Raw genomic sequence first — 118267 nt, forward strand, 5'->3', positions numbered from 1 at the left:
AATAGGCCCCTTACCCAGCGATATCATTATTTCGAAAAGGTATGTGGTATGAATGGTGGAAATTATTTCCTGTCTAGAAGGGAGTGTCTTTGGATTTCCAATATCTAGTTAATATGCAATTTGCATGCTAGGACCGTAAATTGTGGTGGAATAAGCTTGGCTCCTATCAATAAGAGCACTAGTTGGGGAGACCTAAGGATGGGAATGGAATCTGAGGAGGATTGGGGCAGCTTTGGATGAAGCTTCATACCTAGTTCTGATCTGTCAGTGGCCTACAAAGAAGGAGTAATCTGTTTTGCATCCCACTGATTGGAATTGCAGTACAGGAGAGACAAGTGGCTGTGGCGTCCCACCTCTGAGCTCTGCTGTGATTCAGTTACTGCCTCCTACAGGAAGAAATGCTAAATACAATGAATATCATATCTATTCCCACTGTACTGTGTCCCTCTGGAGGCCCAGACACAGGCCATGATCGAAATGAGGACTACAAGCCTCAGCTATCCCACAGTCCTCCTCCTTATTGCTCCATCTGTGCTCCCTCTGAGCTGTTGCAGATAGAAAGCAAAAACAAAAGAACAGGTTTGACACAGGTCCTGAGAGAAGTAAAAAAAATTCCAGGGATGGACTCTTGTGAAGAGTTTTTTTTTTTTTTACATGAATGGATTGTCGCCACTGCGGGAATGCCAGGGTCGTGGTCCATTTTTGGAACCGCCGCCCGTTTCCGGTGCATGGAGCCAGTCTATTCCCAGGCATGAAGCACTGGGGACGGGCCCTGTATAATTAATATGTAAATTAGGCAGTTTGGTGCACCGGGGGAGTGGTATCACTGCCAACGTAAGTAAGGAAGCCATCTTCATTCTCAGTGTCCTTTGTACTAGGGAGACATAACAGCGAGTTAGTCTTCTAACCTGCTATTAGTTTCCTTTCATCTATGTGACCATGGGAACACATCCTGATAATGTTGTATCACCTAAAACCTTAAAGTAAAATATGCTATCTGTAAACTATTTGCAAAATTATTATTGGTACTAACTTATTATTGGTAAAATGGAACCTCACGCTACACATAGAGTTCGCACCAGTCTAATACCATGTGCATCTATATGGTGTATCCGCAAAAGTACTGTATTCTACAATGAAAGCATGTTTCTAGTAGACAATATCACTGTAATATGGCATAAAATTAGAAACTTCCTTAGACATGACATCATCATACGGGCTGTCCCAAATTGTTTAAAGGAGAACTATTAACAGGTTAGGCGAATCTAACCTGCTCATAGCCCCCTATTGCACAGGAGACGATGGGGATGAAGGTATGTCTCTTACTTTCCTCCTCAGCGACGTTCCTGTGCACTTAATTGTTCACTCCACAGTCCAGTAAGACCATTAGGAGCACTGCCTGCCACCATAGCCCCGATCTGCCCCCTTTTAATGATAATAAATGGAGCAAGCCAGCCGGGGGAAGTTCGTTCCTATAGAGTCAGGGCAGTGCTCCTAACAGTCTTACCGAAGGAACTGCGCCTAGAATGAAGCTAAGAGACAAAACCTCTTCCTTGGCGTCTCCTGCACAAATAAGGAGCTATCAGTAGGATAAATTTGTCTGCCCTGCTGATAGTTCCACATCAATACATAGTAATCTTAATATATGTAAACTTTGGACTTTGCAAAAAGTAATAAAAATGCCTTTAAAAAAATCTCTCTCTCTTTTTCTCTCCTTATTCTGGCACTTGGGAATATAGTTTTAGTAATCCTAAATGCATATGCGTCTTTTTATATAGTCTATAAATGTCTGGTTTCAACTGAATATATATATATATATATATATATATATATATATATATATATATATATATATGAGGACAAGAGTTAGAATGCCGGTGGCTAAAGAAGTTGGATACCGCCCTAGGGAGTCCTGGAAAACATAGATACTGCCACAGGCCATAAGCTGAATTCATGTTTTCCCAGAATCCCTAGAGCCGGATCCAACTTCTTCAGCCACCAGTATTCAAATGCCAAAAGACTTACTTGAGCATGCTGGAGTTGCCCTCAGCTCTATACACAACCAACATACTACAAGGTTATTCTAAACTCTGTCCACGGGCAAAGCTCTGAATGCTAATACCTAAGACATAAAAAGGAAGGTTTTAACAACTCTGCTTCCTTGTTAATAAAAAAATTATAAAATAAAAAGAGGCTAACTCCCAGCTGGTAAAGCTTAACAATTGCTATAAGCAAAGTGAAAGTGTTCGATGGGAATGACAGTTGTTTATCAGACTCATACATTCTCAATAACACAGTCATAGCCCCAGAGACCCCCAGATGGGTGTTTTATTACATGAACTGCCCGCCTGATCTGTTTGCATCTGATAATTAAAGAGAATTATTTATCACCATTTCTAGGCAGCAAACGGAGGAAAAGGCAGTTGAAAATGCAGTATTAATGCATTTACGACACTAAAAGGGGAGATTATTCCTCCGATTTGTTTAGTTGCAGGCAGTATATTAACCATCTTTAGACCCCTGGAATGGTGATAATTACGGTTTGATCATTTGGCCCAATAATCAGAGATACATTAGATTAGAAGAGACATAACACATGTTTGCATGCTTTTTCAGCAATGCAAATACTATATATATCATGGACAACACTGGCCCTCCAGAGTACAGACTGCCACAATGTCTGACCACTAACACAACAGGGCCTAGGAGGCATTTTTTTAGAACTGACATCGGAGCCAATAACTTGCTGCTAAAGCCTATTAGACCATATTGAGGGTACAGTATGTGTTACGTGAACCTATGAACCTACAAGAATACAAGTGGTAACAACAGTAGATGTGCAAGTTATCTGCTTAAATCAGGGGTAATTGTCCCAAGGAACCCCAATCCAACTGTTCCAGAACCAAGAACCCCTGCACATATCCACTACATCATCAGAGAGCTGGATGGCGCAGTAACACGCAGTGTGCAGCTATCTGGGCCTCACCATGCTTTTGATAGGAGTTTCCCCGAGTAGCAGAGTGACTATATTAGATCCTTCTTTCCTGCTCTGTGGTGCCACCCGCCTCCATTATTCTTTATTTTCATGCAATAGGACTCTTCTCCAACTATCCCAGTACCAGGGGTTCATTTTTGGATACATTAGGGGCCTACACTTATAATAGGGTGTATAAGTTATAAAACAATGAACAATATATGAACAAGGCAAAAAAAACAACGAATGTTTAATGGGGGGCTAAGAGTTTTGTTTCACCCTTGAAAAGGAAGTCCCATAAGATTAAAAAAGCAAGGCAGGAAGGGGGGTGGTAACTCAATAAATAATGTATACTTACCAGTCCTCGTGCCTGGGTCCCACTGACAACTGCTGGATGTAATTTTCATCTGGAATCCAGGTAGGTTACTTACTGGGCTCTTCCATCTGCAACATCAATCACAGTTGGGCTAATCGATTGCCTGTTCAGCCAGTCAGTGTTGGGGGCGGTGTCCTGCTCCAGTAACTGATTGGCTGAGCGGGCAGTTGCTCAGCTGGCTTCTGAAAGAGCTGCAGGAGGCTAGTGGCACAAGGATAGGTAAGTATAGTTTATTTATTATGTCCCCGCCTTTCGTTTTTTTAAAATGTCATGGGACTAAATCTTTGTAGCTAAGCAAGCTAAATTGTTGGGGGGGAAAAGTTTGCAAATAAACAGAAATTAAAGCTCTGTCTAAGCAGGGAAAAGAAATCAATTTGTCTGTGACCTGGTGTCAGGCCGGGAGAAACATTAATGCAGAGCAGGGTGGGGGATCGGAACTGCTGCTGGGAGATGGCGAGCAAGCATCAGATCATCCAAAAGATAGTTCACCAAGGACAAGGGATAAAACCAGCTTCTATTTACAGAAGCGGAGGTCAGCCGAGAGAGTCTGCAATCTGCCAGATATTAGTAACTGCTCTCCATTATCTGCTGCCTCTTACAGCTTCATCCCCACTGTTTGTGGCTTCTTTCCCTGTCCATTACATATCCTTTCCTATATGTGAACATCAGGGGGTCCCCAGAGCCACGTCGTCTCTCCCTCTTCGTTCTCTGCAACCGCAGCAAAGATTTCCCAGCCCTGACCTGAGGGGTAGACCTCGCCAATGTGTTTGTTAACCTAAACATTGCCAAGGAGAGAACAATATCGTACCCAAGGCACTATAATGTAGAAATCATGGCCATTTCGAGAAGATTAGCGGGTGTAATGTTATGTTCTGCCAGAGGCAAGAGCTAAACCGAGCTCTGCTCATCCTTTATACCAACTATTATAACCAACTGTATACAAATCTCGTCACTATTGGCATTATTCAAACTATAGCAACAACCGTACCTATAACAAGTACAGCAGTATCCTCAGTTCACCTAATGACAGGACCGTCTGGGCTGCCATGGCAACTCAGCGGCTACAAAATAAGCACTACACAGAGCCGTGAATAAAGTAAGGGTTAAAGATTCTAATAAAAGGAGTAAAAACATAATCCAATACTCTAGATTTTGTGGTGGGGATAAACCTTACATGTCATCTGGATAGATTCCAGAGTCAGGACTATCGTTTAGCCGGACTGAGGATGGAGTGGACTCCGTCCAGACAGACCTTTATGTATTATTCATAGGCTATGAATACATTGTACAAATAGAATGTCCTCAGAGCGCACAGAGGAGCAATGTCAGCTTTGCAGATCTTCCTCACACGCAGGAGAAGTAAAGCGTATAATCTATTATACAGTATGCAAGGAATCGCAACTGATATAGGGACAATTACACCTTTGTTTGTCTACTATGTAATGTTGTTAAAAGTAGAACAGGAATTCGAATAAACAGATTCACTTACAGCCATCGGGAACGGATGCGTCCAGACTGCAGTGCCCTGTTTAGCAGTAGTACAAGGGGTTAAAGGGTCAACCCTGGAGGGCAATTTTAATTTATTTTTTGGCAAACATTGGTTGGTACCCCTCAAGAACTGGATATTCCTATCTATAGTACCCAGGAAGAGGTACCTGTACAGGAGGCCTCTTAGTAAAGATGGCTGGGTATAAGGGGGCAACGTACCAGAACTCCAGTCTATATTAATGATAATGTCCTCCTAATATGTCTATAAATGGCTACTCCAGTGAAAATCGTTTTCTTTCAAATCAGCTGGTTTCAGAAAGTTATATAGATTTCTAATTTACTTCTATTTAAAAATCTCAAGTCTTCCAGCACCAGCTGCTTTATGTACTGCAGGAAATTGTGTTTTCTTTTTAGTCTGACACAGTGCTCTCTGCTGCCTCCAAGACAGGAACCGTGCAGAGCAGGAAAGGTTTTCTTTGGGGATTTGCTCCTGCTCTGGACTGTTCCTGTCACTGACAGAGATGGCAGCAGAGATCACTGTGTTAGACTGGAAATAAAACACCATTTCCTGCAGGACATACAGCAACTGATAAGTACAGGAAGACTTGAGATTTTTAAATAGAAGTAAATTACAAATCTATATACCTTTCTAAAACCAGCTGATTTGAAAGAAAAAGATTTTTGCTGGAGTACCCCTTTAAGCTGTGTTACAGAACCACAATAGAACCACAAAAAGGGCTACAGCCTCAGGCCATGTTCACATTACGTAAGAGACCAACCGTTCTGTGACCCGGCCTGGTCACGGAATGGCCAGTCTCTGAAAAGATCATCCCGGCCGGTACTGCAATACTGCCCGGATAATCTTTGCAGCCGCAGAGTTCTGATGTAGGTGCATCCGTGGGCGCCTCCATCAGAACTCCTCACAGCACACTATGGAGCGTGCGGCCGGAGTGTATACACTCCAGCCGGGTTCCTATAGACAGCAAGGTAACATATTTTTTCCGTAATAATCATGGCCTCTTTATATTGTTGCCTGGTGGGAGGGGAGGTACTTATATTTACCTCCTGGGCCCACAACGCTACTCTTGTTCACTGGCACCCAACCCGGGTCTTGCTGTGTATGGGCTGCTCATGTGCAGTCTCCGCTCTGTAGAAAAGCGGCTGCAGTGGTGTTTCACCTCGGCTGCTGAATGGCTGACTGCATGCGCTGACCCCAAACAGAGGCTTTATCCCCTAAGCTGACTGCGCATTCTACTGTAACATGTCTCTTGACCTTTCTATGGTTAATCATCTAGTCACTTATAATATCCTATTGGAATAGCAGGTAACCACATTTTCACTACATTTCCAGGAAAACAGTCAGCATGCGTAGTGGGGTTTTTTCTCATTAGACTTCTTTCCATTCCAGAGAAAGTAATGTGATGAGCATAATATGGACACGGTAATGAGATGTCCACAGCTTGTATGTGAGCTATCTCCTGGGAGTGAAGAGGAACAATGCAATATATTTATGCAGTATGGTGATCACAGGTTATGGCTTAATATACTGAGAAAGATTATTACCAGCTCATTCCCTCAGCCTTATCAGCTCTCCTCTCAGCCACTGTACTAGACCAGATTAATATAGTCAAATAAAATTCTTGTCCACAAAGATCTTCTCGCTACCATCTCTACTGAAGCAGCGACATAAAAGATTACAAATTATAAATACAGTCCGGATAGGTTTGAACGCTAGTAGAAATTTCGGGATTTTCTCACATTATAGACTGAATAAGGGTGTGATAGATTCAGTAATGTAAGCCAATGCATAATAATGGTGTAGAGGGATACAAGCTAATATAGGGGGTTAAGGAACTGCATTCAAAATATACTCTTACCAGCAGAATCACGCACAATACTAGTGGGAATATTCTGCAGCTACAACATAAAAGTAATAGAGAAATTAAATTAGGGATGACCTTGTAGCCTGTTAATGATAAGTAACAGTCTATAGTTTATTGGCAAATACAGTGTCCATCGAATTACGATATTAATTGTTTCCAGGACCAGCTTTATATTTTAAAACCATTGTATCTTGAGGTCAGAAATCCGGCGTATAAGGCAACTGGGCGTATAAGACGACCCCTGACTTTTAAGAAGATTGCGGTCAGGCGGGGGTTAATTGCAGCTAAATTAAAAAAAAAAAAACAGTTAAATCACCTTGGGCCCGTTCCCGGCCTTCGCGCTCCTCCTGTCCGTTCCTGGCGCAGGCGGTGAACACTCAGACGCGGACCGATCAAAACTTTTCACGTCTCTATGACATGTTAAAAGTTTTTTATAACGACAGGTACACTTTAAGAAAAAAAAACTTTCTTAGTCTTCCAGAGATTTGAGACTGAGAACGAGGTTAACCTTCCAGCAGAAGAATGACCTTAAATCAACTACTACTAAAGGTCCCTCGATAAGGCCTGGCCAAAGTCCAGACCTCAATCCATCAGAGAACCTGTGGAATGTCTTGAAGAATACTGTACATCATCTTGAAGGAGTTTGAGATGTTCTGCCTGGAAAATAGGCAAAGTCCTGTTTTTTGTCTTCATTTTTGTGTGACAGAATAAAAAATACTCTGCACTTTTAAAATAGTAGATATGTTGTGTATCAGATGGTACAAAAACCACAAAAAATGCCAGGTTGTAATGCCAGAAACAGGAAAAGGAGTGGGATGAATACTTTTGCAAGGCACCGGCCCAGATTTTTTGAGCCAACTGAAACCCACAATGTCTGTTTTTTTTTTACAGCAACCAATCACTGCGCATGTCTTATATCTTAATGAGCTCTGGTAAATTAAACCTGAGACCTGTTATGAGTTTGTTTATCGTTACATAAAAAAACAGACAATATAGGTGTTATGAAACGAGCCGCACGCCCGGTTCTGCCGAGGCGCATGGCTTGGCTGCAGGAGACACCGACAGCCTCCCTGGTTACAAGTGGGTTTGGTTGCTGGGGGCACGCCAATGGCGTCCCTAGCAGCCGGCCTGCTGTTCTGGGGCACGGCGAGCTCTGAGAGACTCTAGTGATTGCAGGACTGGTTGATGGGGGCGCACCGACGGCATCCCTGGCAATCAGCCTGCTGTGTTTTCATTTGCTTTCAGGTGTAGCCATGTCTGGGGCTTCCCCACCTCCGGCCGATCGGCATTAGGTGTAATGCATTACCATGATTTTGACTGACAGCTAACATGACCAGTTAGCTGTCAGTACCTAGGTCAGGGTTACTATAAGTTCCAGCCCCTGGTGTTACTCTCTTGCCTGTGATAGCGCCTTGTGTCTTGACCTAGCGTTTCTCTGAGCAGTTGTTATTGTGACTCTGACCATAGGATTCTTTGACCTCGACCTTCCTTCTTGGATTTTGTTTCTGTACCTTCACTGCCCAATTGATGCCGACCCTGATTTCTGATTATCCCTTTATTGTGTGAGTTTGTCTTGTCTTTGTTTTGTGTTGCACCTATTTCAGTATAGGGAACGTCGACCAGTGGTCCGCAGTAACCTTTAGTACTGTTGTGGCAAGCAGGTAGGGCCAGCTGGGGCGGGTGCCAGTTTTAGGGCTCCACTCGTCTGTTGTCTTTCCAGACCCCTACCTGACAGTAGGTTTCAGGCAACTTTTTGACGGCCATCTGGAAAGCTGGACGCAAAATCTTGTGAGTCTGTACCTGTAACTTTCTACCAAGAAATGATTATAGGTAATGCAACCATATTGTGTGAAGTCACTATTTTGTCTCAACATGTCAAGATATTATATTTGACCTATGAAATAGCATAACAGCTTCGGAATACGCTTGCTTGCTCCGGGAAATAATAATTTGTAAATCTAAAAATCTAAAAGCTTTCTACAATAATTTCTTGCTCACTGCTCACTTCTGGCTGTGATTTCTTGGCCTGTCTGAAAATGAGAATAAAAATACAATGGTTTTGTGTAAAGATCTGCTATTAAAAGGGTTATCCAGCTCTACAAAAACATGGCTACTTTTCCCCTCTCTTTTCTCCAGTTCAGGTGCGGATTGCAATTAAGTTCCATTTACTTTAACGGAACTGAGTTTGAAAACCCCCAAATCTGGAGACTGGGGAGAGGGGAAAAGTGGTCATTTTTTTGTAGCACTGGATAAAGCCTTTAAAACAAAAAAGAAACCTTTTTTCCCCCTTACATACTGGGACTAGGACTGGGATGTATAAAGACCTAGTGCAGAGGAAACAGTAGATTAGCTTCCGCCAGAATCGGACCACATAATTGATTTAAAAAAAGACAGTATTCTCACTGGTTTTATGTTTTCTGACCAAAAGGGAAATAAATGAGGTTAAGGCATAGAAATTTAGAAGATTCTCGGCAGAAAAAGACCACTTGGTCCATCTAGCCTGTCCTTTAAGTAATTACTTTTTTATTATATTAGACATTCTGGGACAATAAAAGTAGAAAATGTCCAGTATATGTTGTTATACATCATACACTATTTATTAGTATTTATTTGTTTTTGGCCTCCTTACGACCTCTCACAGCTATTACATGGCCAGAGGGAGCTGGAAAGCCTTGGATCCACAGATAGATTGGGTCAAAGAAGTGGGACCTGCATCTAGGGGGCTTCTATGACACTTAAAGGGGTACTCCGGGCTGGGGTTATTTTTAGGGTATGGCCGGGGAAGGAGTGGAAATAGAGGCCGCCGGTCACTTACCTGGTTCCAGCGCTGGGTCCCGGATCATGCCGCCCCGTTCTTCCTTCCTGCAGCCGCTTCCTGGTCTAACTGGTAGCGGAGTCCCACCTCAGCCGCTGAATAGCTGAGCTGCCTTCAGAAGTCACATCTCAAGCTGCAGCCCAGACCAGGAAGCGGCCACGGGACAAAAGAACGGAGCGGCCTGATCTGGGACCCGGAGCTGGAACTGGGGAGGTAAGTGACCATCAGCCTCTATTTCTACCCCTACCCTGGCCATACCCTAAAAATAACCCCAGCCCGGAGTACCTCTTTAACATTAAATTTTTTAAGCAGCATCTCATAGTGGGTTTAAAAAAAAAATGATGTAACGCCTCCTTTAACAAAGTTCTATCCATCAATTAATTAAAATAAAATAAATACCCAAGTATGAGTATGAAAAACAAATTTTGGAAAATACTTTTTAGATTAATGGAGTTGTGGTAATTTTGGAAGCATACTTCAATGCAGGGGACTATATAGGGGCAAATCCCACAGATGTGCATGGTCTCTCCTAGTGAGACACCATTTGGGAATCTACCTTTTCTGTGGGGGAAAGTAGGCCAGAGAGGTTCTGTCCATGGACAATCCTTGAGACTTCTACTTAAGAAATGCTGACCTCTCATCTTCCTAGTCGCCAAAAACTAGAACTGGGAAATGTGATTATTTGTAGGGATGCGTGGGAAGGGTAGGGTCACTGTAATTGGGCTATAGTGGAAGCCATTTCTTGTTGAGTGACATGAAGAGGAGACTAAAATGCCCATTAAATTTTAACAATCAGAATCTTCCAAGAAACTGGCACATGGATAGGGGACGTGTCAGATCCAACAGTATCAGATCCAACTGCTGGGACTTAAAGGGAACCAATCATCAAAATTTTACCTAACAAAGTAAACATATAGCATGAGAAGGCTTTCTTGGATATATCTAAAGTGTTTTACATGTGCTCCTTCTGCCCGAAAACATAGTTAATGATCTTCTGCTCCGTATGCTAATGACCTGTTATGTAGGCATTGGTGGTGTTTCAATCCCAAGTAGTCACGGTTGGTGGAGAATCTTCTGTAATCATACTACTCTGTGCACAATTACCAATGCTGAGTATGCAGCGTCATTGAGGAAGATATAGGACAGCCCCTCATGCCGGTGTATTAACAGAAGATTTCCCGCTGTGCACAGAATCACTTCTTAGCCCCTTAGGAGAAGCAGAACACCAAAAAGATGGGTGTTCTGCTCCTCTTTGGAAAGGATTTTCTTACTTTTCCTGGGTCCTGTATGTGTATTCATGTGCACAGCAGCCTCTTGTGATGGTTACATGATTGTCACTAGAGGCTGCTGTGCACATGAATACACAGACAGGAGCCAGGAAAAGTAAGGAAATCCTTTCCGAAGAGGAACACAACACCCATGATTTCGGTGTTCTGCTCCTCTTAGGGAGTTAAAAGGTGATTCTGTGCACAGCATCACAACTTAACTCCTTCCTGGCTGGCAAATTAAGCAGACTTAATAGCAGTACAGACAGGGCTTCCTCCAGAGTAGAAGTTTTCTGCTCTAGACTGGGAAACCCTGTTTGTAGCTGGGACTCCCCACTCCAGCAGTAAGGAGCAGTTTGCAATGCACTGTTATTTACGTATGCCCAGAGGAGGTAAGCAGTGATGCTATTGCATCGCTACTTAACTCTTTACTTTCCATGGGCCAGGCTCTCTGCACCTGACCCATGGAGTGTAAAAAACAATTAAATATATTGAAAAAAAGTAGTGTTGTCCACGAGCGTTAATTTATTTTTTTTCTGGTTTCTTATATATTTTTCATCCATGGAGTTATTAAACATTACACCTTATTATTATATAGCGTACATATGACAACATTATTAAAATTGTCATTTTTTCAACAGCATACAGCCAACCAGACAATAATTGCATCTGAATAACCATGGAACTTAGAAAATAAGTATTTGGCCACAACCACATAACGTTTTTTTTTTGCCGTTTGATGGCTGTATATTGGATGGCCGTCATTTTGAGCCCAAAGCACATCCCTTATTTAAAGGGAACCTGTCAGCACCTATTCTTGTTCTGAGGTGCTGACAGTGTGATGAAGGTCTGTGCTCCTAGTGCCGTGTCATATCTTTATTTTTCACATCGGCGCTGTACTTTGTCAGTTCAGTGCTGTAGTTTCTCTTCACAACTATCAAAGAGGGGGAGTGGTGATGTCTTGGTGCCGCACTTCGTGCTGCACTTTGGCCCGCCTCACCACTGCCTCCTCCCAGCTTGTCGTGAATATTTATGGCGCGCATCCCCCGGCCTCCTGGCGACGTCATATGTAGCTTCCTGGTTCTGGGTACTGTGCGTGCATTCGCGCGGCGTGATTCGCGCATGCGCCGTAGTGCGTAGGGTATAGGCTTTGGCCCTCAGTGCGCCTGCGCCGTTCCGATACACTACGGCGCTTGCGTGAATCAGGCCGCGGGAAAGTGTTATTTTGCAATAACAGATGTTATTTAGGCTCAAAATGACGCCCATCCAAAACAACGGCCATCAAACGGCCAAAAAAAGATGTGTGATCGCAGCTTTTCTATATGGGTCTACATTGTGGTAAATCCTAGTAAAAAAAATTAAAAATTGCAAGAATCATGCCAAGAATCATGCCAAATTCTTTTAATAGTAACTGGAGTTACACTGTGATCAAGATTGTATTAGAACTTTATGTTGCCATGTATCCACAAGAAATATTTCTCAATCTTACTTTTTTTAACAAAATAATAACAACATAAAAAACTGAAAAATTATAGATGTTGATTTTAATATGCTTTGTAAACAGTACAATGAACAATATAAAAAAGTAGTAATAAAAACATATACAAACAATCTCTAGAAATATACACATTAATGAAATTGTAAATGGCTCTGTTCAGACAGATTGAAAACCTCAATACAAATAAAGAGATTTTGAAGAGTGGTTTTCATACTACTAGTCTAAAGTCTAAAACTATACAAAAAGATATAAGAATATTTTGCTTTTAGAGTATAAAAGGGTTAAAAACAAATGGGCCAAACATATGCAATACACTTTCAAATATAATGCTTTTAGATATAAAAGGCTTAAAACCAAATGGGCCAAACATATGCAACACACATAAGAACATTTTGCTTTTATTTTGCAAAAGGGTTAAAACCAGATGGGCCAAACATGGTTGATGGATCGAACAATTGAGCTGGATTAGGTTCACAAGAAGCAGGAGCCTGAAAACCAGGTGCCATAGGATGTAAGGGCCAAACAGGAGCTGCTGTTGGTATGGGGTTTGGCTGGTTATCTAGGGGCCCCATATGGAAATGATTGTTGTTCTGAACTGCACTTTCCTGCATATTATTTGATAGAAAACACAAAATATTCATCACCTCTGTCAAACCCACTTCTGCTACCCTGGTACAATCCTCCCCTATAGGTGGGAGGCCTTGTTCTGCCATCTGTCTCTCCTCTCTTTCCACATCTTCTAATATAGATGAAAATATATCATCGGGAACATCCAACTCTTCATCCTTTTGTATCTTCCTAACTTTATTAGGACATGAAGACCAGGATGGATGGTTTGGAAGAAGTAGGATCAGCAAAAGATGAGGATGGTTGTCATCGAGACCTATACAATACAATCAATATATAATTTAGTAAGGCCTCATCCCCACATCAGTATTTTGTGTCCACAAACCAGCATCCTGTTTTACAGACAGGAAAAGGAGCCATTGATTTTTAATGTGGTTATCCATACGTCTATTTGGAAAACGGACCCAGACCACAAAGTAGGACCTATAGACTTTAATACCCTTCAAAAGTGCACGGTCCATGATTGCAAATAGTACACCCATGGGCTGCTCACAATCACAGACTGTACATTACGGTCTCACCCATAACTGTGTGGATGAGGCCAAAGAGCAACATACAAAGGCAATGATCACAATTATGTATGTCCCCCTTTAAATCCTAATATAAATATAGCCATAAACAAAAAAAACATTTAATTCCTGTCGCAGATATTACATAAATAATTCATATGCTTATATGTGGATGACATACCTTAACCCCTTCAGGACTGGGCCAGTTTTGGCCTTAAAGGGGAAGCAGCTAACCTATGTTCCTATAGCTCAAGTTTCTTACTTTCATCCTCAGGACCATTTTTTGTTTACTTTGTAGTTTAATACATAGGCCGGCCCACCTTTTCTAACGAATATTTATCAGGTGCTCTGTAGTGATGAGTGCTGGAGTGACGTCACTGTAGGGCCTCAGAAGGTGGCCGGGCCGGCAAGGGTGGATTGGTGCACCGAGGATGGTAGCACCAAACCGCCTCATCAGCATAGGTATTAGGCCATGTTCCCACTTTGTATAACACCGGCCGTTTTGTGACCCAGCCGCGTCACAGAACGGCCGGTGTCAGAAAAGATCATACCGGCCGGTACTGCAGTACCAACCGGACCATCTTTACTGCCGCTGAATTCAGATGCGGGCGCATCTGCACATGCCCACATCCGAATTTCCCGCTGCTCACAATGGAGTGTGTGTCCGGAGCAGCACACTGCATTGTGTGAACTGTCAGGGTTTTCTGCAGCCGCTATTCAATGAATAGCGGCCGCAGAAAACTGACATGTCAGTTTCTTGCGGTGCCGCTAGGGGTCCCTCAGGTGCAGTACTACGTAAGTACCGTACAAATCACGGCCATTGTTGCAACGGCCATGATTACTTCTGTACTTATGTAGTGTGAACATAGCCCTAATTTACAGAGTTCAAGAAAAACGGTGCTGAGTGCTGGTCTATCTTCCATGTCTGCTACCAGAAGCTCTTACAAGGCAGAGAAGAGCAGTTTGAAGCTGCCTCTCATAGGATACAGAATATGCACACAGCTGATAGAGGAAAACAGGGGAGGCTTATAACTCTGCCACTAATCAATATAGGGACTCACATACAATATCATTGCATTCCTGGCTTACTAAATAATACAGGAAATATATCTTCAGTTGCTGAGCAACTGGGCTATGATAAAATAAAATACACTGCTAGTATAGGTTTTATAGGTATAGGTGTTTCGCTGGAGTGCTTCTTCCGAAGTGGTATTCCCAGTTATCAAAAAAATTTGCCCACTACCTTGGATTGGTTTCAATAAATATTAAAGGGGTTATCCAGTGCTACAAAAACATGGCCACTTTCTTTTAAAGACAACACAACACTTGTCTCTAGTTCAGGTGCGATTTGCAATAAAGCTCCATTCACTTGAACTGAGCAGCAAAACCCCGCCCAAGCTGGAGACAAGAGTGGGGCTGTCTCTGGAAGAAAGTGGCCATGTTTTTGTAGCGCTGGATAACCCCTTTAAAATAGAAAAAGAAGTACATATATATTTAATCTCCAGCTGCTTCCTGTTCCCCCAATTATTTATTTATTTATTTATTTATTTATTTATTTTCATTTTATTTATTATTTGTATAGCGCACACAGATTCCGCAGCGCTTCACCTATCTGTATGTTTTTGGGTGTGGGAGGAAACCGGAGTACCCGGAGGAAACCCACGCAAACACGCAGAGAACATTTCCCCACCAGGTTTTTTTTACTTGGCCCATAAAATGACATGTCTGTATTACTAAGGGCCCTAAAAATCGTTATATTGTTTGAATTTAAAACGATAATCGTTCTGTGTAATTGCAGGCAACGATCGAAAAATCGTTTGTATGTCATTGATTGTTGATTTAGATCTGAACCAAAAATTATCGTTAATCATTCGCTAATCATTCACTGTAATTCCGCGTTCGTTCGCTCAAGTTCAGCATTTTTTCACTAATCATTCAGTGTAATTGCACATTGTTCATTGTTTTCCTGAGATCAGAAGGAATAAACGATCATAGTAACAATCGAAATAACGATCGTAAAAAGGATTGTAACTAATGACCATCGTTCTGTGTAATATGGCGAACGATTTCAGGTTAACGATAAACAATCTCATTTGCGATCGTCAGTCGTTAATCGTTAAAAATCGCTCTGTGTAATAGGACCCTAATGGTCCTTTTACACTGAGCGATAATTCGCCCAATCGATCGTTTAACGATTTTGAAGTAACGATGTGTTTTTTATAACGATCAGCGTTTAGACAGAACGATAGAACCATTAAAAAAAATCCTTATTGCGATCGTTTTAAGATCGCTTAAGCCCATCTCACACATAGGGTAGATTGTTATAGGACTGTTTACTCAAAGCGATCTGCAAATTTTTTGCGAACGACCAACGACTGTTATCGCGAAAATTCGAACAATAAGCGTTCCGTGTAAAAGCACCATTAGTCACCAATGCAGCTGATCAGTGGCCAAAGAAAGACAGGAAGACCAGAGCAATCGTGTTGGAAGTGGCATGGGATTACACTGGATAGATAGGGCTGTGCAATTAATAGAATGAATTCAATTAATTTTCACAAAAAAAAGTGTGGGGCATTCCAGTGCAAGAACAGCAGTCTGATGGTGTCTGATGCCATCTGGTGTCTGGGAGAGAAGAAGCAGATCTGTCCTGTGCCCTGCTGCTTAACTCTTTATGTGCAGCAGCATCTAAGGTACCCGTGTGTCAGTTACATGCTGCAGCAAACAAAGAGTTAAGCAGTGGGACACAGGACGGCTCTGCTTCATCACTGGTGCACTGATAACCCCTGACCTCTGTTCTCAGGCTGCCCCAAGTAACGATATTTGTGGGACCCTTTGCTTGCAGCAACATGTAAGTGAACCTTGTGTCACTTACATGCTGCAACAAAGCTACCAGGGGCAGGCAAGCAAATGATGTGCCCCCCCCCCCCTCCCTGGGGGTGGGGGGCAACCACTCGGCTGCCGGATGCTGCTGCACTCAAGTATTTAACTATAAGTTTTCCTAATGAAACCTCATAGATAAATACAGGGGACTGACAGGGAGAAGCCATTGGATCCCTGCCCTGCCAGTCACTCTAGTGGCCGCAGGGAGAATTCTGCCACAAAAGGTCACTGTCTCCTCCAGTCCCCAAGTGCAGGAGCTTGCAGGGCTTAAAGGAAGAAGAAGTCAGGGACTAGCCGAAAGCCGGGTAAGTATGTATGTTTTATTTTTTTTACAAGGGGGAAAATGCTTACAGGTGGGGAAATTTCCTACAGCAGATGGTGTTTACTACTGGGGAGGGGTCTTACCTACAATGGGGACTAACCACTAGGTGAACTACCTACATGGAAGACCTCCTATACTATATGGGGGCACAGGTGACCATCGTACTATTTGGAGGTACATATTGGACATAACTGCTTCATGACACAACTCTTTTAAGCGTAGATTTGACTTTGACAGTCCTTACCTGGCCCTCCCAAGGGGCGGAGTTTGGAAGGTATTGGTTGGCAAGCTGGCAAGGGAATAACAAAGGCCTCCATCTTGTGGGTATCAACAATAACATATCTAACTTTGCGGTTGAGGTAGGAAAAGAGCCGACTATAGAACACAGCATCACTGGAGGTCTGGGGACAAAATCGCAGCAGGCACATATCCTAATGCATAATACAGCAAGTATGGAAGTGTTAAACATGTGATATTACAAATAACAGAAGCCCAATCCAATAGTTTAACGAAACCTCTAGACACAGAAGATACAAAAAGTTTAGAAAAATCATCCCTTAAAGGGGTTATCCAGCAAAATATATAACTTTCTGAAACCAGTGGATATGAAAGTAAAAGATGATTTCTATTTTACTTCTATTCAAAAATCTTACCATACTTATCAACAGCTGTATGTCCTGCAGGAAGTGGTGTTTTCTTTTCAGTCTGACAGAGGGCTGTCTGCTGACATCTCTGTCCGAAACAGGAACTGTCCAGAGCAGGAGAGGTGTTCTATGGGGATTTGCTGCTGCTCTGGACAGTTCCTGTCTCGGACAGAGTTTGTGGCAGAGAGCACTGTGTCAGACTGAAAAGAATTTTTTGGGCTGAAACAGCATGGGTAAAAAAAAAAGTAGGCTAGGGTGGTAGTGGAGTACTGCTGTGCAATTTTTGGTGTAAAAACAGAAAAAACGCACATGATAAATCTCACCAACAAAGTAGCTAGTAAGATACCAGTAGTGCAAAGATCTTTATTAATCCAGCATTTTGTATACCATGCACTAAAACTAAAACTGATTATTAGCCCCCCCCCCCCCCCCCCCCCACACACACACACACACACACACACACACACAATAATTTGTTTTCAGTTTGACAGCATATTTTATGGGAAATTTATGTGTAATTAAAAAGCAAGATTGGTGTCGCAAAAAGAAAAAAAAGTCATATGGATCTGTAGGTGAAAAAAAGAAAGCACTATGACTTTGCTTTGAAACACAAGGAGGAAAAGTGCAAAAAATACTCAGTGCTTAAGGGGTTAAAGGGGAAACTAACAGCAGGTTAGAAGACTATAACCTAGTTTTATGTTCCCATAGGGCCGGGGACATGAAGAATGAAGGCCATTTTCTCACCTTTATCCTCAGCACTGTTTTGCTAAATCTTTACTAATACCTATGCAAATTAGGTGGTTGGTGCATTGTGGGGTGGGAATACCTACTACCAGAAGGTAAGAGTAACATTGACAATACAGTAAGTAGTCCTCTCCATTATGTGCATGAGCCCAGTAGTCCTCGATATTCATGAGAAGCAGAAAACTCCACCCACCAGCTGCTGATTGGCAGTTATCTATCCATGCTGTGTATAGGCCGTCAACTGTCAATCGGCAACTGGAGGGCGGGAAAGTGCTGTGGAAAGAATCCCATTCTCCTACATATTAGAAGAACAGCTAAACAGAATAATGTAAGGAATGCACTGATCTGTTCAGCATTTCTATCACTAGTTTATGCTGCCCTCATTTAAGGCAGCATAAGCCTAGTGACAGATTCCCTTTAAACATTAGGCTTTGAAATTGCATGATTGTAAAGTTTTGGGAGGCATTTCCTTGTGCTTGGTGTCTATTCTAGAAAACTATATAGATGGGGGGTACGCTTTTTTTTTTTTTATTTGATAATCAGGCTTTGTCAAAATGTGAACCGGATTTGGCTGTGTGGCTTTTACAGACATATTTTTATCATATTTTACATGTAAAAAAAAGCGCAGCCAATAACCGCATTGCAAATCTGTGGTGAAATGCACGTATCGCGGCGCATGCAACACTTCCGCAGTGTATGAATCCAGTCTTTTATGCAGCAGTTATTGCTAGATGTGTTTTATATGAATCAGATCGCAGGCAAAATTGCAGAGTATAAACCAGTTATGGGTCTTGAAGTCCAAGTCTTAGCTACAAAAATGAACACTGGCAACAAATGATAGCTTTTATCTCATATCACAGGTTTTTCTAATTGGATTTATGGACTTTTAAAAAAGCTATCAATATTCTATTAAGTTAATACGCTAGTTCTCCTGGCTAAATGGTTTTCTTTGACATTTAACACATTAAAGCACAGCACACTGCCTTTGAGGATAATGACGGGTCAGTTTAAACAGAATACAAGATAACGTGTATTCCGAAAGGTATCGATTAATAACAAAGCGCTAAAATTCTCACTAATAGAACTATATAACAATAATGAAGAACAAATGTGCAGTACTAAGGGCAGGAAATGTGAAATACAGTAAAACTTGTCATGCGCTTCTAATAACTTTGCCGCAATTGATCATGTTGGAGTTGCACTCATCTCTAGTCAAGACACAAGATTTTTTGGGGGCGTTTTTCTTGCCATTTTTATGGTGTTTTTCTTGTACTTTTTTGGAGGCGTTTTTGGCTTTAGGAGTAAATGGCTTTTTTCTTTTTGCCTTTGGTGTTTTTGTGTGCTCCCAGTAGTATCCTTCTTTGCTAGAATTAGTGGGTTGCTAGAATAGGAAATTTGTCACCCTCCTTTGATAATATTTCTCGGTAGCATTGTATTTAAATCGTAACTGTCATTTCAGGGCCATTTTTTTGAAATCATTCAAACAGTTCAAGCGATTTTAAGAAACTCTGTAATATGTTTTATAAACCAAAAGAGTTTCCTTCTGGACTGAAAAAGCAATCTCCCAGCCTCCCCCCTGACTTCAGAAGCAGCAGGATTTCTGTCTTCATTATGTGGCTATGGAAAGGGGAGGGGCTGTTAGGAGTGACTGAGCACGGAGCAGTCCTGCACAGCACAACACCCTGCAATCTTCTCTCAGTAAGTTCATAGATAAGCACTGACCTATCTGACCCCATAATCCTGCGGTTTAGGTGCCCAGACAGTCTACAAACAGCTGACCTTCATGTCACCTCTTCCTGCTCCCTCATCTCCCTCGGCCCCTCCCCCCTCCATAAGGATAGAATGGAGAGAGCAGAACCCGTCTTCACTGGCTTGTCTGTAATGAAGACGTGTTTGCCTGATAATGCACAGATAAGAAGTCAGGGGGGGAGGCTGGGAGATTGCTTCTTAAGTACAGAAGGAGGCTTTTTTGGCTGATAAAACCTATTACAGAGTTTCTTAAAATCGCTTATACTACTGATTTCTGCAATAAAAAAAAATATGACAGTTACACTTTAAGTCCGCCCCTGCAGATTCATGCCCTCCTTGTTTGCTGGTTTATAGTTTTTCACAGGACATTTACACTAGGATAAATAACTGGGCAGCACACATAGAAAGCAGTTATGTCCGTGATATCAAGAAGGCACATAAGACATTAAAAATATGACAAAACTATGATTCAAATACACACAAGACAATTTTTAGCATTTTCAGACAATTCAGACAATTTTCAGAAAATAGTTCATTTGGTATGAGCCCACAAACCTAGGATTCTCCCTTTTGTTGTTGAACTAAGTATGCATCAACATGCCCAGTGAGGGTCCTATTCCATGGGCCGATGAGGTGCCCGATCAATAATGTGAAAGAGCGCCGATCTGCTAGATTGGCGCTCATTTCCTGGCCTATTACAAGGCCCGATAATCATTTGGCGAGGGCTGCAGGGACATTGTTACCAATGTGCTTGCAGCCCTTGTTTAAACACCATACTTTACCTAAAAATGTTGCAGATCTTCTTCTTACTCCCGGTCCCGCGCGCAGCAGCAGCTTCGGTGTGGCCTGTCTGAGATGACAGACCCCTCAGCCAATCATCGCTATTCCACACAGCAATGCGCGGTCGGTGCCTGATGATTTTAGGTTTGAACCTAAATAAACGATCAGACGATGACATGATCATCAGCTGATCGTTGTCTCTATTCCACTCAGTGATAATCAGCCGAATCGGGCCGATTCGGACGATTATCGCTCCGTGGAACAGGCCCCTGAGTAAGGTCAGTCAAAAGAACTTACACTTATCAGACTCCCAGCGATCCTTCGGGGCCACTGTAACCGGCCACAGTTGCAACTGTAATGACTTTCAGGGAGGTAGGTTGTGGCGAGCCAGTCTCCTCCTCCCACAAAGATGCTGCTCCTCTTGATCCAGCCAATGTGTCTTATCTCTGGGACTGAAAAAGAAATGGGTCTTTCCAGCAGCAACTACCCACAGTCAGGTTGGATACAATATGGCATACGAGAACTGAAGATTGTGCAGCCTCCTCTTCACTTTGATGAACTGGACTTTTGGACTTATGCAGAATGATCTGGGAAGGAGAGTTTACTTCCGTTGAAAGTGATCTCCAGCAAATTCTACGCAGCTCTTAAGGTCGAATCGAGATCACGATTGTGTAGCAATTTCATCAATATTGCTTGCTCAAGGTCTTGTGGGCATTTTAGGGCTCATTCAACAGCATACATGGATGACAGGTTATTTTTTGCATTATTTTGTTCTAGCCAGACCTTACAGAATTCTGTGGGATTAGTAACCTCTCTTTTTTTACTCTGGTACGCCCGGTACATTATTCCTTCTCAGGTGATTCTCCAAGTCATCTGTCTTTACTCGTAATTGTGAGATAAGTTGGTCATGCTTGCGTGATGCGGAGGATAAAGGTGCAAATGTGTCTTCTAGCATTCCCAGACCATGCTTGACCTCCATTGTTCTGTTGCTGACTTTCCATGTGGGGGGGGGGGCAGTGGGTTTGGTCCTGTGACAGTGGGGTTGCAGGGCCATTTTAAGGCCCCCCCTCCCCTGTTGTCCTTTGCTTTGCGGGGTTGGTGGTCGCTGACCGATACAGTGTTGGTTTAGTGTAGGGACTCATGTGGGCCAGAAGACCTGCACGCGGTACATGAGGCAATATGGTTTGATCAAATTATATACCAACATTCTGGTGTTGGTTTTTAAATGTAGCCGAGAGGCATTAGTGTCAATTATAGGTGTGAGGTGCAGCCTCTACTTATTCTCTAGTTTTGTATTATGTATATGGCAAATTTGCTTTATTTCACCTCTACTGTTGATTTAGATTTTGAAAGTTATAACGACAGGTACACTTTAATGATATTCATATGCTATTCGGCATAAGGCTTGTCCTTCTGAGTAGAGGTTCTGATTAAATAGATCTTAAAGCAAAGATCACCTGATGGCGAAATAAAAACTCAACAGACCTCCTTAGAGCATGTTGTAATGTGACAAAGGAAGTAATAGGTAACCATTAGCTAATGGATCTTGAAAGTGCATTAACTTTCTTTATCAAACATAGAGGAGTCATCATTTTCCTAATGACTTTTTATACGAAGTCATAAAAAGTGGAAAATTTCCCTTTAGTAAACTCTACAGGTCAACTTGGAACTCAGAACAAGGAAGGAGGCCTTGTTCACCTTGAAATGAGCGCGTATTTACTTGTGTGAAAAGTTTACCAGAAAAACTTCAGTGTGGCCAGTAGCATTACAAAATCATTCATACGGTAAATGGCCATCATTTAGACTCTAAAAGACGACCGCAAGCAACAAAGAAAAGATAGTGTGTGAACATAGCCTCACGCTGCGTTTTTGCATCCATTTCACAGTATCAGTTTCATTACGTTTAAATTTAACGTACAGAAAAATGTGGCCAACGTGATCAACTGCCTTGATGCAGCGGGTTGGGTTCGGTGCCCTTTTGTGTGGGCCTCCAGAGGGTGGCAGCATGACATATAGGCTGTGGCCTCTGCTTCCATGCAGTGGGATTGGAAGAGTGAAAAAAAAGAAAGTGTACTTTTTTTTTTTTTTTTACCTGAGGATAGTCAGCAGAAAGGAAGCACTGGCCCTCTGGTGGTCCATTTAATGTCCAATTATCAGCAATAGAGTAAAGAAGCTTTTTAGAACCTGCAAACAAATTTTTACTATGTGTATGTTCTATTCTCCAATCAGTTAGATACACAAAGCCACATTATGCCGAAGCAAGTAGGAGAAGGATTCTTGGAAAACGTGACCATTGGCTGTATCCATGTTTTTCTGGCAGCCCTATGTCGGCATCCACCTTCTACAGCCGCTGGGGGGCAAATGCAGAGCATTCGGGTTCAGAGGACGTTACCGAACACAAACAGTTCAGCAAGGCCGCTCAACATTACCAAACAGCATTAAGCAGCTTGATAAATGGCTACGTAAAAAAGCAAACAATTCATAGTAGTGGACATTCCGTGCAATGTCACTAATAAGACAAAAAGCTGAGTTTACAAAATTCCATCTTGAAGACTCTGCATAGGTGTATTAAAATGGTGAAAGAATATTAGTAACAGTTTACCATGCCATATACACAGTATGACAAACAGGGCCTGCTCACACTACGGAATCGGCACAGAGATTCCGCTCCGAACCCCCTCCCGCGGAGACATGCAAGGCCTCCCACTGAAAGAGACAGCAGGTGGGACTCGGCCCTTTAGGGTATGTGCACACTGAGGAATAGGGTATGTGCACACTGAGGAATTCTCGAGGAATTGAAGCAGAAAGTTTTCAGGCAGAATTCAAGCAGAATTTAAGCCCCCATTGACTTCTATAGGATTCCTCTAGCAGATCTACAGCAGAAAATTCTGCTTGGAAATTCTGCAGTGTGAACAACAGAGCAGAAAACCCATTGAACACAATGGTACTTTGCTCTGTACATATTTTATAGGAGGAATTTCAAGCTGAAATTCCTCTTCAATTCCTCACCTAATTTCTCGCCTTTTCCTCAGTGTGCACATACCCTTCTATAGGATTCCTCTAGCAGATTCTGCCAAAAGAAGTGACATGTTACTTCTTGGGGTATGTGCATACTGAGGAAAAGGCGAGGAATTAGGTGAGGAATTGAAGCTTGAAATTCCTCCCATAAAATATGTACAGAGCAAATTCCCATTGTGTTCAATGGGTTTTCTGCTCTGTTGTTCACACTGCAGAATTTCCCAGCAGAATTTTCTGCCATAGATCTGCTAGAGGAATCTTATAGAAGTTCATGGCGGGCTTAAATTCTGCTTGAATTCTGCCTGAAAACTTTCTGCTTCAATTCCTCGAGAATTGCTCAGTGTGCACATACCCCTAGGGAGAAAGCAGATCTGCGGCAGAAAATTCTGCTCTGTACATTTACTAGAGATGAGCAAACCTTGAGCATGCTGGGGTTCGTCTAAACCCAAGTGTGCGGCATTTGATTACCGGTGGCTAAAGAAGTTGGATGTAGCCCTAAGGCTGCCTGGAAATATGAATATAATCATAGGCCATAGGCTGCATCCATGTTTCCCAGGACTCCCTAGGGCTGGAACCTACTTCTTCAGCCACCAGTAATCAATTTCCTTCCTGAACCTGGCTGAACCTGGGAATGCTCGAGGTTCGCTCATCTCCAATGTTTACCCATTCTGTTTTTACAGATCTGAATATATGTTTTTTCAACTGCTAAAGAACTAAAAAAACGAATGTTTATCCACTCTTGATGATACGGAAAGGAAGTAATTGAAGATGATTGCATGGGTTGTAGGCTCAACATAGTAGCTCAATATCCAAGCTCCAGGCTTGCGGCACTGTGTTTTTATATAGCCGTGTAATCCTTCAATGACACCTCAATAGCCTTATATTCCACAGCAGGAGGTACATTTTCCAATGTGTTAAACGCTTAATTTAAAGGGAAATTATCATTTATAGATGAATAGTTCCTCTGATAACATTGCCCAATATCTTGTCTCCAAAAATATCTTCACACAAAGATAAAATTACCCTTTCATGATCACACACGCAGCGAGGGCCTTGAGCATTCAGCCATTGATAATCTACACAGCCAATGCGCTAAAGATCAGATAACTTTGTGATTTCAACATGAAGGCTGCAAGTATACACTACAAATGAGGCATGGAGGGAAGATAAATAAGAAATGTTTATGCCAAGAAAGATAAAAAAAAAAAAAAGGGAAACAACAAGACTATGAATCAGTTTGTTCTTTTATCAACACAACACAATCCATTGTAAGAGCTCTCTATTTACGGTAATACAGACCTTATTAGACTCCGTATTGTTTCGGTAGGCAGTTCAAATTGTGGGAAAATGTTCATACTGTCCAAATCAAAAAACCTCGAAAAAGCCAATAAACTCCATTAAACCCTTTCAGGACCGGGCAAAAAAATAGCCTTAAAGGGGTAATCCGGCAAAACTAAATTATTTCAAGTCAACTGGTTTCAGAAAGTTATTTAGATTTGTAATTTACTTATTTTTAAAAATGTCAAGTCTTCCAGTATTTATCAGCTGCTCTATGTTCCGCAGGAAGTGTTTTTTTCTTTTCAGTCTGACACAGTGCTCTCTGCTGCCACCTCTGTCTTAGACAGGAACTGTCCAGAGCAGGAGAGATTTTCTATTGGGATTTGCTACAGATCTGGACAGTTCCTGACATGGACAGAGGTGGCAGCAGAGAGCACTGTGTCAGACTGAAAAGAAACCACCACTTCCTGCAAGGCATACAGCAGCTGGTAAGTATGGAAAGACTTGAGATTTTTAATAGAAGTAAATTACAAATCTATATAACTTTCTGAAACCAGTTGGTTTGAAAAAATTTTTGTTTGCCAGAGTATGCCTTTAAGGTCTTTGGGGGACATGTGGCGTATCTTTGTTTTTCGGCGGAAAGTGACGATTTGCAAATATTTTATTTGCAAAATGGCCGTTTTGCTAACAAAATATTCGTAAATCTGCACTTTCTGCCTCGTACGCCAGGGGGGCGGGGAGGAGGTGTGGAGGGGGCAGAACGGGGGCGCGGACTCAGAGTCCGTGCGATCTACCATTGCTTAGTGTTAAAGATACGCAGGAAACCTACTCCAGCTCTCAGCTGGCGTAGGTTTTCTGCCGAGCGCACCGGCGCGCACAGGATTTATGTAGGGGCAGTCCGCCTCTACATAAATCTCCGTAGTGCCAGAGATGCGGGGACATTTTTAAGTCCGGCGTAAAAAACGTCGGACTTAATAAATGTCCCCCTTTATGTGGAAGTCCCCCAGGGGGACTTCAAGTTAAAGTACAAGTAAAAAATGTTTTTCATTAATGAAAAAAAAATCCCAACCCGTAATAAAAGTTTATATCCCTCCCCTTTTCCCATTTTATAACTAAAATTAAATAAATAAACATGTTTGCTGTCGCCACGTGCGGAATCCCCCAAACTATTTAATGCAAACTTTGATTTAAATGGATTAATGGAGGAAAGGAAGCGCAAAATAACTACCGTGTTTGACTTAGCAAGCACCGGCAATCCCGAGTGCAAAAGCCTGTTCCACAAATGGGAAAAACTCCGATCACAGGAGTTGCGTCTATGGTGGGATCTGAATACGCTCAATACCTATGCGGAAAAAAATATGATCCCCAGAGGTTTACGAATATACAAGAGTCCCAGTGCAAACATATCGGAGGACTTCCAAAAAGAATGGATGGAAGCCATTAATGATTTTTCATTTCGCCTGATAAAAATAATCACGAAACATGAACAAATAAAATTGGAGGATCTAAAAACACAGCTTGAATCCACTAAAGTTGAACTGCAAACCTTTTCCAACACATTGGAATATGATCAGCTCAATAAAATAACAAAAAATCGCATCCAAGAACTAGAGGAATACATCTTAAGCGTTAAGAAACGCAAATTCCAGAGAGACAATAATGATTACACTTATGATCAAGTTTACACCTGGAAAAACAACAGACGGCAAACACCTAAATCTATCCTAAAAAAAGCAAATAAAGAACAAACACATCAAGATAACACAGCACACGTTAGTTTCTCTTCTATGGACTTGGACACAACTGATTACACGGACTCGGAATCAGGACTAGATTCTAATCAGGAACATCATAATAAGCCTAAGAAAAATCACAAATACACTAATTCTAAAAAGTACAAACAAGAGGGTGCACGTGGGACTACAACAACTAACAAGCAACCTCCAAAAAATGGGTACGACGTGCGGGACGAAAGCATAGAAAAAGAAAGCCGATATCCCGCACGGAACAGGCGATACAACAAAAAGTACTAAGCCCAAAAACTGATAACATAGAAAAATCTATAACAAATAAGTCTATAACATCAGAAAGTATAATTAACCTATCCTCTTTTCCTCTGGAACCGAATCACGTAAAAATTTTATCAAAAGGACTTACCTTTGTTCCATCACAAAAATTCGAGGTTTTTAAAACCTTGATGGATGTCAATAAGTTTGCACGACTGCTCACACTGAAACGTCATTTCTATGACTCATGTCAAGGGCATTCCAACATTCTTCACTCTAACTCTCCTGTCTCATATGAAAATGAATTCATCAATTTATTATTCTCAGAACAAGTCAATCTAACGCAATTAATGGACTTGGAATATGAAGGTAAACTGGAGAAAGAAAGGGAATTGCACAGTGTACACATCCACACCTCTAATCCCACATACTATCCTCTGAAGTCCCGGGTAACTGCGTTAGATGTATTCCAACATGCCATGGAAAGAGATCTTAAAAATCTGTATACGAAATCCGGTGTGAACAGTCATCAACCGAACACAACATGGTCAGAAAGGCAAGCCATTAAAGAATTACAAGCAAATAAAGATATAGTCATTAAAATGGCGGACAAGGGGGGAAAAATTGTAGTCATGGACTCTCGAACATATGAAGAAACGGCATACACCATTCTGAATGATATGTCTACTTACAAGAGACTTTCCCATGACCCTACTGTTGACTTCCTGGTCAGTCTCAGAAATCTTGTACAAGAGGGTGTTGCCCTGGGCATTTTGGATGAGAAACAAGCGGATTACCTTATACCGTCCCACCCCACTCTATCCATATTTTATGGACTTCCAAAAGTTCATAAGGGGATACTCCCTCCACCATTACGTCCCATAATATGGGGGGTGGGCTCGCTCAATGAGCGAATATGTGAATGGGTTGATAAGCTCCTACAACCCTTGGTGACACGCGTGCCAGGCTATTTAAAAGACTCAGGGTCTGTACACACAGCTTTTAAGAATTTCACATGGTCACAGAGCTGTACTTGGTTGACCTGTGACGTGACAGCCCTGTATTCTTCGATCCCTCATGACCTTGCAATAACTGCCCTGGCCTACCACTTATACAGGTACAGTGACTATTCTAACGAATTGAAAGAATACATTATTGATGTTACTGTGTACCTATTGAAACACAATTTTTTTGTATTCAATGAAGAATTTTTCTTACAGGTTAGGGGAGCCGTCTATACATGGCGTGGTGGGAAGCCACACACATCTTTTGCCCTACCAACCCATTTCTCAAATGTATAAAATGGTATGGGCGCTATATAGATGATCTCTTACTGGTCTGGGAGGGGGATTCTACAGACATTGTCAGATTAATTGAATATATCAATAATAATAACTTGAATCTCTCCTTTACACACCATCATCACCCAACTAACATGGCATTTTTGGACATAAATCTCATAACGTCCACATCAGGTACCGGCGTGTGTACATCCATACACAGGAAACCCACAGCCGGTAACACTATATTACATGCATCCAGTCAACATCCTCAACACACGATCCAAGCAATACCAGTCGGTGAGCTCACTCGTGTAAAACGCATTTGCTCTGATGCAGCAGAATATAGCACTCAGTGCGAATTGGCATCAGAGCGATTGCGTGCCCGGGGCTACACCAAGAATTATCTCACAAGAGCTAGGAGGATTGTGGATAACAAATGCAGGAGTACTTTGTTACACGGCCGTGTGAACAATACCCCTGCTAATATAGATAAAAAAGAATCCCATCCTCTCACCTTTTCTACTATCTATTCCCCGGAGTATCCTGAAATTGTAAACATATTAAACAAAAATTTATCCATTTTAAGACAAGATGATACTCTGGCGGAAATATTAGAGCAAGGCCACAGATGTGTAGCACGCAAAGGTAAATCCCTGGGGGATATTTTATCTCCAAGCATGTATCAGGCTCCCAACACAAGTAATAGTAACAACATTAAGGGTAATTTCAGGTGTGGTCTCAGTCGTTGCCAGGTATGTGTTCACACTGACACCAAAAAACGCTACACTGACAGCACAAACATTAAATCTTATGAGATCACTAATTTCATTAACTGTGAAAGCAATCATGTTATTTATATCATTGAATGCAACCAGTGTGATCTCAAATACGTCGGTTGCACCATCAGAAAATTAAAAAACCGCATCAGTGAGCACATCGCTGGCATACGAAAAGGCAACACTATCAATTCATCCGGAGCAGTAAAACACTTCCCTGAGGTACACAGTGGCAGTTTAGATACATTTGGGTTCTATGGCATAATTAAAATCAGCAAGCCACATAGAGGAGGAGATTGGCGCAAGATCCTGCTACATAAAGAAGCCGAAACTATCTTCCGCCTAGATACACGCAGACCTAGGGGGATGAACTACAAAAATGACTTGTTATTTCATTACTTATAAAAAAAATTTAATTACCCCCAGGTATAGTTGTTCTGCTATCCTACGTGCATCAGATATTCCAGATCCTCAAGGGTTAACATATTCTGTTTGCCCCAGGATCCACCCCCATGTATTATGACGTGGCTTCCACAGAATTGTATGCCATATGTTTTTAACCAACCTTTTGCTCACAAGCAGTTAGACCATGATTAAGCGCAGTCGCGTGAAACGCGTTGGTCTGCCTAGTGACATCTGATTTTAATGCATATTTATTAAAAGTTAAGTTTTAGCCTCACGTCTGGAGTGCCAGAATCCACCACTTTTCCTGTCAAACTATTTAATGATCGCATTCCTGATCTTGTGCGTTGAACGGCGTAAGCAAAAAAATGTTGAAATGCACAACTGAGGATTTTTTTGTCACATCAAATCCATAAAAATGGCAATAAAAAGTGATTAAAAGTTGCATATATGCAAGCGAGGTACCGATAGAAAGTACAGATTACAGCAGGAAAAAATGACACCTCAAACAGACCAAAATATAAAAGCGTTTTGAGAATGGTCATAGAGCAATTTTAAGAATTTTTTTTTTTAAAGATTTTTTATTTTTTAAATGCCATCAGATAAAATAAGTCATATAAGTGGCATATCATTGTAATCACTGACTTGAGGAACATAAAAAACGTATCAGTTTTAACACAGGGTGAACGTCATAAACACGAAACCCCATGAAATGAAAATAAATAGCTTTTATGGAAAAATTAATTCTGTCATTGCAAAGTACAATAGGTGTCACGAAAAATAAGAGATTATATGGGTCCGTAGGTAAAAAAACAAAAAGGCAAGCACTATGGTCTTTTAAACATGAGGAGGGCAAAACAAAAGTGCAAAAATGAAAAGTAGCCCAGGAGGGAAGGGGTTAAAGCAAAGCATCCTGCTCTCATACAGACAGATCACTGACCTTCCTCCATGTCTGGTGACTGATGAATGAATGTGTAGTATGAGAAATGTTATGAAGTGTCCTTCTATGCCTGCCACTTTCTAGAATAATCGTAGTGATGAGAGGCTGCCTAAAATCCAGGTACAATATCAGTGATGTTACTTTAAAGTGTCACTGTCGTTTAATTTTTTTTTTGCAGAAATCAATAGTACAGGCGATTTTAAGAAACTTTGTAATTGAGTTTATTAGCTTAAAAATGCATTTTTATCATGAAAAAGGAGTGTGAAGCTCTCCCCCCTGTCTTCATGGTTCTCTTATGGAGAGGAGAGGGGTTGAGGGAGATGAGGCACCAAAACAGGACAACAAAGACCTCTCTGACCTCTGAATACTGGCTTTCACACAGGTCCTGCTGTGTAATCCTTTATCCTCTGCTGGCGATTAATCTCTCACCTCCCCTTCCTCTCTCCATAGGTTACACAGGGCTCGAATGATGTAAAAGAGTCGAGATTTCCTGATAATGAGCAGTGGATGAGAGAGAGGGGGGGGGACCTGGGGAAAGTCTTTTTGAATGCAGACAATGTTTGCCTAATAAACCCAATTACAAAGTTTCTTTAAATCGCCTGTACTATTGATTTCTGCAAAAAAAAATAAAAAATACGACAGTGACACCTTAACTATTTTTTACTAAAAATTTAAAATTAAGTCCTGACATACGCAGAAATCGTGATACTCGCCTTTTTCTGTAAATATGGTGGAAAACTGATATAAACACACACAGAGTGATTCTAGTAATCTGCTGAGCAGCCCGGTACCTTAGTGGAGGCAGGCCAGATGAGATCCACATATTCCCAGACTGATTCCTGAGTGATGAAACCTCTGCTTGTGATCAGCTTTGGTAAGTTCTGTATAAAGTAAATAAAAATAAATAAAAGATGAAACATAGACATAATTATGAAAGGATGAAGCCAATGGTGGATCAATCCTAATACATAAGCTTAGTCTACTCGTAGTATCATCTAGGAGAGTAGCAAGCATTCTGACCCTATAGATGTTTTAATTAATTTAACCCTTTGAGGACCAGGCCCAAAATTACCCAGTGGACCGCGCAAATTTTGATCTTAGTGTTTTTGTTTTTCCCTCCCCCCCTTCTAAGAGCTCTAGCACTTTCAGTTTTCTATCTACAGGCCATGTAAGGGCTTGTTTTTTACAGGAATAGTTGTACTTTGTAATGGCGTCTTTCATTTTACCATAACATGTATGATGGAATTCCAAATATATTATTTATGAAGATATAAATTGGTGAAACCGTAAAAAAAGAATGCAATTTGGGGGGTTCCTGTGTCTACGTAATGCACTATATGGTAAAAGCGACATGATACCACTATTCTATAGGTCAGTCCAAACACAACCATATGCAGGTTACACAGATTCTCTAATGTTATATATATTTTTTTAATGAAATCCTTTTTTTTGGCAATTAATTATTAATAACATGGGCCTATCGTGATGCTTAAAACTGTTTTATTTTTTCACCTACGGGGCTGTATGTGGTGTCATTTTTTCCGCCATGATCTCTAGTTCTTATTAATATTAAATTTGTGATGATCGGACATTTTGATCACTTTTTATAAAAAAATTTTTATATATAATGTAACATAAAATCGGTAATCCGCGCACTTTTTTCTCTCTTTTTTTCGTGTACGCCGTTCACCGTTAGTGATGACGCTTGTTATATTTTAATAGATTGGACAATTACGCACGCTATGGTATAGTATATGTTTATTTATTTTTATATGTTTTATTTATATAATGGGAAAGGGGGGTGATTTAAACTTTTATTAGGGGGGGGGGCTTTGGGGTAGTGTATTAGTGATTTTTACTTTTTTTTTTACACACATTTAAAGTCCCTTTGGGGGACTATTACATTCACTAGTTTGATTACACACACTGATCATTGCTATGCCATAGGCTGTGCAGGCTCAGTGAGCAAATCGCCGATCGGACCACACAGAGGCAGCTGAGAGACCTCCGGCGGTCTGTTTTAAAGATCGGGACACCCGCAGCGCGCTTCATAGCAGGAGAAACACCCAGGACGTATAGTTACGCCCTGGGTCGCCTGGTGACAGACTTCCATGGCGTAACTGTATGTCCAGGGTCGTCTAGGGGTTAAAGGGACTGAACAAATGTTCTTTTTCTTTCAAATCAACTGGTGCGATAAAGTGCCAGAATTTGTAATTTACTTCTATTAAAAAATCTCAAGTCTTCCAGTACTTATCAGCTGCTGTACTACGAGAAGTGGTTTATTCTCTCCAGTCTGGAGAGCAGGATAGGTTTTCTAAGGGGATTTGCTCCTGCTCTGGACAGTTCCTGACACAGACAGAGGTGGCAGCAGAGAGGACTGTGTCAGACTGGAAAGAAAACACAACTTCCTGTAGAACATACAGCAGCTGATAAGTACTGGAAGACTGGAGATTTTTTTTTTTTATAGAAGTAAATTACAAATTGGCGAACAATCCCTTTAATGTACATTAGATGGTGTTGAGTAAAACTTTTTACATTATCCAGTTATTCCATTTCAGTACCTAGTATGCTGTACCCAACTGGTAAAACACCCTGTAAACTGTTCTGCGGAATCAAAGAAAATTCACATACATTTTAGTTACATGAAATACTGATTGCATCGACTCTTGAGAGTGGTACTCCTTACAAGTTCAATATCTGCTGCCCAGGCACACGGAAGGCTCCGAAGTGAATGAGCACCATACAAAATTCACAAGGTGATGTGAAGAGCAAGCGAGCGCCGACCTGTCAGGTAACCTCTCGCTTGCTCCTCGTTCCCCCGCCCGCTGCTGGCGCTAATACATGCGCTGACAGTGAGAAGGAGCGGGTAAGAGCTGGGGGGGGGCACGGTGGGGCTGCTTGGGTGATTGTCAGATCGTCCGGGCAGCCCATAGGAGATAGTGGCGGTCTGTTCCTATTACACGGAGTGACGGCAGCAGATCGTTAACAGGTTGATCGTTGGCGTTTCAGCCAGTTGAATGACAACGATCAGCCGACATTGTGCATGTCAGCTGATCGTTGGCTTCTATTACACAAAGCGATTATTAGCTGTAATGGTTGGTATCAGCCAAATACGGCCAATTATCAATTCGTGTAATAGGGCCTTTAGAATTCTCCTTATCTCCGTTCATCCCAGGCATGTTTACATTTACCTACCCCATCTGTCAGGTTCAGGGTGCTAGTATGGCTGCATACTGTTAAAGTGTCACTGTTGTTTTAAAAAACTTTTGACATTGATGTAAAAAGCTTTGATCGTGCCGGGTCTGAGTGCTCTGTGCCTGTGAAAGAGTTGGGTTCCATAGACTTACATTAGGAGCCAGCCCCACTTAAAGTGACACTGTCACCCCCTATTTGCATTTTGACTGCTCTCCACAGGTGTAAAGGGTAAATGTTACAGCTTTCATTACTTATTTTATATCACACCTCATGGTGCTTGTTCTGGTAAAAAGTCATTTTTATTACCTGTGGATTGGTATATGTGGGCGGGGCCTCGCTGCCTTTGTGCCACATCGCTCCGCCCCTAGCTCCACTTAGCCCCACCCCTATCCGCAACATCATCGTCACATAGGCCCCGTCCCCTCAGCAGCCATTGGAAGGGCCAGCCTAAAGTCTATGTGGCGATGACGTCACGGATGGGGGCGGGGCTAAGTGGCACTAGGGGTGGAGCGATGTGGCACATAGGTCGCGAGGCCCCGCCCACATATACCAATTCACAGGTGATAAAAACAACTTTTTACCAGAACAAGCACCATGAGGTGTAATATAAAATAAGTAATGAAAGCTGTAAGATTTACCCTTTACACCTGTGGAGAGCAGTCAAAATGCAAATAGGGGGTGACAGTGTCACTTTAAGACAATCATCTCCTGGCTCGTTCTCACTATCAGTATGGGTCTGAACACTCAGGCCTGGGCCAATCAAAACTTTTGACATGTCTCTATGTATGTCATGGCAAGCAAAGAGGTTAAAGGGTTGGTGTCACAAAGCAAAGAATGTACAATCAGATGTATACAACATACATAAATGAAAAGGAGGACAAATACGCTGTTTTTAGTAAAGAAGCTTCCATCACTGTACCATTTTTCTTCCTTATGCATCTGATTACTTCCTGGTTTCCTCCCTGAACTGTGACCCTGTTGTTGCCATGCAACAGTGCAGACACTTTCCCACAATCCTGCTTGCTTGAATGTGAAGGGAAAACCAACTACCAGTACTAATGGGACAGACCATGTGACTGTGATTGACCTGAGCATGATTGACCCAAAAAAGTGGATGCCTGGCGGGCCTCAGCCAAGGCCAACAGGTTATCAAACTAAACAGCACATGGGGGGATTGGTGACTTTATATCTATCAAACTATACATAGAAATTCTTGTACATTTAAAATATCTTTAATTTAACACCATACATAAGAATCAACCTCGTGACATCTCCCCTTTAAATTGTTCTTCTTACAGGGAATCAAAAGAGCCCCAGGCTAGAGGCAGAAGCAGTTTTAATAAATGATTTCACTTGAAAAATTCTTCCATTTTGTGTGATGTTATAGAAATACAATATTTTATCCATTGACAACCCCTTTAATTCTTGCATAAATCTATGACAAGGAGGTGTTATACAGTTTATTCTAGTATAATACAACCAGACATATGGCAGCAATCAGAATGTAAGATAACATCAAGACAGACACTTAAAGCAAGGTTTTAGATGGTACTCCTAGTAAGTAGGTTAGAGGACCTAGGGGAATGCTTATTCCGAGTGTATAGTTTTCCTTCAAGGCTTCTATAAACACACATATAACTCAACAGATAATTAGCTTTTGTGTCTTCCAGTCTATAGTCACAGAACGATTATGTGCAACCAAAAAAATCGGTGCTTTCGGAATAGGTTGGCAACTGTAAATGGCAATCAGACTAACTTTCTAAGCAGTCAACACAAGTGCAAAAAAAAAAACTTCCGAGAAAAAATACATGGCATAAAAGATGGCAGCACTGAGGGAAATGCAGCATTTTCATTGGAACAAGGGAAAATCTATAAATCAATTGCAGACTTTACAAAGCAATAAACAAAGCTGACGAACCATTGAACAAGGAAGGACTCCAGAGAGGAACGAGGAAAATAAGTTGTGTCTATCAAGAGAGTAATAAAAGTTGTTGGTTTTTTTTTTTTCATATGGCAGGTGACAAACCTTTCCCAAGTGTTACGACACACTTACTTAGAAAAATCGAGGTGATAGATTTCTAGCAGATTAAGTGTACTCGACAACGTGAAGGGCGATCTATCTAATGGCGTAAAATAAAATTAGGCCTGAGAGTTTTTATTGTTATTTATGACTGCGCGTGTTTTATGACTTTATGACAGATCGATGGTTTTTTAAAATCAATTGTAGATAATTACTGTATTGTAATAAAGGTAATTGATCGTCTGCAGGAGCCCGGTGTGACAACAGAGATATACTGAAAAGCAATTAGAGCTATGAAATAGCGCAGATGGAAAACTTACAAAAAAAATTATCTGGAAAAAATCCAAAACTCCGCATTAAAATTCAGCTGCTATTTTATTTTACGTCTGACCGTTAAATAGTGAACGTTATGCTGTAAGATTAGGGAATTTATTATGCTGAGGTCAACACTAACCTGGCAAAGGTGGTCGCTATAACCAGAAACCTGGACGGCTGACACTTTGAATTGCTTAATGGCAAACATCTGAATAAAGCCTTTCCATACTGCCGATTTTGTTGAGGAGGCAAACTGACTTTTAGCTTCTGGAATATCACTGGAGAAGAAAAGCAGACACTGGGTTAGAAAACGTTAGGGCTTTTCCCATATTCCGTATAACAAGGAGCCTATGGAAGGGAAAGCCCTGTAGTGGACTCTTTTCCTGCCCGGCATCATGTATTAATATGATGCCAGGAGCGGGCAAAGTGGTTGAATGTTCGCATCAGTGTATTGAAGCAGCCGTGGCTGTGTCGTTACAGTGCCACGAAGATTCAAACACTTTTCCAGCTCCTGGCATCATATTGATACATGATGCTGGGCAGGTAAGGAGTCCACTACAGGGCTTTCCCGTCTGTGGGACCTTTGGCTGAGTTCACACTACGTTTATACAGTTCATTGTTTGCAAAAACTGATGCAATTGTGTGCTTTAGTTTTGATGTGTTTTTCTATTGACTTCCATAATTAAAAAAAAAAAAAAAAACGGATCACAAAAATACACATACACAAAAAAGGGTAAAGTACTTGTATGTTAAAAAACGGATGCATCTTGATCCTTTTATTTATAATGGACGTCAATGGAAAAATGGATGCACATGATTCCATCAGTTTTCCCATCTATTTTTTGCAAAAACGGATGAACAAAAAAAAACGGATTGCAAAAACGTAGTGTGAACCCAGCCTTATGTATACATAATATTGGAATAAGCTCTCAAGGTATTAAAATATAAAGCCAAAAATACTGTACTTTTCCACATCCTTTCCCGCCTCTGAGGTTAGCAGCTTCTCCCCATGGCTGTTTTCCTTTGAAGTTTTTGGAGAAAATTTTACATCTGTCCATTGGTTCATATCCATCGTATCTGAAGGTTTGATTTTCCCTGTGCAACAGAATAATACACTACTATTAAAAATTCTTTTCATTTGACATAACCTGAATAAAGTAGGTTGGCCTAATACTATTGTTGGACTTACAACATATAAACACAGTGTGACCCATTAACCACCAATAATTCCATTCTATGGGGTGAGTGTATTCCAAAGACAGTGGGGGTCATTTATTTTTTAAAAATAAATTTCCCTGCAGCCACGTTTGTGCATAAAACTGCATTGGAGATTCTTTTTAGAGATGAGCACAACTCGAGCATGCTCTTGTCCGATCATTCGATACTTGATTACCGGTGGCTGAGGAAGTGGGATGGAGACCTGAGGGCTACCTGAAAAAAACTGATAGAGCGTCAGACCATAGGCTGTATCCATGTTCATCTAACTTCTTCAGCCACCGGTATTCAAATGCCCAATGATCAGACTCAATTATACTGAAGTTGTGCTCATCTCTATTTCTTATATAAAAAGCTCTGTCCTAAAAACATGAGCAGGACATGGCTGCAGAGATGCTCTGGGAAATAAATAAAAGTTCTAGGGCCTATGGTGCCAATTACACTCCCAATTGATACTTACGACTCTGAAACTCCTTGGCCCGCATCCCCACCTAAGATACAGCACAGCTTGCCGTGAGACTCAATTCCTACTGCTATTAATTATGGTCTAATTTATTCATGGTCTACCTTGTATGGTTTTGCAATGTACAACTTTTTTTTATACCATCTGTACATGTTAGTTCACTTTGGTAAAAAAATTATTTTATAAAAAACAATTTAGAACACAAAGGAAAAAAATATAACTACAAAGCCAGTTTCACAAGGGTAACACAGGTGCAGTCCCAGACAGAAGGTATATTAAAGGTTTGAAGTTTTAACACTGGAGCTGGAACCCTTGGATGTCAGGAATGTGCAGGAGAAAGTATACAGGACTAAAATGTACCTCATAATCCTGGACTATAGGGTACCTGATAAAAGTTGAGTTTAAGCACCACAGCTCAGCTAGGGTAGGGCAACTACAAAAAATATGTAAGAGTGAGCCCTTGTCCCCGCACTTTCCCCAGCACATTGGTGAGACTTCAGGAAGGTACATAACAGCATCGGTGTAGGAACACAATAGCACCGGTAAAGCACCATATACCCCATCTCCTGGGGGAATGAGTAAACCCATGAGACCTGAGCTGCAGATATAGAGAAGTCTAGGTCACCTTCCCAGGCAGATAGGTAAGGAGGGCTAGGTTTCTCCGGTGGGGAGTCCAACATGGCGTAGAGAACAGAGAGTGAAACATGAAGAGGCCCAATACCCAGACAGAGTGATTCGAATGGAGTACGAGAGCATGCAAAGGAGGAAGGGGGAGGGAGAGTGGGGAAAAAAGTAATGAAGCTGTAGAGCTCTCCAAAACCACAAGAGCAGGGATCCAATAGTTTCTTAAGGAATAAGGAGAAAGTCAAGAAGAGGCTTGGAGAAATGTCCTAGTTCTAAAGTTGCCCTCCTTAGAGTACCAATAAAATATGGGGTCCTCCAATCCAGGGGGGAAGGACGGGTTACATAAAACAGGGGACAGTGGAGAGGGGTGTGGGGCTATGAATCCGTAGGAGAGGTATTTGTGACAGTCTGGTGAGAGCCTGCATGCTGGGCCAAGGAGGGAAACCAAAAGGGAGATTGGAGAGAGGGCAGCCTCCATCTGTACCCAAAGTTTAGTTGGAGCATGTCTCACATGTTTGGTGAGGAGAGTTGCCAGAAAAAGGATATCGGTATGCACATTCATCTAAAAGATGGAGTAATGGTTGAACCAGGAAAACACACCCCTTCGTCACCTCTGCAAGTCCTCTGTGATAGCTTTGAGCACTCCAAGGTAGGTTAGGGATCTCTGTGCCTACTCAAAAGAAAAGGAGGATTGGAGTGCTTGGGCTATGGAAGGAGGAGGGATATATTCAAGGGATTTGGTTTTTGAAGGTTTAGCTTATAGTTGGCTAGAGTTCGCAAAGTCTGTTGGGTAAGGAGGCAGTCTGGTTAGTGAGAGAGAAGAGGAGGTCGTCTGCATATGCAACAACCTTGTGGGCCTGGACCCTTATTGCAGACACCAGGAATATGAGTTTTTATCGGACATGGAGGAAAGGCTTGGGGATAAGGATAAAGAGAAGGAGAATGGCGTAGAAAGGAGACCATTGATCGAGACCTGTACTGAAGGGTGAAAATACAAGGAACCGATGCAAGCCACCATGTTGGGACCCAGGACCCAGACCAAGAAAACAGAGTAAGGTCGTAAGAAAAGGCCAGGCTACTCTGTCAAAGGCCTTTTTGGCATCAGTGAAGAGCAGCATGGTTGGGAGAGAGACACTAGTGACATCATGGATGATATTGATTGCTCCGGTCGTATTATCCTGTGCCTCAAGAGAGGGCATAAAGAATGACATCATGTAGGAAGGGGGTCAGGCGGGAAGATCTACATTCAAGGTCAAAGTTCAGGAGGGAAATGGGGCAGCAGTTCTTACATAGAGATTTGTCCTTACCACCCTTGGGAATGACTGTAATGTGGGAGTCATAAGGGGGATGGGAACCTCCAGGGAGGGAGTTAAATTCCAGAAAGGAAATGATTACAAACAAGGGGAACAAATATCTTACAGTAGGGCAGGGTAAGGCTATCAGGGCTAAAGGCCTTGCCTGAGGGGGAGACTTTATTGGCCCAATCCCATTCCCATGGGGCCTCTAACAAAGAGACTTGCTTCTTCTGGGGGTGAGGGGTGAGGGGAGACTGGAGCCTTTAATGTATAAGGGCCCTATTCCACAGTAACGATAATCGGCCGGATCGGCCCCATTTGGCCCGATTCGGCCAAAAATCGTTCTGTGAAATAGAGAGAACGATCAGCCGATGATCATGTCATCGGCTGATCGTTCATTTAGGGCAGGGGTGGGGAACCTCCGGCCCGCGGGCCGCATCCGGCCCCTGAGACCTCCCGATGCGGCCCGCAGCTCCCCTGTGATGCGCGCCGCTCTGGAGGAGGAAGGAGCCGGCATACACAGCATCCTCCGGTGTCTGTGACAGCTGCCGGATACAGGAGGATGCTGTCTATGCGGGCTTCTTCCCCAGCAGAGCGGCGCGTGTCTTCAGTCTCCTGCGGGCCGCGCGATGACGTCATTTCATCGCGCGCCGCCTGCAGGAGAAGACCGGCACAGAGGACCTAGGACAGAAGAGGACATGGGCAGCGTGGGAGCGGAGGTAAGGTGAGTAGGATGTTTATTTTTTTTATTTGGGGGTTAACTAGGCCACCAGGGACATGCCTGATGGGGGTTAACTAGGCCACCAGGGACATGCCTGATGGGGGTTAACTAGGCCACCAGGGACATGCCTGATGGGGGTTAACTAGGCCACCAGGGACATGCCTGATGGGGGTTAACTAGGCCACCAGGGACATGCCTGATGGGGGTTAACTAGGCCACCAGGGACATGCCTGATGGGGGTTAACTAGGCCACCAGGGACATGCCTGATGGGGGTTAACTAGGCCACCAGGGAAATGCCTGATGGGGGTTAACAAGGCCACCAGGGACATGCCTGATGGGGGTTAACTAGGCCACCAGGGACATGCCTGATGGGGGTTAACTAGGCCACCAGGGATATGCCTGATGGAGGGTTAACTAGGCCACCAGGGACATGCCTGATGGGGGTTAACTAGGCCACCAGGGACATGCCTGATGGGGGTTAACTAGGCCACCAGGGACATGCCTGATGGGGGTTAACTAGGCCTACCAGAGGCATCACTGGGGGGGGTTAACTAGGCCACCAGGGACATGCCTGATGGGGGTTAACTAGGCCACCAGGGATATGCCTGATGGAGGGTTAAATAGGCCACCAGGGACATGCCTGATGGGGGTTAACTAGGCCACCAGGGACATGCCTGATGGGGGTTAACTAGGCCACCAGGGACATGCCTGATGGGGGTTAACTAGGCCACCAGGGACATGCCTGATGGGGGTTAACTAGGCCACCAGGGACATGCCTGATGGGGGTTAACTAGGCCACCAGGGACATGCCTGATGGGGGTTAACTAGGCCACCAGGGACATGCCTGATGGGGGTTAACTAGGCCACCAGGGACATGCCTGATGGGGGTTAACTAGGCCACCAGGGACATGCCTGATGGGGGTTAACTAGGCCACCAGGGACATGCCTGATGGGGGTTAACTAGGCCACCAGGGACATGCCTGATGGGGGTTAACTAGGCCACCAGGGACATGCCTGATGGGGGTTAACTAGGCCACCAGGGAAATGCCTGATGGGGGTTAACTAGGCCACCAGGGACATGCCTGATGGGGGTTAACTAGGCCACCAGGGACATGCCTGATGGGGGTTAACTAGGCCACCAGGGATATGCCTGATGGAGGGTTAAATAGGCCACCAGGGACATGCCTGATGGGGGTTAACTAGGCCACCAGGGACATGCCTGATGGGGGTTAACTAGGCCACCAGGGACATGCCTGATGGGGGTTAACTAGGCCACCTGGGACATGACTGATGGGGGTTAACTAGGCCTACCAGAGGCATCACTGGGGGGGGTTAACTAGGCTACCAGGGACATGACTTGGGGGTTAACTAGACTACAAGGGGCATCACTGGGGGGGTTAACTACAATAGCAGGGGCATCACTGGGGGTTAACTACAATAGCAGGGGCACTAGGGGAACAATACTTTGCCTTGCCCCGGGTGCTGCAAACCCACGCTACTAACTGCCGCGCATGGTATGCGGCCCTCGAATGATTTTATTAATGCCTGACCGGCCCTTGACATGGAAAAGGTTCCCCACCCCTGATTTAGGGCCAGACCTAAAATCATCGTTCCCCCACCGCACATTGCTACGGTTGATTAGCGGTGTGCGGCGGGCGACCGACGATTTGAAAAGCAGCAGCATCATACATTACCTGTCCAGGCTTCTTCTCCGCGCTGTCTTCATCCCCGGGTCCCGCACGCTCTATCTTCAGAATGGTCGGTCAGCTGACGGAGCGCTAAGCCAATCTCAGCCCGGGACCGCCGCGGCCTGTGATTGGCTGAGTGTGGTCTGTCAGCTGACCGGCCATTCTGAAGATAGAGCGCACGGAACCCGGGGATGAAGACAGCGCGGAGAAAAAGCCTAAACAGGTAATGTATGATGCTGAAAGGGCTGCAAAGACATCGGTAACGATGTCCTTGCAGCCATCGCTCAACGATCATCGGGCCGTGGAATAGGCCCAGTAAACTATCTAGCAGATCGCCGCTCGTTTACATAGTTGATCGGGCCCTCCTCGGCCTGTGGAATAGGACCCTAAGGCTACAGTGGTGGTAAGGTCCTCTGAGCGGGGTAATCCTTAGTTACGATTGTTACTAAGATCGTTCACTCCTTTTGATCCCAGCAAAAAAGGAACAATGTGTGTATATATACATATATATATATATATATATATATATATATATATATATATATATATATACACACACACACATGGAAGATAAGCGAACGATTTACAATGATTTTACGGTAAGCTTAAAAGATGCGATAAACGACACACACAATTTTTAGACCATTGCCTGCATACACACAGAACAAATATAGTTAAAGTTTGAAATATATAACGATAATCATCCCATGTAATAGGTCCCCAAAGTTTGGCAACGCAGGGAGAGGAGATGTGAGGTAGTTTGCATCGTTTTATGCAGATTGATAAATTATGTTATAATTTTATTATGGCAATACCTTATTTTTCATATTCAATTTTCTTTTTTTGTACTTCCTATTGTGTGGACATATCCTGGTTCATATGATGAGAATTTTTTTTTCGATGTGTTGTGTATTTTAATGTAAGCCTATTTACTAACCTTTTTTTTAGTGGGTAAAAAAGATTTTGAACAAACTTTCATTATTCCGCTTACCCATGCAAATGAGACAATTGAGGTCCAGGAGGTGACTTTTATGTTGTGCTGTTGTATCGACTCTTTTTCCAGTTCTTTCTTTACCATCTGAACTTAGTTTTTTTGAATACCAAGATGAGTCCTATGGATAAACATTATATAGATGAGCTTAACATCAGTCTATTAACTGATATACCAGCATTTCACTCCATCAGCACATAGCCTTGCTATATGGCTCCCTTTGTAATCAATAGGAATATTACAGCAAGTCTCCAGCACAGAATTATACTAGCGAGCAACATTATGAAGATTTTAATAGTTTATGGAAAATTTCCAGCACAGACAAGGCTGCAATATCTTTGTAAACAAGAAGAAAAAAAGAGCTGGATATGTCCTCATATTATTTTCGTTCTTTTTTTTTATGTTTTTGGGGGGGTTTTTATTAAGCTTTTTGTATAAGAATTAAACAATAAACATATAAAACAAGCCTATTCTGCTATATGATACCAACAGAGGTCTAATTTGAAATATAAAGTTTGTATATATACATATAGTACCATTTTTTTTATTCCTAACAGCAGGTATACAAAAAAAAATATAATAGCTTTATCGAGAAACTCCAGCCATCACATAAACAAATCAAACGTACAAACAGCATATGGGTGCACTCACCGATCTTCCACCAATTGTCTGACACCTTTCCCACTTGTCTACAATGCTCCTAGCCCCAGATCTCTATTATACATCACGGTATCTGCCTAGGAAACTACATCTACCAGCATGCATTGCATCTCAGAAACAACTGCCGGGTTCCCACTCCTGTCTTGTAGTATCCACCTATCACTGTCTCGATCTGCTTCTACTTTGCACAGTAAAAACCATATCCATCTATTCATCTACATAGATAGATCAGAGAAAGAGATAGATGAAACAACAGCGCCTCCTTTCCCCTACACTACTCAGGAGAGGTTGTTGTTTACCCACCCTTGGCCAGGTAATCACTGTCTGATATAAGTGGTGGATGGAGTTACAGATGAAGCGTTACAGCCTGCCTGAGAACAGAAGAGACAGAGATCATGTGACCTCTGTCTCAGAAGGGGGGGGGGGAGAGGAGTAGAGACAGAGTGGACCAGGAAGTTAGGATTTTCAGCAGCTTCAGGCTGGGTTCACACTATGTATATTTGAGGCTATATTTGTGAGGCTGTATAGCAACCAAAACCAGGAGTGGATTGAAAACACAGAAAGGCTATGTTCACATAATGTTGTAAATGAGTGGATGGCCGTCATTTAAAGGACAACTCCCACAAAAATTTTTTTTTGCTCATTTAACACACATTACAAAGTTATATAACTTTGTAATGTGGTTAAATACCCGGCCTGGCCCCCTTCCCCCACTTTCCGACCCCCGACCCCCACCCCGGAAGTTAAGGAATGTATACATTACCTATTACGATCGTCACGGTCCTCTTCTCAGGGGCGGCATCTGGTGACGACGACGTCAGAGCCGAGGGGCGGTCCGGGTCTTCTTCCTCCTCGGCGTCTTCATGCAAAGTGAATGGGGATGAAAAGGCTGCTGGTGCACATGCGCACCAGCAGCCTTTTCATTGGCTGGAGCGCATCACATGGCTTCCAGCTTGCTCAGCCCTGATTGGCTGAGCTTGCTGGAAGCCATGTGATGCGCTCCAGCCAATGAAAAGGCTGCCGGTGCGCAAGCGCACTGGCAGCCTTTTCCATCCCCTGGACCCGGAAGTTGGAGACATCGCTGGATGGCGGACGGCGGCGACGGAGAGGCGGACGGCGGGCGAATCGAGTGGCGATCGTCACCGGAGAGATGGTGAGTATGGTGTCTGTGTGTGTCTGTGTTTTTTTTTTTTTGGGGTCCCGCGGGAGTTGTCCTTTAATGGCAAATTTTTGCTGTTATTTTAAAACAACGGCTGTTATATTGAAATAATGGCAGTTATTTACCGTTATATGACGGCCATCCACTCAATTTCAACATTATGTGAACAGATCCTTTCTGTGTTTTCAATCCACTCCTGGTTTTGGTTGCTATGAGGTCCTGACTTGAGGACCAAATACTGCCTGAAATATACAGTGTGTGAACCCAGCATCAAGGTGCGAGTCAGGATGTGCTGCAGACAAACAGCCCAATTTATGTAATATAAACCTATTACAAACAAACTAAGACTATGGGTGGGGATTGAAAAGGGTTAAATCTTTCTTAACTGGGGTTCCCATTTAAAACAGTACACAATATTGGCAAGCCTAAAGAACTGTTATACTAAGAGACACAAAATATGTGGTGCCATTTGGTTAATGATTTAGTTGCTCCCCTGCCTCCTTCTACAACCTCCACACCAGTAATTGATAGCCATTATGATACAAGTATAAATATCCACTGCCATTAATCACAGGTGGGGGGGGGGGGCGAATTTTTGGGTTGGACTCTATTCTCGTTTTATGAACGCTACTAAAAATTATGTAAATGACTATTTAAAAGCTCTGTCCAGCTGACTTCTAAGGCATACTATAATTTGGTTATGTCTGCCGGATGCCGTATTTCCATTTTCTATGTTAGGAGATGCTATACTTTAAAGGGGTTATCCAGCAAAAATCTTTTTCTTTCAAATCAACTGGTTTCAGAAAGTTACATAAATTTGTAATTTACTTCAATTTAAAAATCTCAAGTCTTCCCCATACTTATCAGCTGCTGTATGTCCTGCAGGAAGTGGTGTATTCTTTCCAGTCCAAGGGTATGTGCACACGGAGCAATTCTGGTGGAATTCCGCCCGAATTCCGCCATAAAAAGCGGGCGGAATCCGCGTGGAATTCCGCCCGTGTAAATGCAACATTGCTCTTTCCATAGAGAACAATGGGATTTCCGACTGCCCGTGCACAGGCTATGTGCACACTGAGCAATTCTCGAGGAATTGTAGCTGAAAGTTTTCAGGCAGAATTCAAGCAGAATTTAAGCTCCCCATTGACTACTATAGGGTTCCTCTAGCAGATCTACAGCAGAAAATTCTGCTCGGAAATTCTGCAGTGTGAACAACAGAGCAGAAAACCCATTGAACACAATGGGACTTTGCTCTGCACATTTTTTACGGGAGGAATTTCAAGCTGAATTTTGAGCTGAATTTCAAGCTGAATTCCTCGCCTTTTCCTCAGTGTGCACATACCCCAAGGGTATGTGCACACTGAGCAATTCTCGAGGAATTGAAGCAGAAAGTTTTCAGGCAGAATTCAAGCAGAATTTAAGCCCCCCATTGACTTTTATAGGATTCCTTTAGCAGATCTACAGCAGAAAATTCTGCTCGGAAATTCTGCAGTGTGAACAACAGAGCAGAAAACCCATTGAACACAATGGGACTTTGCTCTGTACATATTTTACGGGAGGAATTTCAAGCTGAAATTCCTCTTCAATTCCTCACCTAATTCCTCGCCTTTTCCTCAGTGTGCACATACCCCAAGGGTATGTGCACACTGAGCAATTCTAGCGGAATTCTGCCCGAATTCCGCCATAAAAAGCGGGCGGAATCCGCGTGGAATTCCGCCCGTGTAAATGCAACATTGCTCTTTCCATAGAGAACAATGGGATTTCCGACTGCCCGTGCACACAGAGTAAATTTTCCTCAGTATGGGCCCTTGCACACGGAGCAATTCTCGAGGAATTGTAGCTGAAAGATTTCTGCTTGAAATTCCTCGCCTATTCTGCTCTGGCGGAATTCGAGCGGAATTCGGGCGGAATTTGAGCGGCATCCGCGCGGAAATCAAGCGGAATGCAAGCGGAATTACCAGCAGAATTCAAACCCCATTGACTTCTATAGGATTCCTCTAGTGGAATCCGCCCAAAGAATTGACATGTACATTCTTTGGGCGGAATGCGGATTCTGCGCGGAATCCGCGCGGAATTCTGGACGGAAATTTACTCTGTGTGCACAGGCAGTCGGAAATCCCATTGTTCTCTATGGAAGGAGCAATGTTGCATTTACACGGGCGGAATTCCACGCGGATTCCGCCCGCTTTTTATGGCGGAATTCGGGCGGAATTCCGCTAGAATTGCTCCGTGTGCACATACCCTATGTGCACACTGAGGAAAAGGCGAGGAATTCAGCTTGAAATTCAGCTTGAAATTCAGCTTGAAATTCCTCCCGTAAAAAATGTACAGAGCAAAGTCCCATTGTGTTCAATGGGTTTTCTGCTCTGTTGTTCACACTGCAGAATTTCCGAGCAGAATTTTCTGCTGTAGATCTGCTAGAGGAATCCCAAGAAGTCAATGGGGGTGCTTAAATTCTGCTTGAATTCTGCCTAAAAACTTTCAGCTAAAATTCCTCGAGAATTGCTCAGTGTGCACATAGCCTAACACAGTGCTCTCTGCTGCCACCTATGTCCCAGACAGGAACTGTCCAGAGCAGAAAACGTTTTCTATTGGAATTTGCTGCTGCTCTGGACAGTTCCTTTCTCGGAAAGAGATGTCAGCAGAGAGCACTGTGTCAGACTGGACAGGCAGGACATACAGCAGCTAATAAGTATGGAAATGCTTGAGATTTTTTAAACAGAAGTAAATTACAAATCCATATAACTTTTTAAAAAAACAGTTGATTTGAAAGAAAAAGATTTTCACTGGATAACCCCTTTAACATTATTAAAACATTTGCAATTACTCTGGCATCTCACCAGTCCTCCGCACAGAATTGTCAGGTTTCTATGCCCACTTGCCGACCAGCAGCTGATAAGCTGCGTCTGATATTACAGATACATAACTGCGAATTGCCCGAAGCAGTAAAAAAGTAACTACACTCTTGAAAGTGACCACTTGACCTTTATTAAATTCAGCTTTTAAAACTGGATCCTCTTTTATGTAAAAGATAAAATAAAAGATGTGTGCTGGGTTCACACACAGACTATTTAGATTAAAGAGGTTCATGATTTGTCCATTTCTCATATATTTTAGTATTGGGACACTTAGGGGCCTATTCCACGGAGTGATAATCGGCGGGATCGGCCCGATTCGGACGATTATCGCTCCATGGAATAGAGAGAACGATCAGCCGATGATCGTGTCATCAGCTGATCGTTCATTTAGGTTCAAACCTAAAATCATTGGTCGCCACCTGCGCATCGCTATGTGGAATAGCGGGCACGGAGGGCGACCGACGATTTCACAAACATCATACATTACCTGTGCGCAGGTCTTCTCCTTCTCCAGGTCCCGCGCCAGCATCAGCTTTGGAGCGGCCTGTCTGAGCTGTCAGAGCGCTCAGCCAATCACTGGCAAGGACCGCCGCGGCCAGTGATTGGCTGAGAGTTCTGTCAGTTCAGTCAGGCCGCTCCAAAGCTGCTGTGGCGCTGGACCGGGAGAATGAGAAGACCTGTGCCTGGACAGGTAATGTATGAAACAAGGGCTGCAGGGACATCGGTAACGATGTCCCTGCAGCCCTTGCTAACGATTGTCGGGCCGTGGAATAGGCCCAGTAAATCTAGTAGATCTAGCAGAATACTTTATTTTCTGGATAAAATTCAGGGGTGCCAACACTTTTGGCCATGACTGTAAGTCAGCATACCAGTCTGCCTCCTGCTGAAACTATGTCTAAACAGATTACAGAAATGGTGGCAGATGGAGTACAGACTAGGCAGAAGGCGATACCTTTCATAGTGTAAGGGGGCATTCACACGTTCTGTGTGCGGTCCATAAATATGGACAATGTGCTACGGAACTGAATACAAAGCTCCCGGCATCATTATTCATAATGATGCTGGGAGCTTCAAAACTGTTTAAATCTTTGCACTACTGTACTGACACGCCGTGTCATTACAGCAGCACAAGGATTTAAAGGAGAAGTCCCATGAAACTTAAAAAATGCAGACAGGCAGGGGTTTGCAGGAGAATAATAAATAGAGTAAACTTACCTATCCTCGTGTCCTGTAGTGCGGTTTGAGAACCCTATTATCGCAGAATTCAGGGGTGATACTGTCACCCCTATAAGGTGACCCAAATGCACCTAATGTTCCATCTCAGTGGCAAAGGCTCAGTAAGGCAGTGAAGTCGCCATCTTTATACCTGATCTCAGCGCCTGTGCCCGCACCGACACCTTCAAGCCGCTTTTTGGAAAGGGCTGACAGAACAAGCTTTAAGGAAACTAACTTCACCTGTGTGATGCCATACCTCCCCCCAACCCCCACAAATCAGGATTCTGTGACATTCACAATCCACCTACAGAATTCCCTTCCAGATATTTACTCACAGTCAGATCCTCCAGAGTAAACATTTGATCAGGAGTTGTATCAATTTCTATCAGCCCCTTGTGTGTCAGCTTTATCTTCTGCTGTTTCGGATTCAGTTCCTTCTCTGAATCCTCTATCATCTTCAAAGCCTAGAACAAACATGGATAAGAGTAAGGATACAGAGTCTACCTATACACAAAGTGCGGAGAAAGTGATAATCGCAGAACGGCACTGTGCGGCTCCAGGCTCAATGCAGGGTGCACAGCCTCGTGGCCCCAGACCCCGATCCCAGCTTTAACAAACAATAGGAAGAGGCAGCACTCCGAAATAAAGTGAATAAAAGTGGTTCTGTTTATTCCCCCAATGTGCAACGTTCCAATCTCCTCAATGAGATCTTTATCAGACAACAACATGTGCAGGAAGGGGCCGGTATTTAATAACCAGTAGGCCAGCCCACCAATTAGTGACATCAGATACATCATAATTATAAACAAATACAATATATCATCATGTGTACATAATACATGTGAAAAAAATACAGTGATCCAAGATTAGTGCATAGAAAAACATATGGGTAGTGACCGATCGCCAGTATAAACATTCAAATAGCATATAAAGTCCCATCAGAGTTAGTCCAGCATTATCATGGTTAACGGAGGGGGGCCGGGACTCACCGTGAATCCTAACAAGCAGCTGCCCATCCACGTCGTGCGCCGCCATCGCTCGTTGTTTGTACACAAAGTTAGTGCGCAGGAGGGGGCTGGTACAGGAGTGTCACAAACGCCAATCACACGCCGCATGTGTAGATCACATTGTGAAGATCTCCTCCGCCTTATTGGATAAGAGCTGTCATCGCTATAGTTCTGACATCTGCTCAAATGGAAGTTTTCAGCACGCATGCGCACGACCAACACGTTACTTAATCCTTAAAATTTTTCACAAAAGTCCTTATTCCACGGAAAGAGGCTTGGTCTCAGATGGGGGGCGTAAGCCCCTAGGAACCATCTTGGTCTGATAAAAATTAGTAATCAGTAATTAGTAATTAATGTAATCAGTCTAAACAGCGATTATCATATTCTGGTATTGAGACATTTACCTCACTAAAGATGGAGGAAGAATGCCCGCAGTCGTGCGCATGCGTGCTAAAAACTTCCATTTGAGCAGATGTTGGGACTATAGCGATGACAGCCCTTATCCAATAAGGCGGAGATCTTCACAATGTGATCTACACATGCGCAGCTGAGCGCATGTGATTTGCGTTTGTGACACTCCTATACCAGCCCCCTCCTTCTGAGTAGTTCCTCCGCATCTGCGCACTAACTTTGTGTACAAACAATGAGCGATGGCGGCGCACGACGTGGATGGGCAGCTGCTTGTTAGGATTCACGGTGAGTCCCGGCCCCCTCCGTTAACCATGATAATGCTGGACTAACTCTGATGGGACTTTATATGCTATTTGAATGTTTATACTGGCAATCGGTCACTACCCATATGTTTTACTATGCACTAATCTTGGATCACTGTATTTTTTTCACATGTATTATGTACACATGATGATATATTGTATTTGTTTATAATTATGATGTATATGATGACACTAATTGGTGGGCTGGCCTACTGGTTGTTTAATACCGGCCCCTTCCTGCACATGTTGTTGCTTGATAAAGATCTCATTGAGGAGATTGGAACGTTGCACATTGGGTGAATAAACAGAACCACTTTTATTTACTCCTCCTGCTGTTGTTTGTATAAGCAAAGTGCTGGACTGCTACAGTATCTCTCCATAGATGTCAAGAAAAGCTTACATGCAGCCTCTCTTGGTTTCTCCAATCTGTTAGCGCCTGGGGAGCCATTTCTGTAGGGGTCAGCTGAACAAGACGCTGGGGAGTGATCTCACCACATGCCACATGTTGAAAAAAAGCCTGAAACATAAAGTAACATAACACATTATATTGCACATTATGTTGCATTACATTACATTCTAAATGCATTGGCATTAACATGAAGTTTGCCCCCCCCCCCAGAAGTCATGACAGCTCCAAATCCTCTGGAAAAAAGAAAAGCAGTTGTGAGGTCAGACACTGAGGTTGAATGAGAGGTCCTGGTTCACAGTCTCTATTATAACCTTCCTCAAACTGTTGACACAAAGTTAGGGTCCTATTACACAGGCCAATGGCAGCCCGATCAATATTGTAAACGAGCCCCGATCTGCTAGATCTGCCTATTACACAGCCCAATAATCGTTTAGCAAGGGCTGCACGGACATTGTTAACGATGTCTGTGCAGCCCTTGCTGAAATAGTTAATATGTTACCTCTCCGCGCTGATGGTGTTCTCGAGCGCTCCGCTTCCGCAACTCTCTGAAGATCGACACCATGGCATTATTCCCCCTACACCAGATTTTACAGTTGGAACAAAGTAGTCAGGCAGGTGAACAATTCTCCTGGCATTTACCAAACTCAGAATAAACCATCATAATGCCAGGCGGAGAAGTGTCATTTATCATTACACCAAACACATGTCTACTTTACCAGGGTCCAGTGGTAGTGTGCTTAACTGTTTACGTGCTGATTTTTTTTTTTCTGCTAGTTTACAACTCTGCAGCTATTGGGGGAGATTTATCAAACATGATGTAAAGTAAAACTGTCTCAGCTGCCCCTAGCAACCAATCAGATTCCACCTTTCATTCCTCACAGACTCTTTGGACAATGAAAGGTGGAATCTGATTGGTTGCTAGGGGCAACTGGGCCAGTTCTACTTTACACCAGTTTGATAAATCTCCCCCATTGAGTCTGGGGACTTTTAGGTACGATACATTTCAGCACTCAGTAAACCCACTTGGTCTCCCCTGCATGGCTGAGTTGCTGTGGTACAACAACCCATTTGACTGTAAAGGCAAACTGCATTGGAGGCTTGATTTTATATATCAACGGCAATAGGTCGGAATAAAAACCCTGATTCAACGATTAAGAGATGGGTCTTACTACTTGGATGCAGTCCTAGGGAGTCCTGGAAAGCATCGATACAACCTATGGCCTATGGCCGAAAGGTATATCCTGGTTTTGAAAATCCAAAAACCATAAACGGAACAGAAACAAAAAATGTAATCCTCTGTGCAGACCATTTAAATATGGAAATGTTTATTATAAAAATTCTCAGGTAACGCGTTGAGACTACAAGAGTCTCTTCCTCAGACCTCAATGAAGATGATGAATGACGCCCCCTCAGCGGCCATTGGTATGGGCCAATCTAGAAGGGGTGGGGCCTAGACCTTTAGGCTGGCCTGTTCCAATGGCTGCCGAGGGGCGGGGCCGATGTACTGATGACATCACTGGGGCGGGACCAATGGTGGTGTTGTGGGTGGGGCTAAGTGGCGCTTCTGCTGCAAAGTCCCGCCCAGATAGCACAATCCACAGAGGATAAAAGATCACTTTTTACTGGAACAAGCACCATGACGAATGATATAAAATAAGGTATGAAAACTGCAAAATTTACCCTTTACACCTGAGTAGAGAATCCATAATGCAAAATGGGGGTGACAGTTTAACTTTAAATGTAACAGAGCGCAAAACCCACACCCAAACTGTGGACATGAGAGGTGCTGTTTCTGGAAGAAAACAGCCATATTTTTCTAAGCCTGGAGGAGGCAGGCGTGGGGAACCTTTAGCCTTTGGCCTGCCCATCTTAATATAAAATGCTAGTACAAAAAGTTCTTCTGCTTATGGGGTTTCTTAAAGGACCAGGTCTATCGTGACAGACCTAAGTCAGTGCTGAATCTAAAGCACAGCATTAGTCTGCGTGTTGTAGTCATTAAAGCTGACTCACCGAAATAGTTTTGTGACTACACAGCATTGCTGAAAACCAAGAGGGACACAATAAATATTTCTACAGTGATTTGCAAAACAATAGCGCCACCTTTTGGCAACATTTTGTGCTATAACGTTTTATTTAAAGGGGTTATCCGGTGAAAATCTTTTTCTTTCAAATCAACTGGTTTCAGAAAGTTATATAGATTTGCATTTTACTTTTATGTAAAAGTCTCAAGTCTTTCCATACTTATCAGCTGCTATATGTGCTGCAGGAGATATTTTCTTTTCAATCTGACAAAGTGCTCTCTGCTACCACCTCTGTCCGAGACACGAACTGTTCAGAGCAGGAAAGGTTTTCTATGGGAATTTGCTACTGCTCTGGACAGTTCCTGTCTCAGACAGAGGTGGCAGCAGAGAGCACTGTGTCAGACTGAAAAGAAAACATTTCCTGCAGGATATACAGCAGCTGATAAGTATGGGCAGACTGGAGATTTTTAAATGGAAGTAAATTACAAATCTATATAACTTTCTGAAACCAGTTGTTTTGTTAGAAAAAGATTTTCCCTGGTCAACCCCTTTAATCCTTTAATAAATAATAAGTGCATCATATAAAGTGCCCATTCTCTAATTTTCATCTCCTTTGAAGCAGCAGGATGCCCTCCACGACCCCCAGAATTTGGGAAGGTTTACTTTGCTAATCCTGTATTATTTATACCTCATTTTTGGGGTCTTTCAAGTTGAAGAGAAGACTTCTGTACTTGGTTTTGTATCTTACTCCAGTATTACGATACAAGTTAAAAATTTCTTCTTCAATATTCTCTGCCAGTTTTTTCAAAGTTTTCTTGGGTAATTTAGGATTTTTTAACTCCCTAATCCTAAAATGGTAAAAAAGTAAATATCAGTTGTAATAATGTAATAGTATAGAAGAATACTGTAAATGGACACTTGGTATAGCAGATTCACCTTATGGCTATGTTCACACTGCGTATGAATCCGTCCGTAGTGCAAACCGCGAATATACGCACATAGTTTTGAGGCTGATGCGTTCGCTTGAAAGTATACGATATACGCCCGCACAGTGCACACTACGTATGAGCTTACGGCCGGATCGTATACGGAGCCGTGAAAAATGAACAAGACCATTGTTTGAGGACGGAAATGTTCAAACTCACGGCCGTGGATTTCCATGCGGTCCCGTACAAAGTACTTATTTCACGATACTTATTGCACGTTACCACTTAATTTCTAATCAGCCAATCACATGGCGGCAACTCAGTGCATTTAGGCATGTAGACATGGTCAAGACAATCTCCTGCAGTTCAAACCGAGCATCAGTATGGGGAAGAAAGGTGATTTGAGTGCCTTTGAACGTGGCATGGTTGTTGGTGCCAGAAGGGCTGGTCTGAGTACTTCAGAAACTGCTGATCTACTGGGATTTTCACGCACAACCATCTCTAGGGTTTACAGAGAATGGTCCGAAAAAGAAAAAACATCCAGTGAGCGGCAGTTCTGTGGGCGGAAATGCCTTGTTGATGCGGATGCTGATGCAGAGGTCAGAGGAGAATGGGCAGACTGGTTCGAGCTGATAGAAAGGCAACAGTGACTCAAATAGCCAACCGTTACAACCAAGGTAGGCAGAAGAGCATCTCTGAACGCACAGTACGTCCAACTTTGAGGCAGATGGGCTACAGCAGCAGAAGACCACAGCGGGTGCCACTCCTTTCAGCTAAGAACAGGAAACTGAGGCTACAATTTGCACTAGCTCATCGAAATTGGACAGTAGAAGATTAGAAAAACGTTGCCTGGTCTGATGAGTCTCGATTTCTGCTGCGACATTCGGATGGTAGGGTCAGAATTTGGCGTCAAAAACATGAAAGCATGAATCCATCCTGCCTTGTATCAACGGTTCAGGCTGGTGGTGGTGGTGTCATGGTGTGGGGAATATTTTCTTGGCACTCTTTGGGCCCCTTGGTACCAATTGAGCATCGTTGCAACGCCACAGCCTACCTGAGTATTGTTGCTGACCATGTCCATCCCTTTATGACCACAATGTACCCAACATCTGATGGCTACTTTCAGCAGGATAATGCGCCATGTCATAAAGCTAGAATCATCTCAGACTGGTTTCTTGAACATGACAATGAGTTCACTGTACTCAAATGGCCTCCACAGTCACCAGATCTCAATCCAATAGAGCATCTTTGGGATGTGGTGGAACGGGAGATTCGCATCATGGATGTGCAGCCGACAAATCTGCGGCAACTGTGTGATGCCATCATGTCAATATGGACCAAAATCTCTGAGGAAGCTTCCAGCACCTTGTTGTATCTATGCCACCAAGAATTGAGGCAGTTCTGAAGGCAAAAGGGGGTCCAACCCGTTACTAGCATGGAGTACCTAATAAAGTGGCCGGTGAGTGTACATATACATATATATATGTATATGTATAGGTATATATATATAGGTGTATATATATATATATATATATATATATATATATATATATACTCACTGAAATTATAGGAATTTAGGATATAACTTTTTATTTACTCTCAACTTAAAAATCAAAATCAAGGAAAGGAAAGAAAAAAATAGAAATCAATTGGCGTAACAATCTTCACGACCATCATCTAGTAGTCCACAATAATTATTATTTATACGTGGCAATCCTGCATGTCATCATCCATTATATTGTCTTAATATCCGGCGTCTTTTTTCATATTGCACAGATAGTAATGCACAGTTGATATTGCACAGATGTATTGTAATTGCACCCAGTCTCTATTGCACCGTGGTTATTGCACAAACGATTTTGTTTTTTAACAGTATTGCACATTAATCCCTTATTGCAACAGTCTCCTTTTTGTTCAAAGGTGCTTTTTACAGTCCCTCTTTATTTTTTCATGCATAACTTTTTTTAGATACATGTTTGATAGTTTATTTTTACTTCCCTTTAGAAGTCCATTCAGACACGATACTTGTAACCCTACACGTTTCTTGCGCGATTAGTCCTCAGGGGCTTGTTGCGCTTGTAGTCTTCGGGACTTCAATGCAGGGTATCCATGTGGTAAGCTCTGATGATGGCCGCACCATGCACGTCACGTCTCAAGCCGCAGCTCCGACCAGGAAGCGGAAGCCGGACGGGAGAATGGGGCGGCGCGATCCGGGAATCGGGGAGGTAAGTGACCGGCGGCACCTTTATCCACGCCCTCCCCAGCCGTACAATAAAAAGGACCCCAGCCCGAAGTACCTCTTTAATTCAAAGCAGAATACTTATTTAAAGGGAGTCTATCAGCTCCTGGGCCCTCTACCTAAGGTGCTGACAATCTGCTGTAGCTGGCAGTCCCCTTGTGAGCATGATGCCTTTTGGTAATTTGTTCATGCAGTGGATTATGCACAGGTCTCCTTCTGTAATGAGTCAAAGAGGAGTTGTTTGCGCCACACTCCGGCACACCTCACCACTCCTTCTCCCTGCCTCCTCTTCATGAATAATCTATGATACCCGGCCTCCTACTTGCTCAGCTGTCATCCAGTATCTCTGATTGCAGATCAGTCCTCTGTAGGCAGATTACGTCTAAAAGAAACGCTCAGATATAGTTGAATCTCTGAACCCAAATGTGTTGGAGCTGTGGTCTAGAGGTAACTCGCCTGTCTAGAGACTTGCCAGCAGTTCATTCTTTGGTTAACATCACCTAATGGAAATTAAAAATAGGTCTTTATTTTTTATTTTTCTCATTATTGTAACATTCTGAAGGCTATATTCACACAGTATTTTTGCTCAGTATTTTGGTCAGTGTTTTGCAATTAAAACCAGGGGTTAACTGAAAACACAGAAAAACTATGTTCACACACTGAGTAGATGGCCATCATTTAATGGCAAATAATAGCAGTTTTTTTTAAATAATTGTCGTTTTTGCCATTAATTGATGGCCATCTGCTCAATTTCAACAGTGTGTGAACATAACCTTTCTGTGTTTTCAATCCACTCCTGGTTTTGGTTGCAAAATACTAAGCAAAATACTGAGCAAAAATACGGTGTGTGAGAAGAAAAATAATATGAAATAAAGACCTACATTTCATTTCCATCAGGGGATTTGAACCAAAGAATAAACAGCTGGCAGATCATTAGACAGGTGAGTTATCAACCTATCTACTGGTTTACTCTCTATACTGCTGCGTATCTCTTCTCTTTTGAAGGGTCGCCCCCTTGAACTAGGTTGGTTGCTGCCAATTTGCTGTGTATCTTTTTTATTTTGTGTTCTGTTTTGTTCTGCGTAGGGTTTGGGCTACTGTGCTAGCCTCCCTGCGGTTTTGTGTACTTTAAAAATGCAAAATCTTTAATAAAAACTATTTGATTAAAAAAAAGACAGGTGAGTTATCCCTAGACCAAGGCTCCAGCACATTTGAGCTCAGAGATTCAACTATATCTGAGTGTTTCTTTCAGACATAACCTGCCTGCAGAGGTCTGATCTGCAATCAGAGACACTGGATGACAGCTGAGCAAGCAGGAGGCCGGGCAGCATTCATGATTAATTCGGAGGAGGAAGGACTGGTGAGGCGGCCAGAGTGCGACACATACAACTCCTCTTTGACTCTTCATTAAATTAGGAGACTTGAGATAATGTGCATAATCCACTTCACAGACAAATTACCGAAAGGCACCATGCTCACAAGGGGACTGCCAGCTACAGCAGACGGTCAGCACCTTAGGAAAGGCCTGGGAGATGACAGATTCCCTTTAAGGCACTTAAAGGGAACCTGTCACCCCCCGTGCCGGGGTGAAAGGCTCCCGACCCCCGCTACAGCCCCCTATACTCACCTGATCCCGCGGGGTCCCGCTTCTGGATCCGGTCGCGCGCCGGGCTGCAGTGGCTGAGATCTCCGTGACCCGACCGGATCCAGAAGCGGGACCCGGCGGGATCAGGTGAGTATAGGGGGCTGTAGCGGGGGGTCGGGAGCCTGTCACCCCGGCACGGGGGGGTGACAGGTTGCCTTTAAGAATAACTATAACTACACTATATAACAAACAAAACATAAAAATAAGTCTAATGAACATACCTCTTAACCAGGACGTCATATAGTGCCTGCACTGTGGTATCCCGAATTGTTTTAGGATACTTTGTTGGGATCAGAATGATAGACTTTCTTTGTGTCTTTTCTCTATCACTTGATTTCTTTTTCAGTTTTCTCACTTTCTCACCCAATTTTGGATCTACAAATTGAAAAATTATTCTCAGTCTTAAAGAGGACTTACAGTGAATAAGTAAGCAGGAATCTAACGTGACGCTTCACAGACCCAAAAATAAAAACAGAGAGGAATGTTGGCAGAAAAAAGAGCCCCTGGTCCATCTAGTCTGCCCTTTTAGTGTTTCCCTTCTTCTAATCCTAGGATAGATATAAGTTTATACCAGGCAGGTTTGCATTCACCTACTGTAGATTTACTTACCACATCTGTTGGAAGTTTGTTCCAAGCATCTACTACTCTTTCAGTAAAGAAATATTTTCTTCACTGAAAGAGTAGTAGATTCTTGGAACAGACATCCAGCAGATGTGGTTGGTAAATCTACAATAACAGAATTATTTTAAAAAATCCAGAACAAGTAGCCATACTCACACACATCTTTCATACAACTATACAATGCCCATATATTGTAAACATAGGAATATCCAACTTCTTCCACCCACAATATATAGACCATATTTTTCGCTTTATAAGATGCACCTGATGATAAGAAAAACATAGGTTTTAGAGGAAGAAAAATAGGAAAAAGCTGTTTGGTGCAGCAATACACAGTGAATGTAGTTTGTAGTTTGGACTGGGCTATCTGGGGCCTGCTAGAGGAAAAGATCCTGAGGGCCCACCAATAAAGAACCAGTGAGAAACGACATGTCAGTCAGTGTTAGTGCAGGCTCTAAAGCTGGGGGCCCACCAGAAGATTCTCCAGTCCTCTGGAGGGCCAGTCCAACACTGGCGGTCATGATGTGTAAACGCAAATCAGGTCCTGTTCTACTGAGCTGCAACTTTAGGTCACGACTTTTACATAGTGAACAGAGACAAACTCCATTCACTGTGTATTGCGGCACTAACCAGCTGATGATGCCAAAAACCTTTCCTGGTCTGGACAGTTACTGTTTCGGCCACAGATGTCCGCAGAGAGCACTGTGTCAGACTAAAAATAAAACATTTCCTGTAGTACATACAGCAGCTGATAAATATGGGAAAACTTGATTAAAAATTTTTTAATAGAAGTGAATTACAAATCTATATAACTTTCTGACAATAACTGATTTAAAAAAAAAAAAAAAAATTATTTTCGCTGGACAACCCCTTTAAACTAGTGAACTTGGAGGGGGAGAAACAGCACCTTGCATATGCTCAAACACACGTAAGGCTTTTCTCTTTTTACTTGTTCTGTTATCATCAGGTTCAACAGTGGCAATATAATAACATATCACTTATATAAAACAATGTGAAAGTAAAGCAAAAAAAACAACAACCTTTTCTTATTACAAGTGATGCTTCAATTAAAGGTATTTTCTCCCTCAGCTAGTGGGTACAATTGTGCAAGGTTTCCATCTAATCTCTCTGAGCTATTCTGCACACTATTCCCCCCACCCCCCTGTGCAAAGCGGCCACACAGTGAAGCAGAGTACTGAAAGATTACAGGAACAAGAAGAGAAGGAAAATGAATGTTCCTCTACGACGTAACCCTCTTTGATGAGTCTAAATGGAGAAAATTACAGGCCAGCCACAAAAGGACTGAACTAAAAGTGGGAAACTCATTGTTTCTTCTAAGGTTATTTCTGTACAGACTCTAAGAAAGATAATAAAGCATTGCTGAGCCTACAAAGGATGACAAAAAGCCTAAAATACCCAATTGTTACATAAAAGCCTAAACCCCCTTAGCCGATCCAGCCACACAAAATGACACAATTGTCTAGCGGCTTTCTCATGCATAGTAAAACATGGAAATGCTTCAAGTGTAAACCTGATCCGAGTATAACTTCTCAGAAATATTATCTGCAACAATTTAGACACCAAAGCATTGTGGGTTATTATTAGAGGGTTTGAAAGGGGGATTCCTATCATAGGCACTGGCAAATAACTGAATTGGCTCTACATATTTTAGGCTGTAAAATGTATACAATCATCTGAAAAATCGCTTGTACGCTAACAAACGGGGCTAATAGAGTCCTTAACCCCTAGACGACCCAGGACGTAGGGTTACATCATGGAAGTCTGTCACCAGACGACCCTGGACGTAACTGTACGTCCTGGGTGGTTCTCCCGCTGTGAAGCGTGCTCCGGAGCGGAGCGCGCTTCATAGGAGGTGGGGGCCGGCTGCAGCCGGGACCTCACCGGTAATGACACGCTGCAGCAATCGCGCTGCCGCGTGCCATTAACCCCTTAAGTTTAAGTGTAAGTGACAGGGGGAGTCCCCTGTCACTTACCGATCGGGACCCCCGCAGTATGACTGCGGGGGTCCCGATCGTTGAAACGGACCGCCTGAGGTCTCTAACCTGCCTCCGTGCGGTCCGATCGGCGATCTGCTGCACTAAGCCTGCACAGGCAGGCTCAATGAGCAGAGCGCCGATAACACTGGTCAATGCTATGCCTATGGCATAGCAATCATCAGTGTAGAAATCAAACTAGTGAATGTAAAAGTCCCCCAAAGGGACTTCAAATGTGTAAAAAAAAAAAGTTCAAAACACTATTACACTACCCCAAAACCCCTCCCCCAATAAAAGTTGAAATAACCCCCCCTATCCCATTATATAAAAAAAACATATAAAAATAAATAAATAGATAAACATATAATATACCGTAGCGTGCGTAATTGTCCGATCTATTAAAATATAACAAGCGTCATTGTGATCGGTTAACGACGTACACGAAAAGAGGGAAAAAAGTGCGCGGATTACCGATTTTATGTTACATTATATATTAAAAAAAATCAATAAAAAGTGATCAAAACGTCCGATCTTCACAAATATGGTATTAATAAAAACTAGAGATCATGGCGGAAAAAATGACACCCCTTACAGCCCCGTAGGTGAAAAAATAAAACTGTTATAAGTGTCACAATAGGCCCATTTTATTAATATTTAATTGCCAAAAAAAAGGATTTCATAAAAAAAATACATATATAACATTAGAGAATCTGTGTAACCTGCATATGGTTGTGTTCGCACTGACCTATAGAATAATATGAATGTCGCTTTTACCATATAGTGCATTACGTAGACACAGGAACCCCCCAAACGTTACCATATTGCATTATTTTTTATGATTTCACCTATTTATATCTTCATAAATAATATATTTGGGATTCCATCAAACATGTTATGGTAAAGTGAATGACGCCACTACAAAGTACAACTATTCCTGTAACAAACAAGCACTTACATGGCTTGTAGATAGAAAAGTGAAAGTGCTGGAGCTCTTAGAAGGGGAGGAGGGAAAAACTAAAACACTAAGATCAAAATTTGCGCGGTCCACTGGGTCATTTTGGGCCTGGTCCTCAAAGGGAAGTCCGGCGAAAAAGTATTGTATTGCCCCCCAAAAGTTATACAAATCACCAATATACACTTCTTATGGAAAAAATTCTTATAAAGTGCTTTTTTCTCTGCACTTACTACTGCATCAAGGCTTCACTTCCTGGATAACATGGTGATGTCACTTCCTGGATACCATGGTGATGTTACTTCCTGGATAACATGGTGATGTCACTTCCTGGATAACATGGTGATGTCACTTCCTGGATAACATGGTGATGTTACGTCCCGACTCCCAGAGCTGTGCAGGCTGTGGCTGCTGGAGAGGATGATGGCAGAGGGACACTGAGGGACACAGGGCACTGGAGGGACACTGAGCATCCCTCTGCCATCATCCTCTCCAGCAGCCTCAGCCCGCACAGCTCTGGGAGTCGGGACGTGACATCACCATGTTATCCAGGAAGTGACATCACCATGTAATCCAGGAAGTGACATCACCATGTTATCCAGGAAGTGAAGCCTTGATGCAGTAGTAAGTGCAGGGAAAAAGGCACTTTATAAGCATTTCCCATAATAAGTGTATATTGGTGATTTGTATAACTTTTGAGGGGGAAATACAATACTTTAATAAACATTTTCGCCGGACTTCTCCTTTAAGGACTCTATTAGCCCCGTTTGTTAGCGTACAAGCGATTTTTCAGATGATTGTATACATTTTACAGCCTAAAATATGTACAGCCAATTCAGTTATTTGCCAATTTCGCTGGACTTCTCCTTTAATACACTTCCCAAACACTACTGCCTACATCCCTGCCCGGTATACTCTGCAAACAAACTTTGATAAGATTCAACGCTGTATGTCAACTGGTCATCTGGGTGTTTCCTCTGGCCAAAGGAGAACAACAACTCACAACAATCACTGAGCTCAGGGAGTAAACAAAATCCAATGAAGTACTCATTAAAGAGTCTCCATTAATACATTGCTCCCTATAAAATTTTAATATGCCAGAAAGGGATCCGAGGAGCCTCAGTTACGAGTCTCAGAACATGGGAATAGCCAGATATCCCTTCAGGGAAGGAAACCTGTTGCCAAGGGGCGCCTCCTAGTGAAGAGATCACCAAACCCCCCTGATACATAACCCCACTCCCACTCGGTTGTGAGTATTGGGACACAAGTAGGCCCCTTTTGCATCAAAGTCTAATCACTTCTAGGGTGGACCAGTAAATTAGTTTTGGTGGACAAGATTACAAAAACAGCTAACATGAAGGGAGAGCCCAAGCTATCCTGGTTCTAGAAGTCAGGAATTATACAGCACACAACACAACATTCATCACTCAAAAGAAAATAGGTAAAAGTATAAAACCCCATTAAAGGGTTAACACAAGCAAAGTTTTAGAATTCTCGATAGGGTTACGTTACAATAGCTTTTCTGATGTGGCTGTTTGCAAAGATACATTACAGCCATAACTGAAGCTACAAGGCTGCACACATAAAAACATAGTATCAGGGCATAAGTGTGTGAGGGAATCTTAACAACAGAGAAAGTTTAAAGTGTGTATTTTCCTGCACTAAAATCCACCTAATGATGCCTGCTCCAAATCCCTCTGAAACTACAGACAAATACTATTGCCACTTTGTATGCCTATCTAAGCGTTACAGAACAGTGAAGTGGTGTTTTACCACAGAACCCTGCATTTGATCATTTAGGCTTTTTTTCTGGTTTTACAATACCATTTTGCAAGGCACAAAATCTACAGTTGACTTAAAGGGAACCTTTCACCATGAAAATGCTACCTAAGGTATCAACATCATGTTATACAGTAGGAAGAACTGAGCGGATTGATATATATCTTTATGAGAAAAGATTTAGTATACATTTGTAAATTATTTTTTGAAGTCTCTGATGTTTCCATGCTAAAGAGTCCCGTCCATTGAGTGACAACGCCCACTGGACTCCTTAACACTAAATGAGCAGGGATTTTAGCCAACAAATTACAAGTTATACACAATTTTTCCCACAAAGATATATATCAATCTGCTCAGTTCTTCCTGCTCTATAACATGATAAGATAGCATTGTCTTGGGGATGAGTTCCCTTTAAATCTTCCAAGAAAGCAAACAGGTTTGCTTGGCAGGAATGTTTTTCATAAAGACCAGATGATTTCTCCTTATAGTCTTATTATGAGTCTCTCTGCAGAGGATTGGGTCAATATGTCATTCTGATGATATCACTTCTGCTCCTGTTTTTAGTTTATTGTTCCTGCCTTTATTGCTTATGGTTTTTGGGTCATCTGTCTGTGCTATGCCTGTTTACATTCTTCATAACAAAGAAATAAAAAGATAAAAAAAAGAAAGATTATGAGATTCGAGGCACCAGAGACGGGTATGTTTAAGGGCAAAGAGCACAACTAGCTAGCCTAGTACTGAGAGTCTTCAGTTCTCAAGATAAAAAATAGTAATGAAAAGGTAATTGTGAATTCCCGCTACCAAGTGTGGATGTAGAAGCCGGAGATTTCAGTCCGGCATCGAGAAAAAGTCTAAGATTAGCAAAAGTTTATTTCAACATTTCAAAAACCATTGCAGTACATGTACAGATGTAGGGCCTGCCATTCTGAGCATAGTGGCACTAAATCTTGTTAGTCTACATTAGGGCGATTCTCGATTTAAATCTCGATTTTCTTTTTTTTTTTCACTAAATAGAATTTTTTTTACTTTGCAGGCATCTCTGGTACTATGTTAATGGTGTTTGAGGCAGAAACTGTATTGCCTAACATAGTAACAGTGCCCCCCACATAAGCAGTTATGCCCAATATTTGCCAAATAGTGGATGAGCCACATATAGTAGTTAGGCCCATCTGTACCTCTATATAGTAAATGGGTCCTCCATGTGCTTCCATGTAGGTAGCCTCCCACCTCACTCAGTAAGTAGTATCCCCTAGGTTGCAATCTATCTAGTAGTAAGCCTCCCATACACAATCCCCCGATAGTAAACACCCTCCCCTGTAGGTAATCATCCCTCTGTAGGCAATTAACCTCCTCTGTAGTCGATCCCCATGTGGGTAAGCCCCATCTTCTCCCCCCCCCCCTTCCATCGCCCCTCTATGAAATCCCCTCTTAAGGAAATTCTCAATCTTCAGGCAATCCCCCTGTAAGTAAGCCCCTGCCTCCTGACAGGCAATACCCCTGTAGTAAACAACATACCCTGTAAGTAATCTCCCCTGTGTAGGCAATACCCCCTGTGCTAAACACCTCCAAATGTAGGTTATCCCCCTGTAGGTGTCCCCCCACCTTTTGTTAAAATACACATACTCACCTGGCTTCAGCACCATTTCTCAGCTTCCTCTTATCCTCCAAGCCCTGTGAGTGCTCTTGCATAGTCACAGCACCTGGAGTGGGGTAGGGGGCGTGCCGGCGCATCCCTCATGGGGCCTTGTCTTTAACTCTTTCAGTCTTGCAGCGTGTAAGTGAGAAGCTTATATGCTGCAGAACTGCAAGTGTTAAGGACCAGAACATGGGACATTTGTGCCTGATCAGCTCCTGCACTGGTAACCTCCAACCTCTGTTCTGGGGCTGCCGGCAAATTGCAGGACTACGGTGTGCGGGTCAGAGGTTCATCAGTGCAGGAAGCCAAATCTAACCTGCTAATAGCCCCTTATAGCGCCCGGGACGCTGAAGGGGCGCAGAGTCCCCACAGAGTCATCCAGACCGCTCCTTCTAATGATAATCAATGGGGCGAATGGGCTGGATGACTCTGCGTGGGCGGGACAGTGCTCCTGAAATTGCTCCCTGACGAAGATTAAGCCGTCTAACAGCGTAGGGTTGGCGTTAAGAAGGAAGGTTAGAGTCATACCTTCCTTCTCAGTGTCCCTGGCGCTATAGGGGGTTATCAGCAGGTTAGATTCGTCTAACTTGCTGATTCCCTTTAAAGGGGAACTAATCACTAAAGAAAATGTCTATAATGCTATGGAGACATGCTGACACATCACCCAGCACAGTTCCCAAATATATGCATCCCGCGCTCAATGTTAATGAGGGCCAAATAGTCATGTGGGCATTTCAAATTGCTAAGTAGTCATGGTCCCAAGTCACAGACAGTGGTCTCTGCCCGCCCCACACAGCCTCAGCCCGCCCCGCTCTACAGCCATTCTTTTGTCTTCAGGTCGCCACCCCATTTTCTTATTTAAAAAAGTCCATTAAACCTCATTATCTGCTCAAATTAGAGGGGAACTATTAGCAGGTTCGACTAATCAAACCTGCTGACAGCCTTCTAAACCGCCAGGGACGCTGAGGAGGAAGGTACTGTATGTGTGTTACCTTCCTCCTCGGCGCTGGTTAGTCAGGGTAATCTTCGCACTGTTAGGAGCACTACCGCATCATTGCCCGCCCCCTCCATTGATTATCATTAGAAGGAGCAGGCCAATGACGTGGCAGTGCTCCTAACAGTGCACCGGAGCAAAGATTACTCTGACTAACAGTGCTGGACCGTTGCCGAGGAGGAAGGTAACACACATACCTTGCTCCTCATTGTCCTGGGCACTTTAGGGGACTATCAGCAGGTTAGATTCGTGTAACCTGCTGATAGTTCCCCTTTTATCATGAAAGTCAAGAGTGATTACAAGCAGAAAGACAAAAAATGGGTACCATTTGACAACCTGACAAAGACACCTGCAGAGGGTGAGAATATGGCAGCAAATCATTCTGGATACAGGACCAATAGAACAGGATCTATTACATGCACCTAGCTGATCATGCTGGGACACACTGATATATAGCAGCACTATATTAGCCTTTATTACCCTAATGTGACATTGGCCTACGGGGGAGGCTATGGACCCTGAAATTGCTTTAGTGGACTGAACCAAATAAGCTTAGCTGCTTGCAAAAGGTCAAAAGAAGCCCAGAAAGCTGCATACTAACCATGGCCGGAATGAACAGTTCTTTCCATTTTCCAGCTGTTGATTTCCTTTTATCTCATTTTATGCACAATTTGAGAAATATGACTAAATTGACCACCTTCCGCACTGTAAACAAAGCTACATTGGGAAGAGAACACTTCTTCCCCGCAACTATATTTCTCATTTCTTCTTGTCTATATCTTGCTTCAATTTAAAAGGGTACTCGGCAAAAAAAAAATCCTTTCAATTCAACTGGTTTCAGAAAGTTATATAGATTTGTAAATAACTTCTATTTAAAAAATCTCCCAGCACTTATAAGCTGCTGTATGTCCTGCAGGAAGTGGTGTATTCTTTGCAATTTGACACAGTGCTCTCTGCTGACACCTGTGTGCGTGACAGGGACTGTCCAAAGCAGAAGAAATTTCCCATAAGGATTTGTTACAGTTCCTGTCAAGGACAGAGGTGGCAGCAGAGAGCACTGTATCAGACTGGATAGAATACACCATTTCCTGCAGAACACACAGCGGCTGATAAGTATTGGAAAACTTGAGATTTTTAAATAGAAGTCAAATACAAATCTATATAACTTTGTTGATTTGATTGTCATTGGAGTTCCACTTTAATTACAATTACACTCTGTGTACACTGCTATACTATAAGAGGAAAGGCCCTATAACAGTAAGCGATTATCGGCCATTACGTTGGCCATGATTGTTATCTTTGGTAAAGTACAAACGAGGAGGATAGCAACAATCTGCTGCCATTGTTCCTTATAATAGGAGTGGTGGCAGAAGACCGTTCCTATCTCCAAAGGGCTCCCCGGATTCACCCGCTCGCTGTCGGCACGTATAATAGTGCCAGCAGCGATTGGGGAATGAGGAACAAGCAAGCACTAACCTGACAGGTCGGCGCTCCCTTGCTTCCTCTGTAATAGGGGCTGAACTTATGCTGCGTTTACACAAAACGATTATCGCTCTAAATTTAGCAATAACGATCGCATTTGAGCGATAATCGTTTTGTGTAAACACTGTAAACGATCAAGCAATGAGTGAAAAATCGTTCATTTTGATCTTTTAACATGTTCTCAAATCGTCGTTCGGTAAAAATACGCAGATCGCTTTATGTAAACAGTCGTTCAAAGATTCACTCTATGTAAAAGATGGGCTTAAGCGATCTTACAAACGATCGCAATAACAATTTTTCTTACGAATTTTCTAACGATTTATTCGTCTAAACGCTGATCGTTATAAAAACCAAATCGTTGCTTCAAAATCGTTAAACGATCGATTGGGCGAATTATCACTTTGTGTAAACGCAGTATAACTTGTTGGATTACCTGATACTTGCTCGTTGTCAGTTGACCCTGTTGTGTCAATTAGCACTATGCTCTGTGGTAGTTTTCCATCTTCTCCGGAAACATATATGACATCATCACTATCAGATACATCCTGATGAGAGACCATGAACCATAACACATTATAGGAGAAAATGACTTTTTGTAGATATATTTGCACAGCCTACCTATACAATAACTGTTTTGCAATTGGACAAAAGGCTAAAAAGATAAAAAAAAAATAGTGCATAAAACCACTTCTATGTGAAGATATATCTCAAGGACAAAATGGGAAAAAATACAGGGTAATTCTACATAAATATGAGTACATTTATAACTCCATAGTATTACTTACACTGAGCCACAGCCAACATCTTAGCCCAGAGCTGAATTCATAATGATGCTGCTTCAGAGCTCAGGATACATACATAAATATATTACGCTGTTTATCATGCAGTGATGATAATTCCACTAAAATAGCAAAATGACTAGCCTTCTGAGTAGACTTCATGTCCACACACGGCTTTATCAGAAGACAGGTTTGAAAATGAAAGTTCAATGGGTTTACATACCAGCAGCGGAATTTTCATTACTCTTGAGTATGTGAGTTTAAAGGGTTACTCCAAGGAAAGTTAAAAATCCGGGAAGAGCAGTGGTGGTAGGAAAATAATAAAGTGATACTTACCTGTCCCAGTGCCCCTGCAGAGACACCGCTCATAGTCTCCTGTATCTCCGATCCTGCAATGTCCCAATGCCACTCAGAAATTCCTGCTCAGCCAACCAGCTGAGCAGGTAGTTTCTGTGGTGTCATGGATCCAGGATTCAAGAGATCAGAGGCTGACAGTGATGCAGTGTTGTGTGGGCACCGGGACAGGTAAGTATCACTTTATATTTATATTCCCACCAGCGCCTGCCCTCCCTGGATTTCTACCTTTGAAAACAACTGGTAAAGTTGGTAAACTTGTTATGTGATAAAGCCGTGTGTGGACATGGCATGTCATCACTGCATAATGAACAGCGTAATGTATTTATGTATGTATGTATTTTGAGCTCTGAGGCAGCATCATTATGAATTCAGCTCTGGGCCAAGATATAGTCTGTGGCTCAGTGTAAGTAATATTATGTAGTTATAAATGTACTCATATTTATGTAGATTCATCATGTATGTATTCCCATTTTGTCCTTGGGATACTACCTCTGTAATTTGCATAAAACTTCCATATTTTGGCGCCAAATGATGTCTGTCCGAAAAGGCCAAAAAAGAGGTCGTGGGGACATAGCCATGAAGTGTAAAATTGCCTGTAAAGGTTTCGATGACAGGCATTAATGCAGCCTCTGGATTTGTTCAAGTGACTATGGGCAGGGCTGAATTAACAGCTGCTGCTGCCCTAGGCAATAAACCTGAGGACGCCCCATCTTGGGGAGCATGGGGGACAGTGGTTTCAGCCACAAGCATTTCTCTACCTGTAAAAAACATTTTCTGAATCATGTTTTTCATGGTCTTTAGCTGCTTAAAACATAAACAAATTTCCACATTGAATCAATGGTTAGGGCGGTCTGCGTATTATTTGAAGGAATTCTCACCACAACAGGATTGGTAAATGGGTATTCATTAGCTCCAGACCTGAACAACTCCTTTCTCCTTTCTGTGTTTTCAATCCACTCCTGGTTTTGGTTGCAAAATACTGAGCAAAATACTGAGCAAAAATACTGTGTGGGAACATAGCCTAAAATAAAGGTATAATACGGCTGTAATTTTGAATTCCCTTGAGATCAAAGAGAAAGTGGCCATCAGTGTGCACACTTAAAGAATAACCACCACAATTGATTACCACTGCCCAAATAATGAACAGGCTCATCATTTATGACCTGTTTTTGCCCAATACGCCAATAGTTTTTATTACGACTGTATTTTCTTTTCCTTTTTTTTCTCTTTTTTTTATTGTGTGTGAACTTTAATATCCCTGTAAACATTACAATTTGAGGGCACGTTCACCTACTGTAAGAATAAGGGGAAAATAAGGACAACATTTTGATAATTACGTCTGTATATAACGATCATGCTCTTTGTTTACAGCCATAATTATTAAAGTACGGCTGTATTTTCTCCTCAATTTCTGGTGTGTAAACATAGTCTGAATCTGCAGAATTAAAGGGTACTCTGGCAAAAAAAAATTTCTTTTAAATCAACTGGTTTCAGAAAGTTATATAAATTTGTAATTTACTTCTATTCAAAAATCTCAAGTCTTCCCATACTTATCAACTGCTGTATGTCCTGCAGGAAATATAGTTCCTGACACGGACAGAGGTGGCAGCAGAGAGCCAAATGTCAGACTGGAAAGAATACACTACCACAAGACAGACAGCAGCTGACAAGTACTGGAAGACTGGCGATTTTTAAATAGAAGCAAATTACAAATCTATATCACTTTTTGAAACCAGGTGTTTTGAAAAAAAAAATATTTTTGCTGGAGTACCCCTTTAAATTATAACATGGAAAGTAGTCATGATTTTTTTTTTTTGCATCCACCCCCAATACATTTTAAGATTATGCACCCCAAAACTACACTATTAGGCTATGTTCACACGACGTATGAGACCGGCCGTACCGTGACACCTGGCCGGATCATCTCAGCCGGTACTTAAGTACAGGCCTGATGATCTTTCCGGCCGCGGAACTCTAAAGCGGGCGCATCAGCGCGCGCCCGCATCAGAGCTTCCCATAGCGCACAGTGAAGCGAGCGGCCGGAGCCGCTCGCTTCACTGTGTGAACTAACAGGTCTTTCTGCGGCCGGAATTTACTGAATTCCGGACGCAGAAAACTAACATGTCAGTTTTTTCTGGCGCCGCATGGGATCCTGGCCGGAGCGCATACAATGTGTATACGCTCCGGCCGGGATCCCATTGCAAATAAGGCTATGTTCCAACCCTCAAAACTACGGCCGTAGTTCTGCGGCGAGAACTACGGCCGTAGTTTTACGTAGTGTGAACATAGCCTTAAACAGCACAAACAACACATAGTAATGATTAATTACAACTGTCCAAATGCAGTCAAAACGTCACATTAATTATTTTTTTTTTAATGATACATATAAGGCAACAACACAGCAGATTAAGGAACATGAATGGAATATAATAGTACACTGATGCCGAATGCATATAGTATAGTGATAAATTGAGGTGCTTTAAAAACAAGGTTATCTTGGAATATAAATAGTAAAATGCAGCGTGTGCTAATGTCATGCTTAGTTAAAATGTCAAATTTGGAGGGAGAACATCCATGGCCAGTTAATTCTACACTGTAAACCTTACCATTAGCCTCTTATAAATATAACTCGTGCCGCCCACACCGGATGCATCATTTTTATATCTTATTAAATAGAAATTTGTGGTGTGTGAAAGCACAGCACTGTAGCACATATGTTTTATTACAATTGTATCTGCTTCATCTTGTGCAAATTCACCTTAATTCTCTATTAAAGCTCAGGGTGAATCAGGGATTTGTAAGGTGCAGCTTAGAAACATAACGTATCGATGCACAAAGCAAATTTCAAGGGATTAAACACTCTGCAGCACTGTGTATGCAAGGTCTTATCCACAGATTTTACACAATGAAACCTATATGAGACAAGACAAAATTGCACAAAAAAAATGGTGTCTTATGGGGTGGGGTGGGATTGTTTACACAGAACAGTTGGAAGAGTCTAATGGTCTAATTATACAGACAGATTTATCTGACAGATCTTTGAAGCCAAAGCCAGGAACAGACTATAAACAGAGAACAGGTCATAAAGGAAAGACTGGGATCTATCCTCTTTTCAAATCCATTCCTGGCTTTGGCTTCCAAAGTCTGTCAGATAAATCTTTCTGTGTAAACACACCCTAAGGCTATGTTCACTTTGTGCGGTGTGGACATAGCCTTACCTTCTGTGGGATCCCGGAGCGGAGCGTATACACATCAAATACGCTCCGGCCAGGATCCTGTACGGGGCCGCAAATAACTGACATGTCAGTTTTCTGCGGATGCAATTCAATGAATTGCGGCTGTAGGAAACCATGTTTCCGGCCGCTTGCTTCATTGTGTGCTGTGGGAGGTTCTGATGCGGCCAAAAGATGATCCGGGATGATCCGTACAGAGACCGGCCGTTCCGTGGTCCGGCCAGGGTCACAGAACGGCCGGTCTCTCACATTGTGTGAACATAGCCTAAGGGTCCTTTTATACCAAAAGATTCTCAGCTGCAAAAAAAAAAAAAAAAAAAAGTTTCCTTCCCCCCTGCTCCCTGGTGCTGCCCCCCTGCAAGGTGCTGCCCTAGGCACTGGACCATGGGTCCCTAGTAGTAAATACGGCCCTGTCTACCGTATCTTGCTTTGCCCTTCATACAGTAGCCGCACAGAGCAGGGATGTGGCCGTTTTTCAGCCTCCACCCACTGTATGCGGCAACCGCAGATTCTCCAGTCCAGTTCTGAAGTGTTTCAGCACCCGTCCTACAAAACGACGTCCGGCGTATAAGACGACCCCTGACTTTTGTTAAGATTTTTCTGAGCTAAAAAGTAGTCTTATATGCAGGAAAATACAGTAGTTACTTTTAGACTATAGTTCATCTAGTGATTGGGTCCAGCAAATGTAAACTGTGGTATACACTGGCATATTGCTTGGCTGGTCTGCCAGTATATACCACAAGAATAGGGCTAGCTTTAGATGTGAACCTAGCCTTACTCTATTACATACCATATCCATACCTAATACAGGAGAGCTTAACGTATTGGAGTATTTCATATACAACAAATCCCTAATAGCGTTAGTTCTGGAATCCATCCCTGCAAGAGCCAATTTTGCAAACCAGGAATGATAAAATATATTTGTGTCAAATAATGCTTTCATCTCGAACAAGAGACAATTCAGAGTCATTTATGTACAGGAAAGCCCTGGGGTAGGTTTATTAATATTGAGGTCCTGACACTCCAGTATGAGCCGGCACCACAGGGGAAATCAAAAGAGTCCATACAAATTAGAATGATCCCCAACACAATATATTTACTTGTATTAAAATCTGCGGGTCCAATTCTGTCTGCTTAGAAGTACTCTCTAACTCATCCAGCGTCTCCACTTTCTTGGTGTCTGGATTCCAGGATCCCAACAGTGCACACGATTCATGTTCTTTTCTCTGTAGAGAGACAAAAAAAAGAGAAAAAAAGCATTAAAAGTTGGAAACTGGTCTATAGTACAAATAAAAGGCCGACTGGGACATATGCAGGCGTGAAAGTAGCTGCAAGCGCAACCAGAAGGGGAAGGATAGGTTCCCTGGCATTCTGTAAGGGCTTATTTCCACATCCCGTATATTATGGAGGCTACAGACGGGTAGGCCCTGTAATGGAGTGTTTCCCCACCTGGCATGGTGTATCCATATCAAGCTGGGAGCGGGGAAACTGTCACTACAGTGCTGCAGAGAGTCAAGCAGTTTCCCCGCTCCCTGCATGATATTGATACATCATGCCAGGTGGGGAAACACTCCATTACAGGGATTACCAGTCTGTAGCCTCCGTAATATACGGGACGTAGGAATAAGCCCCAACTTGTTACTAAGCCTTCAAGGAGAATGTATAGCCAAACCCAAAAATGAGATGTCAGGGGGTATGTACTGGGCACACACACCTCTCAGCATAAAGCATTCATACCCCCTCACTGTATGATTACTCCCATCACTCCCATTATTAAAATTAAGTTCCCACCCATCTGACTATTAACTGAATAGTTAAATTATAAACCCATATATCTTGAGAACAGTAGGGCATATTAGGAGACTACAAAAAGAGGGCACTCTAAGCAATTTAACTTCAACCTCTTTTTTGGGTTAGTTACAAGTCCTGATTTCAAAGTAATTCCATTTGCGCTTGTTATCCCCTATGCATAGGGGACAGGGGTCAGACCACTGGGGAATCCCCACTGATTCAGAGAATACAATCACACAGCAATCGAATGCAATCGCCAACCCCTCCATTCATTCTCTATGAGGCCGGGGACAAGCACTGAACTTTCAGCTGAACTCTCCATTCACTGCATCCCCGTTCTTGAGATCAGTGGGGGTCCTAGTGGTCTTACCACCCATGTTCACCCCATTATCTCCACTCCCATCAATAGGAGATAAAAGCCCAGATGGGAATACCCCTTTAAAGCCAACCTGAAAGCATGACCGCTGTCAAAACAATGAAATCTTAAAGCGAATGTACCATCTGGTACATCGCTTTAAGTTTTTTACATTAATAGACCAGCGCCAGTGCGGAGATGCCGTTGCCGCGGTCCTTTTTTGGACCAGTATCTGCGCATGGCGCTGGTCTATCCCTGGGCACCGGATGACTTGAAGCACTGGAGGTGGGCCCGCCGGCCCCCACTGTGACGAAACCCCCTCCACTTAGTAAAGTGGCTAATTTTATTCTAATGGAGCCGCATCACAGAGGGGAGGGGGTTTCATCACTCTGGGTGCCGGCGGCCCATCTCCAGTGCTTCATGCCAGGCTGGTGCCTGGGAATAGACCAGCGCCATGCGCGGGAACCAGGCCACGGTTGAAAAAAAAGACTGTCCCACCGGCATCCCCACACTGGCACCATTCTATTCATGTAAAAAACTTAAAGCAATGTACCTGATGGTACATTCGCTTTAATACTGCACCTCGAGTATGCATGGTTATAAAACATGCGTGACAGAAAGGACCTCGATTCTGATTCCATGGAGGTTGGGCACATTTTTCATCAAGTGCAGTTCCTAACTATGGATACCCAAAGTTCTGGATTAAGAGTCGACTGGCAGGAACGCTTTAAAGAGTACTGAGTAAGGCCAAGTTCACACATAGCATTTCCGTCAGTCTTATGATCAGTATGTTTTGAACCAAAACCAGGAGTGGGTTGTAAACACAAAAACTGTGTGAATCTTTTCATTACAATTTTGTCCTGTCAGTTCCACTCCTGGTTTGTCCCATTACTCTGCTGCACCATTATGTCAGTACAGTAGCGGGAAGTTTTGAACAGGTTCAGAACTTCTGGCATCAAAATGATACATAGATGCCGGTAGTTCCCAATGTCGGTCTACTGTTTCACCGTATGTAGGGGTCTCTAATTTACAGGACACGGAAACGCAGCCTGAAAGCAAATGTTTTAAATAGTTCACACTGGCATGGTGGCTTCTATTTTATAGGATCCCCTATGATTTCACGCTCCAACTGATCTGTAATAGGTCCGTCAGGTTTTCTTTCTTTTTTACTAAGTACATTTTTTTGTTCTTTATAACAGAAACCTGACAGAAAAGAACGGAAATTTGAAAAGACCAAAAATTGTATTTGGATAAAAGGAGCAGACTGGCACTGACTGGAGTTCACGTAGTGGTATGAAATAGATTTGTTACGGAGAGTAGTTTACTGAGCTGTTTATTGATATACATGCGGTCTGGGCTTGCAGACCTTCCACCATTAGGGATTGTGCACTTAAGTTTAACAACTTGTTGTGTTAGTTTTTATATCTTCTTAAAGAACTGTGGGGATAAAGCAAAGCCTTTCCTTCTGTAATGATTTGCTGCTTACATCTTCGGGGATCTTTCAGTTTTGAGTAAAATAGAAAATATAAAGAAAACCAGGCCCTGGTATGAATTAGACCTAAATGACTTCCACTTTAATCTGTTTACAGTATGAGGGGAGGTTACTCCAGAGGGTCCGCATGAGGAATAAACCTTCAAGCTAATAGCAGTTAATTAAACTCTGACTTATTTAAATGACAGTAATTTAAAACTACTTACAATCCAATCTCCCTTCTGCGTATCCCAACCCTTGTTAACGGTCCCCCGGGCATCCTGCACGTCCGAGGTCATAACTCCCCTTTAAAAGCAACCCTGCCACCCCCCTGCTCCCTACTTTACTGTCAGTAAATAAAGACACGGGAGAAAGCAGCCGACCAAGACAACCAAGAGAATAGAATACCCAGGTGGATTAGGAGCCCTTTTATCTACCAGGAAAAGTGAATTATTGTATTTAAGTAGGAAAATTTCATGAGCTGAGCAAATTAAGTAAATTGGGGTTCACGCAAACCAGAATATTCAACATTTGAACCCTGCTGCCTGGAGGAGATGGATGCAGCCACCAGGCTGCCGGGAAAACGTGCATGGATACGGTTTTCCAGGAAGCCCAAGGGCTTGATTTTTAAAGGGAATCTGTCAGCACCTGGGCTGGTCCCAAGGTGCTGACAGTGTCGTGAAGGTGTATGTCCCTTGATGTGTGTGGTACCTTTCTTTTAGCCAGCAGTGCAGTAGATTTTTCTTATTCTTGCCCGTAACTTGTTGTGGTGAGGTGTTTGTGCCACACTCAGGCACGCCTCCCCAACACTTCTCCTCCCTGTTTGCTGCCCGGCCTCCTCCTTCCTGATGACGTTGCTGGAGTCGGGCCGCGCGCTGACTTGCCAGTATGCACATGCGCCCTGGGTGTGTCGGGTATTGCGCGCTCCTGCATCCCAAATTGCGCATTTTTTGGCACGGTTTTACCAAAATTGAAGCAAAAACACAAATGTGGAAATCTAGCCTTAAATTGGTAATGTCATGAAAAACAAAACTTGACCTGTTAGAGCGACATGTCAAAAGTTTAAAGCTGGGTTCACACTATCTTTTTGCAATCCGTTGAAAAAAAAAAAAAGAAAAAAAAAAAAACTGATGCATGTGTGTGCATCTGTTTTGATCCGTTTTACCATTGACTTCCATTATAAAAAAAACGGATCAAAACGGATCCGTTTTTTTTTAACGTACACAAAAACGTAGTTGACCTCTTTTTTGTGTCTGTAAAAAAAAAAGGATACGTTTTGATCGTTTTTTTTATAATGGAAGTCAATGGAATATCGATTCAAAACGGATGCACAAAAACACATCAGCGGATTACAAAAACGTAGTGTGAACCCAGCCTAAACCGTGACTGATCAGTGTAATTTTCCGACAGCACAGACTTGGACGGCTGCGCATTTGAGATAACACAGAGCCAGGAAAGACCGCTCAGGGTGGACACTTCGCCCAACTCATTCTTCTTATCGGTAATGGTCTGGACACTTAGATCACAACTAGAGGTGATCAAACCTCGAGCATGCCTATGGATGTATCCATGTTTTCCAGACAGCCTTAGGGCTGCATCCAACTTCTTGACATGTTAAAAGTCTTTTTTCATGGTTGGTACTCTTTAAGACATGTGAACATTACTGACTGATCGAGGCATGTCATAGCCTCAAGCATGCGCTGACAGTGTCACAGAGGTGTGTCTGTGACACTGTCTGCACCCGTCCCTAACAGCCTCTGCCCGCCCGTTTTGCGGTCGATGCCGTATCCTCCGGCCACCGCCTGCCTCCTCAGAAATGATTGACAGCGGGAGAAGGCGGGCTTTATTGTGCTTGACTGCAGCTACCAATAAGACCTTGATATTTCTCTGCACAGAAAAAGCAAAAATGACACAAAAATAAAAAAAAAAATACATACATAAAGAACGACTTTGACGCCATTTGGCCGGAATCTGTCTTCCTCCTGAGTTGCAAATAGAATATGCATATTGTAATATAACAGACTAGACTAGAGCTAAAAAAACACCAAATAGGATGTTTAATACACTTTACATTGTATTTATAGACTTAATTGTGAGTTGCATGAACAGTCTAGCACCACAAGCTACGCTACTTGGGTATCTCTGGCGTAAGGGAAATCTTCATAATGTTTTATCCTGTAACTAGCATTAAGCATAAAACAGCTAGCTCGCCTATTTTTTGGTTTTATGACCTCCTCTGGTGGCAGCAACCAGCACAGGGGGGCAGAACTGCTCAAGGATGGACGTTCGTCTATCAAACGTGTAGCACATCCTGTGGGTATGCCATTAATATCCAGATGGGAATGCCCCATTAAAGAGGCACTGTTGGAGAAAAAAAAAGTCAACAGGGATTGTGATCGCAAGCAGTTTTGCAATATACTTGCTTTACTTTTTTTTAAAAACGTTTTCTATGTTTAAATCAACATTATACATATGGCCACTAGTTGCCTTTCTTCACTGCACATGTGTACAGCTACTGCACATCTGCATTCAGTAGCAAAAAATCCTGGGGGTGCTTGCATTGTATGATCAGCTCTCTTGTCACACAGCACCAAAACCTCTGTAACCACACAGTGACAATATACGTAACAAAAATGTCAGGTACAACACTGAAGGGCATGAGACAGGAGATCCCCTAACACTGACACCCATGCCGCTGTCCCTGCCTTCTTACGGCTACTGCTCTAAGTGACAGTGGACAACTGGGTGACAGTCCCTAGCCTGAACAGGTGTACACACAAAACCCAGACAAGAAAAAACAAACACAATAACTCGGGATCAGGTAGCAAGGTCGGTAATAGACGGTTGGTGCAGTACAAAGTCGTAAGTCAAAGGGAAAGTCGATAAGCCAAAAACCATAATCAGAAAACCAGGAATACACACATCAGGATAAATGCTAGCTTAGCCACTCTCACAAGGAGGCTCTATCTCAGGCAAAGAAGGACACACAGGGGAGCATACTCATGGAGACTGGCGTCCCAGCTCCAGAGCGTGATTGGGGCTGAGACTTCAGCTCCAACTACATATCCAAAGTTGACTGGCGATACCGGCCGCAAGTCAGCTAATTCCAATGGTGAGCACCTGTGCCGTTCGGACGGCGGTGGTGAAGCCCGGGCTGCGGCAAGATCAAAGGACGCTGCCACTGTGCCCCTAGCAACCGGCTGGACCGGTCATCAGAGACGCCATCATTGCGCTCCCTGCAACCAGGACGGCCGCATGCTCCGGCAGTGACGGGAGCCAGGTGGGACGGCTCCTGACAAAAGAGCAAAAAGAGCATTGTCTCCTGGTAAGCTGATAATTTCATTAGTAAAAGGTAATGACATAATGAGAGTGCAAAGGACTGCGACTACCTGGGTTTGGTCTCTTTTTTGGAACAGAGAAAACACAGGCACGGAGGGAGCATGAAGCACAGTTTGGCCATATAGATAACATTGATTTAAACATAGAAAACCTAAAAGAAAATAAAAGGAGCATATTGCAAAACTGCTCGCGATCACAACCCTTCTTGAATTCTTTAAAAAAACACTTTAACAGAATGCAAACATGGTGTGGTATTTGAACCCTTTCAACGAAATACATGATAAGGCCTAATCCTTTATTTGTAGTGAGATAAATGATACCTATGTCCATCCCGTATGGTAAACATTTTCCTTTTTTCCCCTTACGGTGAACGTGTCCAGGCCAAAGTGCTCTCAAAGGTTGTTTAAAAAATAGAAATAAACGCATGCCTACGGCCAACAAAATAACCGACTATAACAGAGACTGAAGAAGTCAGGAAATTATAAGCGGCACTTACAATAATCCGCACTGTTAAATATAATTTTACACGAAAACCTCAAATTTCAGATAATGTCTAATTCATTTGTGTATTGTTGACATTTCCTGAACATCAGTAACGCGACGCGTTTCCATCCTGCTCGGTGTGTAATTATTTAGCCAGCACTGTACAAAGGCCTGGAGACTGGGGACAATACCTTAATCAGACTGATAGGAAAGTAGATTACAGGAAATTACCTGCTATCGGCTGCAAGGAATAAAAGCCCCTGTTTAGCCACACTAAAAACAGGATGATTAAATCTATTTTCTGGCACCAATTACCTTGACAAATCAACATTTTCTTTGGCAAAAGGAGCTGCGAGAATTTGATGCACAAAGAAACTTTGCAACGAGAAACAAGAATACGGGAGTGAACGAATGGCAGTTTCCAGCGATTCCACCGCGAAGCTATGTAATTGGCCTAGAGAGAAAAGTGAGCGTCCGTGGTGTGGAATGAAAGGTGGAATGACAATGGATATTTTGAGAATATATTTAGAATTGATATTGTTAGAAATTGTTATTTAATGGGTTTTCACATCAAAGTGATACTGTAATGGATACAGTCATGGAGGCGGGGCTAACGACTACTGTGCCCTCTGTCGAGCCTAGAGACAGTGCTTAAAACACAAGACCATCTTCATCAGCATTTCATGAGGCAGAAAGGAGGGCGCGGTAGTCGTTAGGCCCACCTCCATGACACTGTCGACCGACAAAAAACGATTAAAGGAGAAGTCCAACCAAGTACTTTTTTGTTTTAAAGGCAGACATACCCTTAGGGCTAGCGAATGCTGGGTAATTGTAAAGGACAACTCCGGCCAAAATCTATTTTTTTTTGTTATTTCATAAGCAAGGACAAATTCTTAATCTATATCATAAAAATCAAAGTCTGTCTATCTGTCTGTCCTTCTGTCTGTCTGTCTGTCTGTCTGTCTGTCTGTCTGTCCTCTATAGACTTCCAAACGCCTGAACCGTTTGACCCCAAATTTGGCACACAGATACATTGGGTGCCCGGGAAGGTTATTGCCAAGGTCCCGTCCCCGCCAGATGTACAGGAGGGGAGGGGGAGGGGAAAGAGAGGCGCCCAATAGAGATGAATGGGAAAATCTCCTCACTGCAAACACAGGTGATATAATTAGCTGCAGCTGACACGGCAGTTGGAGCCTTAGCAACCAATAGGATTACTGCTTTCATTTTCACAGGGAGCAATGGTTGCTAGGGAAGCTGCCTCACAACATCCACAGTAATAACTGGTAGACCCCCTACTCCATGTATACAGGACCCCCTACTCCATCTATACAGTACATGTATACAGGACCCCCTACTCCATCTATACAGTACATGTATACAGGACCCCCTACTGCATCTATACAGTACATGTATATACAGGACCCCCTACTCCATCTATACAGTACATGTATATACAGGACCCCCTACTCCATCTATACACTACATGTATATACAGGACCCCCTACTCCATCTATACAGTACATGTATATACAGGGCCCCCTACTCCATCTATACAGTACATGTATATACAGGACCCCCTACTCCATCTATACAGTACATGTATACAGGACCCCCTACTCCATCTATACAGGACATGTATATACAGGACCCCCTACTCCATCTATACAGGACATGTATATACAGGACCCCCTACTCCATCTATACAGTACATGTATATACAGGGCCCCCTACTCCATCTATACAGTACATGTATAAACAGGGCCCCCTACTCCATCTATACAGTACATGTATATACAGGGCCCCCTACTCCATCTATACAGTACATGTATATACAGGACCTCCTACTCCATCTATACAGTACATGTATATACAGGGCCCCCTACTCCATCTATACAGTACATGTATACAGGACCCCCTACTCCATCTATACAGTACATGTATATACTGGACCCCCTACTCCATCTATACAGTACATGTATATACAGGGCCCCCTACTCCATCTATACAGTACATGTATATACAGGACCCCCTACTCCATCTATACAGTACATGTATATACAGGGCCCCCTACTCCATCTATACAGTACATGTATACAGGACCCCCTACTCCATCTATACAGTACATATATATACAGGGCCCCCTACTCCATCTATACAGTACATGTATATACAGGACCCCCTACTCCATCTATACACATCTATACAGTACATGTATATACAGGACCCCCTACTCCATCTATACAGTACATGTATATACAGGGCCCCCTACTCCATCTATACAGTACATATATACAGGACCCCCTACTCCATCCATACAGTACATGTATATACAGGACCCCCTACTCCATCTATACAGTACATGTATATACAGGGCCCTACAGGTATACCAAACTGTGACTGGGTAACACTGCCACACCAGACCTGACCAATACCGCCATACAGTGCTGGATAACACTGTCATACCAGACCTGACCAATACCACCATACTGTGTAGCATAACACTGCCATACCAGACCTTACCAATACCGCCATACTGTGCTGGATAACACTGCCATACCAGACCTGACCAATACCGCCGTACTGTGCTGGATAACACTGTCATACCAGACCTGACCAATACCACCATACTGTGCTGGATAACACTGTCATACCAGACCTGACCAATACCGCCATACTTTGACTGGATAGCACTGCCATACCAGACCTGACCAATACCGCCAAACTGTGACTGGGTAACACCGCCACACCAGACCTGACCAATACCGCCATACTGTAACTGGATAACACCATCATATCAGACCTGACCAATACCGCCATACTGTAACTGGATAACACCGCTATACCAGACTTGACCAATACCACCATACTGTGACTGGGTAACACTGTCATAACACACCTGACCAATACCACCATACTGTGACTGGATAACACTGCCATACCAGACCTGACCAATACCGCCATACTATGACTGGATAACACTGCCATACCAGACCTGACCAATACTGCCATACTGTGACTGGATAACACTGCCATACCACACCTGACCAATACCACCATACTGTGACTGGATAACACCACTATACCAGACCTGACCAATACCGACACACTGTGACTGAATAACACTGCCATACGGGTAAATACGACCCTGCAGGTATACAGGACCCCAAAACTATACACTACAGGTGCACGGGACCTCCACAAACTATATACTACAGGTATACAGGACCCCAAACTTTACACTACAGGTATACAGGACCCCAAAACTATACACTACAGGTATACAGGACCTCCACCAACTATATACTTCAGGTACACAGGACCTCCACCAACTATATACTACAGGTATACAGGACCTCAAAACTATACACTACAGGTATACAGGACCTACACCAACTCTATAATACAGATATACAGCACCTTCACCAACTCTATACTACAGGTATACAGGACCCCAAAGCTATATACTACAGGTATACAGGAACTCCACCAACTATATACTTACTACAGGTATATAGGACCCCAAACTATACACTACAGGTATACAGGACCTCCACCAACTCTATACTACAGTTATACAGGACCCTCAAACTATGCACTACAGGTATACTGGACCCCCGAACTATATACTACAGGTATACAAAACCTCCACCAATTATACACTACAGGTATCCAGGACCCTCAAACTATAAACTACAGGTATACAAGACCTCCACCAACTATACATTACAGGTATACAGGACCCCCGAACTATACAGTACAGGTATACAGGACCTTCACCAACTGTATACTGCAGGTAAACAGGACCTCCCTCAACTATGCACTACAGGTATACAGCCCCCCCAACTACACACTACAGGTATACAGGACCCCCCCCCCCCCCCAACTATACACTTTAGGTATACAGCCCCAACTATGCACTACAGAACCCCTCCAACTATGCACTACAGGTATACACTAATTCCACTGATTAACTTAGATGAAACAATACCTTTAGCTTGGCCTCTTGGGCACCTCAGAACAAATCTAATTAAAACACTGACACTTTATACCCCGGCAGCGCCGGGTACATTTTCTAGTAATATATAAATATATTAGGAATTTGTCTAACTTTGCTTATGAAAAAAACATTAAAAAAATAGATTTTGGCCGGAGTTGTCCTGTACACTGACCTCAAAATCAGTGTGAATTTTGTTTGGAATAAAAAAAAACTCTTATTGAGTTTATGGTATTCCCTTGACTTACACAGAGTGAGGCCATGTTCACATGGGGTATAACACCGGCCGTTCTGTGACTGCAGTACCAGCCGGTGATCTCTACTTCTGCTGAATTCCAGTGCTGGCGCGGCCAAATTCACCGCCGGAGCCGAATTTACCGCCGGAGCTGCATGCTCTATTGTGTGAACAGACAGGTTCTCTGCAGCCGCTATTCAATGAATAGCGGACATGTCAGTTTTTTGTGTGCCTGCTAGCGATCCGCCTGGAGTTGCAACTAGCTGCAACACAATATAAGTTAATTATTAATCATGGCCGTGTTGGAAATCGGCAACAACGGCCGTGATTAATACTAAACTTACATTGTGTGAACATGGCCTAAGGGTGCTTTTACGTGGCCGGATATAGGGCCCTGCAAGGACACAAGCTCACTTGCAGTGCCAGCGCTGCCAGCATTCTATTCATTCTCTATGAGGCTACAAATGCTTCTGAACACTGATCCCTATTCTTGGATTGGTGGGGGCCCCAATTATTGTATATAAATTATGCCAGTAACTGTATGTAAATGGTCCATTATACTTCTCACTATGTGAGCTGACAAGTCACTGACGGCTGAGCTCCCTCCCTCAGCTCAGAAAATTCACTTGTTACTTTCTGGAGTCTGCCTTAAGGCCATCTGAATTATGCAGAGGGTGCACATGTACAGAAATGAAGAATACCTGTAATTGCTCTCAGCATTACAAGAAAAATCTGTGGACTAGTTAAAAAAATGAGAACATGGTATAAGACATGGCACCGTGCTACCGTCAATTCTATTAGGCTAGGGATTCACAACTATTCTCAGTTGTAGGACCAGGAACCATTGTGTCTGCTAGACCTTCTGTATGTATTATGAACCAAGGCAGGTCTAGTATGGTGTCAATAGAGGCTGGATGTTGCAGAGGCTGTGAGAGTAGAGATTCTGCTTGCTTGCTTCTTCCAGAGAGGGCAAGTGATGGTGGGAACATAATAAAGTCATACTTACCAGTTCTGGTGCCTCCACAATGCCTCTGCTCACTGTCAGTCTCTGGCCTCCTTATCTCCTGGGTTCCAGTGTCATCACAACCCAACAGGAACGACCTGCTCAGCCAGTCAGTGACTGCAGAGGGGTCCCGCTTCAGTCAGATCGGCTCAGTGGGTAATTCTGATTTCCGGGACCTGGAAATCCAGGAGACCAGTGAAGGATCATGTGCAGTGGCGCTGTAGGGGCACCAGGATTGGTAAGTATCACTACATTATTGTAACGACTGGAGTTGTGGATCTGCTGTACCACCGCTAGTGATGGCGTAAACCTCACCAAGGAACGAAATCTAAGGGGCTGCTAGTCTTCACCAGTGCCCACTGCAAGGCAGGAAGCACCCCTGGCTTGACTTGCTAACGGCGGCGGCCGAGGTGCAGCTGGAGACGTAGGCAGGCAGGAACACAGCAGGATTCACAGCTGGAACCACAGGCAGCAGGAACCACAAGCAGGAACCACGGGTAATGATCACAAGAGAGCTGGGACCACACGCTGATGGGAAGCACGCAGAGGCTCCAACACCAGGGTCAGGAGAAGGCAAGTGCACAGACCAATTATAGGCGTACTACCTCTTTAAATCACAGAGAAGCAGCGTGCATGTTCCAGGAGGTGGGAGCACGCGAGCCAACAGCGGGGAAGCCAAGAACAGGAAGCAGGAGTGCAGACACATGAGGCGCCCTGCGGGGCTGAAGAGGCAGCAGTGCCAGACCCCTGCACATGGGGATCGTGTCCGCTGGTGCCGAGGAGCGGGAGAAGCAAAGGGGCGGCCTGAAGCACGGACCAGCCGTGACAGTTATTATGTTCCCACCACCCCCTGCCCTCTGTAATTTTTTACATATACCCGGAGTTCTCCTTTAAATTAAAAAAAGGCATGTTAAAAAAATGGCAGTACTCACGTTCCTGGCAGGAGAGACCATGTCCACCATTTTCCGCATCTTATCAAATAAGATGCTTTTATTCTGCAGCGGCTTATTGACATCATTAGGATATGGGCTAGCTATGGTACATTCGGTCTTGAAGGTAGAATAAGACTCTAATCCTGAATTGAAGTGTAGATCAGGATCAGGAAGACACATGGCATCGGGAGGAAATTCCACCTTAAATTTGTCAAACAAGCCCAGTGGACTGTGGCAGTCACGATCCTCTGTCTTTGAAGGGTTCGCATAAAGTAGGTTATCCATGCTTTAACTTCCTGAAATGGAAAATGCACATTTGCTAATAATGCAGAGAAATAATTTGATCAACTTTGACTGATGCTTAAGAAATGTGGAACAAGTGCTTGTCAAAGTGCAGACCCACTGGTGGCCAACTGGTGACCTTAAAGGCAATCTGTCACCATGAAAATGCTACCTAAGCTATCGGCATCATGTTATAGAGCAGAAGGAGCTGAGTAGATTGATATATATCTTTGTGGGAAAAGATTCTGTATAACTTGTAATTTATTGACTTAAAGGACAAGTGCCATGAAAACCTTTTTCCCAGTAATTGAAGCACATTACAAAGTAATATACTTCAATCACCTATCTGCCTCCCTTCCCTGTCTTTTCCCCCCTCCACCCCCCACCAGGAAGTGTCCTGACTCACACAGACCTGATTACTGTCGTCACCGTCACCAGGCAGCTCCTTCTTGTGAGGATGAGTCATCAGCAGGAGGGCTGCTCTAGGTCCTGTTACAGCAGCCCCCCCTCCCCAGTCCAAGTGATGGCTTGCAGTTGTTCAGCCAATGGGAGCTGAGCAAGCTGAGTCACCTGACAAGGCAGGGGAGGGGGGAGGCTAGTGTAACAGGAGAAGGAGCTGAGAGAAGAGCTTGGTGACGACAGTAATCAGGTCTGTGTGAGTGAGGACACTTCCTGGTGGGGGGTGGAGGGGGGAAAAGACAGGGAAGGGAGGCAGATAGGTGATTGAAGCATATTAGGGTGCGTTTACACAGAAAGATTTATCTGACAGATTTTGGAAGCCAAAGCCAGGAATGGATTTAAAATAGGATAGATCCCAGTCTTTCCTTTATGACCTGATCCCTGTTTATAGTCTGCTCCTGGTTTTGGCTTCAAAGATCTGTCAGATAAATCTGTCTGTGTAAACGCACCATTACAGAGTTATATAACTTTGTAATGTGCTTCAATTACTGGGAAAGAGTTTTTCATGGCACTTGTCCTTTAAATCTCTGATGTTTCTATGCTAAAGAGTCCAGTTCATTAGGTGACTCCGCCCACTGGACTCCTTAATACAGGATGAGCAGGGATTTCAATCAGCATGTTGCAAGATATTCTGAATCTTTTCCCATAAAAATATATATCAATCTGCTCAGCTCGTCCTGCTCTATAACACGATGGTGATAAATTAGATAGCATTGTCTTGGTGACAGGATAATGTCTGCGGAAATCCGTCGGCTGTCCGCGCGCACGGCTACGCGCCTTTCCGCCGGCTCCATAGACACCATTCTATGGGCCGGCATATTCCACTATCCGCCGAAAGAATTGACATGTCACTTCTTTCGGCGGATAGCGGAATACGCCGGCCCATAGAATGGTGTCTATGGAGCCGGTGGAAAGGCGCGCGGCCGTGCGCCCGGACATACTGCGGAATTCCGCTGATATTATCCAAGTGAATTCCTCAGTATGAACCCAGGCATAGGGTGAAGCGATCTGTAAATTTTGAGAACATGTTGAATAACCAAGATGAACGATTTCTCGCTGGTCGTTTGATTGTTCTGTGTTTACACAAGCCGATTATCTCTCAAATGTGATCGTTATCGTGATATTTCGAACAATAATTGTTCTGTGTAAAAGGACCATATCTCTTTAATGACCAAACAATTTTCTTCCTTTTTTATATCATCACCTTCCAAGAGTCATAATTTTCCTGTCAACATCCTCATATGACGGCTAGTTTTTTGTTGGACAAGTGCTTTTTTTCATTTCTATCCTAAATAATCTATACTTCTATAAGTCCCACAAGATGACTTTAACATGATATCTCTTGATCACTACACCTGATACACCCAGGGTCCTTCATTTACACAGAGAGATTTATCTGACAGATTTCTGAAGCCAAAGCCAGGAATGGATTTGAAAAGAGTAGAAATCTCAGTCTTTTCTTTATGACTAGTTTTCTGTTTATAGTTTGTTCCCGGCTTTGGCTGCAAAAATATGTCAGATAATCTGTCTGTGTAAACGCACCATTAAACAAAAACTGGTCTCATTTGCCTATGGCCACCATTAGAACAAGTGAACTCTCATTTATTTATTTTTTTATTTGGTGCAATATATTATAGACAAAATGAATAAAAAGAAAACCCAATAAAAGTACAATTTTTCCTACAAAATCATAAGGCTTCATCAAAAAAAAAAAAAAAAAAATTCAAGGAGAAAAGGATTATTTTTTAAAAATGTCTGCAGCATGGCAATAAAAGTGAGCGGTTGTAGATTTTCGTGCACTGCACATAATAATCTCCAACACTGCGGATTTATTGCAGATTTGGTTATTTTTCCCATTTAATTCCATTGAGAAAAAAACAGGATGAGCGGTATGCAACATTATGGGACATGTGTACGGAGACATGTATATATACAATACACATGGACCCATGTCCACCTGAGCTGCCAATGGCAGAGATCCTGTCATTACACATATAGGATCACAGAGCTCTAGGCCAGGAGACAGGTGGCGCCCCCAGTGTACAGCACAGGGATTGCTGCTCCTTGTCGCCAGCTCCTCATAGGTCACGTGGACAGGGATTGGTAACTGCTCCTTATGTCACGTGGTTAGATGGTCGCCAGGACGAAACGGACAGCACTGACAACAGTATGGTGTGGCCGCAGATGTGAATAGTAACTTCAGTATTCACCCCCTCCGTGGCCGCCATCTATATATATCTATATACCATACTACTGTGCCCATTTACTGGACCAGGAACCGCCATACTTACCCCTTACACCCCGTAGTGTCCTGTATGAGCGGTGACTGGCCGGGTGTCGGCCCCGCCCTCACAGAGCGACCAATCACTGCGACCAATAGGAGAAGCAGAGAGACGTGTGAGGGGAGGCGCACGGGGTCACAATGGCCGGGATGGCGCGCTCTGCCGCCGGGGGTGATCTGCCCGCTGTGTGAGGGTGATAGAGAGGACACGGGGCAGGCTGACAGACACGGAAGGATAGACATGTCATCATAGATGATGGGAAATGGTGCATATGTGATCATAGATGATGGGAAATGGTGGATATGTGGTCATAGATGATAGGAAATGGTGCATATGTGATCATAGATGATAGGTAATGGTGGATATGTGATCATAGGTGATAGGAAATGGTGGATATGTGATCATAGATGATAGGTAATGGTGGATATGTGATCATAGATACATGATAGGAAATGGTGGATATGTGATCATAGATAGATGATAGGAAATGGTGGACATGTGATCATAGATGATGGGAAATGGTGGATATGTGATCATAGATAGATGATAGGAAATGGTGGACATGTGATCATAGATGATAGGAAATGGTGGATAAGTGATCATAGATGATAGGAAATGGTGGACATGTGATCATAGATGATAGGAAATGGTGGATAAGTGATCATAGATGATAGGAAATGGTGGATATGTGATCATAGATAGATGATAGGAAATGGTGGACATGTAATCATAGATGATAGGAAATGGTGGATATGTGGTCATAGATTATGGGAAATGGTGGATATGTGGTCATAGGTGATAGGAAATGGTGGATATGTGATGATAGATGATAGGAAATGGTGGATATGTGATGATAGATGATAGGAAATGGTGGATATGTGATGATAGATGATAGGAAATGGTGGATATGTGGTCATAGATGATGGGAAATGGTGGATATGTGATCATAGATGATAGGTAATGGTGGATATGTGATCATAGATACATGATAGGAAATGGTGGATATGTGATCATAGATAGATGATAGGAAATGGTGGACATGTGATCATAGATGATGGGAAATGGTGGATATGTGATCATAGATAGATGATAGGAAATGGTGGACATGTGATCATAGATGATAGGAAATGGTGGATAAGTGATCATAGATGATAGGAAATGGTGGACATGTGATCATAGATGATAGGAAATGGTGGATAAGTGATCATAGATGATAGGAAATGGTGGATATGTGATCATAGATAGATGATAGGAAATGGTGGACATGTAATCATAGATGATAGGAAATGGTGGATATGTGGTCATAGATTATGGGAAATGGTGGATATGTGATGATAGATGATAGGAAATGGTGGATATGTGATGATAGATGATAGGAAATGGTGGATATGTGATGATAGATGATAGGAAATGGTGGATATGTGGTCATAGATGATAGGAAATGGTGGATATGTGGTCATAGATGATGGGAAATGGTGGATATGTGATCATAGATGATCTGTGATGGATATGTGATCATAGATTATAGGAAATGGTGGATATGTGATCATAGATAGATGATAGGAAATGGATGGATATGTGATCATAGATAGATGATAGGAAATGGATATGTGATCATAGATAGATGATAGGAAATGGATGGATATGTGATCATAGATAGATGATAGGAAATGGATGGATATGTGATCATAGATCAGTGATGGATATGTGATCATAGATAGATGATCAGTGATGGATATGTGATCATAGATAATAGGAAATAGATGGGTGTGTGATCATAGATGATATGTGATGGATATGTGATCATAGATCCACGATCAGTGATGGATATGTGATCATAGATGATCAGTGATGGATATGTGATCATAGATGATCTGTGATGGATATGTGATCATAGATAATCTGTGAAGGATATGTGATCATAGATAATCTGTGAAGGATATGTGATCATAGATTGACGATCAGTGATGGATATGTGATCATAGATCAGTGATTGATAAGTGATCATAGATCAGTGATGGATATGTGATCATAGATCAATGATGGATATGTGATCATAGATAGATCAGTGATGGATATGTGATCATAAGTGATCAGTGATGGATATGTGATGATAGATGATCAGTGATGGATATGTGATCATAGATAGATGATAAGAAATAGAGTAAAGTATAGATACATATGAATACAGGAGATAAATAAAATGTATATTTTAGCCAAAGAGTATATATATACAAAACCACTATCTCTATCCTATTAATAACCATGGCCAATCTTCCCTTGATCCAGCTTATCCCTCCTTGGCTGTATTGGAATACCGATGTATCTGTGCACAGGCAGGTATGGGCCCCATTGATTTCAATGGGCTGAGTATAGTCACCTAGTGAGTGCATTGGGCTCATTGTCCAGGCATATACAGATTTTGACACAGAAAAACCCCTGTACGCTCGCAGAGTGACAAGCATTTACATATGGCCTATTGAAATTAACAGGTCCTGTACCTGTCCCTGAGCAGATACGTAGGTATGCCCTCTTCAAAGTGAATGTACTTTTTTTTAACCTGTTTTTGAAACGCCGTTCGGTTTCCACACTCGGCACCAGTCTTTTCCTGAGCAGCGGCCCAGCCCAGCTCATCCCTATGCCCCCCAGTTTGACAATATCCACTCCCCTCTGTGAAGGGGCTGCATTGATTTTATTGGGTTCACCAATAGGACGGAGGTAAGTATTTTTCCACCGCCTGTCAGGGAAAGTGATCAGGATCCCCAGCAGTCACACTGTCCTGATCAGTCCGTGACAGGAACTGCTCTGTTACTAACCCTCTTAAAGGGGATTTCCGTCTATTTTTTTTTTTAAATAGATTTCTAATTTATTTCTGTTTAAAAATCTCAAGTCTTTCAGTGTTTATCATCTGCTGTGTCTTTAATAAAATATTTTAAAAAAAGCAGAAAACCTCTGCTGCTCTGAACAGTTCCTTCCACAGACAGATGTGGCCACAAAGAACACTGTGTCAGACTGGAAAGAATACACCACTTTCTGCAGGACATACATCAGCTGATAAGTACTGGAAACCATGAGATTTTTAAATAGAAGCAAATTACAAATCTATAGAACTTTCTGACACCAGTTGATCTGAAAGAATCATCTCCGGCTCCTGGGACATAATGGAGATTTATCAAACATGGTGTAAAGTGAAACTGGCTCAGTCACCCCTAGCAACCAATCAGATTCCACCTTTCATTCCTCACAGACTCTTTGGAAAATGAAAGGTGGAATCTGATTGGTTGCTAGGGGCAACTGAGCCAGTTTCACTTTACACCATGTTTGATAAATCTCCCCCAATGTGTGCAGTGCTTATCACACTGAAACGGCCCAGCATACATTAAAACCCCTTCACTCCAGGAAATTATACAAGGCATTGGAAGTAGGAAGGTATATAGCCGTATTGCTGACATGAAGGGGTTAAACAAATACTGAGTAGCACTATTGGAGCACTCCTCGTATCAGGCACTCATCTAAAAGGCCCAGGGTAGGGCATTATATACTAGAAATCTTGTAATATGAAGCCACTGTAACCTGCGGGACCGTTGTACAGGAGAGACAGCTGTCATCACCTGCACAGACAATCCACAGGTGTACATAGAGGTTTAGGACAGCCTTTTAGTCCGTCATTAGTAAATACTGTCAGATTTGGAGGCGATAAAATCAGTTTTCCGGATGATAACGTGTTTTTCCGCAGAGCAAAGAAGTGTTAGCACAACATCATGTGCTGTAATGTATTATATGTATGGGGACAAAATAAAAAGGTTAAAAAAAAAACACACACGAAATAAATAAATTTTCACATTCCCCCATTATAATGAATCCCTTAAAAATAAAAATCGCCGCATCCATAATGACCCCGTCTATTAACCCGTTACATTAATTATCCCGTCTGATTAACGCCATAGAAAAAATGTATAGAAAATTAACCAAAATTACAATTTTTTTCGTTAATGCCGTCGTTAGATTGCTGTTTGGATCCTTTTTTTTCATTGACTTCTATTATATAAAAAAAAAAAAACGAATGAAAACAGAGGCTTTTTTTTTTTTAGCGTACACACAAACGTGGTTGACCACGTTTCAAAACGGATGCATTAAACAGACTGCAAAAACGCACAAACAAAACAAAAAGACAAATGCAGATCCTGGCCCAAATGCAAAATCTGTTTCCATCAGCCATTTATAATAGCTATTTCTTAGCTAACTATCTATAGCTATATATGTTATGTGGCTGAGTCTATTACAATTATGGGGCTCTAAAATGTCACTGCTACCTCTGCACCCCTTATAGTTATGCTTTATCACATATTAAAGATTTTCAAGCAGGCTTACCTCTCCCGGTGCCTCCGCTGTGCTGTCTCACCACTTCAGGACTTCCGCCAGGCTTGGGGATCTCCTGCTCCACTAACGTCACAACTCAGATGATTGATTGCCCTCTCAGCCAATCAGTGACTAAGACAGGATGCTGCTTCAGTCACTGATAGGCTGAGTTTGGGATCTATCAGCTGGGTCGGGTATTTTCCCCCAAGTCAAGATAACACCAGAATTTGGGAAAATGAGTTCTAACGGGGATCCTGCGGCCTGTGGCGTGGCACTTGGGGGCATGGGGAGAGATAAGTAGAGCTTGTTCATTATGTTCCCAGCTGCCTGCTTACAAATTTTTATTTTCTCCTTTCAATTGGCCACTAACAAGAGGAAAAGTACAGCGGACCAATCAGATTCTAGCTTTAGTTTTTCATTGTTTATCATGGGTGATTGCTCCATACTCCTTTGATAAATCTGGCCTTTAGTGTATATAATAACTATTTGGAATTCACTTATATCCATGCAACATTTGAATTGTGATCCATTTTCATATATGGAAAAATATCCTGTATTTGTGTGGGCATATTAATATAGAGTATTTTACACACGTTATCATTGTACCTGTTTTCTCTGCCGTCCTGGTAGAGAATAAGATAAAATGACTTCTTTTATGTGCCTCCTGGAGTATTTATAGTGGCGGAGTTGGAGTAAGAGTTATTAATTTCACTCTTCACACAGTCATTCTCATAAGCAATAATCCTGTAACCATCACCTCTCTGAGCCGATAATCTTTTTATATATTATTTCTTGTCCATCAGGATAAGCAGTGTATTTCTGGAATATTCAGTGTAAGACCAGTTTTTCCTTTCAACAGGATTGTCATTTAAATAGGAATTCTATATAAAAGAACTCCTCGAACTATACCAGATTTTCTTCTTCTTTTTTTAACCCTTATCTTTGTGTGGTCATCCCAAAGAGGTTTCATAGTATTACATACAGTAATACAACATGTGTGGGTTTTAATTAGAAAAGTGGTTGTCCCACTAAAAAATAATCTTCTAATTCTCTAGTGTAACATGATGCCAAATACCTCTTATATATCAGCTGTGGTTATCACATTGAAGAACAAAGGTCTCCCATCTTCCCTTTGGTCACGTAATTTCAAGGGAATTTCCTCCTTGTTAGAGCACTGATAAGAATTCAAGATTTTTTTTTTATTTCACTTTTTGTATATTGTGATGAGGGCTTCCATTTTGCCTGGGCTGTTCTTAAAAACATTAAGTGACATGCTTTACAATAAGACTCATGGACATAGACGGCAATAGACAGACTGTCCCCTTGGGATTATTTTAAAACATCATCGAGCATGCTCTGTGACCTTTGAAAAGGTCATTTCACAGGGAGATGCTGTTGTCTTGTATTAATGCTATCTATCTACTGTCACATGACGCTGCAATGCTGTACAGATCACTTTACAGCAGCCTCCTGTTATCACTACAAACACAACAGGAAGTCTCAGCTTAGTTTTAGCCCCAGTTATGAGAATGAAAACTGCAAGATCTCAGGATTATTTTATGATATACAGTGGTACCTTGGTTTAAGAGTAACTTGGTTTAAGAGCTCACAGTTTTTCAAAATTGTGACTTGGTTTAATAGCATTGCTTTGGTTTAAGAGCTCCCTGTACTGGGTGGGAGGGGGAGTGGGGGAGGGGCATGGTCTGCATAGCGGGGTCTACAGCCCTGTACTCTGACCCAGGAAGTCTTCCTCATCTCCCAAATCATGGCAGATCCACTTCAGGCTGGGGCTTGCATCAGGGGACAGGACTGTGGAGGTAATCTCTTCATAGCTGTAACCCCTCTCTCCCCGGACAGAGAGTGCTGCATGTATGTGGCCACATCTGCCCTGCTCATTCCTTCCTGCTTCCTGCAGTCTCTGTCAGCCCTTGTGTTTCCCATCCTCTCCATTACTGTAGAGTAACTTATAATATCACATACTCTGCGGTTTCTGAATGTTTGTATAATTTTTTCACATGTTATTCAGAATAATAAATCATTATTTTTGGGGTGTGGAACCAATCGTCTGCATTTCTATAATTTCTTATGGGAAAATTTGCTTTGGTTTAAGAGTGAATTTGGATTACAAGCACGGTCTCGGAACAAATTATGCCCATAATCCAAGGTACCACTGTAGATAGAAAAATGGAAATTTTGAAAATATGTCATCAAAAAATTCTTAACCCTTTCATGACAGGCCAAATTTTAATTTTGCACTTTAGTTTTTTCCTCGTCATGTTTAAAAATCTATAGCACTTGTATTTTTTCACCTACAGACCCACATGATCCCTTGTTTTTTGTGAAACCAATTATACTTTGCAATGACAGGCTTAATTTTACCATAAATATGCAGCAAAACCGGGAAAAAATTATTTCCATGGTGAAATTAGAATAAAAACGCTATTTATTTCATTCGTGGGGAGGGGCTCGTGTTAAGGCATTTTGTCCTATGGTAAAACTGACGTTATGTATGTTCCTCAAGTCAGTACGATTACAACGATAGGCAACTTATATAACTTTTATTTTATTTGATGGCTATTAAAAATGAAAACCTTTTTTTAAAAAAAAAAAATTAAAATTACTCGATTCCCATTCTTATAACACTTTTATACTTTGCTCTATAGGCCGGGTGAGGTCTCATTTTTTGTGCCATGATCTGTTCTCTCTATCGGTACCTTGCTTGCGTATATACGACTTTTTGATCACTTTTTATTTGCATTTTTTATTTTTATTTATAAAATGGAAAATGGGGGTAATTTAAACTTTTATTATGGGAGGGGATTTTTTATTTCTTTCTTTTAAACAGTAACAAAAAGTCCACCTGGGACTACACTGAAATCTACACTCATTGAGATCTATGTAATATATACATACTGCATAGATCCATTAGATCGGTGATGCATTACTCTGGGCTGCTGGAGCTAAGAGCAATGAAGTGTCAAGCCAGGATCAGCACCACTGCAGCGCAGAGCCCCAGCCCAGCAACAAGCAGTCACCCCCCCCCCCCACACACTAGACCAGCAATGATAGGCGACAAAGACCATTCAAATGCAGTTGTCAGTTTTGACAGCTGCATTTAAATGGCTAATTAGCCCCATAGTAGCTGCGTTCCTGCACTGCTTGACCCCCCTCTGAACACCCCTTCCCAAGCCCTTGGGTTGTCAAGGGGTTAAAAATATCTTTAACCTAAAAACATTCAAACAATAGGCCATTTTGTAATGACACAATTCCTTTAAGGAGAAACTCGGCGAGGCATGCTCGAGTCCAATTGTTCAGCACTTGAATGCCAGTGGCTGAGGAAGTTGGGTGCAGCCCTAGGAAGTTCTGGAAAACATGGATACAGCCATAGGCCAAATGCTGAACGATCAGACTCAAGCATGCTCCAGTTGCACTAATCTCTAGTCACATGTATTTTCGCTTAAAAACAAAACTACAATTTCTTATAGCAATGTATGTATAATCCTATAATTTATTATACTGCAGCTGTGTTCTCCCTAGTCATAAGGATGGTGTTAAAGGGAACCCATCACCATGAAAACCTATTGGCATCGTGTTATAGAGCAGGAAGAGCTGAGCAGACTGATATATCTTTATGGGAAGCGATTCAGTATAACTTGTAATTAAAGAGCCCAGTCTATTGAGTGATACCGCCCACTGGACTCCTTAACCCAGAATGAGCAGGAATTACAATCAACTTGTTACTTGGGAGTGGGAGAAGTTATTATGTTTCCACCACCTCCTGGCCTCTATGATTTTTTTACATATACCTGGAGTTAGCCTTTAAATGAAAAAAGGCATGTTAAAAAAATGGTTCACGTTCCTGGCAGGAGAGACCATGTCCACCATTTTCCGCATCTTGATTAAGATGCTTTTATTCTGCATCGGCTTATTGACATCATTGGGATATGGGCTAGCTATGGTACATTCAGTCGCCAAGGTAGAAGAAGACTCCAATCCCGAATTGAAGTGTAGATCAGGATCAGGAAGACACATGGCATCGGGAGGAAATTCCACCTTAAATTTGTCAAACAAGCCCAGTGGACTGTGGCATTCACGATCCTCTGACTTTGAAGGGTTCGCATAAAGTAGGTTATCCATGCTTTAACTTCCTGAAATGGAAAATGCACATTTGCTGTAATGCAGAGAAATAACTTGCTTAACTATGACTGATGCTTAAGAAATGTGGAACAAGTGCTTGTTAAAGTGCAGACCCACTGGTGGCCAACTGGTGACCTTAAAGGCAATCTGTCACCATGAAAATGCTACCTAAGCTATCGGCATCATGTTATAGAGCAGGAGGAGCTGAGCAGATTGATATGTATCTTTATGGGAAAAGATTCGGTAAAACTTATAATTTATTGACTTAAATCCTTGATGTTTCTATGCTAAAGAGTAGAGATGAGCGAACCGGGTTCAGGTTCGAGTCCATCCGAACCCGATCATTCGGCATTTGATTAGCGGTGGCTGCTGAACTTGGATAAAGCCCTAAGGCTATGTGGAAATCATGGATATAGTCATTGGCTGTATCCATGTTTTCCAGACAACCTTAGAGTTTTATCCAAGTTCAGCAGCCCCCGCTAATCAAATACCGAACGTTCTGGTTCGGATTGACTCGAACCCGAACCCGGTTCGCTCATCTCTACTAAAGAGTCCAGTCCACTGTGTGACTCCGCCCACTGGACTCCTAAACACAGAATGAGCAGGGGTTTCAATCAACATTTTACAAGTTATACTGAATCTTTTCCCATAAAGATATATATCAATATAATAGTCAATCTGAAGAAAAACAGGATCTGGCACGCACCGATGTAGCACTAGTAAAAGGTTTCTTTATTCACCAAACAGGTAACATGGAGTGGACGAATATAATCAGGCAACAGCTGTTTTGCATTGATCACACTTTTTCACAGCCCTGTTACCTGTTTGGTGAATAAAGAAACCATTTACTTTTACTACATCGATGCTTGCCAGATCCTGTTTTTCTTCAGATTGACTATTATTTGGACTCTTTTTGTATATCTGTGCATCACCCGTAGCATGCTCCAGTTTGTTGGCCACTATGCACACCTGACTACCTGGTCCACTAGCGATTATAAGTAGTGCCAAGGACTTTTGATGTGGGGATATATATATCAATCTGCTCAGCTCTTCCTGCTCTATAATATTTTAACAGATTAGGAAGCATTGTCTTGGTGACAGGTTCCCTTTAAATTTACTGTTCTTATTGAAACAATCCGCGCAGCATTTCAGGACAAAAAATACTAAATTTCCGTTTGATCTCTGTTTTCTGAAATGAATCCTGGTGGTTAACAGAAATAAGACACCTTTTTTTTTTTTTTTTTTTTTTTTTGCATGAACCTGTCATTTACATAAAATAGTAATGGCACACCATCACAGCTGACCAAACGGACAAATTAAAGTTGAAGCGACTAGACATCCTCTGTACTCTAGTACGTTAACAAGATCCCACTGACACGTGACAAAATCCATCAACGTTGTTTCTTTATTAGCAAGCGCTTCCACTTGTTCCATCGCTCAACAACGCCGAGCTCGATCCACAACAGTAACAGACCTTTAACAACCTTTAAGAAAATAAAATTCCAATCTATTTTTACAATTAAAGCAGCATCTGCTTAAACACCAATAAGAGGGGGATTTAACAAGGCAGGAATTAATTAGCCAGGGAAATTCAGCAGGGTGTCCTTGTTTCCCACTGTATGCCCTTGTCCTTGATAAGGTTTTGAAATTAGAACAATCCTCTCTCTCTCGCTCCATCTCCTGGGAGTAGAGCTTTGAAAGGTAAATCCTACAGAGCAGTGTATGCAAATCTCCCATAGCTTTGAAAGTGATTTCATTCTGACATATGCAAAAAGAAACTCTTTCAAGCATCGCGTACTTCATCCTCAATAATTCTCATCATCTTGACGTATATTTAGGCTTTAAAAATGAAGCCGGAAAAAAAAAAAAAAAGGTGTCATGCGGATCTCTGAGAAGGTAACCTCCATTTCTCCTCTTTCTAGTGCTGCAACAAGCCGCCATCGTTCTGACATCTACATTGAAGCTTGTATGATGAAGTAAGACTTTTCCAATTAGCCGAGATGAAATTAAAAGCGGAGCGTGACAGCTAAAACTAAGCGCTTGTCCCAAACTGTTCAGTGAGTGGCTTTCATTTATAATATGGCTGGTTGTTTATGTCATTGACTATTGCCAAACCCTCCTCCTCCTGCTGCACCAGTATTACACAATGAGACAATGAAGAAAAGCGTCAAACAGGAAACATTTTTATCTATCATTATAGGGGTTGGCCACTTTATAGTAAAATAGTTCAGTGTACAGTGTTAGTAAGTGTACTCACTGTATATACTGACAGCAGCTCCCTGTGTACCTCATCAGACTCCCCTTCTCCAGGCTGTGCTGTTCTGCTCTGTGTTGATTCTGTCCATAAGATGGCCGACATGGAGGAGCATGTGACCATGTCTTGCCCCCAGTGTCCTCTACTGAGCCTGTATATACCTATGGAGGATACTGGGGGAGCAGGGCATGGTCACATGCTCCTCCATGTCGGCCATGTTATGGACAGACTTACCACAGAGTAGGACAGCACATCTTGGAGGAGGCCACTCTAGCTCTATGAGGTACACATGTGCTGATAGGGCCTGTTCACACTGAGCAAAAGTGGGAATTGAAGAGTAAAGTTTCCTGACGGAAATCATGGCATACTTTATTTGCGCGAAATTGCAGCTGAATCTGCGCTGAGAAATCAACGAACGTAAAATAAAATCTCCATTGATTTTCTATGGGACCCATCTAGCGGAATCCGCCCAAAAATTGACATATCAATTGTTTGAATAGCAAGCCCATTTGCGGCGGAATAATCTGCGCAATTGCGCTGTGTGAACAGTGGAGCAGAAATCCCATTGAAATCAATGGGAAATTGCTCTGCTGCTAAATTTTGGGTGGAAAATAGGGGCGGATTCCGCTTGAAATTCCGCCGCTTTTGCTCAGTGTGAACTGACCCATACAGTGGAATAGGGACAGAGCTGATTACCTCAGTACTCCTGAACCAGCTGTAATTTTTACAGCCGATTCAGGAGAACCGCATTGTGAAAGCATTTGGAGAGGGGGGGCCGAATGCACCCAGTCCCCAAAGGCACTACTACCCTCAGCTGCCCTACTCCACCGGTTTGAAGTTTAAAGATTTTTATATTTTGTAGCTTCCGTTCCACAATTTTTGTAATTTTTGTGGGGTCTTTGCATGACAGTGTAAGGGCCCTATTAAACGGGATGATTATCATGCGGAAAATCGTTATATTATTTTAATTTGAACGATAATCGTCCTGTGTAATTGCAGGCAATGATGCGGAAAATCGTTTGGCCGTCGTTGGTCGTTGATTTAGACCTGACCCCAAAATCATCACCAATCGTTCGATAATCGTTCGCTGTAATTCCACATTTGTTCACTAATCCTTTAGTGTAATTGCACATCGTTCCTTCTTTTGCTGGGATCAGATGGAGTAAATGATGGTAGTAATGATCGTAACTAACGACTATTGTTCTGTGTGATATGGTGAACGATTTCAGTTTAACAATAAACAATCTTGTTTGTGATATTTTATCGTTAGTCGATAATTGTTAAAAATCGCTTAGTCTAATAGAGAGAGAAGTGTACTTCACTAATATGTGGCCAGCCTCCTCTGAGTGACATCACCAGACAGTAAATTAGAGGTTAAAATTAGATTTATAATGTCAGAAAAAGTATGGAACTTTGTCAGTCTTTGGGGAATCTATACTTCATATGGAGAGGCAGTCAGACTGTCACTGCTGTACCTCAGTTAGCTTTTATTCTGTCTTTTTTTATCCCTTTTATTTGTATCTTACATTGTATGTGTATGCATCTTTTTATCCGGCAATTCTGTTTTGTATTGCCTGGCTCTATTGTGTAGTAAATTGAAAAATTAATAAGTTGTGTCCTTGTAGTCTTATGGGATGCAGGCTTCTAAAGGGAAAGGGTAACCATTTGCTGTTTAGTGAGACTAGTTGGTGCTAAGGAAATATTGAACTATCTATAATAGGCCCCATTGCCTAATCTATATAGGTATAGGTGGTGGCAGCATATTGTGTTATGAAATATTGGGATATTGGGGTGCTATATGGGTAAGGCTGGGTTCACACTGCCTTTTTGCAGTCTGTTTAACATATCAGTTTGATAGGGAAAAAATTGTGTGCCATCCGTTTTTTCATTGACTTCTCTAATATAAAAAAATGATCAAAACGGATCTTTTTTTTTTTTTTTTTAGCATTCACAAAAACAAGGTTGACCATGTTTTTCTGTACATGAATGCGAATGTCCCACCAGTACATTGTTTTTTTGTTTTTTAATATGAATTGACCCTTTCCAAGTCTATTACTGAGCAATGGCCGAGCATGAAGCACTGAAGGCGGCCAGCTGACCCCCAGTGTGACGAAACCCCCTCCCCTCTGTGACGCTTTTCCATTAAAATTAATGGAGCTGCGTCACAGAGGGGGAAGGAGGTCGTCACACTGGGGGTCAGCTGGCCGCCTCCAGTGCGTCATGCCCGGCCTGTGCTCAGTAATATCGATGCCGTGCATGGGAATTGGGTGGCAGTTCAAAAAAGGGCAGTGGCAACAGCATCAACGTGCTGGCGCCTGTCTATTTATGTAAAAAAACATGTACCAGTGGTACATTTGCTTTAAAAGTAACCATTTAAAAACTGATCCTTTAAACGGACTGCAAAAACGCAGTGCAGTGTGAACCCAGTCTTTTAAAGCATCATTCTGTCATCCAGAGGCGGTTGTACGTGAATTAAGGTGGTTGATGAATACTTTCAGTTTTGTAGTTCACCCCACTCATGTGACCAGAGAGCAGCGCCAGTCACACTGTCTTACTTTGACCTGGAATAACTTTTTGAATATTTGGCAAACATACCGTGTTTCCCCAAAAATAAGACAGTGCCTTATATTCATTTTCTTTCCCAAAGAGACTCTCTGTCTTATTTTCTGGGCATGTTTTTTTGGGGGGAACGGCACCAGAAAAGCTTGGGGACGGAGATTGGTGTGCGGCACTGGGAGGGAGGCAGAGGTGAGCTGCACGGGGAGGAAGATTGGTGAGCGGCAATGGGTGGGAGAGATGTGAGCGGCACAGGGAGGGAGAGTGGTGAGCGCCACCGGCAGGGAGAGAGGTAAACGGCACGGGTTGGGAGGGAGATTAGTGAGCGCCACCGGGAGGGAGAGAGGTGCGCGGCACGTGCAGGAAGATTGGTGAGCGGCACTGGGAGGGAGAGAGGTAAACAGCACAGGGAGGGAGATTGGTGAGCACCACCGGGAGGGAGAGAGGTGAGCGGCACAAGGGGGAAAGGAGATTGGTGAGCGGCTTTGGGAAGGAGAGAGGTGAGCGGCACAGGGAGGGAGATTGGTGAGTGCCACCGGCAGAAAGAGGTGAGCGGCACGGATTGGGAGGGAGATTGGTGAGCGGCACCGGGTGGGAGAGAGGTGAGTGGCACAGGGAGGAAGATTGGTGAGCGCCACTGGCAGGGAGAGAGCTGAGCGGCACAGGTTGGGAGCGAGATTGGTTAGCGGCACCCGGAGAGAGGTGAGCGGCACCAGGAGGGAGAGAGGTAAGCGGCACGGGGAGGGAGATTGGTGAGCGGCACGGGGAGGGAAGGGGATTGGTAAGCGGCACCAGGAGGGAAAGAAGTGCGCAGCATGGGGAGGAAGATTTGTGAGCGGCACTGGGAGGGCGAGAGGTGACCGGCACGGGGATTGATGTGAACAGCACGGGGAGGGATGTGAGCAGCACGGGAAGGGATGTGAGCAGCACGGGAAGGGATGTGAGCAGCACGGGGAGGGATGTGAGTGGCACCAGGAGGAAGGGATTGATGTAAACGGCACAGGGAGGGATGGGTGCAGCATGGGACAATCACAGGGAGGGAGGGGGTGAGCGGCGGCGGTTGGTGGTGGACAGCCTTACTTTCAGGATGGGGGTGCCTTACTTTCAGGGTGGGGGTGCCGAACTTTCGGAGAAATGCCTTACTTTGGGCTACTTGGTAGACTAGTTGGGGTGTCTTATTTTAGGAGGATGCCTTATTTTCGGGGATTCTTCCAGTCTTTTTGTCTATTTTTTAAGCTTTTCACTAGTTATTGGTAGGATATTGCATTGGATTGATATGCTAGTATCTGTATGTTTTCTCCTGTCGTTCAGCCTTCAGCAGCTATTGGTCAGGTGATGGGAATTTTTTGAGATTTCATTAAAAAAGCCTTTAAACTCCAAATTCCTTCTAACAGACAAATAGACACAATAATACATCATCCTGACAGTAAGCCCCGCTTGCCATGGTAAGAAAATATGGACTCAGATTGCATTAGAATTTACATTTATCTCTAAATATAATTGCTTTTCTTTTCTTCCAAAACCTACAGGAGCCATCTGTGACTATTTCTCATTAAATTAAGAGCTCGCTGAAAGACGGGTTCTGCATCAAAGTTCCCATACATTCAGTATCCTCTTGTTTGATCATTCCATGACAGTTTAAGTAAAAGTTAAAGGGAAAGCTGGCTACTGCAGGATTTCATAGGGGAGGATCCAAAAAGTAAATGTAACAATTGGAGCAACCATAGAGACAAGCGATAAAAAGTTCATGCTCACAAAGAGATAGAATACAAATACCACTATAGCAGGGGTGTCAAACTCAAATACACAGTGGGCCAAAATTTAAAAAATTTAACAAAGCCACGGGCCAACCTTGATAATTATTAAAGCGCAGAGTAGCGTGCAGTGTTCCTGGCGCTGTCAGTGGTGTGCGTCTCCCAGCCCTGTGCACTATAATAAATGACATGATAAATTGCTATGACATGATTAAACCCCAATTCATGTAATAGCCAACCACCAAATATTGCCTCATGTAGTAGCCAACCCAACCAAAACTGCCCTACACATTAGCCAGCCCTCCCAATAGTGGCCAAATAGTAGTCAGCCCCCCAAGTGTCCCATATAGAAGCCAGCCCTCCCCAACAGTATCATATAGTAGCCAGTCCTCCCCATATTCTCTTATAAAGTAGCCAGCCCTCCCCAATAATCTCTTTTATACTAGCCAGCCCTCCCTGTAGTCTCATAGAGTAGCCAGCCTTCCCAAAAGTGCCCAAATAGTAACCAGCCCCCCAAGTGTCCCATATAGTAGCCAGCCCTCCCCAATAGTCTCATATAGTTGCCAGCCCTCCCCTGTAGTCTCATATAGTTGCCAGCCCTCCCCTGTAGTCTCATATAGTTGCCAGCCCCCCCAATAGTCTCATATAGTTGCCAGCCCTCCCCTGTAGTCTCACATATTAGCCAGCCCTCTCCTGTAGTCTCATATAGTTGCCAGCCCTCCCCTGTAGTCTCATATAGTTGCCAGCCCTCCCCTGTAGTCTCATATAGTTGCCAGCCCTCCCCAATAGTCTCATATAGGAGCCAGCCCTCCCCTGTAGTCTCACATATTAGCCAGCCCTCCCCTGTAGTCTCATATAGTAGCCAGCCCTCCCAATAGTGCCCAAATAGTAGCCAGCCCCCCAAGTGTCCCATATAGTAGCCAGCCCTCCCCTGTAGTCTCTCATATTAGCCAGCCCTCCCAATAGTGCCCATATAGTAGCCAGCCCTCCCCATAGTCTCATATAGTAGACAGCCCTCCCAATAGTGCCCAAATTATAGCCAGCCCCCCAAGTTGCTGCGCAGGGGAGGCGGGCTCAGTTCAGGACATGCTCCAATGGCAGCACAGGATCTTTTCTTCACATTCTGAACGGGCCAATAATTTACTTCGGCGGGCCAACTGCATGGTAATCAGAGATTTCTTAGGCGGGCCAAAAAAAATGGCTCTGCGGGACAGAGTTTGACATGTCTGCACTATAGAGTTGATAATTAATGAAAACAGGTTAGGTTCACACTGTATTATTGCTGGGTGTCCCAGCTATACAATGGCATCCCATTAAAAATGGTGCACGGCAGAGGGACCGTTCACTTTTAAAGGCATTTTCCAGCTAAAATCTTTTTCTTTCAAATCAACTGGTTTCAGTAAGTTATATAGATTTGTAATTTACATGTATTAAAAAATCTCAAGTCTTCCCATACTTATCAGCTGCTGTATATCCTGCAGGAACGTGTGTTTTCTTTCCAGTCTGACACAGTGCTCTCTGCTGCCACCTCTGTCCGAGACAGGAACTGTCCAGAGCAGCAGCAAATCCCCATAGAAAACCTTTACTGCTCTGGACAGTTCCTGACATTGACAGAGGTGGCAGCACTGTGTCAGACTCGAAAGAATACACAACCTCCCGCAGGGCATACAGCAGCTGATAAGTACTGGAAGACTGGAGATTTTTAAATAGAAGTAAATTACAAATCTATATCACTTTCTGAAATCAGTTGATTAAAAAAGAAAAGGATTGTCGCTGGAGTACCCCTTTAACCTACATGTGAGCACTGTACTGCTGGGAGGACAGCTATATACATCAGCAGTCTACTGTGAATTCTTTCCTATTTTGAAGATATCTCCTCACTCCATGATCAATGGTACTTTAAATCTATTTTACTGCTTATTTCCAATTGACTCTTGAAAGCAGCCTGTCCGCTGAGCTCACTTACTTTGTTGGAGAATGATTGATGTCCAATAGAAGGGGCATGTAAATGTTCCTTGCACAGTGATATAGTTTCTGTAAATTTCCTGATGGACATTATTCGATACAATTAGATAAGATAATAACGGACATCATCGGGTAATTAAAGTTGTGTGATTTATTCACCTTGGCAGGTGTGCCTTTTACAGTGCATAGGGTTTTTTTTTTACCCCAGTTAACCAGTTGATTTATTGAACTTTGCTCTTTATACTTATTTTTAGGTTATCTGTGATGGTGCTTTGACTGTTGCTCCTAGGGTCACTTTCTAAGATGTTCACTAGTTGAGGTGTGATTTGTTGTAGAGGACCTGTCACCACTCTTGACACGCCTGTTAATCCTTTTATGACCGGAAAATTTTTTGCTTTTGTTTTTTTCCTTTTTAGTTTATAAAAGCCATAACTCTTTTATTTCTCAATGAATAGAACTGTTTGAGGTTTTGGTTTAAAAAAAAACAAAAACGATTGTCCTTTGTATTGACACCTTTCATTTTACCATAAAATGTAACATTAAACTGGGAAAAAATATTTGTGAGTTAAATTTAGAAAAAAAAAAAATAATTTTGCATCTTTTTACGCAGTGCACTTTACAGCACTTTTTTCTGTGGGTTGTTACAGTTATTCTGATACGCCATCTACATAGGTTTTGGGGGGGGGGGTTGCTACTTATAAAGGATTCAAACTTGCATAAAAATGCATAAACTCACCATATTTAGACCCCTGTAACTTTTATTTTTCCATCTATAGATCTGTGTGAGGACTCATATTTTGTGCCATGATTTTTACGTTTTATTGGTAGTGGACTTTTTATTCAATTTTGTTTTGTGATGTAACAAAAAAATTATATTCTGGTGTTTTAACTCATGTATATGGGCTATCTTTCTTAGAAGCAAGGAATTAAAAAAAAAATTCACATTTTTTTTTTTACAAATTCGGTAGTTTTCCACTAATAATCGTTTGTATGACCAGAATTTATTGTTAATATAAGGCATAATGTGTCACAAAAAAAAAAAAAAACATTTCTGAATCACTTGGATTTGTTAAAGCGTCACAAACTTAATAACGTATCAGGTTGGGCTGGTTTCACACATAGCAAGTTGTTGTTTTTTTTAAACTGCTCCTGCAGTTTTTGAGCCACAGCCAGGAGTGGATCCAGCAGGAAGGAGACATATAAGTGTTCCTTTTATTTTTCCTATTACTTTAAATCCACTTCCTGTTTTGACTCAAAAACTGCAATGGCAGTTTTCCAAAACACAGCCTTGTGTGAAACCAGCCTAAGACAGGTCAGATTTGAAAGATAGGGCCGTGTCCTAAAGGCTAAAATTGACTGTGTCCTTAAATGTGTATTCTCAGCTGCCAAACTTACCCCTCTTCATACTCCTGGACTGCTTTCACTACCTGCTTTGGGTAGAGGGCACCTTCTCAGTCACTGGCTCTTCTGCCAGCAGCAATGTGCTCCTGTGCTCTGCACTCTGCTGTTCTGTTCAGCTCTGCTATGCCAAGTCCTGTTCTGACAGCTTCACTGGCTGGGACCTGTCAGTGTGAAGATGGTTTACTGCAGATAAGTTGGCCGAGCAGGTGAGCTGTACTCTGAAATCTTGACCATCACTCCCTGCAGAGCAGTGAGGGAGGGAGTCTTGAGTTCGGCCACTGCTGATAACACAGAAAGGTGGTTGGGAACCTAGTAGGGAGTGCCCACTGGGGAGAAAGATCTAAAAAGAGAAATGAAACCAGTTGCAAAGTTTCCTAACTTTTAAAGGCCTACTGTTTTAACTATAGTTGTGATTAGACTTCCACTTTATTAGGTTGAAGTGGAACAAAACTTTATTTGAAGATACAGCACTGTCCTCCTTCAACACATTGGTACAGCTCCTTGGACCTGGGGATGATATTGTATAAAAGGAGTATGAGGCAGGAGCACTGTCAGGAGACTGGTCAGTAACGGCATTCCAGAGCTCCTTAATCTTGGAACAAGACTGTCACCCCTTACCCCTCTTCCCCCATTTTAACAGGGGTTAACCCCCTGGGGACCAGTTCAGGTCAAAACCAAAAAAACACAGTGAGCACCAACAAAATACCCACATAAACCCAAAATCACAAGGAAAAAGCGCACCTCTTACCCCCCCCCCCCCCCACACACACACACACACACACACACACACCCCGCCAAAAAAAAACATGAAAAAAACATCATGTGCCACATTTTTGGTGGTGGCCAGAAAATCACCACAAAACAAACTATGTGTGAGGGCACCCTAAGTGCACTGTAGATAGAAATGATTTGCCCCCTGTAATCCTCCCATCAGTTATTTTTTAAATATTTGTTCAGGAGGTTTCCCAACGAATCCCTGCTCATTTCCTTCTCCCAAGAATAGAGAAGCTTTGTCATTCAGAGGAGCTAGGAACAGGTTTAACCACCTGATATATAAAAAATTATTATCCCACACTCCAACTATGGAAACTTTTGCACTTTTCCCTGGTTATGGCTACTTGGTAGAATGGAGTGGTAGCAGACGTGTCCCACTTCTCGCGATCCCTGTGGTTTTGCCAGGGATATTTAATTTTACAGCATTACAACTGATTTGTACAATGGATCTTTACAACCTCTTTGCATCATTGACTGATAGAGACTCTATAATGAGCGAACCTCCAGCATGCTCAGGTTCATCTAAACCCAAGCATGCAACTTTTGATTTGAAGAAGTTGGATGCAGGCCTAAGAATGCCTGGAAGACATGGATACAGCCATAGGCCATAGGATGTATCCATATTTTCCAGAACTCCCTAGGGCTGCATCCAACTTATTCAGCCACCGGTAATCAAATGCTCATCTCTACTGTTTATTAAGATAATTGCTTAGAAACTAGAGAATCATAATGAACATTGGTGAGTGAGCATGTGCCTTTTCAAGCTTAGTGTCTTACTGTCCTGCCTATGGCTGAACAAGTTTTGCATGGTGTTTGTTTGAGCTTAAAAAGAAGCCCAGAAACCTTCAGCAGTTTTTCCTGCTTTTTTGCAGCTTTCCTGGCGTTTTCTCATTGAAGTATAAATTAGGCTGTGCTCACACTGTTGCTGGTTTTTGCAGCCGTTTAACATGTGCATTTAATGAGGGAAAAAACGGATGCAATTGTGTGCATCTGTTTGTATTCGTTTATCATTGACATTATAAAAAAACGCATCCATCTTTTTAGTGTACACAAAAACATGGTTCCACTTGCACGTAGAATATCTAAATGGGTAGCAAAAAATTTAATTTTAAATACTTTCAGGGTGCGCTCCCATATCGTGGTTAACACATGTGGCATTATCCACAAGATAGGGCGTAAGAGATTGCTGGGGTCCAACTAAAGGGTCCTAAAAAATTCCCACTGAATGGAGCAGCAGGCCGTTCTTTCACACCTCCGCTCCATTCAGAGGCTCCATAGAGAATGAACACAACAATGGCACAAATGCGCCAAGATTTTGGGGGCCACTTACTGAAAATTATGTGAAGCCCCAACAGTCGGACCCCTGCAATCTCTTAGTTATGCCCTATCCTGTAGCAAGGTCATAAATTGGCCAGATGGGAATACCCCATTAAAGGGGTTATCTGACCAAGACTCCTTTCTTTTTTTTAGCTATGCTCAGGGAGGGCAAAAACAATTACATTTGCGCTGGGCACTCCACTGAGAGTAGTGGTGGATGGTAGTACCGGGTAGGATCCCGGGCAGCTGCCTGCACGATGTTAGGTCACGGTTAGGCTGGGTTCACACTATGTATATTTCACGCTGTATTTGGTCCTCATGTCAGGTCCTCATAGCAACCAAAACCAGGAGTGGATTGAAAACCCAGAAAGGATCTGTTCACACAATGTTGAAATTGAGTGGATGGCCGCCATATAACAGTAAATAACGGCCATTATTTCAATATAACAGCCGTTGTTTTAAAATAACAGCAAATATTTGCCAATAAATGGCGGCCATTTACTCAATTTCAACATTGTGTGAACAGATCCTTTCTGTATTTTCAATCCACTCCTGGTTTTGGTTGCTATACAGCCTCAAATATACGTAGTGTGAACCCAGCCTTATAGCACGAGGGGATGCAGCCAACCAGCAGGAACCTGACCATGCGGAGCCCGAGCAATTCTTCGTTGTCCTTAGTCAGGGCACCAATAATTACACCAATGCCAAGGTTCAGAAACAACGGTATCTGTATACTTATTATAACGGTGGTAACTAGTAGCAACAGTCTCTCCAGATGCAACCGGGTATAAGGCAGACTTGGATAAGGCAGAGCAATGGGTGATGCTGCAATAGGCTGTGATGATAGCGTACTGAATGATGGGAGTAGTAGTGAGACTGACGTTTAGATGCTGGGCGGAATGAAACTGAGATGAATACTTGCTGTTAATGATTTAGAGAAATGATGAGAGGAATGACTTAAGAACGGCACCCAGATCTTGTGGTTAGGATGAGAATCTTGAGAACTTGAGAATAGAACACAGCCAGGAACACTTCTTGTGGAACTGGAGCAGCAGAGCACACGTATCTCTCTCCTGACAGGGGAGAGAGATCACACACACAACCTGTCCCCTTGAAGGTGGAAGACAAGACTGAGGCAGAGAGGAAGTCACTTGGTATCCTCAGCCAAAGCTCGATGGCCATTGGGGTTACCATGGAAGCAGGGGCAGTCACGTGACATCCAGCCATTGCATCATCACACCATTAGGACATATAGGACCAAATATACATAAGAAGTACCATACTTGAACACTGGGGGGCGACATAATACCCTTAGGCACTGATAACTGAACATGCATACAAGGAATGAATGGAATAGCAGACCTGCATACTGAGAGAGGTGACACAATACACACAGTTTGCAGTGGACCATAGCTTTCCAGAACAGAACTGGCTACAATAAAGGTGCAGAGATAAAGTGACAAATAAATACTCTGTTCTGGGACACTGCACATTCACTTACCTCCCGCCTGTGCCACTGACTGAGCAGCTCGACACGTCACATTTCAGAACCCAGGAAGTCAGATGCTGAAGACCGTAACAGCGGCAGCACTGGTGCCAGGGTGGTAAGTGGATGCAATAGTTTTCACCCACCCCCTCCCCGGGCATTGCCAAATGTCCTGGCTGGGCAATCCCTACAAGTGTCTGAAGATTGGCAAGGAGGACCACAGTTTGCTGGGTATACAGAATACAATATTGGACAAGTGTGTGCTGGATTATTAGTTTTACTGTATTTATGACCAACTCTGCCCTCTGCTGGGCAATTGTATTAAAATATTTTAGTTTTTTTATTAGCTTAAATGTTTTTACCACCCAACTTTAATTATTAATTTACCTGTCCATAAGAATATCTGCACATCAGGGCATCGCTACATTTGTATGCTTACATTTCTATGCTTAACAAAAACTATATTCTTACATATATACCGCTGATGAATTAATATCATTGGTTCTTGTTACAGTGGCCCTGTCGGCTATCGATCAGTTTGTGAAGCCAATGTGATGGAAGTAGAGATGAGCGAACCGGGTTCGGGTTCGAGTCCATCCGAACACTAACATTCGGCATTTAATTAGCTGGGGCTGCTGAACTTGGATAAAGCTCTAAAGTTGTCTGGAAAACATGGAAACAGCCAATGACTATATCCATGTTTTCCACAGAGCCTTAGGGCTTTATCCAACTTCAGCAGCCACCGCTAATCAAATGCCGAAAGTTTGGGTTCAAATCGACTTGAGCATGCTCCAGGTTCGCTCATCTCTAGATAGAAGCTAGGGAAAAGGGCAATAGTAAGGTTCTGTGTCTGAGCATCTTCAAAACAGTGTTATGCTGACTCTGCTTCGAGCGGAATGTCAATCAAGCAGCTATAGGGATGGGAGACAATTCAGCCTGCCGCACTTCAGGGGCTTGGGAACGCCTCTTTGACACTTTACACAGAAGACTAAAAAAATGTTTACGTTATGGAAGCACAGACAGATATATGAAGGCCGCCATGTGTCTCTGAGGCCTAACAGTGATCTAACAGTGTCAGCGGTTTGGCACATGACCGATTTAGTAAGTTCTTAAAGGAGTACTCCAGATGGGAAAAAAAAAGTTTTAAATTAACCAGTCTTAGTATGGTTTGTCTGTGTGGTGCTGTATGGATTTGAAAAGAGAAATCTTAGTCTTTCCTTAAAGACATGTTCCCTGTTTATAGTCTGTTCCTTGCTTTGGCTTCAAAAATCTGTCAGATAAATCAGTCAGATATGTGTGTGTGTAAAAGGACCCTTAAGCCCCTATTACACATTGTGATGTGGAGAGCAAGTGAGTGGCGACCTTTTAGATCAGCACTCACTTGGTCCTCGTTCCCGGCCTGCTGCTGGCGCTATCGCACGTACCGACAGCGAGTGAGGAGGAGGGGTTAAGAGGCGGGTGGCCGCGGGAGACATAGGCATAGGAGACAGCAGTGGTCTGCTGCAGCCGCTCCTGTTACACGGAGAGATGACAGCTGATCGTTAGCCTTTCAGCCTGTTGAAAGACAACGATCAGCTGACATCGTGCATGTCGGCTAATTGTTGCCTTTTATTACACGAAGCGATTATTGGCTGATATCGGCCAATAATTGCTTTGTTTAATAGGGCCTTTAATGTACCATGAAGACCTGATTTATAGAGATGAGTAGTGAAATATTCGACTTTCAAGAATTCGAATCAAATAGGCACCGATATTCGACTATTCGAACGAATACTCGATCCCATTATAGTGTATGGGTAAAAAATTCGAGGCACTTGAAAATCAAAATTCAACCACTTGGAGGTCACCAAGTCCCCCATGAAACCTCCCTAAACGATGCCAACACCTCCGGAATGACTCTATGACATCAGGGGGAGCCTGCCTGGGTGCACCCAACACCCCAAAATCGCAGTATAATGCCACTCTCCGCAGTTGCAAAGGAAAAATATTTGCGAACGCTTTACGAAAGTTTACCGCAATGTTCACACATTTCCTTCGTATTTCGTGCGCAGCGTTACATACACGTTATTTGCGGGTATCACGCATTACGCTGTACAAACGCTAGACTGCAGCACGTGCCTTTTACTGGGCAACTGGCACAATAGGTATCACGTGTCTTTTACTGGGCAACTGGCACAATAGGTATCACGTGCCTTTTACTCGGCAACTGGCACAATATGTGTAGCGTTTACGTGCCCTTAGTGGGCTAAACCAGGGACACTATAAGTCACTTGTACACACAGGGTACTGGAATGAATACGCCTGCTGCTGCTGCTGTTATATCACCTCTTTCTTAGCACTGAGAAGTGCTTTGGATTCAGAGATGACCTTTTTCGCTGGATCTTAGCCCTGAAAAGGACTTTTGGGTTCTGTAGTAAGCCTGCCTAACCAAAACGCTACTAAAACCTATCTCTCCCTGCTGCAAGATCTCTCCCTGGCTAGGTTGAAAGCGCATCTGCGGTCAAGAGTCGAAAGTTAATTATTAAATATTCGAGGTCATGTGGTTCAACCATCCAATGAGGGTAGACGCCGTTTTTGCGCTGCGTGCGTACTCCCAGGGTCCCTCACGGCCTCCTTGCGTGGTGATTGGATTTAAAAGAGCGCCAACTGCGATGGGAGGGCTTTCAAATGTTTCCCGCATATTCATCACACTACTCGATTGAATTCGAATCTTTCGAATACCGCAATATTTGATTGAATACCTACTCGATCGAATCATATTCGCTCATCTCTACTAACTTACAGTCTCCTCTGAATAGCCGACAGTCATACACGACTTCTGTATGCATAGATATTTTTCGTCTCTGCTTATAAAGGAAACAGATTTTTGCATTGCATTGACTAATGGAGTGTGACTTATTTTTTGCCATATTATAGATTGTAACAACCAGAAAAGATGGCCTTCTGCAACCAAATAAGTCTATCCAAGGCTGCGTTCGGACACCTGAAGCATTGGACACAAGGCATGATGGATCCCTCGCACCATGTTAGGACCTTACTATCTACATGGCTCTGCAGGTATTGGGAATAGCCGAGCCATTTTTAAATGTGTTCCTGACAAGAAAGGAGCACGGATCGTCTTCAGCTCCTGTAGTCATCACTTTCAAGGCCTGACATACTGGATGTTCGGAGGACGCTTCTGTACTCCAAGGTTTTAAATAGCATTTGAGTTGCTGTCACATTCCTGTCAGTTTGAGCCATTTTGCTCTGACCTCCCGCACTAGCAAGGTGTTTTTCAGCCACGTAACACTCTTTGGAAACTCTCTGGAGAATATTTAGTGTGATCAGCAGTGTCTGAAATTCTTCAACCAGCCATCTGCCACCAACATTCATTCCACAGTCAAAGTCACTCAAATCACATTTCTTATTTTAGTGTTTGACCTAAAAGAACAAATCATGGAGGTGGTTAGGCAAGAAGAAGAACATAGCAACTGAATATACAGTAATGCCTAAAGTTACAATATAAAAGGGGTAATAGTGACATTTTTTTTTCTTTCAAATCAACTAGTATATAGATTTGTAATTTAAGAAATCTCAAGTCTTCAAGTACTTATCAGCTGATGTATGTCCTGCAGGAAGTGGTGTTTTCTTTCCAGTCTGACACAATGCTCTCTGCTGCCACCTCTGTCGATGTCAGGAACTGTCCAGAGCAGCAGGAAATGTCCACATAAAACCTCTCCTGCTTTAGACAGTTCCCACCACTTCTTTCAGAGCATAAAGCAGCTGATAAGTATTGGAAGACTTGAGGTTATTAAATAGGTGCTCTGAACTACCGCAATCCCAGCTGCTACCTGCATCTAAGGGTGCCTTTACACAGACAGATTTATCTGACAGATTTTTGAAGCCAAAGCCAGGAACAGACTATAAACAAGGAACAGGTCATAAAGGAAAGACTGAGATTTCTCCTCTTCTCAAATCTATTCCTGGCTTTGGCTTCCAAAATCTGTCAGATAAATCTGTCTGTGTAAAGGCACCCTAATGGTGTGACGATCAGACCCCAGGACAGATCTTGGAATAAATGCAGCTATCCAACGGTATAAGCGGTTCGAGGGGAGGGGTGCAGATGGTGGGTACAGAGTCACTTTAAATGCAGCTGTCAGCTTTGACAGCTGCATTTAAATAGCTAATTAGCAGGCACAGTCCGATCACCGCACCCACTAATCAGCTACTAATGGTGCATTTACACAGAGAGATTTATCTGACAGATTTTGAAAGCCAAAGCCAGGAATGGATTTGACAAGAGGAGAAATCTCAATCTTTCCTTTATGATCTGTTCTCTGTTTATAGTCTGTTCCTGGCTTTGGCCTCAAAAATCTGTCAGATAAATCTCTCTGTGTAAATGCACCATTAGTAGCTGATTAGTGGGTGCAGTGATCGGACTGTGCCCGCTCATTAGCTATTTAAATGCAGCTGTCAAAGCTGACAGCTGCATTTAAAGTGACTCTGTACCCACCATCAGCACCCCTCCCCTCCAACCGCTTATACCGTTGGATAGCTGCATTTATTCCAAGATCTGTCCTGGGGTCTGATCGTCACGTGATGCAGTTATTGTCCTAAAAAACAACTTTTTAACTTGCAGCCCTGTGTCGAATTAGTGTTGCCTAGAGTGTCTGTGCCATAGGCCTGAAACCCCACTCCATCCCTCATCATCATTAGGAATACCCCTAGAAGGATTTCTCCTATTCATCACCTGTGTGAACACTGCACAGGCGCCTTGAAAGTGAGAGATATAAATTTGTTAAAGGGTGAGGGCTTCTTCAGGATGCTATATAGCACTATATTAAAAAAAATGGCTTTGCCCTAACTTGGTGTCCAAAGGAACTGCTCACCCTGATTAAGTTAAAGAGCACTACAGTAACATAGTAAATAAGGTTGAAAGAAGACAAGAGTCCATCAGGTTCAACCTAAGGAAACCCCACTGTCTTGACCCAGAGAAAGGCAAAAACCTCTATAAGGCAGATGATAATTGCCCCATCACAGGGAGAAAATTCCTCCCCGACTCTAATGGCGATCAGAATAATCCCTAGATCAGCGTATCACCAGAAATCTAATGCCCATAACTTGTAATATTATATTTTTCAAGAAAAGCATCCAGGCCTCCCTTGAACTTAATAAATGAATCAGCCATGACAACATCATGTGGCAGAGAGCTCCACAGTCTCATTGCTCTTAACTGTAGTACTATACTGTAGAGAGGCACCACTAGACATTAAAAGGGGTATTCCACTCAAAAGTCACTTTTGACATGCGGTTAACATAAAAAACAGCATATTCTTCCCTTTACACGCTCCCCAGTGTTCTTCTATAGCATCTTGAGGGTCTTGGCTGAGGCAATCCTGCCTCCACTTCCGAAGTGATTCAGGGATCTTGGCAGTGCCAGCTTGCTTAGCCAATCATTGTCTCCGGTGGGCTGTCACTGGATGACACCGGGGGAGCACAGAAACGTAAGGATACGCTGCTTGCCATGTTATCCCCATGGGCAGCAACATATCAAAAGTTATTTTTGTCAGAGGAAGCACTTCAGTAATATAGGGGGTTTTTTTTGTTTTTGTTTTTACCAGTAAGATGCACTGGTCAGAACTTTCAGCCATTTTCACATCAGAGACCCGGACTGTGTGTAGCATTGTATGTTGAGTATGGTTTCAAGTTGCAACTGTCCAGAAAAGGCCATTTTATGCTGAAAATACTTTAAAGGGGTTATCCAGCACTACAAAAACATGGCCACTTTCCCCCTACTGTTGTCTCCAGTTTGGGTGAGGTTTTGAAACTCAGTTCCATTGAAGTAAATGGAGCTTAATTGCAAACCGCACCTTAACTGGAGAAAACAGTAGGGGGGAAAGTGGACATGTTTTTGTAGCGCTGGATAACCCCTTTAACTGCAGCTCTTCCCCTATGTGTGTATAGTGTAATACCCTATGTATTCATAATGACACAAGTGGGGCAGGGTTCAGTTTGCTTATTATTGCAATCCACTGACCCATGTTTTATGTTAGGGTATGTTCACACTGCGGAATCCACACAGAGACCTCAAGCGGATTCCGCTTGAAGATCTGCCCACTCCATAAACTCAATATTTGCCGACAAATTCCGCAGTGTGAACGTACCCTTATGCTACATTTATTAGGCATTTGTCTCATGTACATCTGATGTGGAGAAAGTCATAATGTCACTTACTATAAGGTTAGGTTCACCTGTAGCACGATTGTCAATATTTCCAGCTAAAACTAAGAGCCCTATTCCACCGGACAATTATCGTTCGCATAATCGTTAACAATTAACGATCTCAAACGACCGCTATTGAAAAAGACCTGAAAACGTTCACTCATTTCTATGGAACGATAATCGTTACTTATGATCGTATTTGAGATAATTTTTTCTTAACTATTTCTTCGTTACTGCGTTCGTATCTACTGCGAACGACTGAACGACGTCTTATTCAATGCGAATGTTTTGCGAACGAGCAACGATAAAAATAGGTCCAGGTCTTATAAAGCGACCAACGATTTTTCGTTTGGTCGTTAATCGTTAACTGCATTTCAACCGAACGATTATGGCAGTGGCGGTTTTCGAAAAAACAGCCATGTGTGTAACCATCATTAGGGACAGAATAAGTACCCATTGATTTCAGTGTAGTCATTCACACATCTGTTTTGACAACTGATCTCTTCCACCAAATTTAGTCCACTTTTTGCGGAATGGAAGCTCCAAAAGACATCAATGGACCAATATTTAACTGGCCAAACAGTGTATGTGCTGTTTCTTTCTTTGAAGCATTGCCTAGAAAACCTTTGGCAGACTCCACCCTATGACTATTAACTTCCTCCAGTTATTGCGGATACGGAAAACTGATTGTTTCTCCAGAACATCACTGATCCTAGAGAAAAACTGATGTGTGGATGAGGCCTCAGGGCTTAGTCCCACACCCCACATTCTACAGGTAAGGAAGCCCTGAAGTGGAGTCTTTCCCCACCCGGCATTATGTATCAACGTGATGGCAGGAGCAGGGAAAGTGTTTGAATATTCGCAGAAGTGTAATTACACAGTTACAACCCGCCGGGTTGTGACGACATCCGAACAAGGGAGTAAGTGGAGCCCGGCTGCAGTCAGTGAGCCTGTGACAGGATGGGTAAGTAGAGACCCCCCCCCCCCCCCCCCCCCCCCAGCTTTTTTTTTTATTTTGGAGTACCACTTTAAACACACTGCATTTTTTGCTGTATCCGTTTCAGTACAATTTAAAGTTAACGCACAGAAAAACATGGTCAGTTACGTGTTTAAGGATGTATAAAAAAAAAAAGTTTTTAAAATAGTGTAAGTCAATGGAAAACGGATCCTGCAGCATCTGTTTTTACCCTTTAAGTGGACAACAAAAATGCAGTGTGAACCACCTAATATAAAACAGTGAAACTGGGACAAACATGCAGTGTGAGCCCAGCATAACTTTAAATTGTGGTCTTATGTGTTTATCCTCTATTCCAAAACACTGCAGGTAACATGGTACATGAACACCCTGTACACATATGCAGACAGACTGTGCAGGTCATCACTGAAAATAAAGTGAGCATCGAGTCTTGTCATATAGTAATACTAGAGCCAGGGATTTATCAGAGCTTACTGCACGGCCGATCTGGGAGCCCGGAACAGCTGGGTGGTAATTCATGTGGAGAATGTAATGTAACTAGTTAAATCATCTGACAGGATTCCCAGAAACAAATACTAAGGGGAGGCAGAAGAGATCTTCACAGAATATTTACCAGTGGTGTTTACTACATTTTATCGATGCCAATGACGTATGAATAGACCTTGTTTGGTGGAACCGAGAGACTAGTCTTAAAAACTTATTTAAAAATTTACTGACACTTAAAACATTCAAATGTCTCCCCTATTCATTAGGAAGAACCAAGCACTTCAACCACAATTAATTGTATTTCATAGCAGAAGACACCCTGTCATGTCTATGGGGACGGCGGGATGGAGATCATAATGAGCTGGGGAGTAACACCCTTAACCAAGTGCATTTTTAGGCTCTTTATTATGATCAGCATGGGTCTGACCACCCAGACCAAAGCCGATAAAAAGTGACAAGGACACTCGATTGATGTAGAAGCATTGAGAAAGACGAGCTGACATCTTGACTAGAT

General features: G+C 42.8%; 1 protein-coding gene and 1 long non-coding RNA gene across 6 annotated transcripts; one reads left to right on the top strand and one right to left on the bottom strand.

Moving 5' to 3' along the window:
* Nucleotides 1-12416: 12416 nt before the first annotated feature.
* Nucleotides 12417-88237, bottom strand: SPOCD1 (SPOC domain containing 1). Of its 4 annotated transcripts, none has more exons than XM_069971326.1 (15): nt 88097-88236; nt 85065-85360; nt 77016-77060; nt 72562-72687; nt 67526-67637; nt 57856-58009; nt 53513-53672; nt 50795-50911; nt 49010-49138; nt 42786-42906; nt 36753-36882; nt 35927-36065; nt 31049-31138; nt 16882-17068; nt 12417-13182 (listed from the first exon to the last, which is right to left on the bottom strand). In XM_069971326.1, exons 2-15 carry the CDS (start codon nt 85347-85349, stop codon nt 12698-12700), a joined length of 2280 nt encoding a protein of 759 aa, XP_069827427.1. In that variant the 5' UTR covers nt 85350-85360; nt 88097-88236; the 3' UTR covers nt 12417-12697. The 4 variants fall into 4 exon arrangements, 3 of the variants coding, with proteins under 3 accessions (XP_069827427.1, XP_069827428.1, XP_069827429.1); XR_011363202.1 differs by lacking the exon at nt 12417-13182 and adding an exon at nt 20852-21006 and having other exon boundaries at nt 16979-17068; XM_069971327.1 differs by lacking the exon at nt 77016-77060 and having other exon boundaries at nt 12418-13182; nt 88097-88234.
* On the top strand, nt 87928-113592 carry LOC138793055 (uncharacterized). 2 transcript variants are annotated; one of them, XR_011363204.1, is made up of 3 exons: nt 87928-87977; nt 98506-98640; nt 113007-113592. It is a non-coding gene; the product is annotated as an uncharacterized lncRNA (long non-coding RNA). The 2 variants fall into 2 exon arrangements; XR_011363203.1 differs by having other exon boundaries at nt 87935-87991.
* The last annotated feature ends 4675 nt before the right edge of the window (nt 113593-118267 follow it).

This window comes from Dendropsophus ebraccatus, chromosome 5, assembly GCF_027789765.1.
Source record: "Dendropsophus ebraccatus isolate aDenEbr1 chromosome 5, aDenEbr1.pat, whole genome shotgun sequence".
Lineage (NCBI taxonomy): Eukaryota > Metazoa > Chordata > Amphibia > Anura > Hylidae > Dendropsophus > Dendropsophus ebraccatus.

Excerpts from the sequence above, each read along its gene's own strand:
- SPOCD1 (XM_069971326.1), bottom strand. The coding sequence starts at position 85,349 with ATGGATAACCTACTTTATGCGAACCCTTCAAAGACAGAGGATCGTGAC. Across the intron at positions 67,638-72,561 it reads ACCCGCAGATTTTAATACAA|GATGTATCTGATAGTGATGA; the intron begins GTAAATATATTG and ends GTCTCTCATCAG. Across the intron at positions 50,912-53,512 it reads TGAAAGACCCCAAAAATGAG|GCTTTTTTTCAACATGTGGC; the intron begins GTATAAATAATA and ends TTTATGTTTCAG.